We start from the raw sequence: 144179 nt of genomic DNA on the forward strand, positions 1-144179 counted from the left end.
ATGGTCTGACCCATGTGTTCCATCAATTCAAGGATGCCATGTGGGAATGGCCCGACACCACTCGTGTGACATTGACAAAATATATCTAAAAGTATGGAAATGTTAGAAGGCAGTCATGTGTACAAATGACCTAGCAAAGTGGTTAGGCAGCCATGATTGTATTGCATTTGGTGGATTTGTTGCACACCCCTCCTTTTCATGCCATACAAAGAACTTGTGTATAATAGCCCTTACACTGAAATTTCAGGGCACCATAGAGGCAAAATGTTTGAAATAATACTTTTCTAATAAAGCCACAAGATTATATGATTTTTGTTAACATATGGGACCACACAAAATGCCCAAATGCGCCAGCCATTGCTGGAAGGCTCATCTACACATTGTAAAGAAGCACATTGTACATTTTAATGACTATTCCATTTATAAATATGAGAAATAAGTGAGTGCCTGCTTTATACATCCATTTGACTTCATGCCCCGGTCCAAAGAAATTGGCAAAGGGAAGGCAGGCTAATCAGAAGCAGAGCATATAAAAAATGGATCACAAAATGTTCAGCACAACAAAACATTCTTTTTGGTTTTTATTAATGAAAAACAGTAAACCGAAAATGTTTCACAAAGTCAAATGGCATCAGCACGGCGTCTCTCCAGAGGATAGTAACTGAGAAAGAGTTGCGGTTTTCACAGGCCTTGAAAGCACTTCTCTCAGGCAATGAGAGTGGAAAGGAACCTACACAGGAGAACACACTGTAAGGAAAAACAAAGCTTTGCTGGAAGAGACATTTATCTCTCTAACTATATTAAACCAGGCATATATTGTATGTGCCATAAAATGTTGTGTAGTGCAGTGCTATTTTGTTATTCCAGTGGTTGAATGGGCAGATCTTTTAAACAGTTTTTCTGCACATATTTGGCCAAACTGTTCATTATAAGCTCAGATATGTAGGTTCGTTCACATCTGCAAATGAAGTGCAATTTCAATGGCAATCGCCATGTTTATTTCCCATAATGCAGCATTTTCCCCATAATTCCATTGTTATTGGCATCACAAGGGGACTTGCAACAATTCGGCAAAATTAATGAAACTGCACATTGATTTTGTCTAAAAATGGACGAAGTTGCGCTGAAGTGTTCAGTGTACAAATGATGCCTGTGGCTCTTTCTTTACGAGCAAGTGTGTTGTGTCTATTGACAATGGGTTGATGCAAGTAATAATGCTACTAATTTAATGCACAACTCACTGTCGGGGGGGGGAGTGTGGGAGAGCAACTGTGCTTGCAGTTGTAAATGACCCCTATGGTCTTTCTCCTAACCGGCAATCACGCATCAACCGCAATTTCTCCATGCAGATTCTTAGTTGAGTAAAAAATCTAGCCAAGTCAACTTATACAGTATGGCTGCCCATTGAGTCTTATAGTTTTGTTTAGCAATCAGCACATGCCAAAGTCATACAAATTACAACCATTCACATTCAAATCCAGTAGCAGAAGAATACGTTTACATCACCATTGACAACCTTCAAATCTTCAAATACTTTTACTGGAACAAGGTAGACTTTCAGTTAGTTTCTACACTCAGTCAAGTACAACCACACCATTCTGAGATTCCTGATTACCAGTTACGGTACTTACTGTATTTGCACCCACTAGTAATGGGGCATACCATATGTAGCTGAGGACTTGGTGGAACATTTGTGCGTCCATTAATAAATGAACCTCTTTGAGTCTGTAAAACAGAGGATCATTACTTTCTGCAAAAGCATTATATTTTTGTTTTTCTGTCCCAGCTCTTTCTGTCCCGTTCTGTTCTTCAAATAGGTTTCCAAAACCATGTTTAGACTTAGCCAAAATGCTCTGTAAACTCAAGACCGGAAAATTGTTTTGAATTGTTACGTTTTCTCTAACCGGTAACTACAGAATGTTGTGGCTGAGCAGTAATCCCATTCACTGCCCTTTTGTAGCTGTGCCAACTACCCAGAGTAACCTTTCTCGTCCAATTCTGGACCACAAACTTGGAAATAGATCTTAGCCTTCGATGATCCAATCTTTGTATTATAATTTTTGGCGTTGCCTTGATTTTAGGAGGAAATCCATATTCGTTGTCTAGTTCCATGTAAATAGTTGTTTGTTTGGTTTCTATGCATTCAAGGCAAGGCATAATAATCTTCTCCAGGTGTCTGAGAGCCAGTGTTTAGCTCTAGTATGTCTCCCCCCCCCCCAGATATGTTAAGTTGCTTTTATTGTGGCTTTAAAACATTTTAGCAAACCAGTCATTCTTCAGAGAAAATATAACACCAATATGTCTTCAGCGGCCAAGCACACATAAGATAGTTCTTGTATAGTGATGGGTGAATAAATTGTCCAGGCACAAATTCACAATGAATTTCAGTGTTTCGCCGCTGGCGAATAAATTCGCGAAACTCCTGTGAAAATTCGCCGGCCTCCAAAAAATTTTGGAAAAAAAGATTCCTCTTGTCAAAACTGTTGCGTGTCAACACTATTCGGATGCCCATTGACTTTAACGCCAGCGTCAAAATTCGCCCATTACATATTCTTGTACATATGTAAATGAAGAAGTCCTAGTAGTGCACCTGCTCGACTACCATTTGAATTGGCGGAAGCAAGACAAAATTAGAAGTTAACTTCGCCTCTATACAGTATTCCTATTAGGTATAGGATCACTTATCCGGAAACCCGATATCCAGAAAGCTCCAAATTACGGAATGGCTCCAATAGACTCCATTTTATCCAAATAATCCAAATTTTTAAAAATGATTTCCTTTTGCTCTATAATACTAAAACAGTACCTTGTACTTGATCCCAACTAAGATATAATTAATCCTTATTGGAAGCAAAACCAGCCTATTGGGTTTATTTAATGTTTAAATGAATTTCTAGTAGACTTAAAGCATGAAGACCCAAATTACGGAAAGATCTGTTATCCGGAAAACCCCAGGTCCCGAGCATTCTGGATGACAGGTCCCATACCTGTAATAACAATGGCACATACACTGGTATGTAGATATTAGAAACCTGGATTAGAATCCACAATGCAAACAGCTAACTTAAGCTAAGTGTAACAAAATGATAATTCTTTATTGATTATATGTTACACATGCTCTTTGTAGGTGTTGCATAGATGGTACAATCATGAATCATATCATAAATGCTTCCGACGCTTTCATCACCCAGATGGTGTTCCCACATTCTCAGGCATAGTGTTCACAACACCACAGAGGTAAAACCCACAGATTGGTGAATTAGTCATTAGAACTAAGTGTGGTTTCTCACAATGGTTCTTTACTCAAGAAATTCTTATTCCTGAGCCTAACCACTAGTGATGGGAAAATTTATTCGTCAGGCATGGATTTGCGGTGAACATTCGCCGGCCGCTAAAAAACATTGCTGCAACGAAAAAAACTGACGGGCATAAAAATTGTTGCGCACATCACTCGTCATAATTGCTTTGACACACATTCACACACATTTCGATTATTCTTCAGCCAAACGGGACAGATTCGCCCATCACTACAAACCATGTGAGTTTCTATACTGGTGATATTGACATCGCAAGGGTAATAACCATTTGGCTGCTCTTTTAACTACCATGATCCTGCCTCTCACTCCTAGAATGAGTTATTTTAAATCTTTCCTCGCACCTAGTCCTCTTATTGAGTCCTACCTCCATCTGAGACCCTTTAGCACATCACCTTCTCCAGGTGTCGACCAAAAGAGAGTGAGCACATAGTTAGGGTTGCAACCTTTTGTAATGTTAAATACTGGTGGGGGCAAGGGAGTATGACAACTCAGAGGGGGCAGGCTAGGGGAAACCCAGACATCCCCTGGCCAACTACTTATCTGCCAGGGAACTACCTTCTCCAAACTGCAAAGCAGGTCCAACTGTTAGGGGTCTATGTAATAAAAGGCACTAAGTTTGCCCAGGAGCAGTAGCTCATATCAAGCAAACCTCATATTGGTTGCTATGGGTTACTTCTCCTGGGCAAACTAAGTGCCTTTTATTACATATGGGGGTTAGATGGCTCAACCCCTCCTGGGGACTGCCTTAGGTAAAGGTTAGTAAAACCTTAACCCTCCAACAAAGGGATTTGTGCTGCACTCAAAACCACCCTTACAATTCTATGTAAGTAAAAAAAAAAAAGACTTCCATTAGAGCTTGATTTTTTTTTGCCATGGAAATCTATGTGTTGTTTGGATGATGTGACAAATGCAATCATGTAGTCATGTAGTCTGGAGTTGTTTGTGGCTGTCTGTTTAAGTGTGTGTGAGATTTACAATCTGTTAATCATGTACCAGCTCTTACAAGAAAAGACATCTTACTTATCCTGTCCAACATTATCTTCTGAATAGAGGCATTCAAAATAAGTGAAAGTGCTACAACATGCCTTTTATATGTATTTATATGTATTTTTATCTATATATATACTGTGTATAGTGCTACTTGTGCATATAGCACTGTACAAGCAATACAGGTACGTTATCAGTTGTGCATGTTTCTTCCATGGGTTATATGGAAGAGACAGATGTAAAATTGGGGTGGCCATAACTTTGGTTACATTGGGTTCCTTTACTTGGGAAGGGTTATAGCAGTCCTATGCAATATAATTGAGAATAATGTATTCTGAGGATTTAATTAGCCATTAAACATATTGGAATTGAATGGGATATGTGATAATGGGATATTATATGACTAAAATAAGTGTGAGTGAAAAGTAACAATTGGGCAGAATGGTTATGATGGGAGGCACAGAATGATGATGATAGGGGTAGACAGAAGAGGGACCCACCTAACACCCCTGCTGTTGTACCCTAAGTACATGCCTCTTCTTCCCATCCCTAGTTTTAGCCCTGATAATTATAGTTAGGTCAGCAATGCATGTGTTTAAGAATTTAAGTTGGATTGATGGTTGAGGGTTGAACGGGGAAGATGCAGTAAGAAGTCTTCAATGACAGAATACTTAAATAAAAATTTCAGCCATGAAGCTAATGCCAAAAGCATTAAATTACAGCCATTGCAAGGATTTCATTCTATAATCCTAGATTAAAATTAAAAATGGCATCAATCAATGTTTTGGGGAATAACTCTACCTTCTGCAGCATTCCTCCAAATACGTTGTCTTCACAAGTTAGTCTGTGGCTTAAACCAACAGTATTCCACTGTATTCATCACAAGTGCAACAAACTTTTTTTTAAGAAAGAGTGGCTGCCCATTGAGTCTTATAGTTCATTATGCTGGTGGATTATCTGTCACTTCTAATGTAACTATCTACCTTGCATGGACCAAACATTGAGTAGCTTCAGTCTTCATTTGCCCAGTTTGCCCATGTTTAAAAAATGTAAGCAAAAAGTATGTTTGAAAAATCCTATTCATTGAACTCATGTTAACCTAGGAGGACTTCCCCTTTAATACAATTGACTAAGTGCTGTTCCTCTGGTTGCCCTTTTTATGTTGTATAAGTGATTCCTAGCGGAGTGTCCAGGGAACAGAAGCACCACTGACAACTGGAAGGAAAGAATAGCATGTGACTATACATTCATTAACCTAGATGGCCAAGTTGCTCTGGTCATTCAGAAGAAGTGTAGGTAGTGTGGACTTGGGCAGTTTTGGGGTAGCTGGTAACCAGATACACTGGCCATATTCTGTCCCTGACTGGAGGCACTTGTTTAGTTCCATCATAAATTGAATGTGTGGGCAACTTTAGCTGTTCCTCCCTAACTAAAAATAAAGTGATTTTCTATATTCAACACCTTCACCAACCTCTCTTGATAATGAGAAAATTTATATGAGAGAAAAATGTGTTTAAATATGTTAAAGGGTGTATTTTCCCTTTAAGTTCTCCGTAGTGGGAAATGTAAGCTGCATGTTACTCAACAAAAAATGTCTTCTCTGTGTAATGGATTTTGCTGTCTGGCCCTGGAAGCTTAAGGGGTTTATTTACTTAACCCCGAATGCAAAAATCGCGAAAAATTCATGATTATGTTATATAAAATCGGACTTTCAAAAAATCAGTAATTTCTTTTGGAATTTATTAAATCCAGAGGATGGAAAAGTCTGAATCAGAAAATCCGGCATCTCAGACCTGCCGAGGTTGCATATATGTCAATGGCAGAAGTCCCAATCATTTTTTGATGTGCGCTGGGTTTCGTGCAATACCCTGAAGTTTTCAAAGTTTTTGGGCAAAAAAACATAAGAAATCTGAGTTTGTGGCTGAAAAATCTAAATAAATCGGATGAGAAATCCGAAAAAATTAATGAAAATCTGATTTCTCACGACTTTTTCTGATTTTTTTCCGCAAACAAAATTTTCAGGAAAGTGCATAAATAAATAAGACGAAAAAACCCATGCGGATTTGGTCGGGTTTTTTTTCCAGAAAATATTGAGATAAATTCGGACTTTGATAAAAAACCCCCTTAATGTTCTGGAAGGAACAGGCAAGTCAGACAAGCCATTTCAATGGTCAAGTTCTCATATTGGAGCTCACTTGCCACAAAAAGTCTGTCCTGTGGAAAAGTATTTAATTGTAATGAGAGTGTTAGGAAGGTCTCTCTGAGAAGGACACAAGAACAAGAAGGTTATTTATATGTGTTAGGAACTCCCAGAGGGGCTGAGGTTACTGCCTGAAACTGAGACAGAGTCTGTGTGAGTGAGACATTGAGGAAAAGCCAGGAGGTACCCAAAGAAGTATTGTGAGTACAGGGTTACCCCTTATGTGTTGTTGCTGGTATTCTGCAAAGGGCCCAGTTTAGTGAGGGAACTCATCAAATGTGTGAATGTAGTGCCCAGTGGGGAGGCTTTGTTTTTTTATGATTTATAATTTATTCTGAAATGCTCACCCCTGTGTGTAAATAAACTGCCTAAAAGTGAATAAATATAGAAGATGATGGCTTGTTTGTACCAGCTTTGTAAGTTATTGTTCTTTCCACATATGAGTTTCATTTCCATTCTCTCTTTTAAACGTGACGGCTGAACCCGCACTACTGGCAGAATGAGTGATGTATCATGTAAGCTCCAATCATTCATATGGACATTCATGAACTGGGTCAAACATGGACACTTTAAGCTGCTGAATGTGTTCACTATAATGGCTTTTGGCTTTGGAAGAATATAAGTATATTTCAAAAGCTCAAGGTCCCAAGCAGGGCCGGACTGGGGGTAAAAAGCAGCCTGGGCAAAAAAATCAGCAGCGCACATGTAAACACGCAATGGTCTTGTACACATCCACTCATATATTGGGGTAAAACTGCAAAAAAGTATGTACATAAAGAGCTGCCTTTCTCACTTAAGTGTAATTCATGTAAAATATGTTAAAGATTCTGCAGCCTTGTGCCTTTATATGGTCACAGAAACCCTCAGACTTCTAATATTCCTATATTACACTTAAGCAACCTTAACACTATAGTGTCATTTTTAATTAATGCAATTAAATGCAATGTCTCAAATGACCCACCTGTGTCCACTTACAGGTGCAGACCCACGTTTATCAGAGCACAAGTCACATGACTTGGGGCATCTAGGAAACTGACAATATGTCTAGCCCCATGTAAGATTGCAAAATTAAATATTAAAAAAATCTGTTTGCTCTTTTGAAAAATGGAAGTGCAGAAGTCTAGTGGAGCAGCACTATTAACTGATGCATTTGAAAAAAACATGTTTTCCTTTTTTAAAAAAAAAAAAAAAATATATATATATATATACAGGGGAATTTCATGTGTAACACTAGAAATGCAGGGGTAAGTATGTAGTTAAGTCTGTGGGTATATAACTACATCAGAATTTGGTAAGTGTAGATGTGCAGGGTATACAGGTAGCATAGCAATAAAGTTTGTGTGTGAGTATATAATGAGAAAGGTATATGGTAAGTGTGCAACACTACAGATGTGTGTGTAATAAAGTCTGTGCGTATATAACTGGTATGTGGTAAGTAACAGTATAGATTATAGATATAACCCACAGAAGTGCAAACACTCAGCCAGCCACAGACACCCCCCCCCCCCGCAGTGATAGTGGGCAAACAGAGGCACTGATTTACACTGTGTCCCCCACAGTGTATTGTACTACAATTCCCAGCATTCCCTAACAGATCAAGGTACTGTTTTATTACAGTGACAAAAGACTGCATTTTTTAAAATGTGAATTATTTGTGGAAAATGGAGTCTATTGGAGAAAGCCTTTCCAAAATTTGAAGCTTTCTGGATAAAGGGTTTCCATATAACTAATCCCATACCTGTACAATTTTTTTTACCCATATCTAGACTCTAATCATTGACAGTAGGTTGAATGAACTCTTGCAAGAGAATGAGGGGCATACCCAAAATAAAAGCCTTGCTGTCTCTTTTCCACTTACTGTATGTTTATGCTTCAAAAATCAAGAAACCAAAACATAGTTCTAAATGTACAAAGCACAGTATGTGATATGAAATTCAGTTTGACATATTGCGCCGTGTGTCTACCCAGTTACAAGCATTGTAACAAAAAACAGACTTTGGTACGGATTTCAGGTTTAACAAAATACCATTAGCAATGATACAAATGTGATTTTTTTTTATACCTAAATAACATACTGTCTGAATAATCACCACGTAGAGTATAAAATAGAATACTCGTTCTGCATTAAAAATTCTTTGCTTAGAACACAGTTTCATAGCTGAGCCGATTCTTGTGCCAGGGAAGAGTTTGCTTTGGTTTCCACGACCTGCTACATTCACAATTACCAATTCTGTTTATATACCCCATAAACTGCTTTGTGCCAAGCACATCAAAAGGAAAAGAAAGCTGGAGTCTAAAGCCTAATTATTTGCTTCAGACATGATTTCAGCATTTGTTTGGTTAAACAATGTATGGCATTTAATGAATCCATATAAATGGTATGATTTCATTTGTTTTGATGGGAGTCGGCATGATAGTGATCAAAAAGAGCCAAGCAACAATGAAAACACGACTCTGGCTATAAAAAAAAAATGCAATTTTTGCTTATTTCCAAGTGTACTTAGTGTGCAGCTTTAATGTACAGTGAGATAAACACAGTATTAATGATACACGGGATCCTATAAATATTTTTCAATGGACACATTTAGATTAATATTACTCTTAGTAATGATGGGCGAATTTATTGACCAGGTGCGAATTCGGGGCGAATTCCCACGATTTGCCGCTGGCAAATAAATTTGTGAAACCGGCGTAAAAATTCGCCTGCAAAAATTTGCCGGCGTCCAAAAAAGATGGATGCCGTTGTCCGTATTTTTGAACGCTGGCGCATTTTTGCCAGCGAATGTGCGCCAGTGTCAAAAAAAGTACACCAGCGCAGTTTCGTGAATTTTTCACCGTTTCCCGAATTTCGTGGGAAATTCATGATTATTATTCTGCGAAACGCCACAGATTCGCCCCCATAACTATTAGTTAGGACTAGCCTATTAAAGGGCAGCAGACTGGACATGACACTCCTTTGGATTTTCTTGCCCCTCTCAGTTTGTTTCATAGACTTCGGGCCGTGCATATAGTATACAATAGCCCAACTAAATGGGAAAATATTGACACTCCCAACCGAGTGATAATAACAATAATATAGTAAATAAAGTACCCCCTATTGTAAAATATAAGGATATTATAAGTTACTGATGAGTTTCATGGCCATGTAAAGGTACTTTAACTCTGAGGTGATTTCTAATATCTTAATATTTTATAACAGTGGGTACTTTATTATAATACACACGTTTAAGTGAATCATGTGACATAAATTACATCACTAAGCACTGATTATAACCAATGACATCAATAAGCACCAGTTATAAGGATATCATTTGCAGCATATTCATGGCTCTTCTGTATTAAATGTTTATAATAAGCCATGAATATCCTGTGAATGATATTCGTATAAACGGTGCTTAGTGATGTCATTGGTTATAAAGGCTGTTCAGTTGTGTAATTTCTGTCACAAGACTCAATGAAACGTATGTATTATAATGAATATTTTTTTTTCGTAACGTACGAGAATGTTTTTTTACATGAGGTCAGTGACCCTCATTTGAAAGCTGGAGAGAGTCAGAAGAAGAAGAAGGCAAATAATTAAAAAAATAAAAAAAATAATAATAATAAAGACCAATTGAAAAGTTGCTTAGACATTTTGTAACCTACTAAAAGTTAACTTAAAGGTGAACTACATCTTTAATCCCTGCTGCAAATAGAATGCAGGGATAAATTAGTGATTCTGTATCCTCAGTGCCTGATATCTTGACCCATTTCCTTGTTGGTTTTCTACCAGTTATTCTCTATTGGAGCATGCAGCGTCTCAGCTGCCTAAGGGTCTGGCCACACGAGCAGATTCGGGGAGATTAGTTGCCTCAGGGACAAATCTCGTCTTCTTCGAGGCGACAATCTCCCTGAACTGCTTTCCCCCTGTCCTCTGCCGGCTAAAATGAAAATCGTCTGGGGGGAAGGCACACGCGGCGATACGTTTTCCGAAGTTGCCTCACGAGGAAACTTCGGACGACTTTGAAAAATGTTTCTAATATTGAAGTTTCACCTTTGTCTTTGTCACCTTTGTATTGACCAATCCAAATATCCTGTGTGTTATTTGCTTTTGTTTACAGAAGATTAACCCCTTCCTCCTATATTAAGCTTGTCACTGAAAAGTGGGGTCTCCTCAGCTTTTATTACTGGATTTATTATTAGTTTCCCAGTAGCCTCAATGATCATCCCATGTCTTTTTGGTTCTTGGGGATCCCCTGCTGCTTGTGTATGCATATCTACATTCAACAATACATTTCTCTGGCTCCTGCATTCACTACAATCTGGGCTAGATTCAGAGTCCTAACAAGACTTTTTACTGTATATTATTTTAAGAGCAATATTTTGTCCAAGATTAGTGTAATCAACCGAGATATAGAAATAGTCTACTGCATTCATTGTCAGGGTTAAAATACTTCCACTTTGTTTACACAGTCAAAAAATGTCCAGCTAATTAGATAATAGCAGCCATGATTGATATCAAATTTGTCTTGTTCCAGCCCAAGCCCATTTACAATGTAGTATTAAACTGAGTGGGGCTATGTTTCTCTTTCAACAGATATTTTATCTTCAGTTTATCACTTTCACCCATGCCATGATTAGAAAAAATAAACAGGCCAGCTCCTATTTCCAATCAACAGCTGCTTTCCTTCCAAAGCAGCTGTAATGGGGATGCTTTGGCCAGAGGAAATGTGCCAGAAAAAAAAAAGGCAAATTAAAGACATCTCTGCGAGAGATGTTCATTCCAAGCTGCCATGTCTGGAGACTAAGATCCCCTTGGCAAGTGTTTGAATGGAAAGTCATTGTTTCCCAAGTAAAAAAAATGATCTGCCCACAACAGAAACTCTATCTTGGAACTGCTGAGTTGTTGGACTGTTTCCTTGCCCCGATTTAATGATTAAAGTGCGGGATGACATTATGGATCTTAAAAGTGCAGACATCATTTATTTATGATCTTTTTTTTCTTTTAAGTTAGCTCTCATAAACAGTTGAATTGCATTATGCCTATATTCAGTTTCCGTGATTTACAACAGAAGATGATTGTTAAGGACAAGCAGTGCTGAATTTAGAGGGTGTGAGCAGAGCAGCAGTTGTAGGTAAGAAGAATGCAAGACAGCTCAAATAATGCACCATACGTTATGAATGCTCAGGCAGAACACCAGTGTCTGTGAAAAGCAGAGGGCATAACTGCTTCTGGGAGAATACCAATACCAGACTGATTGTGTGCACACATGCATACTAATAGTAGGGTGACATGGTGAGTTTATATCCCCATGAAGGAATAGTAGCTATAACAGGATGTGTTATGCTGTAAGTATGGAGATAATAAGCTATAGGAAAGGACATTTTAAGTGAATTTTCAGGTATAGTAGGTTGAGATATTGCTCCTAGATGGACAAGGTGGTGACTGTTGCAATCGGGTAATTTCCCGTAACAAAGTACGTATGCAATAATGCTTGCAGTTGCAGCTGTAGGCATAGCAGTCTTTGGGAAGTGACTGTGGGATAGTGGGCATAGCAGGTATAGTAGGCAGGTGCCTATAGTAGCAGTGGGATAATAGTCTCTGGGAAGGGACTGTGGCTGTGGGATAGAAGGAAATAGGAAGGCTAGATGAAGCCTATAGTAGCAGTGGTGATAATAGCATTTGGGAAGGGACTGTGATTGTGGAAGAGATGGTGCCAATAGTAGCAGTGGGATAATAGTCTCTGGTAAGAGACTGTGGCAGTGGGATATCAGGTATAGTCGGGAGAGATGCGCCTATAGTAGCAGTGGAAAAATAGTCTCTGGGAAGGGACTGTGGCTGTGGGATAGCAGGTTTAGTAGGGAGAGATGGTGCCTATAGTAACAGTGGGATCATACCTCCCAACATTTTAGATGTAAAAAGAGGGACAAAAAATGTTTTCACATGTAGAACAGCGAAAATTGTTGACCACACCCCCTAATTACCATGTTCATTTTACAAAATCTGTCAGGTAATGAAAGTTTGAAAATATTTCTCCTTATCTAAACTGTTTTTTTGTGTCTCAAAATTGTTACAAAGAATCTTATTTGCACCTGTTAGCAGTTCTGTGCTCTCTGCTAAAAGCCAATTAAGTGAGAACTTTGTTTCTTTTTCTGTCTGTTCAGTGCAGAGAAAATAGGGACTTTCCAGTACAAATGAGGGACTGCAGGTTGAGCTGTCAAAAGAGGGACTGTCCCTCCGAAAAAGGGACAGTTAGGAGGTATGTGAGATAATATTCTCTGGGAAGGGGCTGTGGCTGTGGAATAGCAGGTATAGTAGGGAGAGATGGTGTCGATGGTAGCAGTGGGGATATTAGTCTCTGGGAAGGGACTGAGGCCGTGAGATAGCAGGTATACTAGGGAGAGACTGTGCCTATAGTAGCCGTGGGATAATAGTCTCTGGGAAGGGACTGTGGCTGTGGGATAGAAGGGAATAGTAAGGTAAGATGGAGCCTCTAGTAACAGTGGTAAAAATAGCATCTGGGAAGGGTATGTGATTAGGGGAGAGATGGTGCATATAGTAGCAGTTGGGTACTAGTCTCTGGGAATGGACTATGTGGCTGTGGGATAGCAGGTATAGCAGGGCTAGAGGAAACCTATAGTAGCAGTGGTAATAAAAATATGTGGCAGGCAATAACCAAAACTGCTTTTTAAACCAGAATTAAAGGCCAAGAAAATGAAATAATTTGTGTACTGTGCATTAAAGGGAATAATTTGTGTACTATGCATTAAAGGGAATGATTTTTTCATGATTGAACTGAACAGATGAAGTACAAGAAGCAAAGAGCACTTGATCTGGGATCAGATTTCTAAGTCATTGGCCAAACCGTCTCATAGCACTTTCAGATGTAAAGTGGTACAGATATTGCAGAGTGTTGGAATGCACACAACTGTCACCCATTCAGCAGACAAAACAGATTTTTAGGGCTAATGTACTCTTTCCCTAAAAATATAGTGATAAAACTACTTTTAAACCATGTCAAACATATTGGAACCTCTTGAGTACTAAGAGAAATACACAAACAATAGTAGTGAAGGAATAGTATGGTTTGTCTCTCAAAACTGTGATAAAATAGTTTCAAAGCTGTAGGGATGATTTAATGCTCAGGCTTCTGCACTGTGAGCCCTAAGCTCTGCCTATTAATAATGTAGTAGAACTTGAGCTTCTGTGCATTCCCATATCACTAACATCAAGGAAATGCAATATCTTCTCTATAGTATTGGATGTGCATGAGAAAACTGAGACCTTCCAACAATTGGTAATATGCTAATTTTTGCCTTCCAATGAATTTCTGTGATATCTAGAAGAGCAATGTGTCTCCAACTCAAAATCTCACTCGAATTGGCTTTGAAATGAATCTTTCAGGAATTTGTAGCAGAGCAAATCAGCAATTACCCAAAATCTCAACCTAATTAGCCATGTGGCTGGGCTACCATCCATTGCTTTGCTCCCTCCAAATTAGTACCCATTAGTGCAAAGGTTGCCATAATAGCTAACTGATTGTGTGCACATATGCGTAACCCATTACATTCCCACCAGGGCTAGAATTATCATATTGGCATCAAAGGGCCCTTGCCTTGTACAACAACTTTAAGGGAGAACTTGAGTATTGGACTGGACTAGAGGGACACCAGGAAAAACCCTGTGAGCCCAGGTCTCCATGGACCTCGCCCACACACCGAACCTGATCACAAGGAAGGAGGTGCCACCAACATCTTGGAAATGGTGCAGGGTTGGGCTCTGGGAGGAGGGTCCTTCAGTTTGCATGAAGGGCCCTGACAGTCACACTTCTGATGGGCCCTGGACACCCCTGGGTGTTTATATGGTAAATAAAAAAGGGCTTGACAAAAAATCCCCCTGCGGGATACTTGAGATTAGTTCCAGAGGTAGAGTTGATTGGCCCATGGAAGGATGGACATTAGCATATGTGACAATCATTAGCCTAAATACTGTCCTGATTCCTAAACACACACATGTGAAGAGAGGGAGAAAGTTCTATTTACAACAACCTATTCTGTGCTTGTTCTTTATAGTCTATTTGGTTGAAAACTAATGGAAGATATATCTTTTTTTGGGGTTTTATTGTGCTCTTACAGTCACGTCCCTATTTGGAAAAGAGTATTCAGTTTCTTCTCGCTGATGTTTAATGGAAGCTATGGTCTGTCGTGCCAGAAATGCATTTTCAGAGACTTAGAATTTAATTAGCCCAAAGTGTCCCAAACTGTATATTTTCAATAAAATTGTAAAACATTTTTCAAACGTTCCTGCAGCTCACAGACAGGTTTTTTAGTTGCAGTATAGTTGAGCTTTGAAAAGACATTCCATACATCTACCAAGTTCAGCCTTTTGCTCAAATAAACCCTACCTAACGTCTGTTTGATCAAGAATAAGGCAAATAAACTCTATCTGCAGCAGAAGGCCAACTTTTTAAGTGAAGACTAAAAATTAAAGAAAAAAATGTTTAAGAGCAGCGAGGAGGAGCTGATTAAATCATTTTCCTTTTAACTCTTTAAAGTTTTTTTGTTTGTTCTAGTACAGAACCAGCGAGCAATTCCCAAACCATCTTACACCGTGCATATGTTTCACATTACGTCTCTGAAAGCTCTCCCGCTGTTATCCAAACATATTGTTCACATAGGGTCAGACCCAGTGAGGACTCTGAGAACACACTCGGCTCATGTGTAAAATATGTGCCCAATATAGACTTTTCCCAGTCTTTCAATTTTTCTTCAAATGAAAAAATGTACACAAAGCTGTATCCCTCTTTACCCAACTGCCCCAAGGAATTTGGGGGGGGGGGAAAAACCGCACACCAAAGTGAGTAATTCTCATCAAGTCCAGTCGTTCTTTTAAAGGAGAATAAAAACGTCATACAGTTTCTTTCAGCCTGTGCTTTCTATGATCACATAGGTCCTTCATGGGAAGTGTCGCCAGAATAAACAGTGTACAAATGTGTTCAGTGAAGCATTCGATAGATGTGCTCATGGTGTGAAGGATGCTAGTCATTTATGAACAATGTTTCTTGCATGACGTGTTTTTCTGAACTTATTGCTTGAGTTTCTGGTCCCAGGACAATGTATATGAGCAGAAGACAAAAGAAATCTTAATTGCACTCAATACTTTCTCCATCAGAACCACAGTTTACAAGGGGTCCTTTACCACAACCCTGGACACAAGTGCTAGAAAATTAAGGGGTTCAAAACTGTTCAAGAAACACTTGCTTCCTGGGACATTCTGCAATCTACACATAGTGCTGGACTCTCCAGTAGAGCAATATTTACTTAGGCACTCCTTATTGGGGGCTACTTCCTGAATCTGTGAATATTGTTAGGTGCAGCAAGATTTTGACACAACTGGGATGAAACATTTAAATGTAGGGATTTGACATTCTTTTTGCACCTCTGTTGTTCCCTTCTGTGTTATCCTCTGGATACTAACTTTTCCTCTGACTCTGCATTTCCTGCGTTCTTCTTTATTAGTCTCATTTCACCCTTCAAAATTAATTTTATATTATATGTTTTCCCTCCTCTCCTCTTCTCCTCTTGATCACCATATTTTCCTTTTCTCTCCTTCTACTCTTCCCCCTTGTCTCTTTCCACTCTTTTTCCTTAATGCTTATTCAGAGTATTCACAATCTGTTTTACATGGCCAGCACAGCTTGCCATACACTGTACGACCTTCCATAAAATCCCACCAATCGACACATGGGTTGAATGGAAGGATAAAGATGCTTTACACAGTGATGGACACATTATACCATTCACTTTGGCCAAAAGCTCAAACAACTGAAACTTCTGGAAGGTGATACAGCTGCCCAGATTGTGCAATATGTTAACATAACCAAAATCTGCCCTTTATAGGCAGTTAAAGATGAGAACCTTAAATCTCTTTGAATCTGTTCAAGGAACTTCAAGCCAAACCTATTTCTTTGCAGGTCAAGCAAAACAGATATGCAAAGCCCTGAATAATAGGCAACAGAACTAGCAGCAGGGAAGGTGCACTTGAGTTAGATTGTCTAAAGGTGGCCATACACAGGTAGATTAAAGATGCTGATATCAGTCCTTTAAACCGATTCGGCAGCTTATCTTCCAGTGTGTGGGGGCTTCCAACGGGTCTTTCCGATCGATATCATGCTAAAAATCATACAGATATAGATTGGGCAGATCGGCTAGTTGATGCAGTCCTATGCCCCGTCGGCACCCATTTCCTTTGTTGTAACCCACTTGTTTGACCCTAGGGCCAAACGATCGAATTAACCCAATAATGCCATGAAACAAATGGATCTTATCGTGTATGGCCACCTTAAGAGTTTTGGGATATAGAAGATACAGTTAACCCATCCTTCAGTTAGGGTTCTTGTTCACATTCCTAATTATGTTGGACTAAATAAGCTTTATAGTCCAGAAATAGTCCAGTAATACCCAGTTTACTGTAACCATACATCATGTACTGTTGGGAACTATTTTTAGTTCATATTGCCCAGTCTGTCTTTATTCAATCATCATCTGAAGAGAGTAAGAAGTGAGTTGCTTTGTTGGAGGAACTTGACATCATTCATTGGCAATTCTCCTCCCTTTCAGTCAACTTTCAGTTAACTTTTATAACTGGCCTATGACTCCATTTTATGTTGCAATTCACAATAAATTGGAATACATTTTCTGTTGTAGGGGCACATTTTGTAAATTCAAATTGGTATGTTTTAGACCTGCTGCACACTAGAAGTACATTTATTACTGTGGCATATCCCTTAAAGTAGCATAGTGATGCAAGTTTGCCTGAATGTTCCCCTTTTTTCACTTGAGGTTTACGGTGTTGAAATTGCAGGGAACAATGATACAGAAAGAATAAAATGTGTGGAGGAACACATGAAGAGTCAGTGGCTGAGATACATAGATTTGGGGATGTTAGTGAAAAACAAAATGCCAAGACATGTAGACAGTAGAGTTGGACCATAGTTCTGTAGTATAAGAAGCATCCATAAATGCTACAAGCTACAGAGGCCCAGTAGAACATCAAGGTCCTATTTAACAACAAGCCCAGACTCAAACTGGGATTTCCCAATGAAGTAATTATATGTGCACTGGCATCCATCAGTGAGAGCAGGTGGTTCTGGTACTTGTACAAGTGAGTGATCTATTCTACACACATAGATAGAGATCTCTCTAAAATATGTGCTCTTGTGCAGCCTGGGAGGCAAATTCCTTCCGTCAATTATTACCAAATCAACTTCACACACTATTCCTATGACACGTAGGATACAGACCAGAAGATTCTTTTTTTTAGTAAATGAACTAAAACAAGGAAATATAGAAAGTAGCATATGTTCCTAGTACAGAAGAAACAGTACATACTTTACATAATCTGTCTGCCACTGCAAATAGGCTGTCGCATCTTGACTGTGATAAAATTCATATTTATTATAAAAACTATTTTTTTTTATTGATATTTTCTGAGCATGGCAGGACGGTATCAGGAAGGCCATCTGGGGCCCTGAAAGGACACCTCTAACCTTTATGGTCATGGAATCCCTTGCTGCCTTATAATGTTCTAATACCCTTCATTTTTGCAACAGGGGGAAATAATTATTCTCAGAAATTTTATGCAGCACAGATATATCTACCCCATTTTTTGTTGCCCTGATTTTTACAATCTATCTAAAACGTCCCACAGCTTCTGGTAAACCTAATCCAAACATTGGTATATTCCTGCCTAAATAGCAAAAGTGTAGCTTTGTTCCACCTCCTACTATAAAATGTTATGCTGGGACAGAGCTGGTCACAAACATTTGGAATAATCTTTAATATTTTCTATCTTTTTGCTTCTAGAATTCCATACAGCTATGAGACCATTTATATTGAATGCTTGGGATTTCCGGATAATGGATTGTAGGGACCTATAGGAACTGCTATGCCCTATAGAGTTAAATCCCTACCTTTGATAGTTTTCTCATGCCCTTTGTTATTGGGCATAAGTAACAGTTATTGTATAACAACTACAGCTATAGGCCAAAGAGTGTAATACCACTTCCTGACACACTCCTATATAGTGTTGTGTATGGAGTGGCCTCTTCATCTTTGGCTCCTGGTGTCTGTGCTGCTGGGTGATTCCCATTGAGCCTGGGATCACCAAGGCCCCAGTAAAGCCATTTACCCCAAAGGGACCTGACACCTTTGGTGCTTAAGTCGGGGACCAGGCAAACCACGTGAACGAGGAACAGCTATCTTAGTCAGTCAATTGTAATAGACTCTCTAAGAGAGTGAGACAGAGAGGTTTTAGCAGAAAGAGCAGTTGGCGCTCCACCGAGGATTGGTAGAAGGAAGTAGCTTCCTACAAGGCTTCCCTTATTGTTGCCTTTAGTGCAGGGAACTCAGTGATAGGGACCTAGGTAAGCAGAGGACTGCCTGATCTCTACATTGATTGATCCCGGAGCTGGCCATAGATGTTGAGATTTTTAAAAGATCAGATCCTGATCGTGAGACCACGATCTTCTCGGAACGATCGTACGATCGTACGAATTTACCATCAACTAAAAAGACAAATTTGCCAGAAAAACAAAGGGGAGCTGCCTGCTTGGCCCTGCAAACATAGATAGATTGCACTGGGGCCGACAAAGATTTTTTGACCTGGCTGATCAATTTCCTGACAGATGTCGGCCGAAAAATCTTAAAATGTATGATCGTTCCAATCCCACTAACCGCATGATAATTTCGAAGGATTGGTTGGACTTCCCTAAAATCGGTCGTTCGGCAAGAAGAATCGTCGCGTCTATGGGGAGCTTTAAGGGAGTATTTTGCCACTCTGTCCACTGTGATTTCATCTGCTGTTACCTCTTATTGCATTTGAGTAAAACCTGGGAACATTTGCTTTGCATAATAAATCCTTCCAGTTATTTCATCAAAGAACCTCCTGGCGTCCATTTTATCTACATTTGCACTTAATAGCCTGTATTGGGTAGTTCTACTACATCTTAAAGGGGAAGCTTCCATCTGGCGAAAGCCCTGCCCTGTTGTGTAGGTCACATGTAACCCATGCTCACTCCACTAGCTGGACTCTTTAACTCCTTATTGGCAGGATAGCCTAAAAAAGAGTTACAGGATCTTTCCTTAATTTGGATCTTGATACCTTAAGTCTACTAGAACGTCATGTAAATATTAAATAAACCCAATAAGGATCAAATTTATCTTAGTGGGATCAAGTACAAGGTGCTGTTTTATTATTACAGAGAAACAGGAAATCATTTTTAGAAATCTGTATTATTTCGATAAAATAGAGTCTATGGGAGACTGCCTTTCTGGAGCTTTTTGGACAATAGTTTCCAGATAATGGATCTAATACCTGTACTATGTAATATCAACACCCCCTTAAAAAAAGGCGGGGGGGCTGATATTACCTGCTTTGCAATGTGTATTCCTCTACTTTATCATCAACATCATAATTATTAATTTATATAGCAACAACAGGTTATGTAGCACTCTACATTTTCCTTTATTTGCCCCTTTCTTCTTATTGCTTCAATGTTTTGTATGCTGTTGTTTTATTTGCATTATTCTTTGGGAGTGTGGCTTTTATTGTGTTGTTGCATACGACAGTGAGTTGGATTTGGGGCCTTTAAAACAGCCTCTATTGTCTCTTAATCACACTTGCCAAGTGTTTTAGATTGCATGTTAGTTGGATTTATACAATCTCTTTTATATATACCTATGTTCCTTCTCTTTGTGAATGTTTTAAGTTAAGCATGAAATCATATATATATGCAGCCGTATGACTTTATTATTTTGTTATAAAGGAGATATATACTAGATGTAGTATATGTAGTTATGGTGGTCTGGCAAACAGGCAGCTGTAAGAGAAAGGTAAGGGCTCATTAAACAAAGCCTGGTATATGTATTGAAGCTAACTATCATGTGGGAGTGAAGAGGTTTAAGAATATGATCAACTAGCAATTTATAATACATGCAAAACATATTAAAGGAAAACTTTACCCCCAAAATGAATACTTAACTAACAAATAGTTTATATCAAATAAATATTCTTACCAAACTGGAATATATATGACCTAACATGTATGGTTTGTTTGTGTGCACCGTGAATCACACAATCCCAGGGGGCAGTCTTTAGTTCTTAAATGGCAATTTTCTATTTAGGATTACCTAATGGCACATACTACTAAAAAGTATATTTTTATGAAAATAGTTTATTTACATGAAGCAGGGTTCTACATATGAGCTGTTTTATGCAATATATTTTTTTAGAGACCTACATTGTTTGGGGGTATAGTTTTCCTTTAAATACAAGGTCTTAGGGCTAGTCCACACGAGGAGATTCGGGGAGATTTTGTCGTCTGGAGACTAATTGCCTCGTCTTTTGCGCGACTATCTCCCCGAACTGCCTCGGCATTTTTCCCCATAGGCTACAATGCAAAGTCGCCTGCGCTAATGCACCCGCGGCGATGCATTTTCAATAGTCGCCCAAAGTTGCCTCATTGACAGAGAGAGATAATCTGAGACAATTTTCAATTGTTTTATGTTTTTTATTATTTGTGGTTCTTGAGTTATTTTATGTGGTTCTTGAGTTATTTTTTATTTTTATTTAGCAGCTTTCAGTTCAGCAAGTGCAGCAATCAGGTTGGTAGGGTCCAAATTACCCTAGCGATCATGCATTGATTTGAATAAGAGACTGGAATATGAATAGGGGAGGGTCTGCATAGAAAGATGAGTAATAAAAAGTAGCAATAACAATACATGTGTAGCCTTACAGAGCATCTGCTTTTAGATGGGGTCAGTGACTCCCCTTTTGAAAGCTGGAAACAGCCAGAAGAAGAAGGCAAATAGTTAAAGAACTATATAAAAAAAAAATAATGAAGACCAATTGCTTTGAATTTGAACCTCCATCTGTAATAAAAAGCACTATGCCTAGGAGCAGTAACCCATAGCAAACTTAGTGCCTTTTATTGCATAATTGCTTAGAATACCAAAACCAATTTGTTTTAGTTGTATTAGTATTTTTCCTTAACATCATTTTGCTTAACATTTTGAGTCTGACATGTACAGTTTCTCCCTCCACAGTAATATGCAACATGTGACTATATTCTAGAAAATGAATAGGCATTCCCATTTAATCACTTTTCAGCCCTTACAGCCCACTTCCTATTTTTCATTTCAAATGTTATGCCACTTTACTCAATGCCTGATCTTGCTTCTTGACCAGCCTATGAGTAAGTGCCCACCTCTACTACGAAACGCGTCAGGCTTACACATGTCCTAATAAAGATTTTTTTTACTTTTATAAAAACATTTTTGGCTACGGCTTTACTACAGGATGACCTCTTACTACAATTGAATGCTTTGTGTTTTCCCAAAAATTGGCAAGCCCTCTGACTGGGGGTTACCCTGGCAAGAGACCATCTTTTAATAACACTTTGCTTTTTCTTGATTTTGTATATTTTATTATTCATTTGTTTAATTTTTTATTCTGGACTTTACTCCAAAAAACGGAGCTACACACCAGCATTCACATGGCATATTGAGTGTATTCCTACTGTATGTATGGGTCAGGTAACAAAGAATGGCGTGACTCAATATTTATAGAGAGAATTCCAAATAATCCACATGATAGGTAAATGTATATACAGGTATGGGATTCGTTATCTGGAAACCCATTATCCAAAAAGCTCCAAATTACCGGAAGGTCATCTCTGTAATAATAAAACAGTACCTTGTACTTGATCCCAACTAAGATACAATTAATCCTTATCAAAAGCAAAACAATCCTATTTGGATTATTTAACGTTTAAATTATATTTGAGTAGACTTAAGGTATGGGTATCCAAATTATGGATAACTCTTATCCGGGAAAAGCCCAGGTCCTGAGCATTCTGAATAACAAGTCCCATACCTCTATTTGGCCCAAGTGATGACCCCGCAATGCTGCATAATAAGAGAGAGAGATAACTCTTTGTACTCCCATCTGGGAGAGTTGCACCTTTGGGTGCTGATAGAGATCTCTGGGCAAGATGTTGTGTTTCTTTAAACCTTGCCCCCTTCCCTTCTAAATGGGCCCTATTGATTTATCATTTATCAGAATTGTTTTACCCATTTGTAACTGCCTTAATAGTCTCCCTTGAGTGCTGTCCACTGTATTGATTAAGAAAGCCACTGATGGATACGTGATTATAATCCATCATATCATCTTATTTACTACCATTTTACAAAAAGAGCAAATCCGGCTCTAAACATTTGCTTAATCTTAATAAATACGACAATAATGCGGGTATCGATTCAAACTAAATAGCTTAATGCAGACTGAACCCTGCTCACCGTAAACATTGGTTGGTCCGGGTGCACAATGCCCCGGACCCCACTCTTTAATCTGAACACCGGGTACTCCTAGTCCGCTATGCAAGAGTTTGCACGATAAAAAACAATCCTTGGAATCTTACCCTGCAGGAAAGGTGACCCGGGTGCAGCCAGCCCCGAGTCCGTCACTAGGAGGGAACGTCAAAGGTCCAACAGTAGATTTGCAGGCCGCGCACTCCTGGGTATCAACACAGATCGCTCGTCTCCAAATTATTTAAAAAGGTAAATTTTTTATTAAGACATACAATCAAATAACCATAGCGTCTGAGGTCTGACGCGTTTCGTGACAACACACTTCCTCAGAGACAAGAATCCGCTAACAATCAAATAGGAATAGTGTGGATAGATGGACAACTGGGGCAAGGTGAGGAACAAAGGGTCCATTAATTATATACAGTGCACAATATTGTATTGTTCTACAAACTGTTCTCTCAATAGGGCAGTACTTTCATATATATTTTATATATTTAGCAAAAGGTTCCTTCTGGGGACCTGCCTTAAACTATTTTTTTGATAAATATGCCCCAAGCAAAGAAAAGAATCACTGGCAGATTTTGAAAGCTTTATTCCAGGTTCAAGGTGAGAAATGTATTTCAGATCTGTAGGCTAAGCAGAGTACAAGTCCTTATTAATATGTACAGTACATTCTGGCTCTGTTATTTGCTTAACGCTCTTCTTTAGCTGTAATCATTCACCCAGACAAATGCTTTAAAATATTTTCTTTTATTTAATTTTTTTACAAAATAAAAACAAAAAATAACAAAATCCTAAGAAGCGGGCAAGTATATCTATACACATTTATTTATATATATAATGCATTTTGACAACTTTGTCAGTGGTACAAAATGTAACAGACAAAATAATTACAAATCAAGTCTTTTTTTATGTCGTTTAATTGGAATAAGGATTTATTGACTTTTTAAGAAGCTCTAGTGCCCTGGAGAATCATTTTGCTCTTTACAGATTTGGGGGGGGGTGCTGGTGTGGTTTCCTTTCGGGGAGCACAGGGGATGTTGAAGTGAATGGGTATGAGTACAGGTAAAAACTTGAACTCGGATATAGTTACTTTGACAGATGTGAGAGCAAAAACTATTTACAGAGCAGGTAACCCTGTACTATATTTAATGGGACTTGGAGTCATAAATATTGGAGAAGAGCTGAACTGCATCAACTTTTAGTGCTTATCACTAGCATTCTATAGGGATGTGTGATATAAGAGGCAATGTTTGCCCAGGTTTAGCAAGGGTAGTGGCACATGGGGAGTTTAGTCACCATGCAACCAATCTTCTCTATTGCAGGCGACTAATCTCCCAGAAATGCCTTCCTGCTGGCAAGAATGCAAATAAACGGCATGAAGGCATACGTGTCTTTTCATTTTTCGAAGTCACCCGAGGTTTCCTTGAGAGGAAAACTGAAGCGATACATATGCCATTCTTGCCGGCAGGAAGGCATTTCAGGGAGATTAGTTACCCACAGTAGCATAGATTTGTCGCTTGATGACTAATCTTCCCTAGTGCCACCACCCTAACATATAGCAATTGGCTGTGTTTTAAAAAGCTGACCAGTAAATGCTACCTGCTGATTGGATGCTTTGGGTTTCTAGACCAGTTGCACCTTTTATTCAATTACTCCCTAGACCCTTGTACATAACTCTTCTTCAACAATCAGATAACAAGCTGGTCCCATGTACCCAAAGAAACCAGATAGCAATGATTGGACTACTTTAAGACAGCTCACATCTGATTGGTTGCTTTGTATTATTAGATATAGACAACATTTGTACCGTGTTTCCTTTACGGACAAACCAAAGTAGAAATCCATTTCTTTTTTCAAGAAAGGCTACCATTACTTAACAATTCTTCTCTTACATCATCAAGTAATACGTTTATGTAGAATGGACTTTTGTTTTGTATTTTTATGGGCAGCCTGATGATTGTGACCACTTGTCAGATCATTCCCCTTGGATAGGAGGTTGATATACTCCCTCTATAGCATCACATCATTTCTATAAGAGAATGGGTAGGACTCTTTAAAAGCTGGCTAGGAACCTACCTCTCCTTTGGAGCAGAACCTTGCCTGGTAACTCTTTCACGCTTTTCTTATCATTTCCTTTCCCCGGTTGATTCTTTTATTTTGGCAAGTTTCATAATTATTTTCATAATTATTTTTGTAATTTCAGAATTATTTCCAAACAAACTGGGGTTAAAAAGGCAGTGGAACACAAAAGTCAAACAGCTTACGCCATTCTTCAATAGTTACAATAGGTTCATTTCATTGGCTGACATTAAACTCTAACTAAAGGCAGATAATCTGAACAAAAAATGTCTTCTGATATTCACTTTCATGTACAATTTCAGGGCGGCCATACAAGATGCTTCTATAAATGAATGGGGTAGGCATAAATATGTGCTTTTCGAACTGAATACTTTTACTTAGAGATACTACTTTGCGCATGTTCCCTTCTGTATAAAGGAATATGTCATACAAATAAGCGCCCCATTTGGTTCCACAATATTTAGCTTATGGTAAAAAAAAAAAAAAGGTTCTTTCAGGCTGGTAATAATATAGGTCAGCTGAAAAGGAAAAACAGTCCGTCTCCTAAATGAGCTCTAAACTGGTGATGACAATTACAGAATAGTATACAGACTAAATAAGAGCCGAGGGGCGACCCCCGCTAATTTTGTTACCATTTTGATTTCAAACTCTTCTCTTCCTGTGACATTTGCCAATTTGAAGAAGTGCTTATTTTTAGTATATGGTTTTTTTTTTTTTCAAGAGTCGTTTTAACAAATTGTAATTCAAGAAATTGTGTCCACTTTGCATCAGAATTAAGGTATTTGGGGTGGTATTTGTTAAATCTTGTGGCCAAGGCAGTCATCTGGGGTACAGCAGATACAGTGAGAGTTGGCCAGATTCTTCCATATGGCACAAGGGACCCCAACAGTAACACTTGTACAGGGCCCCAACTGAAAAAAAGATGGCAGATCTGCTTGTGGCTGGTGCTGTGAATTAAGGCTGACATCCATGTAACAGAGGCAAATTGTTTTTGTGCAGGATAAGCTTTTTACTATAGAAAGCCAAGCATGAAAAAAACAAAAAAAAAAAACAAAATGGAAACTAGCTGGTGGCATTTTTCCAAAAGGAAAAAAGAGATATTTCATAGCACGTCAGTTTGTACCCTGCTCATCTCCACGTTATTCCATTATAAGGTTTTGGTTATTACAAGAAAGAATTTGGCAATAGTATAGTATTTCTGTAGTCGGCCTTCTTTTTAATTGACTGTTGGCACTTGGTTCCTCTGTAAACTGTATTCCTTTGCCTTCAGCCTAAGGTTGGCGATGCTGTTGGCCATGTTCATCCCCTGGGCAGGATTGGTGTTGGCACAGGTAGAGGAATAGCTAGCCATGGCACTGCAAGAATCAAACAGAAAGATTTAAATAAAATGCCATTTTCATTGGTAATGGTTTTAAGGTGTTTAAAGAAAAGCACACTTATTAAGCTGTATTCTAATTTTCTATGGAAGGGAACGTTTCAGTCAGCTGCCAAAACCATACACAGTAAACAGTACAGATTTCTACACTCACATGAAAGCATTTTGCAAAAAATGTAAATGCAACTGTCACCCAAACCAATTTCATGAAAGACATTTTATGCGCCTCTTGATACTGCTCAATAGCTAACATTTATCATGTTTTCTAACCTTCACAGTGTACGGGATTATCTGGAGCTTTCTGCTTTCTGCTATAATTTATGTAAACAAAAAGGTGATCCATTGCATGTTTTGGTAATGGACAGGGGCAACATTTTGGGTGAAACTTGCATTAGTTTTTACTATCGAATTAATAATATGCCATTAGCTAGGTAATTAAAGGTATTTCACTTAAACAACTTTCCTGAATCATTTTAATAATTCTTAATAAATCTCTGTTCTGCTGTTCTTGTTGGGGCAGTGAGATTTGTATGTATGTGTTACATACTCACCAGGGAAGGAGTAATTTGGAGCTCATTTCCTCACCAATCCTGGAAAAGGTAAGTTCTCACTTTAGGGGTTTGGCTCCAGCCACTACAAAGCAGGAGGCAAAAGAAGAGTCTGCTGTCAGTATTGGAGATATAAGCCAGACCTTCCCTACACATTATTAAAATGCTAATCGGACACAAATAAACAAATAAATATGTTCCTGTTTTCTGTTTACAATCTATTTTTTTTTAAAAAGAGAGAGAGATCAGTACTTCTCGAATGTGCAGAGTGAGTCCTGACTTGACTAGTTCCATTCAACATCTGCTTGCTTATCATTTATGCGTATTGGGCACAACTTCAACATGTGTTTGGCACATATACAGTCTAATCCTTTCATTAATCACAATAAAGAGAATTATAGGCAACATTTATAGAAATAGGCTTTTTTATCAGCATGTCAGAGGGACATTTCTGTCGCCACAAAACACATGGCCTTTGTGCATTTTGAACAGGGTAGAATGGAGCAAAAATATGGAATGAAAGTGGAAATCTGAGCATGACAAACAGAAAGGTTTCCATTTGTGCATAGAAAACATGGTAGAGCAGTCAGCAGTGTAGTCATGGCAGCCTAGAAGGTGTGTGGTTATATGTTCTACATGTATTGGTCAAGGACCATAAGTGTAGCAGATATTATATGGATAATAAGTGTTGGTTCATTTTATACAAAGACAGCTCTTTTGCTGTCTCCATCATACACCCCCCTAAAAATCATATCACTTCTGTGTGTGTTTTGTCCCCCTCATATCCCCTGTGCACTTTCAGCAGCAATAAAGAAGCTTAGACTGATTATAACCTGTGCTCTCATATTTTCTGGTCTCTACAGTAATATAAAAAATTGGGGCATATTCTGCCTTTAAAGCGGAGTTATACAATGAACAAGAACTAGACTTGTCCAAAGCTAGGACCTGAATTCTCCACTTAAATACACAACAATATTTGTTGTCCCTGAAAATCAGCCCAAAATGTAAAAGGAGGTGCTAAGGTCACTTTATGGAAACATCCGCCAAATAAGCCAAATTTGGGATTTATTTAAGGTATGTGCTGTGGACAAAGGCATAGAGCAAGTTATTTCCAACAGTGGAACTGTATCTAGGGAAAGTATTTGTGTACGAGGGTTATGCCTGGAGGTATTTTTTCATAAAACCTAACATGGCTTAAGTAAATACATCTCATTACCCACAATAAAGCTACAAGCCCTGGACATCTGCATATACGCTAGAAGTTTAAAAGCAGGATTACAGTTGAAAGAGCAGGGAATGTCTGGCTTTTATAACATTAATGAGCAGCAGATACTTTTTTTTTCTTTTTTTAGTTTTCATTGGGATGCCGAATATTTGTGGTGAGAACTTACCTGATCCAGGCATTGTAAAAACATGCAAAAGGAAATAACACTAAATTCACATTAATCCTCTCTTTGCCAGAGGAACCTGCAAACCATTGAGAGCCACCAATGATAGCGGAAAGGATGCAGGGCAAAATGATTGCCATGGCAACAGTGCTAATGATACATAAGTAGTACATTATACAGATATAATGCTGTCACACAACCTCATTTCATTAAACTCCCAATACACATATGCTAAGTGCACAAGCAATCCTATGGTAACAGCAGACAGCCTATGGTCTAATAGTATCTGTCTGTGCTTATAATATTTTGTTCTTGATTAAGCTCACCGTGAATAAAAAAGCTTTAACCCCTCTAATATGCCTCTTTCTTGCTGAATTAGCTCAAAATATATAAGCAGGATCAAAGTGGCCCATCAGGACACCAGAACAACTTCAAATTATTAAAACTTATTTCCTTTTTCTCTGTAATAATAAAACAGAACCTTGTACTTAATCCAAGCAAAACCAGCCTATTGGGTTTAATTAATGTTTACATGATTTTCTAGTAGACTTAAGGTAGGAAGATCCAAATTATGGAAATATCCATTATCTTAAAAACCAGGTCCTGAGTATTCTGGATAACAGGTCCTATACCTGTAATGGTCACTCTTTTATAATTTTAGTAATATCCAACACAGCAATCACCCATAAATTCCATCCTAATTGGCTTTTTGCCAGGACCCACCTTCCAAGGGGCTGAGCCCTTCTAGAGGCAAGTCCCACAGTTTAGGGGCCATATTTATATCAGATTTTATTACACCAGAAGATGCCTGTCTTGCTTCATATTATATCTGCAATTACATTTCTACAAATATAAGCTAATAATGTCCATATTAGATGCCTCATATTGTACCCGACACAATTCCCTGAGCTTTATTGCATGTTCCATATGATATCTTTGATATGTAATGTTCCTAATTAATCAACCTCAGGTGTGAAACCCAAAGAGAAATATTTGGAAAGAGGAATATTTGGAATATTTTACTGCTTTGCCCAGAAAGCTTAGCCACAAAACACAGCTGCCATCAAATTCAGGCCAAATGCACTGTTATGGAAACATAATCATTCCATGGCTTTGAGCTTTTTCCTTTCGTGTGTTCGGTATGCTCTGTAAGTGATTTAGCTTGAGAAGAAACAACGCTGTGCAACCTGTTTATTCTGCCTTTATTCAATTACACTGGGTCCATGGTTTGTTTTTAAATTGCTAATGTGAGTGATCCAAGGGTCTAAATGTGTTATTTTGTCTACGTTAAAAGTCTACACGACTCTTATTTCAAGAGCTGATTATATCACTTTGAATTTATGGATCCCTAAAAGCCTGTTCTCAAAATAACCATGGCATATTCTGTGTACAACTGTGAGTAGTCAGCTCTATATGTTGGGCTTCCCTAGCCTCAAAAATACGATTTTATTTTTTGAAGTGCCATCACAACTACATTGTGTCCTGGGGTCGGCACTTCTGCATTATAGGAATTGAAATGTCAATATCTGGTCTCGGTTAACCATAGACTTACGGAGACAGCTGCTGAAGATCATTTCACCATTGGTCTGTGTCCCTAAAGACCCATAAAACTAAATAAACTTTGTACAAGTGGTGCTTTGTCATTTAGAATGCTAAGGGGCTCCCAACATGATATTGTATTCGGTAGGGTTGTCTTTTTAAGGTACTTTATTCTCTTGAAGCTGCTTCATAAATAATATATATAAAAGATAAATATTATTTCCCTTACCTATATGGGGAGGCTGTGCCCCAAGATAGATACTCATTGGGCCTCGGGGCTGGGCGGGGTACAATGGGCTGTTCCACAGCGGTCACATCTCCTGCATAGGATTTGAGAAGGGAAGCATTCTTGTTCGCCAGCATGGCTCTTTCATTTCTGCGGAACTTGGCTCTTCTGTTCTGGAACCAAACCTTAAAATAACAGAAATTGTTAAGCCAAGAGAGGTAGTGAGGAATCATTTAGATAACTTTCTGTTGGCGCAAGAAAATGTCTGCAAATCAATTTATCAATGAACAAAACTTTTTTTTTTATTATTTACTGAGCATATTTTCCACTTGAAATATTTAGTTGATTGCTTGAATACTCTATTTGTTTTACAACTGAGAGATGTTAGTAATTATCCTCCCCTAGTTCTGCACTGTAGCCAGTTCTGTTTGTTTACAGTAGACTTTCTAATCTGATGAACTGTACAATTGTAGGTCCCAAGTGAACGTTAAATAAACTATATCTAAAATAATAGTTGTTCCTTTATAAAAGAGAGAGAATATGATGCAGTTCCCATACTAAGGGATCATTTACCGTACATGTAACTGCAGCTTATCCTTTATTTATTTTCCCTCTCTGAAATTATAAGGTTGTGCAGGATTGGGTAAATAGACCAAACAGACCACTTATACAGTAAGTACTACAATATGTTATATGAACCTTGACCCTTTTATTTATTTACCAGACTGGTGCCTGACAATGCCAGTGGTATTATACAAATGACAGCTCACACACACAAGCATTGGCAGCATAAAGTGTACAATAATGCAAGAAGGCTCTTTGGGCTCAATATTTTTATTTGAATATATCTGATGAAATGGTATAGTAGCCCCGTGCCCTGCCCAAGCATTAAATGGGCAAGTCCTTTAAGAGGAGGAGCACCTATACGAATTGCTTCAGTAACAGTATTTATTATAGGAGTGGACATATACAAAAGATAGCCCAAAGCTGCCTTCCCTTACTTAGATAAACCCTAAGAAACCATAACAATTTTGTTTTAAACTCCTCCTATGCCATATATTTTGCTTGCCATTTGAGGTGACCATGGTGCTTGTCGGTTGCAGGCAGTCCCTTAGAAAGTACCCAGTAGCTATCAGAATTACCGATTGTCCTTGTATGAATAATGCTTAAGCAGATGCAGCCAGTTTGCACTGAGGTTCCATTAATCCGTTAGATTAAATTCCTTTATTTTGTTCGGTCTTTTCTCTTACCCTCCAGAAGTAAGGGATGCAATATATATGGTCTTAAGAATAACTGTTGTATAAAACCAGCTCTACGGAGCTTTCCAAGTTGGTTAGTATAATACCAGAGTCCTGCACAGAACCAATTTTTGAAACTCGGACGTGACCCGGACCCACAACTTACACCCAGACCAGTGTCGGACTGGGACACTAGGGGCCCACCCAAAAATGTCTGATAGGGGCCCACCAATTAATCTTAGATCAGGGGCCCACTCAGTACTATTATTATTTGTCTCCTCACTCGACCTCTACTCTCCTAGTCTCTTTTCTTTACATACTATAATCTATTATTCCATCTATTTAGCCTCTTTGTTCTCATAGAAATAGGAAATGGTCATTAAATAGGCCACATGTCTAGCAGCATAAGGGCCCACTGACATCTTGGCCCACCGGGACTTTTCCAGGTGTCCTGGTGGGCCAGTCCGGCACTGACCCAGACTCACACCCAACAGTTTTACCTGCTTGGACCTGCTACCCGACCCACAAGTACCTTATCTGTAACCTGATCCACAACCTGCTGACTACTAAGAAACAGGAATTGCTGCTGCTGGAAGCTGGAAGTGACATCAGAAGTGGGCATGGCCAGGGGGAAACATTTTTAAAAATGTGTAAATAAGTAAAACTTGCTATTGATAATACCCACAACCTGACCTGCAGACCCAGAAACTCACACCTGAAAGTTATAACCCACAGGTTACCCACTTTTTTGCCCGTGGGTACATGACCAGATACAGGACTCTACCATGGACTTTTCTGTCTGCCTGAAATAACCCAAAGATATTCCCCCAGCTGAAAATTTGCAGAAATTGATGGTAGAAGGCTGGACCTGCAACATTGTCTAGCAAGCTAAATGGTTTTGTTATTGGTGCATTCCTTACGTGCGTGATTCTTACAAACAGTTTATCCTTACATATCAGTTTATAGTATATATCGTGTTACAGATGCTTTGCCGGACGCTCTTGCTCCTTTTCCAACCCAACTTAATGTGTTATTATGTAACACCTCTGAAATGTGGCTACATCTGTGTAATTTTCAGTTACTACTGATCTCTAGAGAAATTGCACAATGTAGTCTACATTTTCAGTCTGCTAATGTGATTTTGAAATAACATCATGTTCACTTCTTATTTTTCAACCCCCAAAGTGAACCTTGGCTGCACAGTAAGATATAACATCTTGTTATAGATATCTCCGCCAAACCAATTATTCTTACAAAATATAACACATTATATAGATTTGTCATGGCAAGGATTCCTCTTAATGAGTAAAATATTAATGTGCTGCCTAGGCATACAACCACAGGACTTTGCATGAAACAATCTAACAAAACCTCCATTTATTCATATGTATCGTGATATATGCCCTACTTTTATTGTACCATGTGAGGAGTATGTCAGCACAATACAGATATACTACACAAAAACCATCAATAACTTTTAAAATAAATCATTTTAAACAGCGCTTAGTGATGTCATCAGTTGCAAACAGTGCATTGTGTTCATTTAAAATGTGAGTTCTATGACCTCTATAAAAGCAATTACCCTTTATAAATGATCCTTTATACAAAGTGAATAAAAATACATATAGAGTATACTCCAATCACAACATATTCTCATGATCCTAAAGGTAAAACACAAAAGTCACCAATAGAATAACTAATTAATGGACTTGACCCCATCAGTATAGCATTACCCTAAATGTATTGCCCACAGTAGAGATAAAATTGTAAACATATGATAGAAGTGGGTCATGCTTGAATAAAGGAGATTTTTGAACGACTTCCAAAAAACAGTAATTGATGCTCGCCAGGCTGGAAAATGTAATAAAACTATTTCAAACACAAACTTTAAAGCACTTCTGTAACTATTTGCCTAATTTCTATTGTTTTTGTATAGAAAGATTTCCAGTGTTAAAGAGGTTTATGGACACCCAGTTTGAACAGTATGTAAATGCATATTTGGTTCCTGAGCCATAGATTAGGAATCCCTGAACTAAGGGGCAGATTTACTAAAGGGCGAAGTGACTAACGTCAGCGTTACCGCTTTCAGGCACTTCGCTGATTTACGGGCACAGGCATAACTTCGCAGGTGAAAGAGACAGACGCTAGCGGTCATTCTCATTATATCGGCAGGCAAATTTTCCCTCTGGCGAATGGATGTTACTCTGCAAATTCACTAAGATGTGGATTTTACTGAATGTTACCTCTTTCGCCAGACTTGCCTTCTCCAGCTCAGACCAGGCGAAGTGCATTGAAGTGCATATATCTTCCTCAATCTTCTGTAGCTTACATCATATTTTTAATGGAAACATTTCCCAGAGAAAACACTCGCATCTTTTCCTTTTATAATCCTTGAAAAAATTTTTTGGGTAACCGGGTTCCCCCCTACATTTGCTAACATATGGCACATAAACTATACACTGGGCTCATGTGTAGGGCATTATAACAACTCTATTTTCTTTTATTAAGGTTCCCTGGACTTGTGTAATATAATGTATTTGCAGCATCTCATACGTCCATTCAACTTTAAATTTCCCACGTATGCAAATTAGCCTGGGTGAAGACCTGTAACAAAGTTGCGCTAGGCATAATTAAATGCTAGTGCATCTTCTTTTGATTGCAGAAGTAACGATAGCGAAAATTCGCCAGCGTTCGGCGCCCTGGACTTTGCATTATAGTAAATTAGCGTTGTCTGAGTGAATTTTCATCTGGCGAATTGTTGCGATGGCTACGAAGCCGTCGCTGGCAAATTTTCAAAGCTTAGTAAATTTACCCCTATTTCAACTGGAAAAAAATTAATGTAAATCCAACTTTCACAATTGGATAGTTAATGACGTGAGATCTTTTCATGGTTCATAGTTTATATATCTCTTGGGACGATGGAACCCGAGTCATTTTTTTACCCCCAAAAAAGTGTTTGGTAGTCTGCCTTCTGTTCCGCACAATTAATATAAAGCAACATAAAGTACCTGGCAGATAAGTTATCATCTGAGAAGTCCATTTTATTTAAACAGGAAATCCTCAACATAAAGGTTTTCTTTTTTAAAAACAATATTGCTACTTGCTCCTTCCAGACAGGAAATTGAAAAGTTGTGTAAGAAGACGCAGCGCCATCCCAAGCTGTGCTCTCAGGGTACTTCTGTAGAACTAATATTTCATGAATCGTGTTCTAATAACACTGGCTTCATTAAATTAATGTAAATACAAGGATGGTCCTAGACACTCTCTCCAGCACATGTTACAAGAATAAGAGATTATATAAGAATATTGTTTTCTATCCCACATTGAGGAGCAGTAAGCACTTTTCTTTCTCTTTGTCTGAATATAATTACAATAACATCCTCAGAAACCTGGAATGTTAAGGTAGACATGAGATGTAGGGCCCTTCTGTCTTCAGAGAAACAGAGCTGCATAGTCATTTCTAGTACAGGTATGGGTTCCGTTATCTGGAAATCCATGACAAAGAAAGTGCTGAATAAATAATCCGTTATATTGGATTAATAATTAATTCTATAATTTTCACACTGATTTATTTTTTCTCTGTAATAATAAAACAGTAGCTGTTGCTTGATCCAGATTAAGATTTAATTAATCCTGGGTTTATTAATTAATCCTTGGGTTTATTTATGTTAACATGATTTTCTAGTAGACTTAAGCTGGCCATAGATGCAAAGATTTGATCGTACGAATCTTCGATTCGTAAGATTTTCCGGCCGTTTGTGGAGTATCCCGACATTTTTCGTGCCATGTCGATCGGTCGTTCAGTTGATCGGACAGGTTAGAAATATCTGTCGGCAACGATAATATCTCTGCATGTATTGCCGATCTGATGATTTTCAGAGGGAGACTGTCACCAGCTTTGTTGGACATAAACTTTCGTACGATTGCTGTCAGAGGTAGTACATTGGCTGATCTGTTCTTTTACTACTTTATTTGATCGGAATGGTTAGTGGCAGGTCGGGAGATGGCACCGAACGATCGTTCATCCGATGTGAGGTTAATCTGCACGTCTATGGCCACCTTTAAGGTATGACGATCCAAATTACAGAAAGATCCCTTCTCTGGAAAACCCCAGGTCCTGAGAATCTTGGATAAAAGGTCCCATAGATTACTTACCACCTAGATTTTTATGAGGTCACAGCAATATGATAATGATATTAGTTATTGCTTTGGGATTTTCAGTGGTTTCACTTGGGCACTCATCATATATATATATATATATATATATATTCCTCTTTATCTTAATCAAGTAAAGGTGCAGAGGAGTAAATTTCATCTTATACATAAACACAAGGCGCTATTACACCATCAGGTCCGTGATGCTACCATTAAAGGGGATGTTCACCTTTAAATTATTATGTATGCAAAAGTATTATTTAGAGAGACAATTTGCAATTGGTTTTAATCTTTTATTTGTGGCAGTTACGGCAGAGAACTGCTCTATAGTCATTTATAAAGGATTTTTAGAGCAAACTCTATGGAAGATCATGTTCCATACAAGTGAAGATGAATATTAGCTTCAGTCTTTGGTAAATATGCCCAACGTGTTTGCAGATCTAACGAGTTCCACTGCTTTCTTTTTTTTTGCTTGGTGCACTGGCAGACATTGACAAAGAATGAATAGTGCAGTGAAAGTTGTGTTAGTAACCGGATGATGTGTGATGAGACATGTATTTCTGAATTCTGGATGTAAGATCCAACCACACTACAGGTTAGAGCCCTCCCAACATCCCTTTTTTGCCAAGAAAAGGAAACCCAATTAAATGCCAATTGGGGGGTGTTCATAGTGTGAGTATATTCACTCCAATGCAATTATATCCTAATAAGCTTGTAAGTACACCTTCACTCAACCTGCTTTATGAAGGGCAAACCTCATAGTAAGAAAAAGCTTACAAAGAACGGACTCATAACTCAGAGGTTGGAACCATGGATCGCATTTAATGAGGCAGACTTATATTTATTGCTTCCTACACTGCTTGTGAAACCTTCTTTATCCTTTTATCACCAAGAATAAACATTTCAAAAACAGGCCCTCTTTCTGCTCGTTCTGATGTTGCGTGAAGGAGTTAAGTACAGGGCTTAACTAATAAAATTGTGTTTAGCTGTAAAGAAAACAATCTAAGAAGGGAAAGCCTAATAGTAGCCTCTTTAACAAATTCGTTGGGTCTCTGGCCCTGACTCATTTGTCACTTTAGTTATTGCAGCTGGAAACCAAGGAATTGCCCGCACGTGACACCAAGGCAAGAGAGGGAGAACCTATTATAGTGCAGTTTAAGAGCTCGACAATATACAGCATTATATTGAAGAACAATAAAACCTTATCTGGATATTGGTGCACTCCAGATTCCCATATTAATTACTCATGCAAGCCCCATAATGTGGCTGTTCTCCTTTTGACCTGCTCCCTTTCTTTCTCCTTTGAATACACGCAGGAGTCCACTCTACAGTGGCTTTCTGAATGCATCAGTGGATGAGCCTTCTTTTTGACTTCAAAAATTGCTTCATTGGGTGGAAATCTGTTAAATTGGGTAAGCCCCTCAGATCAATACCAACAGTGCCTTAAACTACAGAGAAGTAATTTTTAGCCAACAAAGCCTGGCATGCTGATATTCCAGTACATCCATGAGAACTCAGTATCTGCATATGGGAGACGGACTTCTTGTAATTTGGAGCTTTCTGGATAACGGGTTTCTGGATAACCGATCCCATACCTGTAATATGGACTACAGTAGGAAGCACTATAAAAAGCCCTGGACCCATGATTATCACTCAAAAAACCAAATTGTTCAGAAAAGCAGGATAATATGTTCTACTGAGCAGAGACCTTGTTGTTTACTTAAAGGTATACTGTCATGGGAAAAAAAAAATTTCAAAATGAATCAGTTAATAGTGCTGCTCCAGCAGAATTCTGCACTGAAATCCATTTCTCAAAAGAGCAAACAGATTTTTTTATATTCAATTTTGAAATCTGACATGGGGCTAGACATATTGTCAATTTCCCAGCTGCCCCAAGTCATTTGACTTGTGCTCTGATAAACTTCAATCACTCTTTACTGCTGTACTGCAAGTTGGAGTGATATCACCCCCTCCCTTTCCCCCCCCCCAGCAGCCAAACAAAAGAACAATGGGAAGGTAACCAGATAACAGCTCCCTAACACAAGATAACAGCTGCCTGGTAGATCTAAGAACAACACTCAATAGTAAAAACCCATGTCCCACTGAGACACATTCAGTTATATTGAGAAGGAAAAACAGCAGCCTGCCAGAAAGCATTTCTCTCCTAAAGTGCAGGCACAAGTCACATGACATGGGGCAGCTGGGAAATTGACAAAATGTCGAGCCCCATGTCAGATTTCAAAATTGAATATAAAAAAATCTGTTTGCTCTTTTGAGAAATGGATTTCAGTGCAGAATTCTGCTGGAGCAGCACTATTAACTGATGTGTTTTGAAAAAACATGTTTTCCGATGACAGGATTCCTTTAAAGGAAACCTATACCCCTCAAACAGTGTAGGTCTCTATAAAAATATAACAGCTCATATGTAAAACTCTGCTTCATGTAAATAAACCGTTTTCATAATAATGTACTTTTTTAGTAGTATGTTTCATTGGGTAATCATAAATAGAAAACTGCCATTTTAAAAAATAAACGCTGCCCCATGGGATTGTATGATTCACTGTGCAAACAAACAAACTATACTTGTTAGGTCACATGAGCCAATTAACAGACAGAGTTCTGTCTTTTGCTTCAACACTTCTTCCTGTTACAGTTAGAGCTGCAGTATTTCTGGTCAGGTGATCTCTGAGGCAGCACACAGACCATCACAAAATGGTGGCTCAAGGCAAGAGATGTAAAAGGGCAATATTTACTTAAATATATATTCCAGTTTGATAAGATTCTTTAATATGCCACTTAATTTGATATAAACTATCTGTTGCTCAAGTATTCATTTTGGGGGTATCGTTTTCCTTTAAATATGCTTATAACTTTAACAGGTATGCTTTACTCACGTTACCGACATTCACTTACTCCCTCTAAGTCCTCCGTTAATTTTTTTAAGTTGGTGAATAAAAACTTTCCAAACACAACATGATAATGACTTAGGGAAGAGTATAAGGAATTACCTGGACTCTGGCTTCGGTGAGGTTAACTCTGCGCGCTAGGTCTTCCCGTACAAAGGCATCTGGATAATGCGTCCTCTCAAACACTCTTTCCAGAGCTTGCAGTTGACTGCTGTTAAATGTAGTTCTGTTCCTCCTTTGCTTTCTCTTCTTCTTCTGTTCTGCATTCATCTGTTCATCTGTAGAACACAGACAGGTAATCTTGAGTCCAGTGGCCATAATATTGTATATTGAAAAATATCTAAACAGTATCTAGTAGAATTAAGTCAAAGGCAACTGGACATTTAGGGGCAGATTTATCAAAAGTTAGTGAGGTTTTTTTTATACCTTTAATGAACTCAGAACTCGAATATTTAATTAAGAAAAAAGCTTGAATGGACAAAACTCAAATATGTGAATTTTGGGGGGGGGACACAGGTCCCACTGCATCACATTCAGTTACATTGAGAAGGAGAAACAACAGCCTGCCAGAAAGCAGTTCCATCCCAGTGCTGGCTCTTTCTGAAAGCATATGACAGGCAAAATGACCTGAGATGCCTGTCTACACACCAATATTACAACTAAAAAAATACACTTGCTGGTTCATTAAATTTTACATATTTTTTTAAATTTTATATTGTAGAGTGAATTAAATGCAGTGTAAACAGTGTGATTTAGAAATTAAAACTACATCATAAAAATCATGATAGAATCCCTTTAACTTATAGTATATTATAAAAAGGCTAATTCTAAGCAACTTTCAATTGGTCTTCACTTTTTCCTTTTTTTTGTAGTGTTTGAATTATTTGCCTTCTTCTTCTGACTCTTTCCAGCTTTCAAATTGTAGTCACTGACCCCCCTAAAAATCAAATGCTCTGTAAGGCTACAGATTTATTGTTAGTGCTACTTTTTATTACTCATCTTTCTATTCAGGCCTCTCCTAATCATATTCCAGCCCCTCATTCAAATCAGTACATGGTTTGTAAAGTAATTTGGGCCATAGCTATCAGATTGTTGAAAACCAGTTGTAAATTGTCGACGAATATCACTCTCTACAAATACATCATGCTTAAAGTTAATTTAAAGGTGAACAACCCCTTTAAGCATGACAAATAGGAAGTATTACAATATGATCTTCAAAGTAAGAATATCTCCCACATATAACAGAAACAGCAAGTGCTTAGAAAAACAAAATCTTATCTACTGAATTAACAGCAAGAGTTGTATATTTTAGGCAAACTTAGTTAGTTTATATAGTACGGTATAAGTCAATAAATCACAAAATTCTGAAAACTGTATTATAGCATAAATCATATAACTGTCAGATGTGTCATTTTGAATTGATGATCTATGGAACAGCATGTTACAATTAGTACATTGTTTTCTAAGAACTATTGTAACATTCTAATTATCAAACACTGACAAATGGATTTGCAGATATATTTTACTGCAAATAACACCTTACAATTTAAGGCATCCAGTGTAAACATAATATTCCAGCTCTATTTTATCTTCCTGTTATTATTTTTCTCCTGTGAGTGAACCTGCCTTGTGGTGTACTATGCTGTAAGCATGGTGGCTTTTTATAAGTCCCATTATGGATAGCTTGAGAGCTCAGGTAGTTTTGGAAAACATAACAATCTAAACGATATATAGATGATATACTGCACTATAAATGAAAGTAATCGGAAGCAGAGACATTCAGTAGGTGGAAACGCTTTCCCACCCTATTGAAAAGAATATAAACATATGCCTTTAAATCCAATCGAGATCTTAAACTTGAACATTTAAAGCCATGAATGTTACAGCATGCCCTTTTATATACAAGTACTATGGATATTAATATAAGTGGTTCTTTACTTGACACACAGTTCAAAGAAGTTAAGAGCATCACTTGGGACTGGTAAAATATTAAAGCTTCTTTACTCTTCCATGTCCCCTGTGTTCTTTTTTTATCACAGATAAATGGATTTACCAGCAGCAGAAACAGTTCTGCTGAATCTTGTAAACTCAACAATCTGTGAATTTATGTTACTGGAAGAGCAACAAGACAAAGTCACTCCGTGATTGTTTTTCCATTCCCCGTCATTCGATCCCGTAACTTTACCATTGGTTTTCCTTACACATTGTCTGATCTGCTCAGTTAGGAAACTGTCATATAAGGACCTTGGCTGTTTATAACCGACACTTGTTGAATAATAACTCCAACACTCCAGCTGCAGTCCAACAAGGGTTTAGTCTATCAGTCACATACTTCAACAGTACTCCATACTCATATATAGTAAGGGTAATGACACAGAAAAACGCATATCCACTCTCTTGTGGACACCTCATGTTTGCACTGAAATCCATTCATGTGTAAATTGACAGGTGGGTGCTTCTTCAACATGATAGGTATTGTGAAATTACCTTTACCGTCTTAAACTGGCCATAGATGTGCAGATCAAAGCCTATGTCGGACAAATGATTGTCCGTGCCAATCCTCCGACCTGCAACTAACCATTCAGATTTATATAAAGTAGTAAAGAGAACAAATCAGATGATGCTCGGGCCATTAATTGACAGACAACAATCATATGAAAGTTATGTCTGACAAATAGTAGTGATAGCCCCCCTTTGATATCAATACATGCAGAGATATTATTGTTAGCTGATATAAATCTTTTAACCTGTCCGATCAACTGAACGACCGATTGCCATGGCACAAAAAATGCGGGATACTCCACACACAGTCCAAAAATTGTACAAATTTCGTACGATAGTGACCAGCTTTATCCTGAAGTTTTATCCTTGCCCACAATCTCCTTGTCCCTTCCACAAAGTTCCCATGGTGTTTATAATCCCATTACATGAGGCGAGAGGGGAGCACAGTCTGACAATTAAGGTATGACCACTGGAAGCATGACACCCAAAGAGAGCTGATTAGGGCATGGTTCAAAGCAGAAACACTTCTTTTGGTTTATAGCATATATGGAGGGTTAATAAAAGTCCATGCAGGCCACTTTAGTATGCACAATTTCCCATCAAAGTGGGATACATTACCTTTTGAAATGTCACATATTGGTGTATTAGATACATACATATGTAGGTGCTACAGTTCCGAGCTTCTTAATGCTGTATACTTAAGCAAACTTGTATCTGGTACCTAACAAAACAAGAAAGTGCAGTCATATTGAGTGCACCCATATCCTTGTCACTTTATTACTACACAAAATCCATCCATGACTAGAGCTAAAAAAACAATGCACCCGCACTTAAAGTGATACTGACACTAAAAATTTTCTTTTCAAAATATTAATCTACATTAAAAGTTACATATAGGCCATATTTTCTGGTGTCAGTATCTAACATAGTAAGTTAGGTTAAAAAAAAAAGACATGTCCATCAAGTTCAACCTTTTAATTTTTTTTTTTTTAACCTGCCTAACTGCCAGTTGATCCAGAGAAAGGCAAAACAAACCTATCTGAAGCCTCTCCAATTTGCCTCAGGGGGGGGGAAAAAATCCTTCCTGACTCCAAAATTGCAATCGGACCAGTCCCTGGATCAACTTGTACTATGAGCTATCTCCCATAACCCTGTATTCCCTCACTTGCTAAAAAGCCATCCAACCCCTTCTTAAAGCTACTTAAATCTCTACCATTTGGATCTACAAAGGTGAATCAAACAATCTTTTTATAGTAACAGATTTCCAAACCTAAACTCTAAAGTCTAAACACAAAGAAGCAACAGGCATATGGTCATGAAACTCTTTAGTGACTTATAATTTTCTTATAATACAAAATTACACAAATCCTGTAAATGATATCCTTATAAAGGGTACTTAGTGATGTTATCAGTTATAATCGTTGCCTAGTAATGTCACATGATGTCATATGACACTTGTGTATGAAGATAAATAATGTACGCCCTGTTGAAAAATATGAGAATATTAGGTCACCTCGAAGTTCCATGACCTGTTTAAAAGCACGCAATCTTTAGCTTCATATGTTGTTTATTGTTTTCATAAATACACATCTATAACTAGTAAAATATTTTGATGTTGATTAATGTGCTTTATGGTGTTGTAGATTGTAAACGGAGGCTCTCCAGCTATTGTTGCAAGACAGCTCCCAGTAATCCTAGAGAGGAATGCAGAGAGCTGAGTTTTTAGCAGCATCTGGAGAGAAACAGCAGATGGAACAAAAAAAAAACAGTTTTACATAAGTTGGGTTTATATATTCTCTCTAATGTATAACACCAGCAATTTGCACATTTTTCCATCCAGTCATAAGACTTCTTTACTCCAGTTTTTTTTTAAATTGCATGCAGATCTCTATACATTATGTAGAATATTCACAGAGGGAACCGGCTACGTAAATAAGCGAGAAAATCCATAAAGATGCATAATAGTTAGTTCCAATATCATACGAAGAGATTCATGCATAATGGCACCTTTAGATTAATCATTGGTTAGACCACATCTTCAGAGTAGGATAGCTGTCTACATTAAAGATAAAAACACTAAATGAAATATGGATTATCTATATTATCTTGTTCAATCGGGGGTTCTTTTTCCATAGATAAGAGGTGACTTATGTGCAAATATTATCAGGGTAAATATAAAAATACGTCTAATAAACTTTACATCTATAGAGCAGTGCAGGTGGCAAGAGGAGAGGACTTCCCCCTACGGTGCAGGAAAAGAGATTTCACGATCAGCATAGGAAGGGGGGTATGATAAGGGTATGCAATACCCCACAAAGGGACATGGTAATAAGTGATTCATTGGTTGGTTCAAACAGGGAAATGCATATTTTCATTAAAAGGCCCATGAAATTTTTCTTAGTAAGGAGGAGTGATCAAAAATTCAGGGAATGGGAAAGAACCATCTTTGTATTGGTTACTAAATAATATAGCTCGAACATATCAGATATGGTACCCTGAAATCTAAGCAAGCCTTTGCCCCCACCCAAACTGTACAAAGATTCCCCTCGCAGTCGGGAAATCCTATTCATAGTCAGCGCTTTAAGTGTTCTATTACAAGGGACTATTCAGCAGAGTATAGGAACGGTTTATGATGTGAGACCAGGCCTTTGGGGAACCATATACATGTAGATATAACCAACAAATGTTTTATATCTTCTAGTCTGAAATGTCATTTAAAGTGATTCACTCATCTAAGCAGTAAATTTCTTTTGTAATAAAAGGACAAGTTTCCCAGTTTTATGTCCTCTGTCATTTTAATTGTACATAAATAAATGTGTGTGGTAACAGGGCAATCCCTGATGTGTAGTCAACCTATGTCTATAACACTCACCACGTATTGATGTATAGGTAGCTTTGGTTTGGTCCAATTTCCAGCCCTACAGGCATGAAGAACTTCAGCTCCTTGTATTCCTGGTTATGGTTCTTGATTCTGGGAGTAGCACAGGAAATTACCCATGAAGTTTTTTGTGTCTCTCAGTACAGACTATAAGAACGTTTGCCACTGGAATGTTGTACAATTAATATAGATATTTATATATTTAGTTTATGTGAATGTATGGAGGGGTCGGTGCGAGTGTGTGTATATATGTGCCCTGGGTTTCATTTGGAGAGGTTGAACAGGTTCCAGTTGCATAAAAACCAGCTGTACAGGTATGGGATCCGTTATTTGAAAACCCATTATCCAGAAAGCTCTGAATTACAGGATGGCCATCTCCCATAGACGACATTTTATCCAAATAAGCCATATTTTTAAAAATGATTTTCCTTTTCTCTGTAATAATAAAATAGTACCTTGTACTTGATCCAAACTAAGATATAATTAATCCTTATTGGAGGCAAAACAGAATACTGGGTTTATCTTATGTTTTAATGATTTTCTAGTAGACTTAAAGTAAAAAAAAATCCAAATTATGGAAAGATCCATTATCCGAAAAACCTCAGATAACCACCTACGTTACTTAATATGAAAGTTCTTTTCTTCTAGCCTAAAGGGGTGGCCTCTGGTACGGTGATCATCTTTATGGGTAAAAAGGTCCCCTGCTATTTGTCTATAATGTCCTCTAATGTACTTGTAACGTGTAATCATGTCCCCTCGCAAGCGCCTTTTTTCCAGAGAAAACAAACCCAACCTTGACAGTCTACCCTCATAATTTAAGTCTTCCGTCCCTCTAACCAATTTAGTTGCACGTCTCTGCACTCTCTCCAGCTCATTTATATCCCTCTTAAGGACTGGAGTCCAAAACTGAACTGCATTGTCAAATACTTACCGAGGGGACGACAGGGACGCCTGTCGCCCCCTCGACGGGGACGCCCGTCTCTCTTCTCCGCCGCCGATGCGGCTAGGCCTCAGGCGCCGGCTCCTATGGAGCGCGCCGCGCGCATGCGCAACAATTAAAGGGCCAGTCACGCTGGCGCGATTGCGCAGGCGCTGATTCGCCAGCGTCCAATGGCGCCAAATTCAAATCCTTAAATGGCCAGCAGTCCTTTTGTGCCTTGCCCAACGTAGGTTCTGTTTATTGTTCCTGGGTGTTATTATTCTAAGATACTTGTTGTGACCTTTTGCTATCCGTGACTACTGTTTGACTTCCGCCTGCCCTGATCCTTTGGCTTGTTCCTGACTACTCTTTGGATTCTGTTTTTGTACTTCGACCCTGTTAGTTGCTGACCTGGCCTGTGACCTCGACCACTCTGCTGTTTACCGATTTTGTACCGCATTTCCGATTGGTTTCGACTCGGCCCGTTCCTGGACTTTGTTAAACTTACGTTTAGTTCCCTTGCTCGCCCAGAGTTCTTCCCTCAGTCTCCTCACTATTAAGTCCTGGCGGCATCCGAGTAGCGGAGGGCTCCACCCGACGTGAAAGGCGGCGGTTATAGGCCGAAGCGTGAGCCGAGCCCGGGACATTGGGGTTTACTCTGGGTTGTGGGATACCGAACGTTACATGCATACTCCAGATGAAGCCTCACCACGGACCTATAAAGAGGCATAATTATCTTTTCATCCCTTGAGTTAATGCCCTTTTTTATGCAAGACAAAACTTCATTTGCTTTAGTAGCCACAAAGGAAACTCCCAACACACTGCCATGTAGTGTATAACTTGCATAGAGTATAACCAGATCTGAAGAACAGGTCCAATACCTGTATTGCCAAAAAGATCCTAGCTGTAAGTCCACATAGGAGCTACCAAATAGCCAATCACATTGCTTATTTGGCTCCCCAACTCTTTACATTTGAATGTGGCTCATGGGTAAAAAAAAGTTGGGGACCCCTTTATAATCCTTTCATTTTTACTAATAATTTGGTTTCAGTCTAATGCTACAGTCCTCTCATGTTTCTGTTTTTATGCAGTTGATCATTTAGTAGGGGTTTCAGTTCTGAAGCACCGTCTCCTATCACATCCTTCAGACATCTGCCCCATACAGAATGATGGCTGGACAATATAATTAAAACTAAACTACATCGGCTGACCATCTTACTCAGTGTGTGGTCACCTTTATGCAAAGTTAATTTCCAAGGAGAATAACCAGGGCTTAAGAAGAGTTTTGCTTGAAACAGAGAGTCAACCAACTGTTGCTCGGTCGTTTTTAGTATCTAAAATATATTTAGGCAAGGATATACTCTATTCCAGATCTGTAACATGCCCCTATAGATAGGATTAAATGGTTATTTCTACCCTAGTTAACTCTTCATCTGACCTTGAGGATATATTGTGAGAGAGATTACACATAAAAAGTTTGAAGCTTCAGTTCAATGTATTGAACAGATTCAGGTATCATTATAAGGCACCAACGGGCTGCAAAACAATCTCAACACTCATGTTTAAAGGGCACATCCTGAAATCTAAACTCATATATTAAATTACGTTACTGTTATAAATAGGGATCTGAAGGTTCCCGTTAACTGACACATTTTAATATAGCATATACAGTAACATGTGGTGTTTGTCAGACAGGTGTGAGAAATCATTTTACCAATGTTCCTTTCTATGAAAATAAATCCAGTTTAGGAAACCCCCCGAGCGTGTATAAAACAGCACATAAATTAGAGTAAAATCTAACAAAGCAGGGGTGTAACAATAGGAGAAGCAGAGACTGCAACTGCTGGGGGATCCATAAATGTAGAGGGCCCAATAAGGTTCTGATTGATGACCAATTTCAGTGTATGTGCACAGACATCTTTCCAAAGTGTGAAAGATGGTTTTACAGCTGAGACCAGTAATTGCTAGTATTTATAAAACTTTTATTTATATAACTTTATACAAGTTTTCAGACTGTTTGTGTTGAGGCCCCCTCATTAGGTCCGAAATGTGAACCCCTATTAGTCCATTATATGGTTGATGGACATAACATTTAACCTTTTATGTTTTTTTAATAATATATAATATAATGAAGGAGTAGTCACCACAGGTTTTCCCCATTACTAACTCTTCATACCACGCCTCCTGTCTTCCAGCCTCCCAGTATGAGAAGCAATGCTGAATAACCAACATTTTCTGTAGCTGTTAGGGATGTAGCGAACTGCCTTTTTTGTGTTCGCGAACGCCGTTCGCAAACACCGGCAAAAAATGCGAACGTTCGCGAACAGTTCGCGAACTTCGAACAACCGCTAAAATCGTTCGATTCGAACGATCGAAGGATTTTAATCGTTCGAATCGAACGATCGAAGCATTCGATCAAATGCTTTTCATTCGATCGAATGCTTACAATCGTTCGAACGAATGGAAATCGAAGGAATTCGAATGGTCGAATGGTCGAACGATTTGTATTCGAATCGAACGCGAACGCAAAATGCGCGACGCTCGCGAACATTCGGCGAACATTCGGCGGACGCGAACGGTCGAACGGTCGAAGTTCGCGCGAACAAGTTCGCCGGCGAACAGTTCGCTACATCCCTAGTAGCTGTACAGATTAGCATAGTGCATCGTTAATAGGGAGACAGCCATCAGATGAAATTAGAAAAACTTAGGATGGAGTAAAATCATATGTCAAACCAGTATATCTATAGAATATTGGTATACAAATGGGAAAGACTTTCTAATTCCCACTGAGGGATAATACACTATATGACTCTAAACTGACAGCATGCATTTAATATATAACCAATGACCTGCTATAATTTTGGTTGATAAAGGTTTAACAGTATATGTGCAAGAATAAGCATTTTCTAGAAGCATCTAGGGTTTTATAATGATTTTATTTGAACTCTTCGGGCAGGGGTCCCCAACCCTTTTTGCCTGTGAGCCATATTTATATGTAAAATGTGTTAGGCAGCAACACAAGCATGAAAAAAGTTCCTGGGGTGCCAAATAAGGGCTGTGATTGGCTATTTGATAGCCCTTATGTGAAGTGGCAGCTTACAAGAGGCTCTTTTTTGTGGTACATCTATTTTTAATGCAACCAAGAGTTGCCAAGTATTAAGTTAAAAAATAAGCACCTGCTTTTGGGGCAAAGGGAGCAACTTCCAAGGGGTTGGGGAGCAACATGTTGCTCACAAGCCACTGGTTGGGGATCACTGTTCTAGGGTGAGCAAATTAAGTATTCTGGTAATGTTGGACAGGCGAAAACAGGATTTAAGTGGCAAATAGAGAATGTGAATAATATAGGAGGAGTCAGTGTGAAAGATAATCCCTTATATATGTAGGGACCCAGTTTTGGGTGGCTTATATGGATCCATGGAGAGGCAAATAATGAGGGAGATTCTATGAGTTCAGATTCTGATTTTATTTTTTTTGGCTAGCAGGTGAACATTCTTATAACTAATAGCATACATTTAATAAAGCTTCCATTAATGTTGTTGCCCCCTCCCTGTTTGCCATATATACCGGGGACCGTGAACCAAGAGGAATATTATGGTGCTGTACTTTGGTTTCAGAGATAAGGTGTAAAACATGGTCAATTACCGGGACAGCCATAGGGATAGAGTGAACAACTACGCTTATGCTTCAGTGGGGATTCAGAAATGAAACTATAAGATGAAGGCATTGAAGCAACTTGAATACACTAAGAATCACATCACTATAGGTTCTTGCTGTCACATCTAATGACTGAATAGAGATATCTTAGTCCTGCTATCAAACATTGTCTTAGTTAGTGTGGAATGCTGAATGATGGATGCTGGGGAGCAAAATGGGGGGATAAAGATTGTCTTTCTTTGATATATATCATGACTGCGAATTCTGAAAATGTGTTCATTTTAACCATTTACTGACTGTAAAGTCAGAATAACATTTCAAAGCAATCTGTGCATCTCAGAATGTATCTGGCAGTGAAAGATCCCAATGGATAGCTTCCATTAAAGCAGATCAAAAGCCTGTGGCATCATTTCTGTCATTTCCCAGAAGATAAATTGGCCTGTCTAGAACTCCTTTTCCACATCTGTTCTCAAAACTGTTTTCCAGCAGAGCTGAGAGCCGACAGATCTGTTCTGGTACTCAGAGATAAAAGAAAAGCCCATTTGCATTCCAGTTTTGGTGGTCTGGTTAAGGCAGATGTTATAATCAGTAGACCTTGCAGTTTTGGTATTACACATAATTCCATCTGTAACAAGTATACGAGTTCAAAATCAAGCAGAAGCATAAACTGCTGCCGATGGGGTTTTTCCCCAAGTAAGGTTCTGTTTCTCAGCTATTTCCTTAATTTTGTGTCTGGCAGTTGTTTATAAATGGCAGAATTAAATTGTTTTCTACAAACACTTCAAAAGGCTGTGGAGTATGTCAAGTTACTAAATAAATGCAATATAGTTTCTCCCTGGCTTAATCTATACTCTTTGTGCTGTCTGTCCTGATTAAAAGAAAGAAAACTGACTCTCTATTCACCAGTCCTAGAGGCTAGGGATAGCCATGGAACACCATTATATATTCATCATGTAATATTTCCCATAATATTCCCATTCAAATTTACATACAGTATACTTTTTGGACACAAAGACTGTAGGGCTTACTTACTATTAGATAGGTGAGGGGTGCAAATGTATACACAGTGCTGCAAAAAATGCTGGCGTTATATAAATGCATGTTAATAATAATAATAATAATAATAATAATAATACTCTTGGGGTACCATTTATTTATTTATACACCTATATGATGCACAATGCTCCCTGCACCTATATAGAAGAAGAAGGTAGTGCCTGTGAGTTGTCTCATTGGTAAGCAGCTTCCAAGGGGGTCAGGTTGAAGTTAACAGCCATGGTAGCAAAATGGTGGGGTTTATGGTCCAAAGACACTTGCGCTCATTTATCAACACTGGGCAAATTTGCCCATGGGCAGTAACCCATGGCAACCAATAAGATTGATGCATTCATTGTACTGCTTGCAACTGGCTTTAAAAAGCTAATCACTGATTGGTTGCTATAGGTAACTGCCCATGGGCAAATTTGCCCAGTGTTGATAAATGAGCCCCACAGTGCTTATTATATATTTTAATGACAATAAACATTTGATAAAGTGTTCTCCATAAAAGCTTTAGATATATGTTTGCCTGTGCCAATAAATAAACAGGAAAGTAGAAATTGGATATGGCTGATGCAGGTCAAGTATCTCAGTGCTTTTCAAATCTAAAGCACTGGGAATAAAGGGTATTAGAGCTAGGGACAGTTATGATGCAGCCATGTAAAGCAATCAAATGGGAGCCTGCAATTTTTTGTAGCCTGCATGTATTTCATTCACCTCCCTGCCAATTTCATGGCTGCTTATTGTGCTTCCTGAGGGAGAGGCCAAGTGGGTTAGAGGAGAATAAGGATTTCAAAGTGATTAAGGGGATGCTACAGCCTTACTGTTAACCTTTTAACAACCAGAGTGGCAGTTATCTAAAGATTTCAAAGAGGCTGTTCACCGATTAAATTTTTGTGGAGGGGGTTTACATGTCCTTTAAACTATTCCAAAGTCAAAGATCAAGCCAGCAACATTTTTTCTTTTGCAAGACACATTTCCTTTCCACGTTGCTTACTGCTTGGTAGGTTAATATTGATAAGGAAAGGAATCAGAATTGGGCAATGTACTGTACAAACTTAATATTTTATAAGGGTAGAATTGTTCTTCCAATAGTTTGGTCTTATAGGGCCAGATTTAATTCAGTGAGAAAAAAGTTTATCACATGAAAAGTCATGGTGGAGATTCAATTTGAGATGCAATTCAATTCAGAAAAACTCATCTCACTGTTTATCACATGAAAACTCTATTGGATTCTGTGGGGAAAAACTGGAACTGAATTTTTCCAAAAAACTATTTTCCACGTTTTTTCTCCTTGAATCGAATCTCGTCCATGAGTTTTCACCTGATGAACCATGAGATAACTTTTTCTCACTGAATTGAATTTGGCCCTTAATTGGAGATCACACCTCACAGTTATCCATCTTGAACTCGAAAGGGGCAAAACGTATTCAAAAGTGATAAGGGGTCTAACGAGAATCGGTGCTGCATTTGGTGTAACTTTAGGATGTGGCTCATAATGTCCCAGTTTCCAGATCAGGAATGTTGGGAGGTACAAGAGACTTCTAGAAGCAAATCATCGCTGTACAAAATCGGTGCTGTTGCAGGGAGCAACAGGCTACAGGGCTCATTTACTATCACAGATCCTGACTTGCACAAGTTAACTTGCCAGCAGCAACCAATTTTGAGTCTGCTTTCATTTTCTATCCTTTTGTAGCCTGTTCAAAATGAATTGGTTGCGTTTGGCAAATGCACTTGTGCAACTTAGCACCTCTGTTTGTAAATCAGCCCCTCTGTCCAGTGTGAAAAACGATGTATGATAAGCAACACATTTCCCTTGTTTATTATTTCTTCAATCTCGTTATCCATCAGTCATGTAAATAATGGTGTGGAATGACGTTTACTGGAGGCACATTCAGTTGATCCAGGACATATAATAAATTAGGTACATAAATGCAGTGTTGGGATCTTCATACCGTGTACATTTACTGAAGATCACTAAAAGGAACAATTTAATGGCCAATTCATGGTAGTAAATAATTTGTACAGATTTCCTTTCCCTTTCTGGGAGATATTAGTATCACTTACTATCATTTATACAGTATGGGACCTATAAAGTTCAGCAGTGATAGATAGTTCATTGTTCACACTAGTCCCTGCCCCAGTGGAGCTTACAATCTAGGGTACATATTACTTAACATACTATGGTCAATTTTAATCAGAAGCCAAGTAAACTGCCTGGTTTTTTTTCATGGAGTGTGGAAGGAAAGCCAAGTGCTTGGAGGAAACCCACTGAGACACAGGAGCAAATTTACTAAAGGGCATATATTTGCATGGAGAAACATACAGTGCAATTTCGTCATTCGTCATTATTTCACAGCCAATATTAAAACACACAGTTTTGTTGCGTCAAATAAACGCTGGTGTACTTTCGCCACCGAAACGTATTCACCACAAACATTTCTAAGCAACTTTTCTCTAGTGTTACTTTCTTCCTAGAGAAACTTTTTTTAACACGTATGCTTACGCCAATTTAAATATGGGGATACATACAGGTTGTATACTGTATATGTCTTTATTAGTGATTGTTGGTGAAATTGCTGGAAGTGGTCACTTATTATAGAAAATGTCCAAGGAAGCAAAATAAAGACAAGAGATCTTCTATTGTCTTAGACACGAGCCCACCCTAAAACAAATGTGTCATGACCCTCAAATGGTTAAGAAAAAGTGTAAATAACATATTTAACAGTTACAACTTGTAAACATAAACCCACATTAAAATATGAAAAAAAACAAATGTTTTGTCTTTTTTTTTTTTCTTACTTTTTTGGCATACAGGAAATGATGCCACTGACATGATAATGTTGAGGATGTAGCTTCATCTTATAAATTCACCAGGTAGAGCCTGGAGAAACAGACTCTGGCGAAAAGGGCAACATATTGGAAAGTTTACACTTTTGCAAATTTGCAGAGTAATGAACGTTCGCCTGAGTAAAAATTCACCTGGCGAAACGGCGCAAAACTTCTGTAGCATTTGGCTTTTTCCCTAGTGAATTGCCTACTTTGCCTTTTAGTAAATTGGTAAATTGTCATTTTGGCGAATGTTTGCTAAAAAAAAAGCCCACTTTGCCTCTTAGTAAATCTGCCCCACAGGGTAAATATATAAAGAGCGTATCAAAGACTTGGGAGCAACTTACCGGTCGATGTGTGCACCTGTGCTACACATACACAAAACTCCCAGTAACTGTCTGTGTCCATATAAATTGTGCTATTGTACAGAGCACCAGGGACAACTTGGTACTCCATGCAATAGCGCAATTTTATATGAATATACAAACACCTTGCAAATAGTGCTCAAGCTGGAGTTGAACTCAAGACCCAGCTGTTGAAGGGCACCGTTATAAATCACGGATGGTGGACTTATGCTGCCCTATTGCTTTAGAAATACAACAATCATTGTTGTACCATTGCTCACTATAAACTGTTCCACTGTTTCGATAAACTGATATTTCATCAATGGCTGCTCTAATGAAAAAAAACACCAGACTGCTGGTTATCCAGTTATACAATAGCTATACGTTAAATACATGCAAGTCCTACTTGTAAAAAACATTTTCCATTTAACATCCTCCTGCTGGGAAAATCGATGTATCAGGGACAATTTAGCCCTAAGGAACAGTTAAATATACACAGCTCATTTATAAATGATAGGCAGGAGTGGGAATTTTTTTCTTACCCATAACACACGCAGTCCTACAATAATAAACAGCCCATAGTGAGGACAACCCACTGTATAAACAATTTAACATTGTGATTCACTCCTGGCCTTATTAATGCTTTCCTATTTCGACTTCCTCTCCTGACAGAGCTAGTTCTACATTCACAGATATTCATTCATTGTAATAAATCTAATTTTTTTTTTTTAAATTGCAGTTTATTTGTTTCAGGCTGCAGGGATGGCCTCCCTTCTGTTATAAGGGTTAAGAACATTTTTTAAGGGTGGAACATAGACCAGCCAATTCTATTTCAGCTGTTTGTTTATCTTTAAGGATATGGGGATACCACCAGGGCTGGAATGAGAGAAGAGGACCCTCGGGGTAAAGGAAAGGTGGGGCCCCATCTGAGGCAGAAAACTGCATAATTCAGGGATTTCGCCCAGCTTGAGAACTTCAGGTTGGTCTTGACTGATGTATATACCAAAATGTCTAACAACTAATATAATATAATATGTCTGCTGTACTTGGTGTCAATGGTTTTTCAACTAACAGGCCCCTGTAAAGTTGGACCCTGGTCATATGTTCTTAATGTTCTTTCCTAAAAACAGGAAGAATATTTACTTCAAAGATATTCAGTAAATAACTAAAATATACTGTTATAGCATAGACTGCCTCATACTTTAATATAAAAACAATTTTGCTGCAGAAGCCTGCACTGAATACTGATTTTCCTGGGTGTGAACCTGCTGCTTTTGGGCGTATTTCTCCCCAGTGAGATACACTGGGCAAGTGCTGTGGAAGAAATTTCCAAGAACAATAGACTGTAAATGTCAGAGATCTTGCCTGACCATCCTTAAAATGGAAATAGTAAGCAACATTTCAGCGCCACAGCTATGCAAAACAGATTTAATTGCAAAAGTAAAGTCTTGTATTTATTTAAATAATAAGAAACACATATATAGCGTGTAATAATTAGGGATGCACCGAATCCAGGATTCGGTTTGGGATTCGGCCAGGATTTGGCCTTTTTCAGCAGGATTCCGAATCATTGCGTGACTTTTTGTCACAAAACAAGGAAGTAAAAAATGTTCCCCCTTTTGCATATGCAAATTAGGATTCGGATTCGGTTAGGTTTTTGTCCAAATCTTTAGCAAAGCATTCGGGGGTTTGGCCGAATCCTGCATTCAGCTGAAAAATCATCAGATCATATTTTTGATTGGGAATTTACTGACAGCTCTTGCTGGACAGATATGCAGTGCTGTTTGTTATATTTAAAGGGGAGGTTTAGCTTTATGTTAACTTTTAGTATGCTATAGAATGGCTAATTCTAAGCAACTTTTTATTTGGTCTTCATTTTTCCTTTTTTATTGTCTTTGAATTATTTGCAGCCTTCTTCTGACTCTCTCCAACTTTCAAATGGGGGTCACTGACCCCATCTAAAAACAAATGTTCTGTAAAGCTACAAATGTATTATTATTGCTGCTTGTATTACTCCTCGTTCTGTCCAGGCCTCTCCTATTCATATTCCAGTCTCTTCTTCAAATCAATGCATGGTTGCTGGTACCCTAGCACCCAGATCGCTGAAATTGCAAACTGGAGAGCTATTGGATAAAAACCAAAATAACACCAAAACCTCAATTAGTAGAAAATTAAAACCAATTACAAAATGTCTCAGAATTACACACTCTACAGCATACCAAAAGTAAATTTAAAGGTGAACAACCCGTTTAATACATAAAAGGGCTCACTTACCAATGGTTGAAGTACGTGCTCATATGGCACATACACGGAGCACTTGTGCCTGTACCAAAAATCTAGCTCACATGGGAGTCAGTATTTAATGGCTAACATATGCAGGCACTAAGTACATCGTTTCCAAGCACCTTGTGTCTCATTGTACTCCCTGCCGTTCGCATCTACTAAATGACATCCAAGCTAAGGGTGTTCCAAAGGATGCTAATGTAGAATATGCTGGGAGTTGTAGTTCATAATGGGGCTTTCATAGAAAACATATAGCAATACATACAATCCTGCCATACCCACATTATACACAGCTGTCTTTGCCTGTCCTCCCTGTGTATACTTTTGTATACAGTAAGATTGTGCATTGCTGCATATCTTTGTAGGGCTTTATGAATACAGTTACACATACGTACTGTAAGGGCAGAAACACACGGTCAGATTCGTGGAGATTAGTCGCCTGGAGACAAATCTCCTCTTCTTCAGGGCGACAAATCTCCCCTTCTTCCCTTGCCTTCCCGAAGGCTCACAAGGAACTTTGGGCGACTTTGGAAAACAAAGCGTTCCAATTGCCATTCTGCCAGTGATTTTTATTTTAGCCAGCAGGAAGGAAGTTCGGGGCGATTAGACGCCCCGAAGAAGAGGAGATTTGTCACCAGGCGATTAATCTCCCCAAATCTGACTGTGTGTCTCTGCCCTAAGAGGTGGATATGAAAGCAGAACTGACCGGCACTCAAACGGATCCACAGGACCAAAGGATTACGTTAAAAAATAATTTTATTTGTAGAAAAGTTAAAAATATATCTGCATCTCCATCTACCCTAGATTTTGTGTGTATTTCACCAGTACAGGTATAGGATCCCTTATCCGGAAACCCGATATCCAGAATGCTCTGAATTACGGAATGGCTGTCTCCCATAGACTCCATTTTATCCAAATAATCCAAGTTTTTAAAAATGATTTCCTTTTTCTCTGTAATAATAAAACAGTAGCTTGTACTTGATCCCAACTAAGATATAATTAATCCTTATTGGAAGCAAAACCAGCCAATTGGGTTTATTTAATGTTTACATGAATTTCTAGTAGACTTAAGGCATGAAGAACCAAATTACGGAAAGATCCGTTATCCGGAAAACCCCAGGTCCCGAACATTCTGGATAACAGGTCCCATACCTGTATTAGGCTGGTGAAGTGAAAACTCCAGAGAAAAGTATTTGTGGCTGCAGCAAGTAATGCTGTTTAATTCTGTGCCAGTTTAGGAAAAGCTGGATTATGGGTCCCTGAAGTGAATGGAAGAGAGCAGGGTGGGCTTCCATTCCTTGCTCCATGAAGGATTTTCAGATGCCAAGCTAGAGGCAGTTAAGTAATAAGCTACAGATGAGCTATAGTTAAAAGAAGGTGTGGAGCAACACCTCAGTGCTCTTACCCCTGTAAACCTCCTGGAGCTGGAGGAGGATGAGGGCCTGTGGACACCTCCAAGTGCAGAAAGAAGGTGTGATTGTCTGTGTAGCTGGGAAGGAGAGTTACCTGAAGTATTTGGAGAGAAACCCAAAGGACTGGAAAGAGGAAGAGAGAAGCCCCTCACAGAGACTGAGTGGCAAGTGTCCAAGAGAGGATTCTGGGACTTGTGTACGGTGAAAGCTGTAAGTGCTGGGAAATTTGTGTTAATGTGTACACCAATGTGGATGTTGAACTGGGACTGTTAATCCTATGTGAAGCTAGTATGCTAAGAAGTGGATTTCCTAATAAAAGCCAGCCAAGCTTTAAACCGTGGAAGTTGGTGTCAGTCTCCATCTTTGTGCTGGAAACTATGTCGTGGCTATGATCTTCGCTACCTGAAGCTCACAGTACACATAAGCATGTCTAGGATGCAAGTAACATGGCTAGATTTCTAAGGATTAGTGATGGGCGAATTTATTCGCCAGGCGCGAATCCGCGGCGAAGTTGCGCGATTCGCCGCAAGCGAATAAATTCGCGAAACGCCCGCAAAAATTCGCGGAAAAAACGGGCGCCGGCGTCAAAAACGGGACGCCGGCGCCGTTTCACGAAATTCGCTAATTTTTCGGCAAACCGAAACGGCGCAAATTTGCCCATCACTACTAAGGATTTCTAAAGTGTGTGAATCAACTCAATTTAGGTTACTGGGGTAGTTGGCCACTAGGTGAATCCCAACCACTTGCATCAATATATGGCTGAGAAGTGGAAGGGCCAGCATGTTCACATGCATATTATGCCCTGCTTGAGAAAGTGATAGTTTGGGATTGTTCTGTATTCAAACAAACATAAAAGGAATATATAGACCAAGGATGGCCAACATGGGTTGGATGTGAACAGGATTTTGCCTGCCCAACTGTTCCATTGACTTTTCATATGACACCATTAGTCAGGCCATGAATAAGTGCAAAAGTGGTCATCTCTATATAAAAAAATTTGGGCGGCACTAATATAAGGTATAAGAGTAACAATGTTTGCATCATGTCTCGTTACCTACACATGTAATCAGCAGGGACTGTCCACCCCATGAAGAAACTGACTGGATACACAGCTATTATGATCCTCAGGTCTTATACCAACATCACACCAACATCAGCTGATATATACAGTATATACAGTACATCCTTGTATATCACCTTAACTGGAATTCAGGCTGGGCCTTCCACTGCTCTTTGCCTACCTAGTAAGACCCATGGGAGGACCATTGACCAATGGAGAACGGTGATATCACCTTAGGTCAATGGTTCCCAAACTGTGGGCTGTGAAGTATTACTATATAGTATTTTGTATATATTTGGAAATATTGCTAACTTACACTACAAACTTACACTACAAATATATACAGTATTGTTTTCATAGCCCTTTAATTTCTGGTCTAGATGGGGCCCTAACCAAATATGAGAACTTAAAGTGAGGTGTCACCGAGAACAGTTTGAATGCCTTTGCCCTAAAGGTGGCCATACACGATATTGGTCATTTGGACCAATTTGACATCTTATCTGCCCGTGTATGGGGACTTCCGACAGGTCTTCCCGATCGATATCTGGCCACGATATCGATCGGGAAGGTTTGATTTTTAACTGACCGACCCGTCGGAGCCCCTTGACGTATCGTAATTCGATCATTCGAATTACCCCCGATATAGCCATGCTGTTAGTGGCATATCAAGGAAAGATCCACTCGTTTGACGATGTCTCCAAGCGAGCAGAGTCTATGGCCAGCTTAAGTCATCAAAAAATAACATTCCAGCTAGTGGAAACAACCAGTTCTTCAGCCATGACTAACAAATGCTCAGTACCATATTGTAACAAGTAAAAAAATTTGGGAACTGATTATGTTTATCAACGTTGAATGTTTAGAAAGGAAAATGCTTCTTGGATTGAGTAACAGAGGTTCCATTCATTTCAATTAAATGTTGGGTTCGTCAGTAATTCATGGGCTGAATACCCTTTAAGATCAAACAGTTAGGAACATCGAAGAAATGATACCAATTGTGAGTGTATTTGTTACAGCAGATGTGTTCATTGCTGGTTAGTCAATTATTTTATCCTCTATTGACTGCTTTTGGAAGGAGGAATTTTTGAGTACATTTGAATAATCATATGCCAAACATGTTACAACAATCTGGATGGCTGAATTAAAGGATTATTGGAAAACTGGATGCAAATAAACCCTTTGTATTTGATGGGTCATTTAAGTTCAATCAAAGAAAGAAACTAGTCAGCATTTTCAAAACAAAAACTTGGGGAATTAAAATTGTTCAAATAAATCCCTGTTGATTAACTGTAAAGAAATGGGTTCAATGAATAAAGTGAACATGTTATATTACTGTATAGTTGTATTATTCTATACAGGGGGGACTGTTTGTATAATCATTGGATTCAACAGAACTCCAAATCCTCCAGCCAAGAATGCTGAACCCTATTCTGTATCGGACCCTATTCTATATATTCATATTTAAGCACAGTCTTTAAAAGTGCACCATCAGTGAACACAAATGTATTTCCTTTAGTCACATAATTAGACTGAAGGCACATAAGAGATTTTCTGTGCCGTTGGTGATTGACTGAAATTGCTCCGCTGCCTCCAATGGGACAACATTTGAATAAAGCATCACTGAAAAAGTCAGCACCAACTTTTTGATTGGCACAAATAGTGGAGCAACATGTAGGGTTGACACAGAGCCTTTACGTGAGCTGATGGTTGGGTGAAAGGGCTGGTTTTGTAGGTACAGAGATTAATGACTTGTCAGCTGAACAACCACCCCTTTTTGTACACATCTCTCCCCTCTCAGAATTGTAGTAGAGTCAAAGTCATCCCCTCTGCTTTTTGAAAGGGTGTAGGCTATTGGCTTTCACATTATTATGCAGAATCTTTCCCGGGCTGTATGAACAGAGACCTACCTTCCTCTGCCTAAACATTTGCTCTCCCAGGGAGAAAACCAATATTGTTACAGCAGCCATGCAGAGAATGATAGAACAAATGTAAAACACTCCTTATGTATTTAAGGAACGGGTTTATGAAGTAGGAAAATAAATCCAAACCTCACATAAATGGCATACAGCATGGGACAGCGCAGGGCAGCAGCGTGGATATTGTTATAAGATCAGGCTACTGAAACCAGAGAAAAGCTGAGCAGAGGCACCACAGAAAAGGACATCTATAAGACAGTGAAACTCAGTTAATAGCTGTATAAAAGGAGGGATTATTATGATTAGTAAGAAGTTAATTATAGTTTCTATAAATATTTTAATTCTGGGGGCTATATGCTGCTTTTTAACAATGCCATATTTCAATTCTGTTTGGGAGGCTGAGATGTTGCCAGATCTTTATAAGGATTCCCCATTCCCAGGACTTTGTACAGATAAAATCAAGGTCCCCTACCCCTATCTGCCCAAGCACATCCAGAATTCACTTTATCTCAGGCAGCAGCAACCAGGGTAATCCTTCAGCAATGGGAAAGTTGGGGGCACGTTTCAGCTTGACATGATCATTTTGTGGTTTCACCCATTTGGGACCCTGCCTATAAGTCATACAAAACCCATATTTAAAAAAGCTTTCATTGTACCAGATTAGTAGAAATCGTAGTTTCTGGAAGTTTGTGTTCATGCCTACAGTTTCTACTGGCCAGTACATGCTCCATCTGCTTGGAGCTCAGTCCAGTTAAGAGCAACTGCAGCAATAAACTGATTACTTGATTGTCTGTTCATATGGATATGCTGTATTAATGGTGAATGTAGAATAGTTACTGTTGTTGTTAAAGGGGACCTGTCACCCCAAACAAAATCCTATTTTATCACATTAGTCAAGCAAAATGAACTTTAATTACACTGTATAAATTATTTGACTTTTGTTTTCTTTTAAGTCTGGGGTGTCATAATCATAGCAAGCAGGCAGGAGCCATTTTGTGGACGCAAGCCTTGCATCATCTCAGAATTTTGTTTGTGCACCAGAATGGGGGACCTGATGTCCATCTCCATGTACTGGCTACACAATTAAATGGTTAAAAGAACTGGGGTATTGTGGGGAGAGCAGTGACATCTAGGAAGTGCTGAATTGAAAGTGAAAGTAACCGCCTGCCCCGTCTCTATGCCTAAGGCATAGAGGAGGGGCAAATAATATTTGATTGACAGCTGAGATTTTTATATTAGTTAACAGCTATGAATGCTTTTATAAAATTTTAAATTTCATGTTTAATTTGAAAGGGAATTGTATTATACATTTTTATGTCTGTGTGACAGGTCCCCTTTAAGTGTAAGTGAAGCGGCTCTTACTGTATATGGTTTATCCCAATGCAATTGTGTTGGCTTGAAACATGTAACATGATTTCTTCTCAAGATCTGTGTTCTGCCTTAGGTGAAAACTCGTAGGAATCCATGTGTAGGTTATGTGAAGCAGAAAAACAATAGAGCGTTATAAGACAGCTAATTTTCATGTTATTAACCAGAGCTCTCGCAGAGGGAGATTTCTGATAAGGGAAGCAGGCAGGGCTGTCTGTAACGTGGAACTGAGATTACAGCGATTTATCATTAAATTACACTTTTAAGTATTTTTTTTTCTTTCTAAATCAAATTAATATAATCCGGTATTAAAACATACTATAAATACTTTTCGTGTCTCCAGAGTTTATTTCTTTTGCTATTGTTAATCTAACTCTTCCAATCAGCGATGAACCAGTCAAAAGCTGAATTATTTTTTTTGGCTGGTAGTGATATTCCACATGGCTAAAAAATTTGGGAATGACATAACAAATTATGACTTGCAAGATTCCAATTTATCACTGGCCAGAAAACACATAATTTCACCGAGTTACAGTGACAGAACTTATCAACACACTGCGCAATCCATATGTTTGGCAGCAGGGAATAACTTTCTCATTCCTGATTAAAATGCTTTGTGTTGGAAATCTTTGCTGTCTCTTTAAACAACAACTGTCTGGCCCTTTGTACCCTTTGTATCTCTTGTAGACAAAGCTTCGTACAACATGTTTTCCATAGGGCAATCACTTTAAGGATCAGCTTGCCGGACCAGGAATAGGATCCAATATCCGAAACCCCATTATCTAAAAAGTTCTGAATTATGGAAAGGCGGTCTCCCATAGACTCCATTATAATCAAATAATTCAAATTTTTTAAAAATGATTTCCTTTTCCTTTTAGTAATGAAGGAGTACCTGTTACTTGATCCAAACTAAGATATAATTATTCCTTATTGGAAGCAAAACAATCCTATAGGGTTTAATGAATGTTTAAATATTTTTTAGTAGACTTAAGGTATTGAGATCCAAATTACAGAAAGATCCCTTATCCAGAAAACACCAGGTCCTGAGCATTCTGCATTACAGGTCCCATACCTTTATATATCAGTCATCACTCAGGGAGTTTAGAAAAAAATAGAATATAAATACAAACACAAAACTCATCTTTGACACTCATTCTCAGCCTGCCTTATCACATGATGGCATTTTCCTGGTTTAACAGCATCATGTCAGCCAAGGTTTGAGCACTACACACATGTACAAGTATGGGATCTATTATCCAGAATGCTCAGGACCTGGGCTTTCCATATTTTTGATCTCCTAGCCTTTGTATACTGAAAAATCATTTAAACATGAAATAAACCCAATAGGATTGTTTTGTCTCCAACAGGGATTCATTATATCTTAGTTGAGATCAAGTACAAGGTACTGTTTTATTATTACAGAGAAAAGGGGAATCACTTTTTTCAAATTTGACATTTTTCATTAAAATGGAGTCGTAAAATGAATAACGGATTCCATGCCTGTATATCACATTGCCGTTTTAAAGTTTCTTGTTTGGCCTTTCCCTTCCTGACTGCTTAAAAATGTCATATGCTGTAACCAAATTGGTCTTTGTACTTGGTTCTAATAGACACCAAAGGGGTTACTTACTAAAACTTGAATTAATCTCAGTTTTTCATGATAACAAAATTGACCAAACTCCCGACAAAATGTTTTAACAAAATCGAGCATCAATTTGTATCGTATGATTGACGCTCTGAAAACTCAACTTTATGGAATTTTCACTGTGATAACTATTTTTCAGATTATCGGATGAAAACCCAGACTTTGGGTTTTTTTTCCTCAAAGTGAAGGTCTTCCATGAGTTTTCAGTGATAACTTTTTCTCACTGGCCCATAATCGGATTATCCATGGCAGATCACAATGTCAAGTAACAACTTCAGGGACATCTGCTTTTGACGTCTACATGACCTCAACAGGTTTGAGATGGAGTGTTTTCTGTTACAGGGGTATAATAAATCTCTAAAAGTTGGATTTTTTTGTTTTCCTTGAAAAACCTCAACCAGATAAAATTTGAGGTTTAATAAATGGACCCCTAAGGGACAGATTTATTAACATTCAGATTTGAGTTTTTACAATGATTCAAGTTTATTTCAAAACTTAACTATTAGAGATGTATTAAGCACACGTGGGAGTATTATATTCAAATTTCAAACTATTTCTCAATTAGAGCTTTTGAGATTTTTTATGGGCGAAACATGTCATGTTCATGACATATGAAACGTCATGTTTCCCCAAAAAAATTGCAAAACTGCAGGAATACTCATGAAATGGCAACATTTTGCCAAATGCACTGGTGTCAATGGACATTTTTTTTCTGCCGCCAAATGCATTGGAGTCCATGAACTCTTCTTTCCTACATGTTTTAACTCCTTACAAATGCATTGCAGTCAATTGGCTTTTTTCCGTTGTTTTCCAGCACAGATTTGCTAATTTTTGCTAATTTTTTTAATTGCTAATTTTTTTGCCATTTGCAAAAACACAATTCACTCAGCCCTATTCGAGATGAATTAGAAATGTATCTCTTTGAAATAATGGGTAGGTTATAGTTTCACTGTTTTTGAGTTGTTTTTTATCTTCATGTTTCGAAGTGATTGAGTCGCTATATTGTACTTGGGTGGTGCACAGGGCCGAGCTTATGTTTCCCTTACAAATTTGCATATATAAACTTGCCCACAGAAATGTTAAACAAAGGTTTGAAAAGCTCAGCATATAACTATCGTTCGACTGCCTGTACAGCATAATCTGCTATTCACAGAACAAACAGAAAGAGTGGTCTGTAAATTAAACATTTAATTTTGAGTTTAAATTCCAAGAACATATCCCGTTTCATGTCTAAAGACCTCTTCTTTCTGCATTCTAATAAATTTCCTTCCTGGGCTGGTGACCGTATACACAAAGTGAGGTCGCAGTGTTTGGTGTTGAAAAATCTTTAGCAATGATTTAATGGTTCAAAAATGAGATTGGGTGAATGGTGCTATATCATTCTCTGTCATTACATCATCCAGGCTGTAGTTCAGCAGCAGCAGCAGCAGTGCAATTATATCAAGCAACAACACTCTCTCGACAGCTTATGGAAGAAAAGGAAAATATACTATGTAAAAGCTTTAATGGCAAACAATTATAATTATGGCAGCAGTGACCAAACCCCCAGCCCTGTGTCAATACACTAATTAGAGAGTTAAAGCTCTGTCAGAATAGATAGGCGTGGGGGTGAGAACTATTGCACAGGGGTTCTATATGACCAGGAAACAGCCTGGAATGGAAGAACCAAAAATGGCAGACATGGGACACACATATGCATGCCTCCTAACATTTGAAAAATGAAATAGAGCCTCAAATAACTTGTGATGGTGAAAAATGTGGCCATGTCCAATTTGTAGCCACACTCCTCAAATACCGCTCTTGATTAACAAACCACAACCCTTTTTACATACTCAGAAAGGCAGTATCACATCTAAAGAAACATGAGTTGGAACAGCCAGAAGATTATAGGGCAAAAACGCCATGCTTTGCCAATGCAAAGACAAGTTTCCTAAGATCAACAGCAGTGCCCCCACATAAATCTTGTTTCTAGGCAGTGGGTGGGGTTTAACTATGGGTTTTATATTGTCTTTTGAGACTGTGACAAGCTTGACAGGAAAAAAGCAAAAGATGAGAAAAAGGGACATTTAAAGCCAATGTGGATGCAGATTGGGAATAGAACATTGGGTTCATCCTGCAAAAACTAGGTCAGCTGGGAGGTATGTATCTGTTCGTTTGAAGAGGTCGCCAAATTAGCAGATCTTGCCCGATATGCCAATCTTTAATTGGCTCAACGATCGGATCACAATACCTGAAATGCAGGTGGTCAGTGGAAGGACATCAACAAACCGATATGGTACTTGATCCAACAGGATTTTAAAACCCGCCCGATCAACATTTGCCCGATTTTCACCCGGATCAGTCAGGGAAGACCATCTTTGGCCAATAAGCTGCCGACTTGTATGGCCACCTTAACTCCTTAGGTTGCACACAGTGGAGAGATAGAGAGACAGACTGATCTAAGATAATAGGTCCAGCTTCCCCTGAGCACTACATAGCAGCACTTGATTCACATGCCTTCTACTCAGAAATTCAATTTTCAAATAATGAATGGAAAAGCATCAGACTTAAAAATAACAATTAAATATATGTTCATGTCCAGGTCCATGGAGACCCAGCTCTTACAACAAACTAAATCCATGAGTTAGTTGTCCAAGGTACTAACATACAAGACTGGTCCTGGCTCATCTCTTGATGCAACACAGATGTAACATGTAGAACACAGTGCAGCCAAAATAAACAATTCCCTCTCAAATTCAAAAGAACATCCTAATCAGAGACACTAGGCATTTATAGCATACACTTAGGAAATAGTTTAGCTGTGATAAGAAAATCTTGCTGTTTCTTCCAGTGCAAGGTAACTTGACCTTTCCGTCAGGAGGCCTAAATGGGCCTTTTGCATTCACACGGCAAGGCTGCCTCTCTGCAAGGAATGGTAAGCAGATGCTATTGATGAAACTGGAAGGAAGGTCACAGCGTAACTGATCAAAAACAGATGCAAGTTAAGGTGGCCATACACGGGCCGACAAAAGCTGCCGACCGAGTCGGCAGCTTATTGGCCCGTGTATGGGGCCCTCCAACGGACTTCCCCGAATTATATCTGGCTGAGAGTCAGCCAGATGTCGATCGGACGGGACTTAAAATCTCCGTCGGATTACGGCCGCATCTGTTCGTTGCTGCGGTCCCGTGATCCGACCGCCCGTTACCCATCGTTAGGATCCGATATTGCCCATCTCAAGGTGGGCATATTGGGGAGAGATCCGCTCATTTGGAGATATCACTAAACGAGCGGATCTCTCCGTGTTTACTCAACTCTCACTTTGCATACTTCTCTCCAAATAACACAATGACTTCAACCACCTCAAGGTCTCACAACATCTAGAGATTTGTTGAGGAGAACTGCAAGTCCCAAAGTGAGAGATGGGCAAACCATACAATGACTGGTTTGCAAACACAGCATATGTTGAATGAGGAGTCAATGTATTACATTAAATTAAACTTGAAGTCCTATTAAAATCTAAACAGACACTACCTGAATATAAACTCCATGCGAGACAAGCATGAAAATATTTATATTGGAACATCACCTCTCCTTATTGTCTTTAAATAATGTATTTCCTTTGTTAATTGATGGAGTGGATGATCTAGCTAAATAAAGGAAGGCTTTGTGAACTGGTGTTGTTTTATTTAGAATATGTTTCCTTCTATCAGACTAGTCACTAGATAAACGAGACATGGAGATTTAAGTGAGTCTTAAAACAAAGAGCTGAGACATTTAGGGTAATGGCTCACTATTACTAAGTTTAGGTAGGGAAAGCCCCAAAAAAACATTTGGAATTGCAACCAGTGCCTTGCTTTAATGGGAAGATTGCAGCCTATGAAATGCAGAGGCTTTTATTGCCTAAAAACACAGGTGTCCTCATTTTCAGCCAGCAATTGCTTCCATGTGCCATAAATCAAGCTCTTCCCAATGACATAAATGGAAAGAGAGAAGGATCACAGCAATCATGGGTTGCTAAATTTGATTTATTTTCTTTGGGAAGAAAGAGGCACATTCCAGTATATATGTATGGAGCTTATGAATCAGGATCAATATAGAAAACTTTTTATAAATTAATAAAAATTAAGGACACACACTTTCTGTATATTCTTGAAATGTAGATGGAGACTTAAGTAGGGAGGAAACCTACACAAGCACAGGGAGAGTAAACAAAATCCTTGGCCTCGTGGGAATCAAACCAAGGACCAAGGCAGCAATGCTAACCATGGCCATGGCTAACCATATTCATTTTGTTATTGTCAGATCAACTACGCATATACCAACAACCATTTTCAAACCTGCTCTTATCGTACTGCAATAACTGTATGTGTATGGCTAGCTTAGGATCAACCATTGTATGTTTTACTTGATTGATCCTTTCAACCTCTGCAAAAGTAATAATAATTTAGTTTAATTGCCAATGACCTATGACGTTTGACCTGCTAAAAGCAGCCCTTTTTTCAGACCCTGGACTGTAGCTGTACCCCCTTTTGATAAAGTTCTATATAAAGTCATTTTACATGTCCCTGTTCTTTCCTTAGAGGACCCATGAGAGGTGAGAGCCCTCAACGTTTTTCAATTTGCTAAATAAAACATAAAGGCTGAATGGGAAGAAGTATAAAATGTATCCAGGGCTGAAATGAACCACACAGAGCACTATACAACTCTGTTATTTTATTGCAAATATAGTATATTTAAGTGGCGTTGACATATCACAGTCTCTCTCATCAATCAAACTTTTAAATCAGTGCCAAAATACTTCAGAGAGTAGACACAGGCTGCTTTATCTGGTGCTCTAATCTGCTCAGAGCTGTTTTACTGGCTGCTTAGATGAAAGCAGTATCTGTTCCTTTTATAGCCTTACTTACTGTATCTGTACTGTTTACTTTCTTATCTTTAAATGGAGATTAACGAGTAGAACTCTAAATACGAGATTAAAGGTCCCTATTGCAATGGCACATGGGCATCTCTGCAACCAAAACAGATGGAATTCCCATGCGCCCAATATTTGCTGGTCTTATGCTACACAGAAACAATTATTGTAAGACAATTTGGATGAAAACCCCAGTGATCAAAACACTCTTTGCCATAGTTCATATATTAAAATCCTTCTCAGGTTACCTTGTGTAAATATGTTGAGTATATGTGGCCCATATAAATAAAACATTACTTATTAAAGCTACAATTTATAATGGTCTCGCTGGTAATGTCAAGATAAAGGATTTGCCGCAAATGTTTTCATAGAACTGCTGTAACAGCTATGAAGTACCACAGCCCAATGACAATAAGGGGCAGATTTACTAAAACTGGAATTTATCTTGGTTTTTTTCTAAAAACAACCTAACTCCCTTCTACCAATTCTCATTTCTCTCATTTTTCTTGAAAAAATCATAATGGCAAAATGTCACAACAAAATCGAGTGTCAAGTCATATAATTAGTGCTCCGAAAACTTGATATTCTCGAATTTTATCTCCAAAAACTCGACTTTTTCAGATTGTTGGACAACAACCCAGACTTTTTCAAATTATCCAGTGTAAATCACAATGTCAAGAAACAACTTCAAGGACATCTGCAATTGACTTCAACATGACTTCCACAGGCTTGAGATGGCGTATTTTCGGATTTTTAGCAGCTTTCGGGTATGATTAATCTCTAAAAATTTTAAGATTTTTTTCTACGAAAAATTTGAGTTTTCTCTCTAAAAGCCTTGACCAGAAAAATCAAAGTAAACTAGGGAGAATATTCTTGGCAATTGTGGCATAGAGACTGGGAAAACCCCAGAGGGAAGGTATGTCTCTCCCAAAATGTTTCATGAGACTCAGCAGTTGAAGAGAATGATTGAAGCTGCGTTCAGTCAGGCTGAAGGTGTGAATAAATGTTCACATTGTTATGGATTAAAGGAGTTAATAGAGACTCTATTATTATAGCAGGCGGTTGCAGTATACAGTTTGCTCATGGACCACTTTGTTAAAGTGTTGGAAGAATGAGCTTGTTACCTGAACTGAAAACTGTCTTATGCATTACATTTACATTTATTAAGGGTTGAATTGAAAATTTGAATTTTCGATTTTTTTTATGGTCAAAACTGTCAATTTAAACTAGTTTTTTTTAAAAAAATTTGAATTTGAGTTTCGAGATCTGGCACTTTAACAACTCAAATTCAACTATTCGCCATCTAAAACCTGCCGAATTGCTGTTTAGGTCAATAGGAGAGGTCCAGGGATTTATTTGGAGATGTTTGCAGCCTTCCTGACATTCAAGTTTTTTTGGTGAAAAAACGCAAATCGAGTTTGATCCAATTCGATTTGAATTTTTGGGTCGTTTTTAGTCGTCCGAGTTTGAAAAATTTTATTTTTATAATACATTTCGATTCGAATTAGAAATTTGACCTTTGATAAATGTGCCTCCCCATGTTGAGTGAAATCCCACACACCCAACAACACTGAAAGTATATATTTAAAATATAAACTAGGCTTTATTATTCCATAATCCCTTAAAATACCAACATTATCTAATCTGTAGAACTGGTTTTTTTTTTTTTACATGTGGATAGATTATTTTCACTCATTGTTTCCTGTGAAGACTCAATAGCTCAAATACAGAAAAAGATGAAATGGAGTAAGGGTTGCCACTTGCTCGGTATTTTAATGGCCTGGTCGGTAAAAATTAAGCTTGATCCCAACGTTATTAATTGGGGAAATGCATAAAAATATAGGAAGGTCAGTATTTTTTTCAAAAAAAGGTGGCAACCCTAAATGGAGTCCATATTTGGAATTTGCAAATGGTTGATTCCCTTCCTTAATTGATTGCTAAAAAGCATTCTGAATACCATTTTTCAGTACCTTCTGCGGCTAGGTAGTAACACAGTCAAATGAACAACGGTAGCCAATTAGCAATAAGCTTCCTGGTCTAGTGCAGTTAGAAAAATGTAATCAAATAGCTGCCTGGATGATATGGGTTACTGAATCAGGACAAATTCTGCCTTTATACGAAATTAGCTCCTGTTTTTTCATTATTACACTGAACATAGAAATGAAGAAACCATTTTGAAATTTCAGAGGAAACCTCAATTTCTGAGCAGATCAGTTACTCAAGAGGGGTCATTTACAGATGCACCCGCCAATGTGGCTGCTCTAAAATGGTTGCATTGGAGACCACAGATTGCTGCTTTTAATTTTTTAATTCAATTCATCTTTTGCCTCCCAATGATAAATGGCACGTAACTGCGTCTACTGACCAAATTCTAGATGTGTTCCAGATTTGCATCAAAACAAAGATTTTTATTTTGATGCATCAGGTGCAATTGCGCTGGCTAAGACAGGACAGAGCCTGGTCGCAACTGCATTATGGGTACAAATCTTGGCAATTTGCACATTGCCCTTCTGTACATAAATGGCCCTAATTAAAATTTAAAAAAAGTGCATCTTATTTGAAGAAAGTGGAATGTAGTACTGTATACTCATGCAATAGACTTTAAATTATCAAATACAAATATTTTATTAAGATAGAGAAACAAACAGGCTGCACTCCGGATAAAATAAATAAGAAATTTATTCCAACATGAGATGGATCCACATTTAGGTGATGTGGATCCATCTCATGTTGGAATAAATTCCTTATTTATTTTATCCGGAGTGCCAGCTGTTTGTTTCTCTATCTTACTAAGGCACAGCTGAGGCGCTGGTGGCTGAGCACCCGGTTTTGGAGTGGCATTAAGTGGGGGAGGAACACCTGCGAGGTGTGAGTTTGGAGCGGCTCTATTTTGCATTCAATATTTCATGGCAATTATCATGCACAAATACTGTTCCTACATGTTGCCCATTATACCTCCAACTGTAAGGGGCCGATTCACTTACTTCGAGTGAAGGATTCGAAGTAAAAAAACTTCGAATTTTAGTGCTCCTCGACTATCGAATTGGCGTAAATTCGCCTGAGTAGAATGATTCGAATAGCTCGAGCGCAAAAACGCTGCGACTATTCGCCATTCGATAGTCGAAGTACTGGATCGAGCACAAAAACGATAGTCGAGGTACTGTCTCTTTTAAAAATACTTTGACTGCCTACTTCGCCACCTAAAACCTACCGAATTGCTTTAAAAGCCTATAGGAAAGTCCCATAGGCTTGTTTTCCAAGTTTTTGATCGAATAAAAGGGCATTCGATCGAATGAAAATCCTTCGAGCGAATATTCGATCGAGCGCCTATTCGCCTGGCGAATATTCGCCAATTCAACTATTCGCCAGCGCGTAAATTCGCCCGAATTGTCTATTCGATTCTATTCGTTTCTATTCCCCAGTCGAATTTCGAGGGATTTAACCCCTCGAAATTCGACCCTTGATGAATTTGCCCCTAAATGTCAATTTCTTATATTTACCTGCCGCCATTCCATAATCTCCTTGTTTGAGGCTCACTCCCTTGTTCTAGACTGCTGCATTTCACCTATTACTATTATGTATATAGTGCCATTTGCAAAGTAAAGGGATACCAATACAAGGCAGAAGAGTTACATAAACAGACAAACATTTCCCCAGAATAGAGTCACAGTTACATTTACATATTTTTAGAAGACAATAGGAGGAGGGCCTGAGAAACTGCAGCCTTTTGTTTTACATTCACTGAAGTCTTGCCATGATAAGTCAACCTTTACACAGCATCTATCATATTTATTATTATTCAGTATTATCAGGGTTGGACTGGAGCCTTGCCCACTGCGGCCCTCCTGGCAGTACCTGGGGACCCACTCCTGACCTCTACATTCTGCTGCGCGCATTCACAAAAAAATGTCGTGATGTGCGTGCATGCACGAAAAAGCTGAGCGATCATGTGCGTAAAACGCTGCAGCGAAACAGTTGGTCAGCTGTGGGAGCAGGTCTGGGCCTACGGGGGCTCAACTGGTTTTTTCCTAGTAGCCCAGTCTGACCCCGGGTATTATCAAGTATTTGTAAAACATCAATATGTTGTTTGAATAAGACAAATCTACATTACATGGATCCAACATGGAGGAGCTTCAATTTCCCTGTTTGCCCTAGCTCATGAAATAAGGAAAAAAAACATAGATTCAACTTATATTGAATAAAGGTCACTAAATCAGTATACCCAGGTGGAAAGGGCTGGTTACCGATTAGGATTACAATCTATCTTTATTGTGAACACACCGGTATATGAAACAAAGTTCAGATGTTGTTCTGTTCATGTAATTGTAACATGGTAAACAACAATAACATGAAAGTGAATATAAAAGCATTTGAATGGCGTACACTTCCATTTGCAAGTATAAAATCCCGAGGAAACCTTGGGCGACTTTGGAAAGCCGAAGCGATCTGAGTGCCATCCCACCGGTGATTCACATTCTAGCCGACGGGAAGTCGTTTAGTCGACAGAAGAAGGGGAGATTTGTCGCTGGGCTACCACCCTAAAGCATATAGATGGCATCATCTTTCCAGTGTGTGCAAATTAACAATAAGAAATAATAAAATACTTGTTTCAAAAGGCAGAAAAAAAAATACTATCACTTGTTTCATTTTCTTCTTTTTTTTAATAATCCACTCAACCCAAATGTCATGTTCTAAGGGGCTATTCATGTGGTTTTGTGTCTCGGGTTATTGTGTATTTTCATAACCTTTCTTTCAAACCTCACTTGAACCCCCTGTAGCTAAACTATGTAGTGCAGGAGCCAACTGGTTACTGGGTTATTACTTTTTATATCTCTACAACGTTCATTATTTTCTGAAACAACATGGCTACTGGGTTTGTTCCAGTCAACAAATGAGAACCCAAAGCTACTTTAGGTTTTTTTGAGGTTATCCCACAATTACTTTGGCCTCTGCATCAATAAATCTTCCTAAGCCAGTGCTGCCAGATAGGATTTCTATGTACAGATGTGTATAATACTGATGGTTAACAACTGCCGAATGGATTATATAATAGTATAGGATCCCTTATCCAGAATGAATGGGACCTGTGGTTTTCTGGATAAGGGGTTGTCCCATAATTTGAATCTCCATGCTTTAAGTTTACTAAAATATATTTATACATTAAATAAACCCAATGGGATTGTGTAGATTAATGGAGTTTAGTTTCCATAAAGAACAAGGAATTATTTTATCATTACAGAGAAAAAGGAAATAATTTGACATTTCTTTTAATTAATTGCATAAAAGGGTGGTTCACCTTTAAGCTAACTTTAAGTATGTTATAGAATGGATAATTCTAAGCAACTTTTCAACTGGTTATCATTTTAATAGTTTTGGAATTATTTGCCTACTTCTTCTGACTATGTCCAGCTTTCAAATGAAGGTCACTGACCCCATCTGAAAACAAATGCCCAAATAGGCTACAACTGTATTGTTATTGCTACTGTGTATTACTCATCTTTCTATTCAAGACTCTCCTATTCATATTCCGGTCTCTCATTCAAATCAATGCATGGTTGCTAGGGTAATTTGGAACCTAGCAAACAAATTGCTGATATTGCTGAGATCTGCTGAATAAAAAGCTATATAACTCAAAAACCACAAATTAAAAATTAAAACACCTTGTCTCAGACAATCACTCTTTACAGCATACTAAAAGTTCATTTAAAGGTGAACTACCCTTTTAAAATGAACTTCATACCACATTACTTTCTAGTAATTCAAAGCTTTCTGGATATTGAGTTTCTTGATAAGTGATCTCATACCCATAGTTATATAATTTGGTGAATTGCAAAACTGCCCAATTTCTCATTTATTTCATTCATTTTTCATTCATTGAAAAAAAAAATATCCAACATTTTGTTTGGTGAAATACTTTGCAAAGACATAAAATAATATCGTGTATGACTTAATCACATTTTGCTCTTTACTTTCTTCTTTCCAGTTTTTGCCATGACGTGAGAAAATATATTTCCTATTCTGCGCTTGAATTTTAGAGATTTATTAGTAGAATATAATCTGGAAAATCCAAATCTTTTTAAATTTAACTGTTCAAAAACAGCATGCATCTAGAAAAAAAATCAATGGGATGTATTTTTAAAATTTCCAAAATTTTCATTCATTTATTTATTCATTGAATAAATGAATGAATGGCACAATGCAATTGAGTTTTTTAAAAAAGACCTAACATGACAAAATTTTTTTGTAAATATTCTTGTGGTGGCAAAAAAACTCAGTACTTGAGTTTATCCGTGGATATTTGAGAGAGAAAAATCGGCATCTTTCTATGGACATCTATGAAAAACGTAGGCAAATACATTACGATGGGAATGGACTGGTGGGAGGCAGCATGGGGGCCAATTGAAAGCGCATGTTCATGTACAGAGTTTGGTCAAATAGTGGTTTATAGAATACAATTAAAGAAATTAAATTTGTATCAGCTCTGCTGTACATACCTTATATCATTTGTGTCTATGGCAGGAGGCAGTGATGGCCAATGAGAAAGCATCTTGCACAATAGACACTTTTGCTTGTAGGCGTCTGAACATTATCTGCTTTCCTGGCTAATAATACGATTCACATGGTAGCCTGAGGCTAAATCATTCCAAATATCAATGAAAACATTGAGCCCTGCTGAAGGTGCCATTTCTGCTAGCCAAAAAAACAATATTTGGTAAATAACTCAATTGTCTTCTACAATCACAAGTATCCACTCTTAAAGTGAACATGTGGCATGTTTTGTTTCACTGTTATGGCCCTTGATCTGAACTGATGTGAATAAGGAAATGCCACTCTATTGGGGGGGGGCTACTGCAGTCACGGCGGCAGGGGACTACAAACTCTTCAATTCCACTATTTTCATTTTATATTATAGTCTTATTTTAGCCTGATGCCAATCTTTATGCATATTTAAGACTGGCACCAGTCACAAGCAGCCCTGCTTCCATGTGCAAGAAATAAAGAAAGCTACTTCAACAATTTGACGGAAAGCCAAACGCATCTAGCATTTTATCTACATATATTGCTATGCTACTTCATCAGGAAGTAAACACTATGGGCCAAAGTTATAACAAATCATATTAAGGAGGAAACGTTAACATTAATTAATGCAAATACATGCAGCAACAATGCCAGAATGTGTATTAGTGCTCTGAAGATTCCTACCCCATTCAGTTCTATGGGGTGTTAGAGCTCAGCAGCAGCAACACTGAGCTCTAACGCCAAATCAATTATCCAAGAAAATTAACGAGCATTGTTTTAAATGGAATAAAATGTTAATGGGGTAGTACTGATTTGGAAGACGGATTTTGTTTGTGTAAGTAAATGAGTCCCTGAAGATTTGTAGTAAATGTCACTGCAGCTGGCTATACATGCCCAGATTTGGTTGGGTAGTTTGACTTAATTCAATCATACTGCCTGGGACTATATGGCACCATTTACACATGTAATCCTGTGATCTACATCTGTCCTGATTCACTTGAATTTCTACATGTAAAACACATTACATGCTGTGAAGCATTTTTGCTCCGTTACCCTGAATGCTGCATGTGTTTTACACGGGACAATTCAGATGAATGAAAAGGGGCAGGTATTGTCGGCACGTCACCGACCATAGAAGTGCAGATTTCCCATTGGGAGATGAAGCACCTCATCTGTCAGAGCCCTAAACTCCAAACTTGACAGCTGCTGAATAAAAAAGCTAAAAAAAAATAAAAAAAAAAAAAAAAAATATGCAATCACTGTCTACATCATACTGAAATTGTATATTAAGGTAACCTACTTTTAGGTGGTATATAAAACATTGAACTATTCCAAAAAAAACCATAAAAACGATCTATATACAGTAGTTAGGCATATATATAAAACAAGGAAGTAAAAACATTTTTTAGCCACAAACGAAGGCTCTCTTTTCCCACCCCTCACTGATTTGCATATGCAAATTAGGGTTTGGATTCGGTTGGATTTGGATTCAGTTTTCGGCCGAATCTTTCACAAAGGATTCGGGGGTTCGGCCGAATCCAAAAAAGTTGATTTGGTGCATCCCTACTGAAAAGCAATGGCGGAAATCGAAAAAAGGCTATATGGCACAGGTTAAATAGTGGATAACAGATAACATTATGTTCTACAGATCTTATCTGCTATCTGCTGTGTAACCTGAGCCTTTTCTCCTTTGAATGGCTGCCCCCATTGCTACACAGCAGCTTATTTATATAAACAATAGTAGTCTTTCTGAAGCAAACACAGCAGTTTTACTAGTGCAGAGCAACACTGCATTATATTTATATTACTTTAAAACAATTTAATTTTTTGATGTTTCTGTTCCTTTAACTTCAACTACAATGCATTCCACTTATTACTGAAAATGATCAACTCCAAACGCTATGGAAAATGCCAATGTATTTCTCTGCTTTCTGGATATTAGGTTTTAGGATAATAGTTTCCCTACAAAAAGAAAAAGCTTTTAAAATTGGCCAAATAAAAAAGGCCAATGCATAATAACATTTCTTTGTTTGCCATAAACAGCTCCGCCAGTGAGATAGAACTGCACCCCTAGTTGGGTTTTAGGGCCCTATGTTCTGCTTTTTCCTAATACTCGGCGGAAATATAAAAACCCCAAAGAGCTGCAGTATAAATCCAATGTGCAGACGGCTGAGCTAAGCAGATTTTATCTGCAATCAGCGTTAGCGGCCTGTGTATAAATCACTTTTAATATAGAAGGAAATAGTAATGCAATGATTTAGGAATTTATCTGGAGCTGTCAACCCCTTTAGAATTAAGTTACACGTAACCGCAAAATGTGGATGTAAAAACGGCAACAACAAAGTGAATGAGATATAGAGGGCTATGGAAAAGCACAAAAAGCCACTGTGTGTTTGCTGATAAAATATCACTGTTCCTAAAATATGACTTCAAGGTGGTAAAACCAAGTTTAAACACATAATTTGATTTAGGACTGTCTCATAGACATAAGAATGTAACCATACTTAAAGTTAACTTTCTGTAAAAGTATAAAAGCTTTGCACAAGAGACTGGCAGGTTAGACTTCCTCGTCCGCCGTCCAGTAAAAAGAGTTCAGTATGAATTCTATAACATGTATGTCAAGCTCCCAACTTCCAGCTGAGTTAGGGGAGAAGCAACTGTAGTTTCAGGGCTACAGGTTTGACATGACTGGTTTACATCAATGCAATGAACATTGAATCTAGATTATTGGTGGATGTATAGAATGTTTACATCTTCAGCTTTTCCTCATGCACAGCTCCTATCTGTCTTGCTGAGGATAATAGGATTTAAAGTTTAAAGGGATACAGTCATGGGGAAAAATTTTTTTTTCAAAATGCACCAGTTAATAGAGCTGCTCCAGCTGAATTCTGCACTGAAATCTGTTTCTCAAAAGAGCAAACAGATTTTTTTTATATTTAATTTTAAAATCTGACATGGAGCTAGACATATTGTCAGTTTCCCAGCTGCCCCAAGCCATGTGACTTGTGCTCTGATAAACTTCAGTCACTCCTTACTGCTGTACGAAAAGTTGGAGTGATATCACCCCCCCTTCTTCCCCCCCCTCAGCAGCCTAACAACAGAACAATGGGAAGGTAGCGTGCTCCCTTGATGTCCCCATAGACGCAAAGATTTCTCTTGCCGAACGACCGATTTTAGCGCAGTCCGACCAATCTTTCAAAACGATTGAACATCTTACGATTTTTCGGCTGAGATCTGTCAGGAAATTGATTGGCCAGGTTTAAAAAAATTTGTCGGTCCCAGTGCAATATATCTATGTTTGCAGGGCCAAGCAGGCATCTACCCTTTGTTTTCCTGGCAAATTGCTCTTTTTAGTTGATGGACAATTTGTACGATCGTTCTGAGATAATCGTGGTCTCACGATGACGATCAAATCTTTTACAAATCTCAACATCTATGGCCAGCTTAACACAAAATAACAGCTGCCTGGTAGATTTGTTAGAACAACACTCAGTTGTAAAATCCAGGTCCCACTGCGTCACATTCAGTTACATTGAGTAGGAGAAACAACAGCCTGCCAGAAAGCAGTTCCATCCTAAAGTGTTGGCTCTTTCTGAAAGCACATGACCAGGTGGCTGCCTACACACCAATATTACAACTTTAAAAAAATTCACTTGTTGGTTCAGGAATGAAATTTTATATTATAGAGTGAATCATTTGCAGTGTAAACAGTGTAATTTAGAAAAAATAAATACACCATAAAAATCATGACAGAATCCCTTTAAAAATACCTGGAGCATAGAACCCACCTTATTTAAATATTCAACATTTCTTCAATAAAAAATAATACTTATACCATTTCCTTTTCTCTCTCCCAAGCTATATTTTGTTAGCAAACTAAAGCTGAGATTTTGCAAGTGTTCCACAATCTATTCAGAAATTGTTTTACTATAAACCCAGTGTAGTATTTGCCTCATCCATCCTTAAACTGTGTTTTTTCCTGTTAGCATTTTAGTTCTTATTCTGGCCCCCAACCTGGTGCTGCAGAAAAGTTATATTTCATTTCCATTGCAGCTCCCCGTGTGCACAGAAAATCTTTTAATCTCTGTTTGCTTTGGGCATGGGTATAGATGACTGATGATCTTGTGGCTGGTACTCCATCTGCCAAAAAATGTCACAAAATATTGCCAAAGGGGAATAAATAAACTGTGTGTAGGTATGTCAGTACTATAGAGCACTAAACACTGATAGAGCTTCATATTCATGGCTACATGTTACCAATCAGCTCTCAGCATCCTCAGCTGTCAGCCAAAATCTATGAAGAATTATAGATTAGCAATGGTTAAAAAAATGCAGTTAGACTGCCATTGTATATAGGCCGACAATAAAGTACCCATGGGCAGGCAGCTACTGAGGGCTGTTATTGCCTTACTTGATACAACTGGCAGTCCATTGACTTGTCTATTGACTATTGTTTGGGATGAAAATGATCACCTGATCTGATCAGGGGCTTTCAAATATTGATGGAACTGAGCAGAAAATCTGATCAACTGAGAATTTCAGCTGCCCTTGAATTTAGACTACACTTAAATCAACAGTAACACCAAAACATGAAGGTGTTTTAAAGTAATGAAAATATAATGTCCTGTTGCCCTGCACTGGTAAAACTGGTGTGTTTGCTTCAGAAAGACTACTATAGTTCATACAAACAAGCGGCTGTGTAGCCATGGGGGCAGCCATTCAAAGCTGAAAAAGGAGAAAAGGCACAGGATACTCAGCAGATACCAGATAAGCTGTGTATAATACAATGGGATTCTTCAAAACATATCTGTTTAGGGTCGCCACCTTTCTAACCAGTAGAGACCGGACAGGGGGCAGGGACGTGACATTGAGGGGCGGGCCGTAATGTGTAGGGGTGGGTGTGTGATGACAGGGGGCGTGGCTATAACACAGTGGTCGGCTATTATCCGATCGTTGTGTCAATCATGGGGAATCCTGCCTGGTTTTCCTTATTTGGAAAACAGGGCAGGAAGTTTTGACCCGGGCAGCCTTTCAAAATACTGGGCTGTCTGGCTCAAAACTGGACAGGTGACAACCCTATATCTGTTGTCTATTGTAAACCCACCAGTTTTACCAGTGCAGGGCAACACTACATTATATTGTCATTCTTTTAAAACACTTTCATTTTTTGGTGTTACTGTTCCTTTAAATGCCTATTTATAAAAATTCTAATTCGTGAAATTTAAAAAAAATTCTAATTCAAGTAAACTCAAAATCTTACCAAACTGGAATGGTTGCTTATATATTAAATAACTCAAATGTAAAAACACAATTGAATAAAACCATCAAAATAAACTCAAATACATCGACTGTATTGTGATCATCCTTTATGAGTCTACAAAATCTCGCCAAATTTTGGAAAAATTAGACCATCTTGAATTTTAAAAAATGGCTTACATTTTTTCTAGGACAATTGACTTTTACATGAACTTGCAAGTTTTTGTGCTTAATAAATAAATATTTGAGTTTTTGAAACAATAATTTGAATTTGTGAGTTTTAGAGTGAAAATAAATTCGAATAGTGGCTAAAATGCAAGATTCTTTCAAGGATACAATACTCCCAGATTTCTTACTCAAGGATCTTCTAAAATATAATGGTGAAAGGAATTTGTATAACAAGTTGCATTTCATATGACACCCTAATACCAGAACAACCATTCTGAACTAGTTCTTAATCCAACCCCTTCCCAGCCACTCCCATCCCTCTACCCCTCTATGTGCATTTGTGCTTTGACCCCATCTTTTGTCTTGACCCCATAAGGTCCATGGGAGTGGTGTATCCTGCAGACTAAAAGAAAGATTTCAAACTTAACAAAAAAAATTTAAGGCAAAAAAAATAAATCTCCAGAACCATGGAATTTTCTGCTCTTCACATTTTTATGCAAATGCACAAAGGGAACTTGCATATTGACTTAACAAAAGTTCACCCGCCCTTAATTACACATATTCTCTTAGAAACTTGTTAAAATATATAAGAATTCATGTCAAGCTGCTGGCATTGCTCAGTCATATGGGGTTTGTGTTAAGCCTGCACGGCTGCTGCAAGTTAAAGGAATCATTTTCATTGCCACTCACTGCTGTAGCTCGGCATAACGAGAGAGAACACTACCTCTTATAAATTACAAAAACTGTTTATCTATTAAAGTCACATTTTAGCTTTGATTGCATTATTGAAAACACATGATCCAGAATAGGTCACATATGGTAAAACACTTAAGAATTATGTATGCGGTAATAAAGATGCATTTTCGCCAGTACCACACACTGTATGCAGCCGCAGTCCATCAATATAATTCATAGATTTTATACTGTTGTAAACATTTTATGATTATATTTATACTATATATTTTCATCAAGCTCATGTGATACAGGTATGGGGCCTGTTATCTAGAATGCTTGGGACCTGGGGTTTTCCAGATAATTGGAAGTTCTGTCATTTCGATATCCGTAACTTAAGTCTGCTAAACAAAATCATTTAAACATTAAAACCAGTATATAAATTAAAAATAATTATGCTAAAATAGTAAATAAACCCAATGGGATTGTCTAGCATCCAATAAGGATAATTATATCTTAGCTGGAATGAAGTACAAGGTACAGGTATAGGATCCGTTATCCGGAAAACCCGTTATCCAGAAAGTTCCGAATTACAGAAAGGCCGTCTCCCATAGACTCCAATATAATCAAATAATCCAAAATGTTAAAAATGATTTCCTTTTTCTCTGTAATAATAAAACAGTACCTTGTACTTGATCCCAACTAAGATATAATTAATCATTATTGTAAGCAAAACCAGCCTATTGGGTTTATTTAATGTTCACATGATTTATTAGATGTCTTAAGGAGTGAAGATCCAGGTGTGAAGATACATCGCTATGAAATATGTTGGCGCTATATAAATACATGTTAATAATAATAATAATCAAAATTACAAAAAGACCCATTATCAAAAAAAAACAGGTCTCAAACATTCTGGATAATAGGTCCCATACCTGTACTGTTTTATTATTACAAAGAAAAAATAAATAATTTATAAAAAGTTTGAATTGTTCGATTAAAATTGAGTTTATGGGACATGGCCTGCCTGTAATTCACAGATTTCTGGATAATGGGTCCCATGCCTATACTGTTACAAAAAAAATTAGTGTATTGATGTCTATGCTATGCTATAAATGTATGGTTAAGATCCCTTTTAAAAAACAATAAGTAATTACAAATGTATTTAAAATATTGCTATTATTATTATTATTGTTATCATGTATTTATTATCAACATATTGCGCAGCGCTGATGTTACAAGTGTCCCCTGCATGCAGACATTTTTATCATGGATTCATTTATTTTTTTGTGGTGCAATTGCAGGACAAACAAATTGAAACCCCACACTGACAACCTCCATAATGTTTTTCCGGAACTTTAAAGACCATTTTAACTTTCATATTCATAATATTAAAAAAACAAAATTTAACACCTGGATTTTTTTTTTCTTCTCTTTTCAATTTATTTGGAATCTCCAGTTAGTAAATATATGAATTCACCCAGATTAAGAAAAAAAAACGTATCTCAAACATTAAATCCCAGTGTATTTTGCTCTCAGAAAAATACATATATCAAATATATTCCTTTTGGGAACCAAAAGAAAATGAAAACTGCTGCGTGATTTAAATTTCGTCAGAAATGTAGTGACTGGGGCAGAGTTGCCTTGATTTCAGCTGACAGCACAGGCTTTGTAAGAGCTAAGCAATGATTACACAAGATTATTTCTTTGAAAACGTCTGTTCTTAATAACGATCTAATCAACTTTTTTTGTATGACAAGTCTGCTCGATTCTATATGGTAAATGTTTCTGACACACACACTTCTTTCCTAGAAATGTCAAACAACCAGCAACAATTAACTACTGCTCTCTAGGGCACTGAGACAGGACTCGGCTAGGCAAGATGGCAACTGGAAGTAGAATGTGGAGAGCCAATCTTGCTCTAATATATGATCATCCACAGCTTGGGGAATAGAAAGCTTAATTTAACGGTTGTCATTCCCTATACTCGCCTACAGCAAGACATATGTGATCAGTTTAGAATCTGAAGCTCAGCAGAAAAAAAAAAAATCCCTAAAAATAGTGGAGGCTAGGTTCCAATTACCCGATAAAACACTACAGACGTAGATAAGATCAAGCAGAAACAATGGATAATACATCCAGGACAAGGCAGAACCTGGTAAACGTATACTCCATAAATCCAGCGAACCAAAAGTGATTCAAAGTTAAACGACGGTAGGAGAAATGTCACAATTGTGCACAAGTTTTAATCACCCACTTCACCTACTAAGTGGTATTAAGTTATAAGCAACAGGGTGCCCCCGTGAATATAAGCGGCATGATATTCTAGAAATATCAACATCCCATATTGAATGTATCCAAGCTACTGACTGATTCTTTCCTTGTGCATTATATCTGGAAAAAAAAATGCCACAACTGTAACGTATTAAGGAAATTCATTAAAAAAACATTAGGTAAGTGAGTATGTAATGGGAACCTCTTTAGCTAACTTTTCCCCTGAACTTTATTTTTGCCACAAAAATATGTACAGCCATTCCTAAACCAAGTGTTATTTACTTATTTTACTTGAAAATACAATAAATCCTTTTCCTATATCAAGTGATAAATAATATACAGTATTTATTTACACTGTATGTCAGCGACTTGCCTTTTGCTTTGTGTACTATCAGCCCCCAAGAATAATCATTTCTTAATAATTAACAGCTGTCCCAAAAATAATACATCTTATTCACAATTCTACCTACCAAAAATACTGTACATAATGTAAATACATACAACAGACAATATCAGAAACAAGCATGTAGTTTATACAATTTGTAAAATGTTTGTTATATCATTTTAATTTCAACTAGGAAAAGCAGCCACGCTGTCGATCAGCAGATGCTTATAATATCTATGATCACCTAAAAATCCACAAATTAACGTTATTATTAAATTAATATTATGCTTCATCATTATATTGCATTATGTGCTATAATTATTATCACATTATACATGGATAGATAGATACTAATAGATAGATAGATAGATAGATAGATAGATAGATAGATAGATAGATAGATAGATGATAAATAGATGATAGATAGATAAATAGATAGATCGATAGACAGACAGACAGACAGACAGATAGAAATACTTACTGTATATTAGCATTTAAGTTAATGATTTCTTACAAGTATAAGGTATGGGAACTGTTATCCAGAATACTCGGGACCTGGCATTTTCAAGATAAGGGGTCTTTCTTTAATTTGGATTTCCATATGTTAAGTCTGCTAAAAATTATTTAACAATAAATAAACCCAATAGGATTGTTTTGCATCCAATTAGGATTAATTAGGATTCATTATTATACCTTAGTTAGAATAAAATAGAAGGTACTGTTTTATCATTACAGAGAAAAAAAGGGAATTATTTTTAAAAATATGAATTGGTTGATTAAAATAGAGTCTATATGGGAAATGGCCTTCCCGTATACTGTAGCTTTCTGGATAACGGTTTTCCGAATAACTAATCCCATACCTGTACATGTCTATTTATATCTATCAATGCAGTATTATGGCATAAAACAACACCATCATCAGGGGTCTGGATTTTCAGTACTTTCATTTAGTCATTTTTAGTGTTGAAAAAAATTGTTTTATTTTAATTCTAAAAAGTACAGGAGGACATCAGTGTTTTAGCATTTAATACTAATGGAATATAGGTTTACATGATTTTCCTGTGCTTGAATGTAGAAATATTTATAAACTCATTTCTAATAATTTATTGTGTTTTTCCTATATCTAATCTTAGATTTACTTTTGATATCACTTCCAAGAAACAAAAAAATAAAATAAAACACTAGTTGAGGAGGCTCTTGAATGGCCACAGCATAAAAATTGTTCTCAAACGGCATATTTTGGTTTATTTTTTTGTTTTACGATTGTCTCAATACATGGGATGGAGGGAGATCTTTGCTCCCTATTTCTATTTGACTATTCTGTTGGCCATGAAAAACTGGAAGCAGGAAGGTAATACTGAAATAAAATCTGAGTATATAACAAACGGAAAAAACATAAATGACCATGGTGCTCTGTGTAAAATCTTGCACAGTTATATTGTATAGTCAATTTTTGTGAGTGTATAGCTGAATGTAAAATCTGTCTTAAAAAGAGGTCTTTAATGTAAAAGAATGTCGCAAAAAAATGTAGTATTTTACACCAAATCTTCCATTCTTAAAAAAAACTTCAATAGTCTACTGCAGGATGAGAGTGGAATAAAATAATGCCATCAATTTCTCATGTCACTCCTTTATAAATATAGTTTTGCAGTGGGTTATGCTTAAAGATTTCTGAGATCAAGAGAGATGGGTAAGGACTACAGTACAATGTATTTAATACCAATTTTTTTAGGCAGTAAAAATGATAGCGCTCTTTATTTGTAGTTACCCATATGACTACCTTCACAGTATTGTTCCTGACAATTAAGGTGACTATTGGGGGCGCCACAAGAGGGAGCACCTGGATGCCCCACCAAGAATGGTTTATCGACCAGCAACTACAGTTACATGTGCATGATAATAATGATAAGCCCATAATTGACTGACAAGAGGGGGATACCCATACTATTGTTATTTACTAGTTAGTAATCATTTTAGACCTTTACCCACACCATCTTCTAGGCTTTTTGTATCACTGCCAATATTCATATAATTTATCCAAGATATGAGATTTTCAAATACACCTTTCATATTTCACTTTATCTTGTGAAATATCAGGAAAAACTAAGCTTTGTATTGAAAAAAAATGGTAAAAAATGTATGTTCAACCTATAGTCCTACAGATGTACGACTTTCCCTAAAAGCATCAGTGAGAGTTTGAGTTGAACAGCAACTAGACAGGGTGCAGGTTGGAGGTCCCTGATATAAATTATACAAATATTTATCAAATACTATATATTTTCCCAAGGGCCCTCTAAGGTTGAGGTTGAAGACAAATGCTATCTGCTTTAAAGCTTGTGGTTCTCTGGACCTATAAGCAAATATTAACCCTATAGGTTCTATTTAAGGAAAACGTGGAATTTTCAGGATATGATACTTTATTAGCCTTGCCTAGAAGTACTCAGAACACTGTCTTATTTCAGTCATGCCTTTATAGTCACATACTGCCATTGTCTGCAACCTCAGAACCAGACTAAACTAGATTTATCTAAACCACTTTCTCTATGAACATACTATATGTAGTTCCTTTAAGGGAACTTAACTTTCTTTTGTAAAGCAGGGTCACATTTACCATTTTTGCCCCCATAAATTTTGGTGTGGCACCTCTCCATCCCTCAGTTGGAAAACTGACCCATATCTTATCTGCATTAAATAAATTAGTTGAAAACATTTAATTTCTTTACCTACCCCAATGCAATTGGTAGCCACTAATCATTAAAAAAAAGTCAACCTTCTGCCCCACTGAGCCCCAAACTTTAGGGCCCTACCCATTAATACATGCCTATCTCCAACTCTTGCCATTTATTGCTCCACTGCTGAAACACAGTGGACGAATTTCCAGCTCTTATAAATTACAACTCCCAGAGTTGATTAACAATTAGAAATGCTATACCTGTACAGAAAAAGCGGCAATAACATGATTCTAGCTATTGATGGACTGGACATTTTCATAAGGAAATTATAATATACTCTTTATACATTTATCTGTGCACCCCCCAACAAAGGAGTCCCTTGTATCCTAGATGTCAGAGCAAATGCCCTTATTGCCCAGCTACATGCATAGTTTAATAAAGAAGCAACTATTCTGCAAATTTAGAGGTTTCTGACTGACGGACAGAGTGCACATTATTGTAACCATGGCCATGCAAAATCACTTCCGTTGATGCATATTCTGTTCCGCATGGGGCATTTTCCTTTGCATGTGCTGCTAGGCTCTTATGTTGTCACCAGGAGGAATAATTGTGCTGTTTTTCTCTGTGTTATTCACTCCGGATAATCCCCAAAGTTTTTATGTTACTGCGGGTTTTTCTTTAAAGGAAAAAAAAGTTGCATAGTCTTGCTGTTGTAGACAGTTAATAAAAGTGTAATTTGTCTTGGAGCCTTGGTTTCTGAAACTAAAGGAAAATTATGGTGCTTTAATGAGGATTTATTGCAGGAAAACATTATTGCTTAATGCAAAGTATCCATGTCATCTTTATGCGTCCGTACAAAAGGCTCCTTATGTTTCCTCCCCTCCCAAAATGCCAAGCTGCGGCAATTCACTTCAGCACAAGGATGATCCCTTTAATCCTGGCATCGTGGCTAATCAATTTATAGAACTGCCATGAGATTTGTTTCAGCCTCCAATCCAATTCTCTTTGGGGACGGCTCAGGCCACACTTCAGACCAGGACTAAACTGACTGGTCTCCTTTTTATGGCTACATGTGTTTCTCTACAAAGCACTTATTAGGACAATCTGGTTCCACTAATTTAGAGTTATATAGTGTGGTAGACATTCTAATTTTATGGGCTAAGGGAAACACAGATCAATAGGAATTCTTTTCATTTCATGAAATCATTTTGCATTATTGTGTAAATCTGTAACTTTTGTTCAGCTCTGTGGCTTGCACTAACTATCATCATGTTACACCATTGTGTAATATTTTTGCCTATGATTACGCATATATTATGGGAAATGACAAAATATGGAGACATCCAAATTTCAAGTGTCGTTCCAGAATAATAAACACAAAATTGGAATATTGATCAGAGTGAGAACAGTAGCTTCAATAGCACCTCAGTGTGATCAGTATTTTCTCAGCAAATCTGCAGTTTTAGTAACCAGATCATAAAATCCTATGTGTTTGTGAATTGTGAAAAATTTAGCCTTGCCTTACGAAATAAAAAAACAATAGATTGTTTCGCTATCAGTAGGGATTTATTCTAGCTTATCATATACCGGATACTGATTAATTATTGCAGAAAAAGCAAATGATCATCTCATATTTGTGTGTGTGTGTGTGTGTGTGTGTGTGTAGCTTATTATGCAGCACTTTACATTCATTTATAACAAACAAGGGTCTTACAATAATTTAACAAACACCGGACTGGACTGGCCCGTTTAAATAGGACACTATGGGATAACAGGATTGTGCATAGTCCATACCTGTAATACTATGAAATACCTCTTTTATCACCAAATATGCTATAATCATTCTTTTAATTAAAGGAACAGTTACATCAAAAAATTAAAATGTTTTAAAGTAATACAAATATAAAGCAGTGTTGCCCTGCACTGCTTTATATTTGTATTATTGCTTCAGAAACACTACTATTGTTTATATAAATAAACTGCTGTGCAGCAATGGGGACAGCCATTCAAAGGAGAAAAGGCTCAGGTTACACAACAGATAAGCTCTGTACAACATAATGGTGTTATCTGTTATCCATTATTTAACCTGTGCCACATAGCCTTTTCAATTTCCACCATTGCTACTCAGCAGCTTGTTTATATGAACTATAGTAGTGTTTCAGTTTTACCAGTGCAGGGCAACAGCAGATGATACTGTTCATTACTTTAAAACACTTTTGTTGTTTGGTGTTACTGTTCCTTTAAGAAGAACAGTCAAAAGTAATGCCAGGGTAGACCAGCATTATAGTTTAAAACTCAGTTTTATTAACATGGGATTCAGAGATCACTCCATGCTCACATATTTGTTTAAATATGTGTGTACGGTAATAAAAAATAACTATAGTGACCCTCCTTGATAGAAATCAGCTTTACATTTTATGTATCGGTACCAATTGCATTGCTTTTAACCCTCAAAGCACTGTGGGTCCTGGTAATTTTACACTTTGGTGGTAATAACACTAATAATAAATTGCAAATTGATAAATGGCTTTAAACCATCAAAAAGTCAGATTTTTAAAAGTTCCAAGGATGTTATGTTCTCATTGTTAGGTAAAGTTTAAGCTTAAAAATAAGCCGACATTCCTCACTAGAAATCACAAACTGATTCACCTGTTTATCCACAGTAACATCCCCATTGTAAATCATTGAAACACACCCGAAAACTGTCGGGAACAGCCATTCATTGGGCATAAGCAGGACATAGCAGGGGCATGGCTAATGGTGGTGGAATAGACATGGTCAGACACAATGGGAATGGCCCACCTAATGTGGCTGAAAAAAAATACTGAAAAAAATATTATTACAAAGGGGCCAAGCTATTTCACACACACACACTCAGAGATAGACAGACAGACAGACAGACAGACAGACAGACAGACAGACAGACAGACAGACAGACAGACAGACAGACAGATACTAATAATTAACATTTTTTAAAATAAATTAACTTAAATTAATTTTTATGGTTCAAATTTCAGTACCAACAATGTATAAGGACAGAAAAAAAAATGTCTATTTTTCTTACTGAATACATAGATATTTGCCCACTTTTGATATATGTTACAAAATACTGACCTTAAAAAACTTAAAGTTAACACACTTCTTCGACTGGGATTTTTGGGATGAGGCAGCTCAAATTAGTGATTGTGGCTCAGTATGCCCTTATACTGCAAGGCTTTAAAATAGAAAAAAAATACCAGAATCTCCATGAGGGATACTGAGTATTTAACCTTTAAAGATATGGGGTCCACAATGGGGGTACTGAACATATATATGTATCCTAATCAAATATGAGTCCTGAAATGTCACTTCCTTATAAACACAGTGTCCGGAAAAAATGTAATGAACCTTCAGAAAATGAATGCTTTTGTGTTTCTACACTAAAATATTATAATCCCTAATTCTCTGCTTAACAGATAATAATTACAGTTTTTGTATTTCTGTACAGCTACAGGATCTATTATCCAGGGGTTTTGTGGATAAGGTTTTTTTTGGATCACCATACCAAGCTACTACAGGACTGTTTTGTATAGATTTTGTGTTTTGTGTAGACCAGTATAGATTTAAGAAGTGAAAAAGGAAGTCGTTTTAAAAAAAAAAAAAGTACAAATTTGCTTAAATGGATACTATGAGAGGTGGCCTTCCTGTAATTATAAGCTTTCTGGATATTGGGTTTCCAGATAATAGATACCTGTATCTCGTCTTTGCCCTTGTCTCTGGTTAAACGCTGGCAAATGCAAACAGAATACAATTTGTCTTTACTAAAAAAAATCTAGTTAGCCAACAAATTATCTGTCAATTGTTCTTTTAATTAGAAATATTCCATAAACATTACCTGAAGCTTGTTTTATTGGTTACTAGGGGTAACTGCACTGCAATATATTTCTCTCAAATAATTCCGATTAATATTTCCAGACACAAATGCACATTTTATTTTTTAATATTTTAATAAAGCCAAACCAAGCTGCTATTTCAAGTCCCCAATATATTTTTTATTATATATTTCAATGGTTTCATTTTAGCCATTATAATTTGAAAAAAGGAGACTCAGAACTGGTGGGGGATGCTGGGAGTTGTAGTTTAACAACATCTCGAGGGCTGCCCTTCTATATCTATGTGCATAAAATGTGCGTATGTCATCAGCCCACACTAATTAAATTATCTAAGCATAAAGTAAAGGTGAATGGCATATTTTACTAGTCATCAAGGGATTACAATGCAGATCTGAAACGATTTCCTAAATCGGTTTGCAATGCAATAGGTGGGAAATGGTATACTGAATAGAAAAATAAATAAAACACTGGAGATATTTCCATTTTAAATCAGGCAATCCAATTTATGTAGCAGTACTTACAATGCGGGTGGGAACATTTGTTTATGTGGCAGTGAGTGGGCCCATAACTGTGCCCGAAATGTGTTTCTTTTCTTCTCTATAAAAACGTGAAACAATGACACGGCAGGTAGTTACAGTAATAGCTCACTAGATATCAAGGCTATAACGTGGCTAAATAGGTATGAATGTGCAGAATAGTGCATCGATGCTCCATTTACATGCATCTCAGTTATAAGAGAAATAATATAATGCCCATGTATCTCTTAGTCAGAATCTGTAGACCCATTACCTCTGCTTTTAAGTATAGCTGTTTTCACCATTACTTTAAGGGGTTATTTATTAAAGGTTGAGTTGTTCGAGGGTAGTTTCACTAAAAAAACTTGACTTTTTCAGGGAAAAAAAACTTGAATGTTTCAAGGGGAAAAAAAAATCAAATTTTACAGGGGAAAAAAACTAAAATTTTTTGAGATTTATTATGCCCTGAAGCTGCTAAAACCTTGAATCGAAAATCAGGTCATGCAGAAGTCAATGGCAAAGGTCTCTTTAAAGTACCAGTAACAGCAAAAGATTTCTAAATAAAATTCGTTTGTATGCTATGAAAAAAAGACGCCAACACATATTAAACTTTAAAATCGCTAAGTCTTTATTAAGATATAACTTACCGAAACTCTCCTCTTCAGAAACGGCGACAGGGCGACGATCCATCGTGCAGTGCTCGATTTCTCCTCCCTGGCTATCTCCCATAAAGAAGGCAGGGAGGAGAAATCGAGCGTCGCTCAATGGATCTCCCATCGCCTTTTCTGAAGAGGAGAGCAAGAGGAGTTTCGGTAAGTTATTTCTTATAATAAAGACTTAGCGATTTTAAATTTTAATATGTGTTGGCGTCTTTTTTTTCGTAGCATACTAACGAAAGTTTAATATGTTGGTGTCTTTTTTTCGTAACATACTAACAAATTTTTTACAACATTTTTTTGATGTTACTGGTCCTTTAACCAACTGAAGATGTTTATTGCCTTCATGATTTTCTTGTGTTTTATGGTGGGCTGCGCTCAAAAAAGCAATACATTTTAGGTATTCAGTGTGTTTAGTCCAAAAACCCGATTAATTCTAGGTATTCAAGTTTTTTCCCCCGACTGCATTCATTTGGGTTTTTTACATTTTGTTTTTTTCCTAAATAAGCAAACATTTGAGTTGTGAGTTTTTTTCAAGGTAGTAAAAAACCCAAAAACTTCACAAACTCGACCTTGGATAAATAACCCCTTAAATGAGTCAACTTGGCGTGCCGCGTACAAATGGTATAAAATTGCAGAGAAGTTCAGAGGAAGCTGGACAAGCATCTCACCATCCCAATTCCATAAATTCTTTACATTTACAGTCAGCCCAACCTACAACTTATACTAGTCTGAACATAAGATGCCCCTCTTATAATAAGCTGAATGCCACTGTCACTTCACTATCAGTGTTCTACCTTACGGACCTTTTATCTAACTGGAAATATTATATTTTAGGACACTGATGTGCTGGCATTATACATTTATACAATTGCAATATACTAACTGCTGTGTATTTCAATCATTACTATTATTATTGTTAATATTATTATTAATAGGGTTGTTATCAGCCCTAATCTTTATTATTCTTAATATTATATTCTCCTATTCATCTTTCAGCCTGTCTGTCCAACTAAAATACACTTTTATGGACTGAATAAAGACTAAACACAGTGCACCACTGTTATTATCACGTGGAAAATGGCACTGAGTTCCATGCTGGAGGTATATCACTATTGTACTCGCCTGGGAATTTAACAGCGAGGCTGGAGGGCCACATACTGCACATCTCTGGTTAATTCAGAATGATGAGAAAAACAGATGTTCTGGGATTGAGAAAGAAGTAGAAGAAATGCTGCCTATGCATTACTAAATATAGGCATGGGACCTGTTATCCAGAATGCTCGGGACCTGGGGGGTTTCCAGATAACGGATCTTTCTGTAATTTGGATCTTCATTTCTTAAGACTACTAGAAAATCATGTAAACATTAAATAAACCCAATGGGAAGGTTTTACTTCCAATTGCTTCTTAGTTTGGATCAAGTGCAAGTTACTCTTTTTATGATTACAGAGAAACTTTTTAAAATTTGGATAAAATAGAGTCTATCGGAGATGGCCTTTCCATATTCTTTTCTGGATAACGGGTTTCCAGAGAACAGGTTCCATACCTGTATACTGTTAACTGGATATACTAATGTCAACTCATGTGTAACCATTAATAAAACCCAAATCTAACACTGGGGCAGGCACCCTAGGCAGGCCCAAATCAGTTTGAGGGTTGGGGTAGTATGAATTAGGGAGAGATTTGGGGGTATTTCTTGTTTAAGATAATTTTGGACTACAGCAGGGTGACTATTACAATAACATTTAATTTATCTCATCCAAAATGGTGTCCCCACCCAAAAAGTTTGAACCCCAAAACATGGAAAATCTATGTTCTAGGACATATATGGAAATACACAAAAGATTATATATTTAGAGAAGGTTGGGAAGAACGTGAAGTACTAAGAAAGAGACGGGGACAAGAAAAGAGCAAGAGTTAAACTTGGAGTGTTAAAGCTGCCAGTGATATATATATATATATAAAGAAACAGAACAGTTTAGGAGGGTTATGGAGGCAGAAAGAATTTAATGATGGAAATAAGGGGGTAATTAATCATGATCATGGAGGGTGGGTACGAATGGAAAAAGATAGTAAATACTGTACGGACAAGGAGGGTGTAGCAACTGAGATCGCCTTTATAAGCTTCTCCACCCCACTTGCAAGATATACAAAGTAACCTTTGTGGATTACATACTTAATCAGTAATAAATATATCACCAGAGCCAGTACCTAATGCTTTACCTAAATCCCTTCTATTTAAGATAAAAAAGTATTAAGGAAATTCCCTTCCTCCCAGTGTAACTGAGATGAATTGCATGGATTTTAGGCTGGGCCCCTAATAAATGTGCCTTTCATATCAGGATAAATCTACTTGGTGATTAAACACGACTTTCTTATCTAAATTTTGTGTTCCTTCCTCAACATTTAGCCATGCAGCCAGCACATAAATTGTCAAGGTTATTCCCAAACTGAGCTAATCAGGAGCATTACTGGCTACAAAGCTCAATTTATATTCCTGTATATAATGGATTAGTACATTACTGGCTATAAAGCTCATCGTATTTTCCTCTATAAAATGCATTAGTACATAACTGGCTATAATGCCCAGGTTATTATTCTGTGTATGATAGATTAGTACATTACTGACTATGGATGCACCTAATCCACTATTGTGGGATTCGTCTGAATCCCAAATCTTCCATAAATGATTCAACTGAATCATGAACTGAATCCGAACACCAATTTGAATATGCAGATCAGGGTAAGGAATGGTTAAAAGTAAAAAAAAAAATCACGACTTTCTTGTTTGTGTGACAAAAAAAAAAATCACAAGTTCGTGATTTTAATGATCCAGATTCAGCTGGGCCAGATACAGATTTGGACAAATTCAATTCCTGCTGAAAAAGGCTGAATCCCGAACTGAATCCTGGATTTAATGCATCAATATTATTGTTTATAAATCTCTTCTTATCCCTCCTCTTATGTAATTAATGTGCATATTACCGGTTATAAAGCTCAGTTTATCATTATACTATATTATGGATTTGTACATTATTGACTATAGACCCCAGTTTATATACCTGTAGAATGCCTTGATAGATTACTGGATATAAACTCAGATTCGCTTTCTGTATAATTAGTACATCACTACCTAAGCTCAGTGTATCATTCTGTACATAATGTATTTGCTACAGCCTGCTATAAAGTTCTGTTTATCTTCCTGAATTTAAATTTAAATTAACTTTTAGTGCAGACATAGGTATTCTGAGGTAGTTGCTAAGCTTTATATTCATCAGGTCTCCAGCAAATTGCCCTAGTATTGAGTTGAAGAGACTGGAATATGAATAGGAGAGGCCTAAATAGAAAGAGGAGTAATAAAAAGTAGCAATAACAATAAGTTTGTAACCTTACAGAGCATTTGTTTTTTTAGATGGGGTCAGTGACCCCCCATTTAAAAGCTGGAAACAGTAAGATGTAAATAATTTAAAAGCTGTAAAAAATGAAGACCAGTTAAAAAGTTAAGAATTAGTCATTCTATAACATACTAAAAGTTAAAAACCATTTAAAAAAAAGTGAACTACCCCTTGAATGTACTGGCTGTGCATTACTGGCTAAAAAGTGCACCTTATTATACTGGATATAATGGATGAGCTAAATACATCAGTGCATTACTGGCTATAGACTAAAGTTTATATGCCTGTAAAATGCCTTGGGACATTACTGGATATAAACTGAGCTCATCGGGCTGCATATAATCTAGTGGTGGTACAATATTTGTAATATACAAGTCAGGTCGTGTTGGTATAGTCTGCTGCCTATGCCATTCCGTTTATCACCCTGAATAATGGCTAAGGTACTTTACCAGGCTCTCTGCGCACAGCCTGCGATATTATCCGTGATGCCCTGCATGTATTAATCGCTACGATTTTAGCGCGTCTGTCTCGATTTCTGGGCACGTTTGCCTGGCTGTGCCTTATGATGGATGGGTAGACAGTTGATCAATCTACGTGTTTGTCTTTTGTACTGTAGTTCGATGCCACGGGGCAACAACCAAAGTGCTGCGCACTGGGCAAGTGTTAGGAGCCTCCTGCGCTAATTCCGCGGCTCCATTTGCGCGCAGCGCTGCTCTGCGAATAGGTGAGTTTAATGTGCAGTCCCTTGCGCTATCTGTCTGCAGTAGAGAAAGCTTTACATAGACTGACCTCAAGAATTGAATCTGTAGGTGCATATTGGATCTGTATGGCAACTGTCAGTTGCAAATTCATTAGGAAGTGCCTGGGAGAAACATGGCATTACCCCTGATCTTACCCAGACTAAACAGAAACTATTAACCACATAGCGACTCAGTCTTTGGTGCCCTCAGCCTTGGTGCTCCATCATCATCATCATCATCATCATCATCACACTGCCAATGGGCACTACAGGCAATAAAATACCAAATATACAGGACAAGGGGTGAAATTCTCTATTATAGCAGGGCTTGTATGAGATGGGGGCACACAATTTATTTTTTTGGGTGCTGCCCCCACCTCTAGGCATACAGGCATAGCAATGGGTTACTTTGCGCCATGTACTAAAATTCATTTAGTGGATAGTATTTCCAATCAAACTTTTCTTTCCTCTGGAAATATCTTATATAAGAAGTTTCAAGTGGATACTAATAACAATATGGACTACCCCTGCAACACAATTCCATAGTACATGATAACATAGTCATTTAGGCTGGGAAAGACCCATATATATATGTGTGTGTGTAGCTGGTACAGAAAGGGGTATTTTCTATCTGTGTTCATGTAATGTGAAGGAGAAGAGAGAGTGGGGGGACTATATGGAAGAATAAATACTGTTATATCCTAGTGTTTATTAGCCCAATGTTCAAGCGGTATTTGCTTAGTTTCCCCGTGCAATTAAACCTTGCAGTAAAATCACAGGGACCAGAAATGCGTTATTTATAGCATTTTCCTTCCTATATAAGTTGCATTGCTATAGAGCTAATAATGTCATGAATGCTACAGGTCACAATAAATACCTCCAAACCAAATATTCCCTTACCTGCGAATATATATTGATATTGATGCCTGTGATATTAGTTCTCAATAAAGTCTCCCAATAAGACGCTATTTATTGGATTTAAGTGCCTGGCTGAATCTGACTAAATATCTGGCTCTAGTCAAAACTAGAATTACATTTGCCTGAGGATTTTATATTTTTATCTGTAGTAGCTACACAGGCAAATCAGAGCTGATGGTTCCTGCAGCTATTTGTTGATACAGTGGAATCATAATAACAAAACTAATAATAATAATAATAAATATTATATAATAATAATAAATAATAATATATATATAATAATAATAATAAAGTGAGGAGTAGGCGTTGAAAGCTAAATGTGCCCTCATTTTCATCCGCCCGTCCTGTGCATCAATGTAGCACCAACCCCTGCGTTAGCGCTGCACTTACACATTGTGCTGAGACAAGGGCTGGAATAGGGGTCGGATTAGTAACAAAAGCAATTGGTAATATGTGGTAGCTGCTTTCACATCAAACACAGGCCAGTAAATGGCATTTTATTGCATGTGCCTTGTCTTTGGTCTAAACGAAGTCAGAGTTTTTAATGACTCCCGGCGCTTGCACAGTGCGCTGTTTATCTGGATTTGCCAGTGCCCCTTGCCCCCGGCCAGTTCATTAGGGATCGTTTGTCCTATAGAAGAGGGGGCTAAGGGCACATTCCGCTCTTTTATTGCCTCCAGTCCGAGTCTGCGCTGGTCTGTTCCTTGTCTTGAGTTTCAGCGTTACTAATAACTGCCTAGCGAGCTGGCACTTGCGAAGCAAATATAACTGCCTTGCGGACTGGCACTTTGAGAACGCAAAGGAAGAACCAATTAATTGTTGTTTTTTCTGTACAAAACGATCCATTTATTTCTGCGGAGCTAGCTGTGAGAATAAATATCAATTACGGGTTGTTCACCTTTGTGATAACCTTTAGTATGATGTAGAGAGTGATATTCTGAGACAATTGGTTTTCATTGTTTTTTATTTAAGGTTTTTTGAGTTATTTCGCTTTTTATTCAGCAGCTCTCCAGTTTGCATTTTTAGCTGTCTGGTAACTAAGGTCCAAATTCCCCTAGCAACCATGCACTGATTTGAATAAGAGACTGGAATATGAATAGGAGAGGGACTGAACAGAAAGATGAGTAATAAAAAAAAGTAACAGTAATAATACATTTGTAGCCTAAGCATTTGCTTTTTACAGGGGGGCAGTGTCGCCCATTTGAAAACTGCAAAGAGTCAGAAGAAGAAGGCAAATAAATATAAAACAATAAAAACATAATGAAGACCAATTGAAAAGTTGCTTAGAGTTGGCCATTCTATAACATTTTAAAATTGCCTTTATAAATTTAACCAAAACTCTTCTGTTCCATTATTACTCTTCACAAACCCACACACACTTATAGAATGGGAAATAATGGGTTCATAAATGGGAATGTTAGTATAACCCAGCAAGTGACCCGATCAACCTACACACTCCAAAAAAAACCCAATTAGTCTATAGCACTGGCCTAGTTATACAGACGATTACAATCCAGCATAGAGTATGTGAACAGGTATTATAATGATATACATATAAATTAGCTCCATGCGTAGCATTAAACCGAACCCTTGCAGCAAATAAATACTACACGTTGTAGCATCTTAAATCGGGCGATAAAAAATGCTGTCGATAATAAAACTCCAGACAAAATATGGGCTTGGTGTGTTCTTATTCAGAAGATGAACTGATTTATAAAAATAAATAAATAAAAAAGGGGGTTGTTTTTTTTAACTATAATTCATTCTGTACCAAGATGTCGATTTATTCCCACTGTTTTTGCGGTGACATAATTCAGTATTTTCAGTTTTTCCTGCCGGAGCACAGGATTAAAAGAAAACCTATTTATTTTTAACACCTAGACAATGTGTTTGTCAATATTCACCAAATGTGCCTGTAGTTGGTAAAAATGTCTCCCAAATTAGTATTTTTGTTTTGAACTTTTATTGGCGACTAGTGTTATATTTTGTAGCACTATAGGACATGGAAATTGTATACATGTATCTACTGCAATAACATTATATTAATAGTTACACACTGTTATGCCATTGTCAGTCACCATCAAGGAAACATTGTGTCCAATAGAAAAAGCAGATTCCAAGTGGTCACATGTATATCCTTAATTATGACAACTCCACAATTGCCCTGAATAATTAATCTCATGGATCATTCCTTCCCATTCTGAAGGCTGTCAGGCATTTCCCAGTGCTAATGTGCCAAAGCTGCTTTACATACATGTGTTAATTACTACTAACACCCCAGATGACCCTCGAACTGCCCCAAATCTCCCGATGAGCCCCGATGCCGTCTATACGATTTAAGATAACAGAAGGTCTCCGGAATGTGATCAGCATTTATTCGGGTCAGGGGGACCTGTAGTTTTATTACAGTGGCATGGATATTCGACCAATAGGTATGTATTTATTATAGAGAACACAGATAATTTACCATGGATTAAAAAACGCAAAAGAAATAAACAAAAACGCCGGAGATGTTGAAAATATTCTCTTCTTCCATTGATAACAATACTCCAAAGTGTCCTTAAAATCTACCCCCTCATTTCCATTCTGCATAGTCTGGTTTTCTTGCTTACAACATTTTATCTGTTTAAAGTTATTTAAAGTATTGACTTTATTTATTTCAATTACACAGGTATGGAGATGTTACAAAAGGTTGTTTTTATTACAGGGGTATAGATATATTACAGGGGTATAGATATATTACAGGGGTATAGATATATTACAGGGGTATAGATATATTACAGGGGTATAGATATATTACAGGGGTATAGATATATTAACAGGGGTATAGATATATTAACAGGGGTATAGATATATTAACAGGGCTATAGATATATTAACAGGGGTATGAGTGTGTTAGTAAAGTTTATTGGTATTACAGGGGTATGGGTATGTTACCAAATGTTATTTGTTTTACAGGGGTATTAATATGTTAGTTAAGGTTATTTGTATTACAGGGGTATGAGTATATTAGCAGGGGTATAGGTATGTTAATAAAGTTTATTGGTATTACAGGGGTATGGGTTTGTTACCAAATGTTATTTGTTTTACAGGGTTGTTAATATGTTAGTTAAGGTTATTTGTATTATAGGGGCATGGATATATATCAGTAAAGCTTCTTTGTATTACAGGGACATGGTTACATTAATAAGGGGCCATGAAAGGGCTGCAAGAATGATTCATTCCATAAAAAAACAATGAGTAAAACGTATTATTTATCATAACAGATTCCAGGTCAATGGAGACATCTAGACTAGAATTAGGACACCCAGTGAAATGGGTCCCTATGTTGTGCTGCGTTAGATTGCGACTGAAAATGCAAGTGAGCGCAATATCTTTAGAGGGAATTCTAAGTAAGTGGTAATAATAAGGATATGATAATGATTGAGCAATGTAAATACCTCCTGTTTGTTCTATTTTTTGTTTACCAGGTTGTACTTTGGGGGAACAGTGCGAATTAGCGCCATTACCGGTCAGTTATAGAGACCCCTGCTGAATACTTAGTACCCCCTCATTGGCACCTCTTCACCTCTAAAGCAAAAAACTGCCATTTCTCTCTGTCATTTAATATCTGCCTCTATCGGGGCCTCCAACATGTGGCCAACAGCTGCTCAAAGAAAACTCCCAGCGCCCTCTCAGAGACTGTGCCTGTCAGGAGAGCTGTAGTTCAGTAACAGTTGTGAGGCCACAAGTTGGAGTCCGCATAGGGGCCAAGAAGATTCCAAGCACTTACTTTCTTGCTGAGGAGTGTCACTTCCACTGGTCAAACCCGGGGACTCCAGTAAGCTCCTGCCGGCTTCCCCTGATCCATCTTCGGCTTGAGCCCCCACCATGTCCCCAGCCTCCTCCAGATCCAGCAGGTGACTCACCGAGAAGTTCTTTTTGGCCTGTAAATTGTCCAGACTGGCCGTGATGGGACTCTCCAAGCGGCTGCCCAGGGTGCCCTGCCTGTCCAGAAGGTGGTGGTTATAGCTGGAGGTCATGCTGCTTCCACTCAAGGAAATACAAAATCTCCAAAAACTGGTCAGATGGAAACTGCGTAAAGGCAGCGACCAGGGCAGACGTGCCAAGTCCTTAAAGATCTAAAAAAAGAATAATCCAAAACTTTGCCCAGTCTCCAGCAGATGCTCCTCTGTCGCTCAGACAGCAGCGGGAGATTTATTTGTGGTGTGTCTATATCCCTTAATCCAAGAGAGAGAAAGTGGTGGAGCAGATAGTTCTCAGCCCTGACGCATGTTGATAGCAAACTTCTCTGCCCTTCCTCCCTCCCTCTCCCTTGCGCTCTCCAATGTCAGGAGTGAATTGGGTTGCACTGATGATGTCTTGCAGATGTATGTGCAACAGCAACAAAAAACGCTTGGTTTTCTTTTCTCGCAGAGGGAGTCTGCAATAGTCTGGGGAGCTCTTCTTCCTTTCCAGCGATTACTCCTTTTCAAGCGACTCTTTGGCACATCAAACGCTCCAGACTGGCATGGAAAGGGGGAGACTGTGCAGAGGAATAAATGAAAATTGAGGACCCTGGGGAGGGCAGATCTCCTTAATAACTGCCTGTAATTACGTGGCAAAGCCTTTGTGCTGCTCCTGACGTTTCACAGATCACCCCCTTTTCTCCTGCATCAGAATCTCCTTCCCCCACTTCTCCTTCTCCAACAATCCAGCGCGTTTATCAAGTCGCTGCCGACATCTGCCCATGAGCTTTCTCTTGCGTCTCCCTTTTGTATCTGAGCGCTAATTATCATTCCCTGGAAGTAAGTGGGGAGGCACTTCAAACGCTCTCGATTATTTGCTTTCAGAATTAACTCCTTGTGATTTGTTTAAGGTCCTGTTGGATAATCTCGTTTGCATGTTTTGATAAGAGCTGCAGGGAACCGTTTATTTTGGAGCAAACCCACCATCAGCTATTTTCTCTGACTTTCCTGGATTTTCAGCAGTTTTGCTTGCGGGCTAAAATAACCGTGTAGCATAAAAACCTGCAGCATTTTGGGAGTTAAAATCTCCTCAATTCTAAACTGCCTTGTGCTGTATTTTATTCTAGCTGTGTGTATTGATAATATGTTTTATTAGACTATACCCACGTGTGTAGATTTCTATTCGGTGCACACATAGTTACTTTGTGCTAAGTATTATTATCTTATGTTTATATCTAGTTCTGAAATGCTCACCTCCTTACATATTTACAGAAGCCCCTTGCCAGATGAGCTTACAGTCTAAATCAGAGGCACACAGTTACTTTACCAAAAACCAAAAGCCTATATCACATACAGTCATTTACTGTAAGCAAATCTTTTACCTGTGCTGTTTATCTATTCAATAACAAATACTGCCATGTTTACTGCTCTGTGGAAGTTATGACCATTTTATTATGATAGTTTATTCTATATAGTGCCAACACACACCAGATATTATACATCATTCAAATCAGTCCTTGCCCCAGTGGAGCTTAAAGTCATTGCTTAAAACCATGTTCAATTTTATCAGGAGCCAGTTAACCTTTGGATTGGAAGAAATGAGAGTACCTGCAAGAAAGCCACCAAGCACCAAGCAAATATTCAAACTCCAAGTACTCTGGCTGGAATCGAACCTACGGCCCCAGCACATTGCTACCTATAATGCATTGTGGGTACCCAAAAGTATAAACAAACTCACATACTAGAGTCCTGCGTGGAACTAATTTCCCGACCCGAAATCACAGCCCGAGACCCGAACCACAGCCCGCATATTTAGCCACCTTGATCCGCTTCCCGACCCGGACCTGCAACTGCCTTATCCGCAACCCACAGACCATCAAACAGGAAGTGACGGTGCTGTAAACCAGAAGTGACATCATCAAAAGTGGGTGGAACAGAAACAAGTTTTGTAAAACTTTAAAAGGAGTAAAATATAGACAATATTACATAAGATTATACATTTAGATGAGACCAGCGACCCGAAGACCCGCAACACACAGACCCGCGGGTATACCCGCACCTGAAAATCCTCCCCTCATACCGCAGGGTAACCAGCGAGTAGCTGACCCGCTGCAGGACTCTATCACATACACCTAGTTAGACTGGACCCCCAATTCCAGGGCCCACCAAGGAACCTTATATTGAGTCACTTTTCAAAGTGCTTAGCTCTTAATGGTCACCAACATAATGCGCTTGCATTGAATCCCATGCAGCTCTGTACCAATGAAAGGGAAGTTGACTATCAAACCAATTTATTAACTTAAGGTGGCCATACACGGGCCGATAAAAGCTGCCGACAGACTGCGAAAGTCGGCCAGATCTCGATCGGATGGGACAGAAAATCCCGTCGGATCGCGGCCGCATCTGTTCGTTGATGCGGTCCCGCGATCCGACCGCCCGTTTACCGAATGCTAGGATCCGATCGTTGGGCCCTAGGGCCCATGATCGGATCTGCCCGATATTGCCCACCTCAAGGTGGGCATATCGGAGGGAGATTCGCTCGTTTGGCGACATCGCCAAACGAGCGGATCTATCCATGTAAGGCCACCTTTAGACCAAATCTGTGGTTAGCTGCAATCCCTTGTGACAATGGTGGTTGGTCTGCATGCTGTGTATGGAGGGAAGTGTGCGCCGTGAGAAAAGCATCACATGACTAGATGTATCACATTCTGATTATTGACATATGAAAAATACTATTCAGATGGAATGAGGCCATGCCCATCTGGTTCGCAGTTTTGGCCTTTACTCACATTAGGTCCCAATCAGTCTGCTTGGCCAGAAATTACAAACTCATGACTTGTGGCTTGTGAGACTTCTGTACAAGTAATTAGGAAATTAAATAGGGGGCCACAATTTCCTCTCCAGATCAGATAGATATGTTGTATTTGCATGTCTCTCTCATAGTTCTGCTCATGGGCAAATCGGTTTGCTAAACTGACACCAGCCTGTGCCTGGAATTCACCCACTAATTGTGTCATAGTCATAGGATAAAGATGTTACACTTGTCTGCTTATTTATTAGCTTTCCTGTTTCCAAGACTCTGCTGTAATCCTCAGTACCCCAAAAGGCTCACTTCTGAATCATAAAATAACCCAACTGCCTGCTATTGAGTGCCACTGCATTGAAGGGACCTGGTAACTGCCAGTTAGATATTGCTTGCTGCCTAGACACCCCTGCTCCAACAATGAGCAGCCCTTTCTATTCATTTTGGAACACAACACACACAAAAGAATACTCTAATACAGCGCTGTCCAACTTATTAGGACAATTGTATGTCATACAACATGTTAGAGGGAAGGAATGAATGAAAATGATGATGTCAAACTGTGGAGTCTATGGAGCCATTGTACCTGCGGGCCTCCAATTGGACAGTCCATCTCTTATAGCTCAGACTCAGCCAGTGTACTGCACATTGCCACATCATACAGATCTCTCATGCCCTCCACTCACTGGCACAAGTTAAAATGATCTTTCACCTGATTGCACTCACTTACTTTCATATAACAGTTTGCCCAAAGTAGGCCCAAAACATGCTTGGACTGAAATTCAAAATACTTACATATTAAGTAAAATGATGGCCAAACAGCACCAACAGGTGCAATAAAAAGTGTTGGTCAGTGGTAGCATTCAGCATTACCAAAATATTCAGGTTGCCAGTCTGGGCCTGGCCCAACATATAGAATTGACTGGTAGAACTGCAGATGCTGGCACCTTAAATAGAATACAGTCTATGCTACATTACATTACTACTGTTGGCACTAACCAAGGAATAAATGTGAGTGGCAGGAGGCATATACAGCAGCTCACACAAGCACATGCACAATATAATATAGAAATCAATGTCCCCACCCAAATATTACTTATGAGGCAGTTCCTATCCTTAGGTGCCAGGCCTATTGTTACTTTGTGCAATGGTGCCAGATAATTGAGCCCGTTTGGCCTGGAGATTAATGGATGGCCTTGTGGCAGGCATGTAAATGAAGAAGTGCTGGCATGAAGGGCTTCTATGTGTTGCTTCTTGAAGTAAGGAATGGGGATTGCGTGAGATTTGAGTCAGGGGCTGCTCAGGAGAGCTGAGGTCCATGTGTTTCAATGGCAGGAGCCTGGGCTCCAAGCTGCCATAGACAGACACACAGCCCCCTGATCTGGGGAAAGAACATGATGCCATCAAAGGGAGAGAAATTGAAACCAGATGTGCTCTCTGTGCTTTTTATGCATTTAATTAAGGAACTGGGACGAAGAGACTTTTTCATCATTAGCCCCTTCCCCTCGCAGCCCCCCATCCACTTCTCTAGTCTAGGAGCTCACGGTGGTGCCAATGAAGCAACATGTGCTCACATTTGTGTATATTTAGGTGCACAGTAAATATTATATCAAGTAGCACACTTTAAAGTTCAATAATGTAAATGTATATTGGGCCAATACACATTTACTTTACTATTGAACGAGGAGGGTGTGTTATACATATTGTTATTTATTAAATTATATATATATATATGTTATTATACATATTATATATTTTTTACACACATATAACTGGAACATGCTTAATAAAAATTGACAACTCTATGGAGCCTGTTTAACTTAATAGCAGAAGCACAATACTACTGTGCAATACTAGAATAGGCTTTAAACTGTTTTCAGAAATTGGTGCACCTCTCTATAAGCTGTTACATCATAATTTTGAACCATACCACTGCACGTCCCTGTCTATTACGTCATCACTTGGGTCCTTACTGCTCCACCTTCTTTCTAGGGTTGCCACCTTTTCTGGAAGAAAATACCGGCCTTCCTATATATTTATCTTTTTTCCCTATTAATAACATTGGGATCAACTGTCATTTTTACTGGCCAGGCTGGTAAAATACCAGCCAGGTGGCAACCCTAGTTCCTTCCTTTGACATCATCATTTCGGAACATACCACTGCATTTCGCTGACTATTTAATCAGAATTTAGGCTCATATCACTGCACTTCCCTATAAGCTGTTACATAATTTGCTGCTAATGGCTACACCTCCCTATCATATCAGGATTCATAGTCTTACCAATGCAGCTCCCTATAAGCTTTGACAAAAATAATATGTGACCTTTTTGTTGCACATTTTGCAGTACATGGGCCACAGTGGAGATATGTTCAGCTTCACAGATCAGGTAGTTAGTACAGAGAATGTTGCTCTGCCTGGTTAATATTCACAAAGTAAATATATTCAAGCAATACAGATGCACTCTAGCATCCAATATTTCCGATACATTTTTTTTCCAGCTGTGTGATCACTAGAAGTGAAGTGAATTCAAGTACAGTCATTATGCTGTGTTTATAAATCACCTACATGTAAATAAATGAAACACATCATTCTGTAGAGGCAGATAGCTAGTAGCACAATGATAAAGTTCTGGGCACATCTGGTAGGTACCACATGCTGAGCTGGATACATATAAGGCTGCTGTACAAATGAGATCTGTGAAGAGCCTTGAAATCTGAAGAGCTGCTATGCAGGGAGAGGAAATACCATCCATCCATCATGTCCCATCACTCTCAGCAAATCCATCATGCCAGAACCCAGCTTATCCCTGCTCAGCCTGAGCTTTCCTATAGTCCCCGCTGCGTGCCAGCTTTCTTCTCTGATATTCAGGGGCCCCCTTGCTGCATTTCATTCCTGGGTACAGGTATTGCACATAATGGAGAGAAGTATTCCAGGGAAAAGTAAAATAAAGTTAAAGGAACAGTAACATCAAAAAACGAAATTGTTTTAAAGTAATAAAAATATAATGAAGTGTTGCCCTGCACTGGTAAAACTGGTGTTTGCTTCAGAAACACTACTATTGTTTATATAAATAAGATGCTGTGTAGCAATGGGGTTATGGGGGCATTTAGAAAAGGCTCAAGTTATACAGCAGATAAGCTCTGTAGAACATAATGGTGTTATCTGTTATCCACTATTTAACCTGTGCCATATAGCCTTTTTTCATTGCTATTCAGCAGCTTGTTCATATGAACTATAGTAGTGTTTTTGAAGCAAACAGTTTTAACAGTTTTAACAGCACATGACATTTTCATGACTTTAAAATGCGTTCATTTTTTGGTGTTACTGTTCCTTTAATCACAAGCACTAGTTTCCTACCTAAAAAAAACTGAAGGTTACAGGTATTAAACTACAGCCAATCACAGGCATTCCACCGTTTGTAGCATCCCAACTCCCAGTACCCCATGTGAGAGGTTGGGCAGCTGGTACGACAAAATTCCATTTCAATGAAAACCTTGTCATTGCGCGTACTTATGGTTTTGACGCCGTGCGAATTAACGCCGTTATATCGGATCGTTGCAAGCAGCACTCGATACAATGACTAGTAAACGAACCGGGAATGAGAATTATTATAGGAACGCAACTTTATAATACACAGAGGCAAGCAGCCAACAATGATGCAAATAACACAGTAACCTGCCATTTATTTTTCTTACAGTATTTACAGTTATTCTCATATTTATTCCAGGGAATTGATTAAATCATTACCAGCAGACTGGCGAGTAAAGACAATGGCGAAATGATTAGTGGTGGAATACTACAGATATACGTTATAGTGACTATAATATACACCTGCCATGTGCTCCTTGTTGGCTAAAGTCTGTCCAGACTCAATAGGCGCATTGGCTGCGCAAAGTATATTTCACTTATACATTTATCCCATTTATGTCACTCACATCTTGTATTTCCTGAGTGCAAAAACTACAACTGCTGTCATTTACAAATACTGAAAATTAGTGCATTTCATACACCGTATGCTGTTGTTATTATTACATCTTAAAATTCATATTAACGCAATGGCACATTTATTAGAAGCCTATGAGTAAGTGCCCCAACAGACACCAAACGGGTCAGGCCCTTCACCAGTATGTCCTAATAAATGGTTTGAACTTTTAAAGAAGAACTAAAGCTTAACTAAAAGCTTAACTAAAGAAGTAGCTAGAAATGTTGTACATTATGTTTTGTGTTTTCTGTACCAGCCAAGGCAACCACAGTCCTTTAGCAGTAAAGATCTGAATCTCCAAAGATGCCCCAGTAGCTCCCCATCTTCTTTTCTGTTGATTCACTGCACATGCTCTGTGCTGCTGTCACTTACTGAGCTTAGGGAGCCACTCACAATATACAGTACACTAGAATATAAATGTCACAATACAAGGCTGATTAGTAATTAATACAGATAATTACAACATGACAGCACAGAACCCAGTGCAATTAGCATCAAAATGTAATAATCAGCCCTGTAGCCTCAGTTTATATTACAGACCAACCTCATTTTCTGCTTGATAATAAGTGACGACCCCTAAGCTTAGCTTCTCAACAGCTGCTCAGAGCCCACTGAGCATGTGAGTGTCACAGACACTTTCCAAGATGGTGACTCCCTGTGACAAGTTTGAAGTCCTAGATCATTGCTGCTAATGACAAGCTGAAACTTTAGGCTGGTGCAATACGTGCAGTATATAACATATGGCATTTTAGTCACATTTATTTTTAGGGTTTACTTCTCCTTTAAACACATTTTTTTTTGGAGAAAAACTCACAATTTTTGTTTGTTGCTGCATTTATTTGCGGCTCAAATACGCTTTTTAAATTTTTTTTTAACATTTTATAAAATCGTAGAAATATGGGCGCATTCCATAAACCACATTTGTCTGTATTTCCAAGCCCTGTGAGTCCCATGTTTTATTCCACAACACCTATCCTATTTTATATGCACCCAGGCCCTTCCATCAAGTGCAGCTACTACTTGCTTTTTATATTGATATTTATAAACTAAAATGCACTGGTTATATATAAATATCTATAGAAAATAATATCTGTTACAGATCCAGCCTAGAGAGTAAAAGAACTGATGTTATGAACTGTTTGTGATATTTTTTAAACATCTCCCAGCTGGAAACCAAATCCAGGTACTTTTTGAAACACACACAATATTTTGTAGTCGAATTAAAATCCCTAAAATATGTGTTTCCCTTTGAAAAACTATAAACAAAACCTTGGAGTAGAAAAAGGAAATGAGGAGGAGGCGAATAAACCAAAGGTGTTTAAGTGACCAAAAACACAATCTATTATTTAAAGCTGCATCAAAGAAACTGTAGCAAGCAGAGCAGCGCAAATGAGTGCTATTTCTAATTATGCAAGAGCCCAGTAACCATTAATGTGACAGCTAAACAGAAGCATAAATATTAGTGGGGATTTAATATCTATAATTGGGCTAATGCGTGTGCTCTTAACCACAGCATGAAAGGGAGTTTAACAGCTAAGGAAACTGAGCATAACCTTTGCTTCTACAAACACATGCATCATTTTAGTTCCAATATAAAAGGAAAAGGCTTTCTGTACCTGGGTTTTCCCCTTAAACCTGAAAAAAAAAATTGTGACATGAACCCAAGTGCCACAAGGATCTCTAACTAGAGTATTTGTCTCTGCGCTCAGCGCTAAAGCGGTTAAACATTCTCTATTTATTGTAAAGTGTCAGAATAAATTAGGCTCCTCTTATTTGTACAGCACCAAACTGATTACAGGTTTGTTTTTTTCCCGATCTGATTTTCAAGATAAGAGCTGGCTAATATGACAGTTGTGCAAATGATTCTCTCTGGACAGTGTACAAAGTGCTGCCTCAATTATGCTGCTTGTAAATCTGTGACTGGCACTCTGTAAGTGTAAATCATTGGGAACTCGTGCGTGTTTGCATTTACAGTTGAAATAAAGGTTAAACCAATATGGGGGGGAGACACCCTTTCAACATTTTCATTTGGCATCTCCAAATTTATGATCTCGAAGGAAATATCGCTTGCTTCTAAATTTATATTCGGATACCTGTGCCAGAGCCTTACTATAAAACTATTTTAAAGAACGTGATATTGGGGTGTTCATTTATTGCAAGCAAAAATATACAAATCGTAGAAAATGAAGAATTAATTAGTGCATCCAATGGGGAGCACGAACAATAGAAAACAAGGCAGCAATCTACAATGGACCTGCAGTCACATCACAGTGGATCCAACGTTTCGGTACCTACAGTGGCCTTTATTACCAATACATAGATACATTCTTTTTTTCAGTAGACGAATTTGAGGCACTGTTTTTTTTGTTTCTATATTTAAATGCCTTTGGCTCCGTGGCTTTACCAACAGACACATCTGTGAGTTTCAGGAATTTATTATTATTATTATTATTATTATTATTATCATCCATAGGAAATACCTTGTGACGCTAACAAGGCGCTACAGTCCGATGCCTCTGTCCTGCATTACTTCGGCTTACCTGGGGTTAATCATGTACAAGGAGAAATTCATTCAATGACCCACCAGCTTATAATACTGTATATTAACATAAATAGTCTCATCTCATATATATATATATAGAGAGAGAGAAGAAAACAAAAAAAGTGTTATGCGCTGCTGTAAATCGTGTTTCTTCAAGGTAACGTCAATTTTCCCAAAACGCAACAGGTTAGCACACACCGGCATTAACTATTGATTTACGCAAAAATGCAGCGAATTCTGCGCATAATTGAGCGGCTGCGCGTTAGGAACGCGGTTGGGGGGATGAAGCTGATTCGGGAGCGATTTGTGATGTCGCTGTCGGTCAGACCTGAGAGGGTGCAACAGGGCTGGGGTTTCTGCAGTGCCAGAATCTAATGAAGTTTAGATGAGAGTAACCCTTTCTTGGCACACTCAATAGCAGCGGTGGTGCCTGGTATTCTGGATATCCCTGAGCACAGGCAGCACAGCCAAACGCACGGTATAAAGGGTTTAGGAAGAGAAAGAAAGACGCATAATTAAGGATTGTGTATGTTTGGGGTGTTGGTGGTGTGGTATGGATATTTATGTGATTTATACTTCGCTCATTACATCCCTTACAGCTTTTACTGAACTTAGTTTCTAACGACCAATTTAAGTTTTTTTTTTAAGGAGATGGTTCACCTTTAAATTAAGGGCCCTATTTACTTAGCTGGAGTGAAGGAACAGAGGAAAAATAGTTTGAATTTTGAATGTTTTTTTTGGCTACTTCGACATCGAATGGGCTACTTCGACGACGACCTTCGACTTTGAATCGAACGATTCGAACTAAAAATCGTTTGACTATTCGACCATTCGATCGTCGAAGTACTGTCTCTTTAAAAATACTTCGACCGCCTAGTTCGCCACCTAAAACCTACCGAGGCCAATGTTAGCCTATGGGGGAAGGTCCCCATAGGCTTCCTAACAATTTTCTGATCGAAGGAAAATCCTTTGATCGATGGATTAAAATCCTTCGAATCGTTCGATCGTAGGAATAGTGCTAAATCCTTTCAATTCGGCAGTCGAATATCGAGGGTTAATTAACCCTCGATATTCAACCCTAGGTAAATCTGCCCCTTAATGTTATAGAATGGCTAATTCTTAGCAACTTTTCAATTGGTCTTCATTATTTATTTTTTTAATAAGTTTTTTAATTATTTGCCTTCTTCTTCTTGCTCTTTCCAGCTTTCAAATGGGGGTCACTGACCCCATCTATAAACAAACGCTCTGTAAGGCTACAAATGTATTGTTATTGTTACTTTTTATTACTCATCTTTCTGTTCAGACCCTCTCCTATTCATATTCCAGTCTCTCATTCAAATCATGGTTGCTAGGATAATTTGGACCCTAGCAACCAGATTGCTGAAATTGCAAACCGGAGAGCTGCTGAATAAAAAGCTAAATAACCACAAACAAAAAAAAAAGAAAGAAAAAAAACAATTGCAAATTGTCTCAAAATATCACTCTCTACGTCATATTAAAATTAATTTTCAAGGTGAACAACCCCTTTAAGTTTTCAAGGCAGAAACCAGACCCCTGGTGTTTAAACACTGGATCTGGATCAGTATATAGACTGGCTTCTATGGGCTGCTTGTTGCTGCAGCTGTTGATTAGCCTTAGTTTGACTGACGCTAGAAGGCCACACGTTGCATTTATTGTATTCATGGGTTAAGAAAGGCAGAAAGAGAAAATTAATCTGTTTAAAGTGGATTTTGATAAAATGATGCCTTCTTTGGACCAAACCCATTTATACAGACCATCCAAAAAAGATTTATTATTGCAGAGAAAGACCCACAGAGTTCTTGTTCTTTATAAAGTGAATAAAGTACCCCCTCTTGTAAATTATAAAGATATTATAAGTAACCGAGGAGTTTCATGACTATATATACAGGTCATGGAACTCCGAGGTAACTTATAATATCCTTATAATTTACAAGAGGGGGTATTATATACACAAGATTCAGTGAGTCTTCTGACAGAAATGACATCACTACTCACCGTTTATAACTGATGACACCAGTACTCACCGTTTATAAGAATATCATTTACAAGATATTCATGGCTTTTGTGTATTATATGACTATTAATCTGCTTGGTGCATGGCATCAGTTCTGGACTGACATTCAAGAATGGCCTTGGTATTTCAGATACGCAGAGGCCCAAAGAGCCCCCCATCAGCCCAATACAGTGGCATAACTATAGAGGGTCTGCTTCCTCTACAGCGACGTGGAACCCCCTTCAGCAGCACAGCACTCCATCACCCTTGAGAAAGTCGGGACACAATGAAATGCATCAGGAACAGATTTAACAGCCTTTATTGATGAACAATCATTTTCTGCTAAATTACTTTGCCTGCTTGGGACGAGCAGATTAAGGAGGCAGCACCCCACTTGGAACATTTGTTGGATAATTTGCATTTAACCCTTGGAGCATCGAAACTTTGTATTTTTATCTTCATACAGGGCCGGATTTACAGGAAATTTTAAAAACTGTTGTATCTCCTGCGAAATCCCCAGTGCTTCAGAACCAATGTGGGTGTGGTTGGGCAGCATGCCGCCCCCCTAAAATTCTGCTGCCCTAGGCCCGGGCCTTTGTGGCCTTTCCACAAATCCGGGCCTACCTTCAGAGTATTTGAACTTTGTTATTCGTGTGCATTATTGGTTTCTACACATAACTGCTCTTCCCCAGTAGGTCTAGATTTGTGGCAAGACCACAAAGGCCCAGGCCTAGGGATCACAGATAAAGGGGCGGCATGCCGCACAACAACTCTGCGGTCTAGGAGTGCATTCTTTGCGCTTCCTGACCCCTTTGCAACTGATCATGCTTGGGGGGTGGTGGAAGATACTTGGCTGCATGTTACATTCCCCTGCGTGTGCGTGATCCTGAGGGGGGTGGGAGTGTAGCTGTGAGTAGGAGGTGGTTGATGTTGGCCTTGAGGTGCTGGCAGACTAATTCCAGTCCTGTTTCCCAGCTGCTCTCTTACCTTTGACTGGGCAAGGGGGATGGATGGTGGGCTTTGGTGGTGTGCGGGAAGTAGACGGGCATGAGGTGAGAGTGGGAGGTTATGGGGCGGGGAGTGGGTGGTGCGGTGCAGACGAGCAGGCTGCTTGGGACGTGCAGTGCCCTTTAAATAGTAACTAACTGTCTATGGCAACTTACAGCAGCCCCTCTTACATTTGCCAGAACTCACATTGCCAGTCCGTAACTGCATGGCATGGCTTGTCAGAAGAGCTGAAGTGTGACGTTGCACCTTGCTGAGAAGTGGCCATGTAAAGAGCAGTGCCCATGTTCCTGGAAGTAAAGCTTTGTGGTGAGCAGGGAGGTTCCTCAGTTCTCCCCTTACATGGCATTCAAATGGGCCGCTAGTACTGTGTATTGCATTAGAGAAAAACTGTCCAATTATTTCCATGTAGCAGGCCAAATCATTAGCATTGCATATGTCTGAGGGTCAGATTCTATTAGAATGATCAAGTTATACTAATAGCCTCCCACTGGGAAGAAGGGGGACCTCCAGTTGTGCAGCCTTTGCATTGTAACGTTGTAAACTCCCTGGAATTGATGTGCAGTGTAACTGGACACGTGGCTATGAAGCTAGGATGGCACTGAGCAATATAACCTTGTAGTTGGCAATAAGAACCATAACTGTATTTTTGTAAATGGGTTCCTTGTTTAGGCAATAGAACTGGACTTCTGTAACTGAATAAACTAACTGGACATTTGTTTTGGCACTGAACAATGTTGTTGGGATCTTTGTAGAGGTACAAGGATGCTTAAAGTCAGTACAGTAACAAGGCTGCTTGGTTCTGTGCAGTACTAAGTACTGCTGGGAAAAGTTATTCCAAGTTTGTTTTCCAGCAAAAAAGCAGGGGGAGCCCTAAGAAAATGGTGCCAAAAACCAGCACAATGGGGGCATATGGCTTTCAAATGCATAAAAAATGTTTTATGGAAAAAAAGGTTTTCTCAGGGCTTTCATATAGTGCAGAATGTGTCAAATATACAGAAGTGATTTCTTTTTTTCTAGAACCCAATGCTTGAAGCATGAGCAGTTTGCCTTAGGTGAGATACAGGAATAAGGTTAAGAGCAGATATCCCTATCCTTTGAGCAGCATCAGCCCCTAGTAAGCTCAGTGTGAGGGCAGGGATGTGAATTCCCTCTTCTGGAGCTAAGATTTTAATAAAGAGCAGACAATGGGAGTGTGTGTGATTCATTCAAGGAGAACTAACAGCTAATAGGAAATGTCTTTTAAGGTTTCCCAGACTCCCTCAGCTAGCGACACCCATCAACATTTCAACAGCAGCTCCTCTAATGAACTTCTAAGTGGTCTTTTACTAATAGCCAACAGCACTGCAATGTTTAGGAGATTTTTTTTTCCGTAGGATATTAAAAGTTAAGATATTCGTTCCCTGCGGCTATTAACTCATTTGGTGGAATACACTGTAAATGCTCCATGGAACATTCTGCACTTTGGCTACTTTATCATGGAGTTAAATATGAGCTTAATTAAGCAGTCGGGCATGTATGTAATGAAGAGATTTATAAATACATTGACCATACAGATTACATACCAGTGAAGAATATAGGACTTATGGATGGACCTACTCTAAAGTGCTTATATTCTAGCGCTGCCTACATAAGGAGTGCTATACAAATAACAATATACATACATGCATCTATCTAAGGACTACTGCACAAATTTTTGTTTTGGGCTGACTTAGTCCTTATAGGGAAAACTACATTAGCAAAAATGCTTGGAGCGGAATACATACTGTATATACCATTGTGTTTCCCATTAAACAAAACAGGTAGTGGATACAGACAGACAAGTGAATTTTAACAGTTCTGTTAATAATGGTGGCCATAGACATGCAGATAACATCGTACAAAACAAATTTTCGTATGATATTCGGTGCGTGTATGGAGGGAAAGGAGCCGACCATTATCAGCAGAAGACTTGGATATCGGTCGAACGGGCTGGACGATAAGTTTTGATCGGTTGCCTTTAAAGGCTCTCAAACATCGGCCATTGTTAGTGCTGAATCATCAGATACAGGTAGAATTCTATTGCTTCCACTTACGATTCAGCTGTACACGTGTGTATTGAAATGAACAATCTCTTCCAAGAAAGATTGTAATTGTTACGTCTATGACCACCTTAAGGGTCAGGGCACACAGACGGATTCAATTAGATTAGTCACCCGGCGACAAATCTCCTTTTCTTTGGGGCGACTAATCTCCCTGAACTGCCTCCCCTGCCTTCCCGCCGGCTAAAATGTAAATCGTCGGCGGGATGACACTCTAAGTCATTCGTTTTCCGAAGTTGCCCAAAGTTTCCTGACGAAGTTGCCTGACGTGTATTTTAGAAATAAAAACTACACCATAAAAATCATGACAGAATCCATTTAAAGGTGAACTACCCCATTAATAGTACATATGGTACAGTTCGTAATAGCCTAAGAATACGTAATGCATTGTCCATAAAGACGAGCGACAACCCCAAACTTGGAACAACAGCTCGTTTAGCCCCAATAAAAAGTGTCACGGCCTTGAAGAAATCTTATGTTTCAGTCCCATTGCAGTATCATTAGAGCACAATTCATTATCCGATTTCTATGCTTCAAGACCTAACGAGGAGATTTTCAATACAAGCCCCCGATTGTTTGTTTGATCTTAAACCGCACATTTCCAGCAAATGATACACCACTGTTATAGTGTTTATGACCATGGCAGGATCTGGAGCCACAACGTTGTCCTTCCAAACCACATTCCTCAAAGTTGGCTTGAATGGAAAGGCTTCTAATTTAGATGGTTAGTTTTATTTACCACATACAATAGTAACCAAATCTTGTGATGTTCTCTTGAACCTATCATCTGATTATTGGAATACACAACTGCATCACAGAGCAACCTGGTACTAATTGGTTCCGGTCAACAGTCCCCAATTTTGCGGGCCCCGGTCACGCCAAGCAGTTTTCCATTCATTATACTGATGTTTGTAATGTGGTTATATTCTTTCTCTTTTTAGGAGATGGATAATAATTCATGTAACTATATTTTTGTGATCTAAGGAAGCATGATAGCCAGTGTTATAAATGATTGTACCACTACGATGGCCATTTTTTCTAACAATGGAAATGTTTCTAAGCCTCATTAAACTTGCATGTGACGGGTCCTCTAAATATTCTGCCCGAATGCAAACAATGGCAATTCTGTCAAACTTCCATCCAGTTCTGTAATTCGCATAAGCTGGACTAAATTAATTTTAACACAGTGAAGCTTGCTACGTTTGCAGTCCGAGACATCTTGATTTCATCTGCAAAATGCCACAAGAATTTTGTAATTAGTGTTCAAAATTAGTGTTTGTGTGCAGATTCATATGTGCAGATTCATACGGGCAGCCAATCAGAACATAATCACATCCCACAGACACAGGGAAGGGGAAACATGGATTTGCGGTGTGTAACAAAATATGTGAGAAAAAACTTTTAACATTTATGTTACCAAAGTGTTATGAAACATACGAGCAAAGTTCATAAAGGCAGAGATAATCAAACCAAACTGATATGCATTTCTTTTCTCCCATTAACAATGGTTTTATTTTAAATGGGAACTGATATCTGTTTATCCATTATATCATATATCAAATCCTTTCTCCAAAACAGCAATTGGACTAGTCTCCAGATCACTGATTCCTCAGTTGGACTAGTCTTAAGATCAGTGAACTGAAGGGCTGCCACTCCCCCTAAGGAGAACAAAAGTAGCAACAGAGGTCCTTAGCGTGAAAGCCAGTTTGAGAGACATTTGGGGAACATGTTTGTTTGCTGTCTTGGATATACCTGAAAGCAGGGCTTAAACTAGGAGTCGGCAGAAGAAGCACATGCCTAGGGTGCAGTGGTGGTGGTGAGGCACTGGGCATGTACTTCTTCTGCCTACATTCCCCTAGCTCTGGTGATTCAGTAACTCCTGCACTACTGTATCTCCCCCTTGCCAGTGCTGCTGTCTCACTGCAGAAAGATTTGGGGGTAAATTTACTAAGCGGTGAAAAATTCGCCAGCAACGGCTTCACAGCCATCGCAACACTTCGCCAGGTGAAAAATTCCTCAGACAACACAAATTTACTAAGATGCGAAGTTCCATCCCGGCCAACGAACGCTGGTGAATTTTCGCTAGCGTTACTTCGGCACTGCGAGCAAATCAAAGCGAAGATGCGCTAGTGTTCAATTCTGACTGATAACTACACATGCCAAGGGAACCTTAATAAAGTCAATAGAGTTGTTATAATGCCCTACACATGAGCCTGCTGTAAAATAATGTTCCCATATGCTATAAAATGTATGGGGGAAACCGGTTACACAAAAGAAAAGACTTTTGCAGCCTATCACCGTAAAAAAAAGGAAAAAACGCCAGCGTTTTTTGAACTTAGAAGTTTTTGAACTCAAAAAATATGATGTAAGTAACTGAAGTTTGAGGAAGCTCTATGCACTCCATTGCACTTTGTCTGGTCTGAGCTGGCAAATACAAGTCTGGCGAGGTAACGTTCAGTAAAATCCGCTATTTGCCAAAGCAAAAATTTGCCTGGCGATAGAGTGTGAATCAATTCTAGCATCTATCTCCTTCGCTAGTGAAGTGATGCCTGTGCACATTAGTAAATCGGCGAAGCCCCTAAAAGCGGTAATGCTGGAAAACCTTTGCCAGCGTTAGTCACTTCAAACTTTCGTAAATCTGTCCCTTGGTGTCTGAATCACGTGTGGTAGTGGTGATGATGCATGTGGAGGCTAAGCAAAGCAAAGTTGTTGAAGGGGGGGGCAATCAGGGGGGCAGAGCTTGCCTTGGGTGCAGTCACTCATAAGCCCAGCACTGCCCAAAAGATAAGATTTGAGTTGAACACGTTTTTACTTTCCTAGGTATCTTTGGAACCATGGCTTAATGGCCATGAAGGGGGTTTCTAACTGAAGCTACAACCAAGCGAGCGCTACCACTACAAGGTACTGAGAAGTTTTGATTTACACACTAAGAATCTATATTCATAAGGGGAAGACTGGGGTACACATAGATGTCACCCCTCCCATCGTGCATGTCCTTTACACCATAGGGCTTGTGGAAAGGACAGGGCTGGCTTCTACCTATAAATGCTCCTGCACTTTCAGCAGGTAAGTAGAGTCCTTTTGGCATGGGGTAATCCTTTTGGACACATTCTTAAGGTGGCCATACACGGGCCGATAAAAGCTGCCGACAGACCAAGTCGGCAGCTTATTGGCCCGTGTATGTGGGCCCCCGACAGGCTTCCCCGATCGAGATCTGGCCGAAAGTCGGCCAGATCTCGATCGAATGGGATTAAAAATCCCGTCGGATCGCGGGGCATCTGTTCATTGATGCGGTCCCGCGATCCGACCGCCCGTTTGCGAATGCTAGGATCCGATCGTTGGGCCCTAGGGCCCACGATCGGATCTGCCCGATATTGCTCACCTCAAGGGGGGCATATCGGAGGGAGATCCGCTCGTTTGGCGACATCGCCAAACGAGCGGATCTATCCATGTATGGCCACCTTAACTGTATAGAATGTGATGGAAAAATGATATATGTTGACCTGAAGAAAAAATTAAGTGACCTCTGGAGACTGCAAGTGGCCTGTTCGGCAGTTCCACCTTTGCCCTGAGACAATGTCATACATAGATAATTATTCCTCATATTCTGTGCAAAATAAAGCATATAGAGAGCCTTTCACAAATGACCCAATACAATGGTAATATAGTTGTTTTTTAAGAAAGGATCCTGATTTATGTAGCAGATATGAGCTAACAAAGTAACTGACAATTCATGACAGCTCCTACCTCAAGCCGGGGAGCGATTGCGTTCTGTAGAAAGAATGTGATGTTTTCATTTTCTGTTATTAGTTTACTTTCCTGCTGTGCAAAAACAGATGTTCACCTGTCATTTCTCTAAAACATCTGTTTATTATGGGATGGAATAAATTCACCCATACCCTTCCAAACGGAGATGTATCTTAATGTCTTAATATTTATCAACAGAAAATATTGTGAAATCCATCAATATAACAGGTTGATTGTAATGAGCTGAATTTTTCTCTAGTAAACAGTGTCAAAAGCTGACTTACTCCATTTTTCCAACAAACCCTGATACAAAAAATGTTGATATGCTGCAAAGTCCATTTAGGGCAGGAAATGTTTCCAAGTTGCATCTATCCTCACATTACTGATAGTGTTTTCATTTGAATAGTGATGGGCTGAATATGGGATTTTACCAAATCCTTTACTATCAGATCATTAGCATTCATTATAGGTATGTAATAATGTAGATAAAACAGAGAAATGTCCATCAAGTTCACCCTCTTCCTCAAATAATTTCTAGCTTCTAGATAATCCACAGGAAGACAAAAAAATATTTCACATTTATCTCAAAAGGAAAAAATCCTCTCTGACTGTTTCATCATTATACTATGATTATTTCAACCAGTAGCTTTGTATTATATTAAAAGCCATCCTATTGATTCTTGAAATGAACATGTGTGATTGTACAATCTCTTCATTTCTCAATATGAACCTGCTGTCTTCTAATGGAAGCTCTTGTGACTTCTAGAAAGAGCTCAGAGTGAATAGGAAGCTAAAGTGTTTATTGTATGTTCCAATTTAAGTACCTTTTCTGCAATGTAAGCAATCCTATCATTTCCAAGACCCTCCAATCCCTATATGTACTTGATCACCACTTTTAATTGTTGTACTGGAGGTTAAATTGTATTAAATACTTCATTCTTTCTGGAGAACTAAATCCAAGCCTATGTATGACAAATTGTACTGTACTGATTATGAAGGCGGGATGTGTTGTTCTCCAAAGGGTTTCCAAATAACATAAACCCCCTTTTTTGAGGGCACAGTTAGATGTCTGCAATGTTCCATGGTGGTGTGTGCATCCTCTATTTGCCATGAAATGGTTGGAATCTACTTAGGAATTTTAGATCATTTATTATTGTAGAGAGTGACCATTCAAAGAAGAATTATTGGTCTCTACTTCAGGCCTAGGAATTTTAGGTCAACGCTGACTTATTATTTATGGTAGCGATTGACCATTCAAAGAAGAATTGTTGCAGTATATTTATGGCCTAATTACCAGTTATTTCAGTCCCATAATACATATAAAAAATCCCAATTCTATTTACAAGCAAGAACAACTATTAATAATTAGGGATGCATCAAACCCACTATTTTGGGATCTGGCTAAACCCCAGAATCCTTTGTGAAAGATTTGGCCGAATACCAAACCAAATACAAATTTACATAATTCAAATAAGGGTCGGGAAGGGGAAAACACCAATGTGCAGTTAAAAATGTTTACTTCCTTGTTTTGTGTATTAATAATACCAGGTATTTACAAGGTATGTTCCTCTAAAGTTATCGATCATATCTGCTTAGTCAGATACTGCCCTGCAAATATAGTAACTATAATGCACACGCACTCCATGCTTTAAATCTTCCTTTAAGCACCTTTTTCTTTGCTTGGGCCTTTTAGTTATGCAGGAAAAAAATTTATGACGGCCGCCAGCCAGAGCCTTAATGGGCACATATGGCACAAGCACTTATTTGCACATTGGCACTTTAACAAGTAGCACTTATTTTTGTCGTGTTTGTGTTAGGGATGCACCGTATCCAGGATTCGACCTTTTTCAGCAGGATTCGGCCGAATCCTTGTTCCTGGCCGAACTGAATCTGAATCCTAATTTGCATATGTTAATTAGGGGCATGTAGGGAAATAACGTGACTTTTCGTCACAAAAGAAAAAATTTTCCCACTTTTTCCTTTCCTGTCCCTAATTTGCATATGCATATTCAGATTCGGTTCGGTGTTCGGCCGAATCTTTCACCAAGGATTAGGGGATTCAGCCGAATCCCAAATAGTGGATTCGGTGCATCCCTAGTTTGTGTGTCCTTTTTTTTGTTAGCATGGATATTTTTCACGGGTTTGGGCGTTGAAGTCCTTCAGGCTCTACCCCAGTTCAGGGATTGGTGCCCTGGGGGAAGCTTCGGTGGAACTCAGGGTAAAGGGACTCCCTCCTGGCCGTGAGGCGAAAGACTCTTGCCCTGCCTGTGCCTTTGGTGCCGGGGGGGAATGGGAAGACGGGCTCACCCTAGCTTCGGTGAAGATTAGCCCAACGACTTGTGTTGTCTTCTGGCCTGGCCTGGGACACTTGGGTATTGGAGCCCATGTGTAATGGCATGGTTTGTGCCAATGCCATACAAAAACATATATACAGTACTACTCAAAAATGAATCATGAGTCAAAAAAGTTGAAAATCAAATATTAAATCAACCTAAGAGATTTTACTCACAGTTCACCCCAGTCCCAGGGTGCAAGTCCAGAACACTATTTCAAAAAGAGATGTGAGGACCTCCAGTAGTAAAGAAACAATCAGTTCAAAAATTGAAAAAAATTATTAGGACATAAAAAAACGCATTTCGTGCCTGTTGGGGCACTTACTCATAGGCTTCGGCGAAGGTGAGTCCAACGACTTATGTTGTCTTCTGGCCTGGCCTGGGACACTTGGGTATTGGAGCCCATGCCTTTGGGTAGGACTCACGGGGAGCACCTTGCACTCTGCACTTGAGCACTGTGCACCAAGGGTGCTTTGAAAGCACATACTCTGGCTTTCAATAAAAAAACCTATTGCTATGTTTGAATTTGGTGTTTGATATATCAGCATCCCACCTGGAGCACTTGCCATACATTAAGGTATGCTGAAACTAGCCAGAATAAAACTTTACCTCATAAGAAAAAATTTAAAGCCCTCTTCCTAATCTGTAATCTGCTGTGACCATTAGAGCCCAGGAAGTTAAAATATTCTGCATTCTTTAACCGAAACTCCCTTCCTGCTATAATACGTTGGGCATCCAAACCTCAGGTCCTACACCTCTCCCTTGGCCTTTTGATGGTACTATGTGCACCACAATTGCAGGTATGTGTGTTTAACTGATACTCTCCTATAGTTGCACTGTTTTATAAGGGATACATTTTATGGACATGAGAGGAATGTTAATATGGGTCTTTGGTAAATGTAACTCCAATTATAATCACGTGAATGTATTTCATTTCATGGGGCAATATCACCAACCTTAGCTTTGATGCCAACTAAATAGCTGTCAAAACCAATATAATTGTAAGGTGATTTAACAGTAAGTAAAAATGCTTACAGCCTAGTGGGCCCTCCTCAGACTCTCATGTAGATGTCAGAGTGTCCCCATGTACCATGGTAGATCTTGGATTTGCATCTGAAAATCCAGAAAACTGGTTACCAGTCTCCCTAATGAAATATCCTGGCTAGCACACTGGACTATATTTATCAATCAAAAAAGTTCTCATCACTGTCGCTGTTTTTCTTTAATACTTTGATTTATGCCTATGGCGTGTTTTGTGATTATCCTGTTTCATGTAGCCTTAAACCATTTTACAGACAATTAAAATGTGCTTAAGGAAAACCAGGCTTGCTGAATATCAGTTCAGCTTGTGGCAATGATTTATATCAGACTAATTATTAATAATTGTGCAACCAACTAGTTAATGTCTTCCTTATAGCTAAATGTATAACAAATAAAAAAAAACGACTTTCACTTATGTGTCAGGTCTGGCGAAGTCCCAAGGAATGAAAAATTGCTTCAATATGTGAGTGTTTTTCAAATGAAATCTTCAAAATAGCATCAGTATTATTGCAGCAGTTTATGGAATGTCTGCACTCGTTAAAAGCTATGCAATGTCAAGTTATTAGCACTTTTAAATAAAAAATAATACACAGTATTTTGACTTAATAGCAGCCTAAATAATGAGGATTTGAGGTCATTGCTACATTTACTTGTATATTGGGGAAAATGTCTGTTTTTTGGAGGGTTTTTCTGGCATTATTGGGTGTTGAAATAATTATTATTAAAAATTATTGGCGGCTCTGGAAAACAAGAAAATTAAGACTCATTCTGGAGTATATTTTATACATGAAGTTATTTGTATTTTTATTAATATTTTTCCCCTATGCGGTTGAGGGCTCAGGGCAAGTACTCTATCTGCCCTACTCTAAAATCTTAAGTCTTCAGTTTAAATACAGACATAGGGGATATATATAAAAATTTGAAGCAAACGGCATGAAAAGATCATTTAAAATAAAAATCACATGCATTTTAAGGCTTTGAGGAGCAGGGTGTGCCAGTGCAACTCAGAAGGAAGCACTACTGTATTAGATTGGGCCGTAGCTTAACAGGCATAGGGTTCCTGGCAGTAAGAAGCAACGCAGATGTCTTATGCCCTAAACCAACCCCCTTAGTGTGAGAAGCAGAGGAGGGAAGGGCTTTGAATGTTAGCAGAAGTATTTTATATGCTATCCTTTGCTTAACTAGCAGCCATGCTAAGGATTTTAGTTGGGGTTGGACAGGTTTCCTCTTGAGAGAGAGCAGGAGGATCCTGGTAGTGGAGACTGATTGGAGGAGAGAGAAGTGGGAGTCAGGAAGACCAGTTAGTGGGAGATTGCAATAGTCTAAACAGGATAGGATAAGGCATGGATTTCTGTTTTGGCTTTTGTTTGTGAAAAAAGGTGAGTATCTTGTTTATATTGCAAAGGAAGAAATGGCTGTTTTTTGCCAGTAGTATTAATATGATTAGAGAAGGAAAGAGACTGGTCGAAGATGACCCCAAGCAGGGTCTCCTAAAGAGAGAGTGTGCATAGAGAACAGCAGAGGACCAAGTACAGAACCCTGATACACTCCCACACTAAGGTGAACAAGAGGAGAGGATTTGTTAGCAAAAGTAGAAGGAGTGGTCAGAAAGATAGGAAGAGAATCAGAATGCAGTAGTGAGTTGAATATGGAAGACAAGAGTCGGGGTTGGATTTCTTATTATTATTTATGAGTGTACTATAGTATTCTTGTTTAGCATAGGACCGGACAGTACAAGGCAGGCAATAAGAAATTTTTAATGGAGTAAGTCTGCTTTTGTATGGGATTTCCTCCACATCACTCTGTTGTTTGCGTACAGGAATGCAGAAATCTTGTCTGAGAGTTCATCCAGGGATGGGGATTGTAGGCCCGATTGCCTTGTGGCTGAAGAGGGGCCTGCGTATTGATAGCAGCAGTCAGAACTGAGTTGTAGGTCTTATTACCATCATGGGATACATGTAATCCATTATTTTGGCATCTAGAGGAATAGTTAATTTTCCAGAAATCATTTTGGTTCAATATCTAAATATCCAAATCCTAACTGAGCAGCAATGGCTGAAATGATCACCAGGTGTGTAATCAAAATGTAGTGAGGGCACTATACCCCCCAAAATGAATACTTAAGTAACTGATAGTTGCACTTCGGTAGCTTTAATGTGGCGAAGTATGAAGTTGAAGTTTTTTTTAAAAGAGACAGTACTTCTATTATCGAATGATCGAATAGTCGAACAATTTTTACTTCGAATCGTTTGATTCGATCGAATTTGATCGAATTTGACCAATTCGAAGTACCCAATAAAATACTTCGAAATTCGAATATTTTTGCATTCGAACTATTCACTCGAGCTTAGTAAATCTGCCCCTAACTGTAACAGGAAGAAGTGTGGAAGCAAAAGACACAACTCTGTATCTTTATTGGCTCATGTGACCTAAGAATTATAGTTTGTTAGGTATGTTTGTGTGCACTGTGAATCGTACTATCCCAAGGGGCGGCCCTTATTTTTTAAAATGGCAATTTTCTATTTATGATTACTCAATGGCACATACTACTAGAAAGGTATATTATTATGTAAATGGTTTATTTACATGAAGCAGGGTTTTACATATGAGCTGTTTTATGCAATATTTTTTTTACAGACCTTCATTGTTTGGGGGGTATAGTTTTCCTTTAACAACTGTATAAAGCTGAAGGATGGAATTTTATTGACAGTACAGCAGATTGACATTCTATGACCAAAAAATGTATTTGAAGACCATCATAATTCATTTATATAACACCCTGTATTATGCAGAGCTTTACAATAATAATCACTAAAAAAGACAGACGAATTAACAGAAAATATAGAAAAAAAAACTTCACGGCATATCTGCAAGTGGCAAGAAGTATCTCCCATCTGGCTGGGCCAAAGCCAAACCAATGAACAATGAAAATTCTGAAAATAATTCATGATATGTAAAGCAATACTCAAGCTTGCGGTGTAATTAACTATACCTTACCTGACAGTTAAGTGGCAAATTTTGAAGGGGTACAGAAGCATAACCTCCTGATGATTATCTATGGAAAGCTTTCTTGTGGAACTTGATTAATTGTTACACATATGCTAAACAATTGTTATGTAGGAGATGCCAGCTTGTAGTACATCTGCACCTGTATTGCTGCCACAAACAATTCAAAATCATGTTAATTGTGCTCCAAAGTTTGGTAATTACACAATCCCCATAAGTATGAGGAGAAAAGAACCCCGTCTATAACTAAAAGTGAAAGTTCAAAGAACATGTAAGGCAAGAAATCTTGCTTAACAAAAAATAGAGTAAAGTAAATTATATAATTGTATAAGTGCCCGTTTGTAATACAGTTAAAGGGTTAAATACACTATAAATAAATTGATCTCTTAAGTAGTACTTTGTGAATTTTAAAATGCCAAATGGAGCAAGTGTTAATCCATTATTGAAGAAATACCCAATTGGACATATACTGATTATACAAAGTTTATAAATTACGATATAAATTGATATGTTTTTCAAAGAAATAAATCAGTCAGTAAATAAATAAATCAATCACCTATCGGTAGAGTTCATCCACAGACTTTTGAGTATAATTCATATAACTATAAAGTGCAATAAATAAGTGATAGTGCTTGAAATTACTCAGAATAAGTTCATTAATTAATGAAATCAAATGGCCATGCATGAAAGTAGATTAAAAAACACCAAACGGCTAAAATCCTTCTAATAGTCAGGAAAATAGGAAAAATTGCATAGAGTGCAAAAATCATGAAAAATTTGTGATTTTTTTTTTAATAAAATCGGACTTTTAAAAATAAACTGATTTTTTCGGAATTGATTAAACCCCGAGAATGGAAAAGTCAGAATCTGAACATCCGGCATCTCAGACCTGTCGAGGTTGCATATAAGTCAATGGGAAAAGTCCCAATGATTTTTTGATGTGCTCTGGCTATCGTGCCATACCCTGAAGTTTTCGGGTAAAAATTGCAAAAAAATGTGAAAATCGAATTTGTTCTGGAAAATATAATAATAAATAAGCATGAAAAACCCGAGCAGATTTGATCGGAGTTTGTAGCAGAAAATATTGAGATTAATTCAGACTTTGATAAATAACCCCCTTTGAATAATTCTTTCGATATTTGAGAAACTTACCTTTCAGCAGTTTCTGTTCCTTTTTGAAATTCATAAAGGGTCCTAAACACTGTGTTAGTATGTATGATAAAAGCCATTCTCTGATTCCGGCCAACAATCCGCACTACCATAATGAGCACTTATAGTGGAGAAATAGCCATATATCATTTAGTACACTGTATCATTTTCAGGGCACCTCATTCAGTTTCTAGTAATAGAAGCAATATGTACCTCACAAGCCTGCCATAGATCAAATTTATGATGAAATTACACCAGAATAAAATAAAGGTCAAACTTTAGGAATTCCGTATATAACTTATATTGGGATGCAGATGCCTTTCATTTTTTTACATAAGATTTTATTTTAAAGTTAAAGAGGTATAAATGAGGAAAATGTTGCTCCAGTACTGTTTAGAAATGGGAGTATAGTACTGAATTATTCCAACTATGTCTGGGGGACTATTATAAGTCTGACCGGCCCTAATATATACAGTATCAGTAGGTGATGGGGTATATTTATCAAAGAGTGAAGTGAAATACCGCCTCTCTCCATTCATTTCTATGGGATTTTTAAAGGCGTATTTATCAAATGGTGCCCCGAAACGTTACTCTGCAATAAACACGCAGAGCATGGTCCGCTTGCGTTAAATCCTGAGTGCCGGTAATTTTCTTCCTTATCCAAGTGCAATTGAGTGTGCCAGACCCTTTTTACTGAGCACCGGACTAATATCCTTCGAGAGGCCATGGTGTGCTGGTGGTCTTTTTCTTTTGAACTTTCACTATCACCCTTTGATAAATACGCCTTTAAAAATCCCATAGAAATGAATGGAAAGAGGCGGTATTTCACTCTGCGGACTGGGGAGATCTCTAACTTAACTCTTTGATAAATGTACCCCAATGTGTAGCAAGTTCAGGTAGTAGAGGCTATGGGGTATATTTATCAATACCCTACTAAGCACGACTGCGGGGTATATTTATCAAAAAGTGAAGTTAGAGATCGCCACAGTCCTCTAGAGTGAAATCCCACCTCTCTCCATTCATTTACATGGGATTTTGAAAGATGTATTTATCAAAGGATGAACTATCACTTTCACCCATTGATAAATACTCTTTTAAAAATCCCATGTAAATTAATAGAGAGTGGCGGATTTTCACTCTAGAGGACTGTGTGCGATCTCTAACTTCCCTTTTTGATAAATATACCCCTCAGTCGTGCTTGGTAGGTTAGTGGGGAGTGAGGGTAAATGATGAAGAGGATCACTTGTGGCCAACCTGCACCCCCACACTTTTGAGAAAAAAATATTTGGTTATGACCTTTCCCCTACCTATTAGCAAGTGAGAAGAAGAAGATGAAAGAAATGTAGTTTTTATTAAATTAGTTTCAAGGGCTAAAGAGGAAAGGTGAAAAGTAGGAAGGTAGACAAAATAGAAATGTAGGATCTCAAATGTGGACTAAACCATTAAGTTACATGGTGAGCCTGTGTTGCTTTACAATAATATATAAACCCCACTACCAACTGAATGGAGCGAAGAGTTTCAAGTTATATATCCAGGATAGTTTTATCACCTTCACTCATTTTACAGACTTTCACCCATTTCATGGGATGGGGAGAAAGGGGTTTCTAAATTCAAATTCACATATAGGGGTAAATTTATTAAGCAGCGAAAATTCGCAGTGACGGCTTCGTAGCCAGCGCAACACTTCACCAGGCAGACATTCGCTAGGACAACGCTAATTTAATAAAATGCAAAGTTGCGTCCAGGGCGCTGAACACTGGTGAATTTTCGCTAGCGTTCGCTCAGGATAATTTGCATACGGATGAAAATGATAAAGTTGAATGGACGTATACGTTGCAGCAAATACATTACATTACACAAGTCCAGGGAACCTTAATAAAGAAAATAGAGTTGTTATAATGCCCTACACATGAGCCCAGTGTATAGTTTGTGTTCCATATGTTAGAAAATGTATGGGGGAAGACGGTTACCCAAAAAAACATTTTAAGGACTATCGCTCTGCAGGCTATCACTCTGAAAAAAGGAAAAGTCTGAGCTGGCAAAGGCAAGTCTGGCGAAAGAGGTAAAATTCAGTAAAATCTGCATCTTAGTAACGTCCATTCGCCAGAGAGAAAATTTGCCTGGCGATAGATCGCTATCGCCTGTCTCTTTCGCTAGCGAAGTTACACCTGTACCCATTAGTAAATCGGCGAAGTGTCTGAAAGACTTAATGCTGGCAAAGTTTTGACAACGTTAGGCACTTCACCCTTTAGTAAATCTGCCCCTAAGCACATTTTCTCCCCAGAAGTTTAAACATAGTTACAAATAAAGTTGAAAAAGAAACACATTCATCTAGGTCAACTTTTTGCTCCAATAAATACTGCTTAAAGGCATACTGTCATGGGGAAATTTTTTATTTCCAAAATGAATCAGTTAATAGTGCTGCTCCAGTAGAATTCTGCACTGAAATCCATTTCTCAAAAGACGAAACAGATTTTTTTATATTCAATTTTGAAATCTGACATGGGGCTAGACATATTGTCAATTTCCCAGCTGCCCCAAGTCATGTGACTTGTGCTCTGATAAACTTCAATCACTCTTTACTGCTGTAATGCAAGTTGGAGTGATATCCCCCCCTCCCTTTTTCCCCCCAGCAGCCAAACAAAAGAACAATGGGAAGGTAACCAGATAGCAGCTCCCTAACACAAGTTAACAGCTGCCTGGTAGATCTAAGAACAACACTCAATAGTAAAAACCCATGTCCCACTGAGGCACATTCAGTTACATTGAGAAGGAAAAACAGCAGCCTGCCAGAAAGCATTTCTCTCCTAAAGTGCAGGCACAAGTCACATGACTGGGGGCAGCTGGGAAATTGACAAAATGTCTAGCCCCATGTCAGATTTCAAAATGGAATATAAAAAAATCTGTTTGCTCTTTTGAGAAATGGATTTCAGTGCAGAATTCTGCTGGAGTAGCACTATTAACTGATGCTTTTTGAAAAAAACATGTTTTCTGATGACAGGATTAGTGATGGGCGAATTTATTCGCCAGGCGCGAATTCGCGGCGAATTTGCGCGATTCGCCGCCAGCGAATAAATTCGCGAAACTCCTGCGAAAATTCTCGGAAAAAATTCGCCGGCGTCAAATTTTTTTTTTTCGAAAAGCGGACGCCAGCGTCAAAAACGGGCGCCGGTGTCAAAAACGAGACGCCGGCGCCATTTCGCGAATTTTTCGCTGTTTCGCGAATTTCGCAAATTTTTCGGCGAAACGGCGCAAATTCGCCCATCACTAGACAGGATCCCTTTAAATGAATTCAACCTAACAGATAATACAGAGGAAGGTAAAAAAAAATACTTAAAGCAGACTCCAAAACTTTCCAAGGTCATGAAGAAGTCGATAGCAGAGGTCACTTAAACCATTTGAAGATGTTTGTGATTCAATTTTTTCCCATTCAAGTATTTTCATAAATCAGAAACCATTCCAGTTGTGAATTTATTTGAAGTATAAAAAAAACCTCACAAACCTCTAAAACTAGACCTTTGATAAATAACCCCCTAAAAATAAGAAAAGCAAATTGGTAAGTCTCATTTATGAAAAATAGGAACGGTGCAAGACACAATAATGGATTCAGTATTGTGCCTATTTGGTGCCAACATACCTAGCTCTGCACTCTACATGAGCCATTTCTCAGTTGCTCCTACTTCAGTATATAAGACAAAGTAAAGTTCCATAGTGAAGTTATGTACAAGGAATCAACGTATCACCTTCCATGACTTCATGTTAAAGGGATCCTGTCATCGGAAAACATGTTTTTTTTCAAAACGCATCAGTTAATAGTGCTACTCCAGCAGAATTCTGCACTGAAATCCATTTCTCAAAAGAGCAAACAGATTTTTTTATATTCAATTTTGAAATCTGACACGGGGCTAGACATTTTGTCAATTTCCCAGCTGCCCCCAGTCATGTGACTTGTGCCTACACTTTAGGAGAGAAATGCTTTCTGGCAGGCTGCTGTTTTTCCTTCTCAATGTAACTGAATGTGTCTCAGTGGGAGATGGGTTTTTACTATTGAGTGCTGTTCTCAGATCTACCAGGCAGCTGTTATCTTGTGTTAGGGAGCTGTTATCTGGTTACCTTCCCATTGTTCTTTTGTTTGGCTGCTGGGGGGAAACAACTTGCAGTACAGCAGTAAAGAGTGATTGAAGTTTATCAGAGCGCAAGTCACATGACTTGGGACAGCTGGGAAATTGACAATATGTCTAGCCCCATGTCAGATTTCAAAATTGAATATAAAAAATCTGTTTGCTCTTTTGAGAAATGGATTTCAGTGCAGAATTCTGCTGGATCAGCACTATTAACTGATTCATTTTGAAAAATTTTTTTTTCCCATGACAGTATCCCTTTAAGTATAGGGCTCCCTTTGTATGCTACACCTATAGATGCTCAGTGTTGTGCCATTGGCTTCTAGTTCTACACCCATGTCCCACTTGCTTTCCAACACTTTCCTTATACGTTTTGCCCATTTGTGTACTATTATTTGCTTCTATGAAATGTTGCACAAAATTGTGGAAGTTGCTGGAATTCAGGGAAATTATGTTGCATTGTGGATAAAAAAACATTCAATAGTTACCTTATTCTGCATATTTTAGTGAACAAGCCCTGAAAACATTATTGTGCCTTCATTAGGAATACCTGAATGGTACTCACTTTACATATATCTGGTAAACTTGTTGTAAAATTTAGAGGCACTCATGGTAAAGAACTTTATTTTCAGATCTGGCAGTTAGACTGAATTCCAGTTGATTAAGAGGAGTTGCCAGTTGGATAGAGTAAGGCTCATGTTGGATTTTATTATCAACGAGTAAGGAAAGGCACTCAGGGAGGTCAAATAACTGCTTTAATCAGCACTAAAGGTCAGTGGATAGATCTTCAACAGCTGGGGGCCTGGACAAATATCAAGTAAAGCACTCCAAATATCTCAAAGGTCATTTCTTTGGGCTTTAAAAATGTATAAAAAGGAGAAAAATCCTCCTCTGTGATAAAAACAAACCATAATCATCTATTAGAGGAAACTACCCAGTTGTAAATGTAGATGATAATTGAAACAAATAGTCTCCCCTATTTAGAAATATAATTGACAGTTTAGTTGCACTAGGCAGTTCTACCAGTAGGTATCAGATCACTTTCCCCTAAAGGGAAACCCAGATTCCAGCAATTACTTTCTCCTGAATGTTTCAGCCAATAATCAAGGTTATTGCAGACAATTTGGCACCACTGGATTTGAAATGGCTGCATAAAAAGGTATTTTTTGTTAGCTGGACCAAGCATTGTAAACGAAATATTTTCTATGTTTTGGATTTGTTTGCAACAAGGAAAAGGGTAGAGCAAAGATAATATGGAATTGTATCAAGTATTACTAAACTTTTCCTACAATAGAGTAGAATACTATGTCTTTGTTCAGCACAGTGCAAAAGGGTTGTTAGAAATGGATACTACAACAGCTTTTATTAAACCAGAATTAATATAAGGCAAAATTCATTTTCATTTTTTAAATGTTTTATTCTAGTATAAATACATGCAGAGCTGAAAATCTAATGTTTCAGAAATATTAAGCATGTGACCTGTGGAGAGTACAGTTTATATTACTAGCCCGGGGCGCTGGAAGATGAAGTGACTTGCACAAGGTCATAACATTGTAGAAAAGTCAGAGTTCAGAGGGGGTAATTTACTAATAAAGGTTCTAAGCTGCGCAAGTGCAGTTACCCTTACAACCAATAAGATATTTCTCTGTTTTTTGGATACTTCGACCATCAAATAGGATACTACGACTTCGACTTCGATTCAAAGTAAAATAGTTTGAATATTCGACCATTCGATAATCTAAGTAGTGTCTCTTTAAAAAAAAGTAGACTTCAATACTTTGCCAAATTAAACCTGCCGAAGTGCTATGTTAGCCTATGGGGACCTTCTAGAGCAGTTTTTTAAAGTCGAAGAAAAATCGTTCGATCGATCGCTGAAATCCTTCGAATTGTTCGATTCGAAGGATTTAATCGTTTTACTTCGGCCACAAATGGCAAAATTTGATGAACAAAAACTTCGACTTCGTTATTCGAAGTCAAAATAATTCAATTCGATGGTCGAAGTATTATCAACTTTGATATTTGACCTTGATAAATCTGCCAATTAGCTTCCCTTTAATATGGGGAAAAAAAATTAACCAAGAACATTTACAGTGAATGTAAGTAAAAACTTCTAAATACTTCTTAAAGTTTTTGAAGGCTGTGATCTTTTTTTTTTCAATTGTTCACCCCTGAATATTTATCCTACTGAGGCTTTCCTGATGGGTCATAATACAGTAGACCAGGTTTATCAGGCAATAGACACTTCAACAACAACAAGCCGATGTTTTTAAGATGAAGGAGGCAATTCATCACTCATTACTGACGGCAAACAAAACAGATTTTCTTAGAAAAACTTTTTCTTCTCAACAGCTTTAGAAAAAAGCTGAAGGGCTGTATTTATCCAGCTGGAATACTTTCACAAACAAGCTCTCAACTCATCCATCTATATTTGAGTGATACTTGTTTTAGACTCAGCACCAGTTTCCAGTTTTTATTGTAGAAAACTTCTATATCTCTGTATGAGCAACTAATGCGAACATGTCTTTCAATGGAGCAGCCTTGCTTTACTAGAGTAATTCAAGCATTATTTATAACCTAAATTTCTCTTATTGCAAAAGTCAACATTGACTTAATAGAATAGGTTAGAATAATAAAAAATATCATCAAAGCCAAAAAAGTAACTATTCCTTTCATTAAAAATAAAACAGGAAAAAAACACACTGTTCTGTTTTATTTTATATACTGAAACAGAAATATTGACAGAGCATCTTAAACACATTTATTTTGGCAACTGTTGAGGAACAGAGTTTAGGAGAAAATCAGTTATAAGAAAAAAAAAATAAAACAATTTCATTAAGATTATGACACGGGCAAGGGTTAGAACATGATGTATAATAATGTTTTATTCTTTCTACAGAAGCATTTTACATTCAAAATGTAGTTTTAAAAAAAGCATTGTGTGGCCCTTTTCTTTGAATGAATTCATGCAGAAACTGTATATAGCGTTGGCATCTTACTGGAAATGGAATTACATATTTTTCAGATTTCCAGACTTCCTATCCAAAGAACTCGAGCAAAGGTTTCTTGTTTCTTTCACTTGAGAAATTAAATGAGAATGACATTGGGGAAATTTATGCTGCACCGGCTTGACTCTCACACTATTAAAATATTAAATAGAATATTTTATACGAGCTCTTAAATATGATAACTTGAGAAACTCAAAGACGGCATTGAAAGGTATTTCAGGGTACATGTAAGATAACATTCTTTTGAAAATTGAAGAAATTGGAAATGAATAAAAGGAAATCTTTGCCGTTAATGAAAAACTAACTGTGAAATGAATTAACTACAAAACTGGAACCCTTATTAGTATTTTTCTTAAGAGGTAATGGAAATACTTTAACAGGATTTTAGCTTTAATAAACCAACATACTCAGGGGTAGATTTATGAAAATTCAAACTAGAGGAACCTCATGGATTCCCAGCAATTTGAGTTTTATCACATTTATTAACACTTTCCTGTTGAGCACCACTATACTAGGGGTACCTGGGTCAGTGTCTTTGGGCCACTTTCAACAGTCTTTTAGGGTAAACAAAGCAGTCACAGAAGTTGCTCTCTTAAAGGAGAAGTAAAATCCCTTATTAATAAAAACCCCAAGCCCCCTACCCTACATAGACCCCCGCCCCAAATGCCCCTAACTTTTAACTTACCCCTCGGTGCAGATTCACGGCATCGGAGTTCACAGGGCCATCTTCTTTGGTCTTCATTGGGTCTTCTTCTGGCACTTCGGCAAATTTTCGTGACTTTAGGCGCATGCACATTTGACAAAAACCTGAAGACTGCTCCAACTGGGCATGCGCCGATTCGGAACTAACTTCCCGATGAAAACCGAAGAGAAGATGATGGCTGCCGTAAACTCTGATGCCGTGAAAGTAAAATGTAGGGGCATTTGCCCAGGGTATAGGGATGTAGCGAACTGTTTGCCGGCGAACTAGTTCGCGCGAACTTCGACTGTTCGCGTCCGCCGCAAGTTCGCGAACGTCGCGCGACGTTCGCCAATAGGCGTTCGCGTCAAAATCATTCGACCATTCGATCGCTAAAATCGAACGATTTTCGTTCGATTCGAACGAAAATCGTTCGATCGAACGATTAAAATCCTTCGATCGTTCGAATCGAACGATTTTCAGATGTTCGAAGTTCGCGAACAGTTCGCATTTTTTGCCGGTGTTCGCGAACGGCGTTCGCGAACACATACTCGGCGGTTCGCTACATCCCTACCAGGGTAGCAGCTAGGCTGAGGAGGGGGGGGGGTAGGGTTTTTTTAATAAGGGGTTTACTTCTCTTTTAAAGGCAAGTGCCTGCCCTTTATTCTGTTACACAGTTTTTGGTAACAAACATACAAAAGAAATGAACAACAAGGAAAAATAAACCCTTGCAACAGGGAGCTAGCTAAACACAGTTGGCAGCCTAACTACAGTTGGGTAGCTTCCCCAACAACAAGTTAACAGCAAAAGAACCAAAGTTATGACAATCACTGGTAACCAGTACCTTTCCTGTTGTATTGCACTGCAGCTCCTGCTCTCCCTCTCTGAAGTCGGAGAGCCCCTCCTTCAATCTCTGTCGGGTACTTCAGATGCAGCAATTACCTTGCATCTCTGGTCCCAGGTTCCAGGGTGATATCTTATATAACACCCTGGGATCAATATATTGCCCATCTATAACTAATCCAGCTGCTTTGTTACAATATATAATATAATATAAACAGATGTTTGTGACTGCAGCCTCAGTAATTGAGGACCACCCCTTCCCCTTAACTTTAATGTTCCTGAAGTCCCTGAAAAATACTAAACACTGGGTGCTGTCTTGAAGTTAAATCCAAACTTGGCAGAGTTTATCATTTTTTTGTGCCTTAAAGGAAAACGATACCCCCCCCCCGAGCAATGTAGGTCTTTATTAAAATATATTGCATAAAACAGCTCATATGTAAAACCCTGCTTCATGTAAAATAAATAGTGATGGGCTAATAAATTTGCGGCGAATTTCCACGTTTTCTCACTAGCGAATAAATTTGCGAATCTCCCGCGAAAAGTCGGCGGTGAAAATTCGCTGGCGTCAATTTCCGATTTTCACGATTTTATGTGAAAATGTCAGATTTTTATGATTTTTTAGTGAAAACCTTCAAATTTCACGATATTTTAGTGAAACCTTCAAGTTTTCACGTTTTTTTAGTGAAAACCTCTCACATTTCATGATTTTTTTGTGAAACTGTTGGAATTTCACTATTTTTTCGTGAAAATGTTGAATTTCACAATTTTTTTGTGAACTTCCTGATTTCATGATTTTTCGTGAATTTTTCGCAGTTTCACGAAGTTTGCGGGAAATTCACAAATTTTTCAGAGAAGCAAAACGGGAGAAATTCGCCCAACACTAAAAATAAACCATTTTCATAATTATATACTTTTTAAGTAGTATGTGCCATTGGGTAATCATAAATAGAAAATTGCCATTTTAAGAACTAAGGGCTGTCCCCTGGGATCTTATGATTTACGGTGCACACAAACAAACCATATTAAGTCATATGAGCCAATTAATGGACAAAGTTTGTTTTTTTGCTCCTACACTTTTTCCTGTTACAGTTACAGTTGTAGTATTTCTGGGGAGGTGATCTCTGAGACAGCACACAGACAATCACAAAATGGTGGTTCAAGGTAAGAGATGTATGGTAAGATTCTTTAATATGCAACTAAACATGCTATAAACTGTTGCTTATAGGGATACTGTCATGGGAAAACATTTTTTTTTCAAAATGAATCAGTTAATAGTGCTGCTTCAGCAGAATTCTGCACTGAAATCCATTTCTCAAAAGAGCAAACAGATTTTTTTTATATTCAATTTTGAAATCTGACATGGGGCTAGACATTTTGTCAATTTCACAGCTGCCCGGTCATGTGACTTGTGCCTGCACTTTAGGAGAGAAATGCTTTCTGGCAGGCTGCTATTTTTCCTTCTCAATGTGTCTAAGTGGGACATGGACTTTTACTATTAGGTGCTGTTCTTAGATCTACCAGGCAGCTGTTATCTTGTGTTAAGGTGGCCATACACGGGCCGATAAAAGCTGCCAACAGACTGTGTCGGCAGCTTATTGGCCCGTGTATGGGGGCCCCCGACGGGCTTCCCCGATCGAGATCTGGCCGAAAGTCGGCCAGATCTCGATCGGATGGGACAGAAAATCCCGTCGGATCGCGGCCGCATCTGTTCGTTGATGCGGTCCCGCGATCCGCCCGCCCGTTTACCGAATGCTAGGATCCGATCGTTGGGCCCTAGGGCCCACGATCGGATCTGCCCGATATTGCCCACCTCAAGGTGGGCATATCGGAGGGAGATCCGCTCGTTTGGCGACATCGCCAAACGAGCGGATCTATCCATGTATGGCCACCTTTAGGGAGCTGCTATCTGGTTACCTTCCCATTGTTCTTTTGTTTGACTGCTGGGGATGAAAAGGGAGGGGGTGATATCACTCCAACTTGCAGTACAGCAGTAAAGAGTGATTGAAGTTTATCAGAGCACAAGTCACATGACTTGGGGCAGCTGGGAAATTGACAATATGTCTAGCCCCATGTCAGATTTCAAAATTGAAATTTTTTTTTTTTCCCATGACAGTATCCCTTTAAGTATTCATTTTGGGGGTAAAATTTTCCTTTAAACAAAGCAAAGAACAATAGAGATTCAAAATAATATTGAAAAATAATTATAATTTTGACAAATTTGAAATAAGTAGCAGTCACTTTTTTTCCAAAGTAAAATGTTGGTAAACCTTCCCCTGGTTTGAAATCTAAAGCTATCCGTATCTATTTTACCAAGTGGTAACCATCACTATTTAATAATTTCCTATTTTTTATTTCAAACACCCATTAGCACCCATGCTTTTTTGCTAAAGCTTAATGTGATGCTTGGGAAAATCAGCAAAAATGTAATGGAAATGTATGTAACTGAAAATAACTGTCACTATATTGTAAACAAGAATAATGATGCACTTTGCTTTTTATTGCAGTTTTTAAATGGTTTGTACAATTCTATTATGCCTCTCTGAAATTTAAATTCCTCATGAATTGTAGCTTACTGACAAGCTATTATCCTTTATTTAAACATAATTAATAGCTTACTCACTTTGTTTACGTGACAATATGTATCAATGTTATTCTTGTAGTAAAATTATAATTAAAATAAAGTTTAAAAAAATAGGTTTTGGATCTGGTTTTCTAAGTCAATCATTAATCTATCAAAACAGACAACAGCCATGAACAACCAAGAAAGTACTTTCTGATTGATTCTGTTTTTTTCCCTCTTTGTCAGTTATAGTGATTGGTAACCTCTTACCAATATCTAATCTAATCAAACATGGAATCTGTCTTTTATTTGACAAACTCTATTAAAAAGGAATTGTAACTATATCACTTGCAACGCCACTTGCAAAACTACCAGACATCCTATATGGCAATATAGTCATGGCTTTGTGTCGTTGTTATGCTGTTGTCACAGTCGGCACCCTAAATTCAGAACCAATGCTAAGCACCTTGTTCTCGGCTCTTGCTTCCGCCTTTAACAGCCATCTTTCACCTCGGGAGGAGCCCTCCGCTAATCGGATGCTGCCAGGTCTCATTAAGAGAGGTGCCAAGCAAAGGGTTCTGAATGAGCAAAGGGGCAAGATGGAAATGCAAAGTCTTTTGGGCAGAAGGTCGCGGTACAAGCTGTAGACAGAAGCATAGTCAGATCAGGCCGGGTCGAGGCAGGCAGAGTACAAATGGAGTCAGGCAGACAAGGGTCAAACCAGGAGATCAATCAGAGGGGATATGGATACAGAAGAGTCGGTTACCAGGCAGGGTCAGGATTCCAGAAGTCAGGATAATCACAAACAGGCAGGGGTCACAGATAATCAGAATCAGAAGCTTTAACAGCACAGGGGCACCAGGAACTCTAAGAGAAACAACCTATAATGGGCAAGGATTAAAACAGAGGAATTTCCTTTTATAGAGATTGAATTTCGCGCAATTGCGCGCTGGCTTCATCACGCCAGCACACCAGTGCCTTTAAAACTCGCAGAGGCGCGCTGCACGCGCCCTAAGGAACCGGCGCCTGAGGGAAGGAAGACCGATGCGATGGGCATCCCCGCCGGCCCACTAGACCACCATACACAAATGTATAAATCGCTGAATGTGAAACATACAGGGCTATTCTGGAGATGCTGTCACTCCAGATCGCAATTGCACATTATCGAAATTAGTAGTCACAATATCCATGACAATAGAATATTATTGAAATCGACATTAGGTTGTCTTATAGCCTATATAGGGACATACCATAAAATAAACTGCATTAGTTATTCTATACCCTTGTACTAAGCACAACTCAGCAGTAAAAGTATAGGGGGCAGATTTACTAAAGGGCGAAGTAGCCGTCGTTGGTGTAAATTCGCCAATTTACCAACAGGCGTAGATGACAATTCGCTAGGGAAAGAGACCGTCACTAGCGCCCTATCGCCAGGCAAACTGATAAGATGAAGTTACATCCTCCTCAATCTTATGTCAGTGACATCATATCCTGTATGTCGAAAAGTTTCTTTTTTAAAGTGCGATTTTTGTGTTAACATTTTTTTTTCAACCATTTGAGGGGCATGCCACATTTGTTTTAGGGTGGGCTCATGTCTAGGGTATTAGAGGATCTCTTTTGCCTTTATTTAGCTTCCTTGGACATTAAGTGGCCACTTCAAGCATTTGCACCATCTCTAATAAAGACGCTTATCCGACCTATTTGTAACCGCCCTATTCAAATTGACCTAAGTGTAAAACTACTAAAGAAGTTTCGCTAGGCAGAATTGAATGCTAGTGAAAGAACGCTATGATATGCTCGCACTGACAAATTAATGCTAGTGAAACTTCGCCAGCAATTGGCTGCTGAGATGTAACTTCATGTTTTAGTGAATTAGCGTAGTGGTAACTAATTTACACCTGGCGCAAAGTGTTGCAGAGCGTTTGCTGGCACAAATTCTTGACTCTTGGATTCCATAACTTTTGACCTTTCATGAAAATTGCTTGCTTTGTATACAGTATTCTTACAGTAGGATTCCAGGAGAAGGTCCATAACCTTTGGTCATTGTGACAAGAAAATGATCATTGTAGCTCATGTAACTAACACAGGGGGCTGATTAAAAACAACCTAATGCGTCACCTCATAATAAAAAAAATAGTTCCTGTTTACTGGTGAAAATTATTTTTACCTGTTTGTAAAGTGCTCATAGTAGAGCACTGTGTTAAATTTAACATAATAATTGTGTTGGCATTTATTGTATTTGTTTTGAATTTGACTGCACAAAGCCATTCAATGTGTTCCAACAAATTGGCACATTGATCTGCTTTGATAACTCATTAATCACTTTCCTCTCGGTCAGCAAAACGCTAATTGAGACAAATTTCAAACTGCATCTGCTTGGAAAATAAATACAAAATTAGTTTTTTTATAAATGAAAATAGTGTACTGGATATAGTATACTGGATAGTTTACTCTACAGGGAATTCTACAGGTTCATTCCTCTTGTTTATAAGTAAATGCTAGATTGTTGGCCCTGTGTCGTGGTCCTGGGCTGACTAGTGTCTTCAAAATGTGTTGACATTACTTTAGTATTAGTAAAATTTCTAAGCTTGCTGAATCATTTCAGTTCTTGTCTGGCTATATATATACAAAATATAATAATCGGCAGGAAGAATCAGATGAAGTATAAAGGGGATATAAAGGTAGACAGAGAAAATAAAGATTACTGCTCTGTAAAATATATTATTCTAGTGCACAGCTCATTTTAGAATCAGTGGAATTCTGGAGGATATTAAGTCTGGATAAAAATATATGATACCAGAGAGTAATAAGATTAATGCAAAGAATTCATATATTTTGTATGGTTTTAACTATAGTCTGTTAAAAACTACAAACGAATGTGTAAAAGGATGGCTCTTGGGGGAACTTAAAAGGCAAAACGACTCCCAGGGGCTAAAAAGAAATTACAAATTCAACTTCATTTTGAGAGTTCTTTTTTTCTATAAAAGATTTTACTGTGGACCATGTTAGAGAAATAGCTAATATTCTGTATTTTGGACTGCATTTTAGGGACCCTAACAAGTAAATGTGGCTAATTCCCTTTAGTGGGCCAAATAACCAAACTGTGCTTGGTTCAAATGCATGTGGTTAAGCCATCAAATTGCAAGAAGCTTTGGGGAAGAGGGACTCTTGTCACTTCTTGGTTGATTGTTGACCTTATACGTACATCGATGGACATCATTTGATTTTCACATCTTACTTGTATGTATGTATGTATGTATGTATGTATATTTTTATTTGTATAGCGCTCCTTGAGGGAAAAGCACTGTACAGCAAAACAAGTAACAAACAAACATTGAATAAAAAGTAACAATAAGTGCATTATTAAAAATACAATTCACGTAAATATAAAATATAATTACAATACAGATTATGTGCTCAGTGTCAAGGAGACAAAAGGCTGGAGGACCCTACCCCATAGGGCTTACAGTCTAAATGGGAGGGTAACATACAGACACAATTCAGAGGGGTATTAAAGGCTGTAGTTTACAGTTTGTTACACTGTCATATAAGAGCCAGTTCCCAGTTCAGGTATTATACAGGTGCTCCCAGATGTAGTCTTTGAGTTTCGTTTTAAAAACATTAAAGGAGGATTCTTTCCAGAGAGTTTCAAGAATGACATTCCAAATATAAAGAGCAGCAAGAGAGAGAGGTTTAATACGGGAAACAGCAGTAGTTGTTGGGGGTGCAACCAAGCGGTTGCTCTGAGAGGAGCGGAGGTTTCGGCCAGGAACATATAGAGAGACAAGAGATGAGATGTAGTTAGGTGCAGAGGAATGAAGGGCTTTGAAGGTTATGAGGAAGAGTTTATAAGTTATTCTTTGTTTAATTGGAAGCCATGATAAGGACTTCAGCAGGGGAGGGGCCTGTACCCTTTTGGATGAGAGGAGGATAATTATGGCATCAATGTTACTTCAATGTAATGGAATCTCAAACACTGTCCCCGCAAAGCCCCTCTTGAGCTCTCTGGGCCCCACACTGAGTGCTCCCAGTTTGAGCAGCCATGCTGTGCCATACGCATGAGTTTAATGAGTTATTGCCCCATTTGTTATGTGCATGTGTGCGTGATGTAGGATCGGGGGACATGCTGACCAATCTATGTCACGCTCATGATAGGTGATAGGTTTGCTCATTGTTTAGTAATCTATAACTACCAATAAGCAGGTAAGACAAAGTAAGACATAGTAAGTTAGGTTGAAAAAAAACACACGTCCATCAAGTTCAACCTTTGAACTCTATTTTAACCTGCCTAACTGCCAGTTGATCCAAAAGAAGGCAAAAAACTCCATCTGAACCCTCTCCAATTTGCCTCAGAGGGGGAAAAAATTCCTTGCTGACTCCTGACTGATTCACGGAGAGAATTCCACATCTTCACAGCTCTCACTGTAAAAAAACCCCTTCCGAATAGTTAGGCAGAACCTCTTTTCTTCTAATCGGAATGGGTGCCCTTGTGTCAGCTGGAAAAACCTACTGGTAAATAAAGCATTAGGGAGATTGTTATATGATCCCCTTATATAGTTATACATAGTTATCATAGTTATCGCCTCTTCTCCAGCGTGAATATCCCCAATTTGGCCAGTCTTTCCTCATAGCCAGGGCCGCTCCGGCCATGAGGCAAGGTGAGAATCTTGCCTCAGGCGGCACGGAGCGGCCAGTTACCAGGGGCAGCAAAAAGCCGCCTCTGGTAATTTTAAGAGCCGAATTTCCGTTTTTTAAAACGGAAATTCGGCTCTTCTAGCGCAGCGAGCGCAATAGCGCTCACTGCACTAGCGATGCGACTAGCGATTGGGGCTGCTGCCTCAGGCGGCAGCAGCCCCTGAAACGTGCCTGCTCATAGCTAAGATTTTCCATACCTTTTACCAGCTCAGTTGCCCTTCTCTGTACTCTCTCTAATACAATAATGTCATGTTTAAGCACTGGAGACCAAAACTGTATGGCATAGTCATGGGGGCCTTACCAGTTTCTATAAAGTGGAAGAATGACCCCCTCCTCCTGTGAATCTGTGTCCCTTGTATTTGCCCTTGATTCTGCTGACTGGCATTGCTTGCTACAGCCAAGTGTATCATCTACAAGGACTCCAAGGTCCTTTTCCATAACAGATTTGCCTAGTGCAGTCCCATTAAGGGTATAAGTGGCTTGGATATTTTTACATCCCAGGTGCATGACTTTACATTTATCAACATTGAATCTCATTTACCACTTACCAGTTTATCTGCAAACACTGATACATCACTTACAATACCCTCCCCTAAGACATTATTAAACAAGTTAAATAAAAGTGGACCCAATACTGAGCCCTGGGGGACCCCACTAAGAACCTTACTCCAAGTAGAGAATGTACCATTAACAACCACCCTCTGTACAAATTTGTCTGACATGACCTATCCTTCATAAAACCATGCTGATTTCTGCTCATAATGCCATTGACTAGGACAAATTTATGAATGTGATTCCTTAACAAGCGTTCAAATAATTTGCCCACCACAGATGTCAAATTTACTGGCCTATAATTGCCAGGCTGAGATCTTAATCCCTTTTTAAATAATGAAATGACATCAGCTTTTCTCCAATCCATAGGTACCATACCAGATGGAAGTGAATCTGAGAAAGGTACAATTTACTGGTTAGCTGTTTTGTTAACATACATCTAATTGATTTATATAGATTACTAGATATGAACAAACTTAAAGGATCACTAACACTTAAAAATGAAAATGTGACAAAGTAATTAGAATATCATGTACTGTTGCTCTGCACTGGTAAGTGTGGTGGCAGGCGACAAATCTTCTCTACTGCGGGTGACAAATCTCCCCAAATATCTTCCAGCAAGCAAGAATACAAATCACCAGCGGGATGGCATACAAATCGCTTTGTATTTCCAAAGTTGCTCGAAGTTTCCTCATGAGGTACGCATGTAGAGAAGATTTGTCACTGGGCGACTAATCTCCCTGTCTGCCACCACCCTAACAGTTGTGTGTTTAAATATATCCACTGTGTAGCCATGGGTGTAGCTATTCAACCTGAAACAGGTCTAAATAGCACAAATTACACAGCAGATAACAGTTAAGCTCTGTAAAACACCATTGTATGCAACAGAGTGTATCTGTTATGTAACCCAGCAGCTTATATATACATATACAATTTATCAAGGACTCGCATTCCAATCTTAGTGAAGAAGTCAATTTTTATTCATCAAATCCCGGGTGCTCCTCTTTGTGTAAATATGTATCAGAAAACATCAGGAGCACTCACGGATGCAATACAAAATGAATTTTATTGAAGTTTTTCAACTGACGACGGTTCAAGGAGAATCTCCTTGAACCGTATAGATATGGGGGAGTTTGTAAAACTTCAATAAAATTAAATTTGTATTGCATCCGTGAATGATTCTGATGTTTCCTGATATATACAGTATATCAGGGTCGCACTCACTTTTGATAAAACGTAGCATTTATTTCAAAATCGCGTATACAATTCGTATTCAGTCATGTATACAATTCATGTGCAGTATAGCAAACTTATCTGTGCAGAGTAATGTGATAGCGACGTTTCGGGAACATCTCGTCCCCTTTCTCAAGCCAGCGTGCGATCAAGTGTCCATTTTCAAATTCAAGTATAAGCACAAAGACGGAAGTGATGTAACCGGTCAACATGGTTACGCGTCTCAAAAAGAGGCGCACAAACGCGGAAGCGGGCACATACACTGGTGTCACCGTAACTAGCCGAAAATTGCCTAGCAACCATCCAGTAAGATACATATGAAGTCAATAGAGTCCAACACACTTTTTTTGGTGTTATTGTTGCTTTAAGAATTTTTATTACATTACCACCTATGGGGGTTATGTAATAAAAGGCACTAAGTTTGCCCAGGAGCAGTAACTCATAGCAACCAATCAGCAGGCAGCATTTACTGGTTACCTGTTTAAAAGCAAAGATCTGATTGGTTGTTATGGGTTACTGCTCCTGGGCAAACTTAGTGCCTTTTTTTACATATAGGGGTTTGTTTCTTAAAATGGTCCCCATAACTAAGGTAGAAAAGGCAATCTACACAAAAGCAATACAACTATTATATCCGATGTATCTTTTCAGAGAAATATGAAGCATGTCATTTAGTCAAAACAAATGGACATACGAGATGAACCACAAACAGTTTGCTCTTCTGCATTCAGTACTATCAGGGATGATATTGCTACAGACTGCTTTTATCTCTAATGCGATTGTACATTACAGACTTGCTGGAAGGATAAGTGACAAGCTGAACGGGAATTTATAATAAAGAGTTTGGGTTTTAGGTCTTTATCAAAACCTGATCAGCTCTCTTAGGTTTATATGGGTTTAGAGGCTTACTCAGTGGAATATATAATGACATGTTTATAGTGCAGACGGCTGTCAGGGGAGCCTATTGTAAATTATTCCTTCAACAACATCATCTTTAAATGCTAAACTTTATAATAAACTGGATGGAGATGAATCACCAAGGTCCACACACTCATTCCAAGAAATAATGAAACTTACAACAAAAAATTAAGTTATAGGATATGGGAAACAGTTTTTTTTATGGATGAATGTCATCAAATAAACACTTTAAGTTGAGATATACAATGCATTAAATATGTATTATTATCATATGACATCAAAAGGTTTTCTAGTTTCTCTTGAAAATAGCTGCCAGATTACAAATCTCAAAATCAGATATGTTTAATTCAAAGCTTTTAATTCCATTATTCATCCTCAGCCCAATGGAACTATAATTACTCTGTTTAATGGCTCAACATTCATCCTATACATTATACATGAGAAAACAGTGCCATTCCATAGCACACCTATTTTGATAAGATTTTCAGTATGGACTAGTAAATAATAATATTATAGTAATATTTTTATTTGATGAATGTAATGAATTTGCCTTTAGGTTTCTCTTTTTTTTTTCTTCTCTTTTTGTATTTCCTCGCTGGAAAGGTTTAAGATCATTATTGCAATGCTGATTTATTCGAGGGAGTTTCCATGTTTTTCTGTGTTGTTTATTATGTCATTTCCATATTTATCAATGGTCCTATAGTGAACCAAATATTCAAATTTATTCACTTTGCCTGTCTAGCTGCCTAGTACAAAAGGACCCATTGATATTAAGCCTCCATATAGGCACAATGTACATATTGCAAAAAGAAAAGCAGTTTTCGTATATCCGATTC

General features: G+C 38.3%; 1 protein-coding gene across 2 annotated transcripts; it reads right to left on the reverse strand.

Annotated features, from left to right (window-relative positions):
- Positions 1-23585: 23585 nt before the first annotated feature.
- On the reverse strand, positions 23586-99979 carry LOC108714489 (paired mesoderm homeobox protein 1). 2 transcript variants are annotated; one of them, XM_018258781.2, is made up of 5 exons: positions 98861-99979; positions 38411-38586; positions 30013-30194; positions 26860-26941; positions 26164-26288 (listed from the first exon to the last, which is right to left on the reverse strand). In XM_018258781.2, exons 1-4 carry the CDS (start codon positions 99108-99110, stop codon positions 26890-26892), a joined length of 660 nt encoding a protein of 219 aa, XP_018114270.1. In that variant the 5' UTR covers positions 99111-99979; the 3' UTR covers positions 26164-26288; positions 26860-26889. The 2 variants fall into 2 exon arrangements, with proteins under 2 accessions (XP_018114269.1, XP_018114270.1); XM_018258780.2 differs by lacking the exon at positions 26860-26941 and having other exon boundaries at positions 23586-26288; positions 98861-99968.
- Positions 99980-144179: the final 44200 nt, after the last annotated feature.

The sequence above is a fragment of the Xenopus laevis genome, chromosome 4L (assembly GCF_017654675.1).
Source record: "Xenopus laevis strain J_2021 chromosome 4L, Xenopus_laevis_v10.1, whole genome shotgun sequence".
Lineage (NCBI taxonomy): Eukaryota > Metazoa > Chordata > Amphibia > Anura > Pipidae > Xenopus > Xenopus laevis.

Excerpts from the sequence above, each read along its gene's own strand:
- LOC108714489 (XM_018258780.2), bottom strand. The coding sequence starts at position 99,110 with ATGACCTCCAGCTATAACCACCACCTTCTGGACAGGCAGGGCACCCTG. Across the intron at positions 38,587-98,860 it reads TGACACTCCTCAGCAAGAAA|ATGAACAGATGAATGCAGAA; the intron begins GTAAGTGCTTGG and ends TGTGTTCTACAG. Across the intron at positions 30,195-38,410 it reads TCACCGAAGCCAGAGTCCAG|GTTTGGTTCCAGAACAGAAG; the intron begins GTAATTCCTTAT and ends TGTTATTTTAAG.